This window comes from Panthera tigris, chromosome B3 (genome assembly GCF_018350195.1).
Source record: "Panthera tigris isolate Pti1 chromosome B3, P.tigris_Pti1_mat1.1, whole genome shotgun sequence".
NCBI classification, from domain to species: Eukaryota; Metazoa; Chordata; class Mammalia; order Carnivora; family Felidae; genus Panthera; species Panthera tigris.
In genome coordinates, this window is record NC_056665.1 from 99390357 (window position 1) to 99534535 (window position 144179).

At 40.7% G+C, this 144179-nt stretch overlaps 2 protein-coding genes across 3 annotated transcripts; both read left to right on the forward strand.

Annotated features, from left to right (window-relative positions):
- The first annotated feature begins 35724 nt into the window (after positions 1–35724).
- PTGDR (prostaglandin D2 receptor) lies at positions 35725–95034 on the forward strand. Of its 2 annotated transcripts, XM_042989700.1 has the most exons (3): positions 35725–36655; positions 48991–49254; positions 94955–95034. In XM_042989700.1, the coding sequence occupies exons 1-2, from the start codon at positions 35819–35821 to the stop codon at positions 49228–49230; spliced, it is 1077 nt and encodes a 358-aa protein (XP_042845634.1). In that variant the 5' UTR covers positions 35725–35818; the 3' UTR covers positions 49231–49254; positions 94955–95034. The 2 variants fall into 2 exon arrangements, with proteins under 2 accessions (XP_042845634.1, XP_042845633.1); XM_042989699.1 differs by lacking the exon at positions 94955–95034 and having other exon boundaries at positions 48991–50815.
- PTGER2 (prostaglandin E receptor 2) lies at positions 82763–96369 on the forward strand. Its single transcript, XM_007099338.3, has 2 exons — positions 82763–83920; positions 94955–96369. The coding sequence occupies exons 1-2, from the start codon at positions 83078–83080 to the stop codon at positions 95174–95176; spliced, it is 1065 nt and encodes a 354-aa protein (XP_007099400.2). The 5' UTR covers positions 82763–83077; the 3' UTR covers positions 95177–96369.
- The last annotated feature ends 47810 nt before the right edge of the window (positions 96370–144179 follow it).

The window sequence follows — 144179 nt, forward strand, 5'->3', positions numbered from 1 at the left end:
TTCTTAATGAGTCTAGCTAAAGGTTTGTCAATTTTTGTTTATCGTTTCAAAGAACAGCCCTTAGTTTCACTAATTTTTTCTACCATCTTTTTAGTCTCTATTTCATTTCTTTCTAATCTTTACTATTTTCTTCTTCCTAACTTTGGGCTTCATTTATTTATTCCTAATTCCTTTAGGTGCAAAGTTACATTACTTACTTGAGATTTTTCTTGTTTCTTGAGGTAGCTCCGTATCACTATAAACTTCCGTCTTAGAACTGCTTTTCCTGCATCCCATAGATTTTGGTATATTGTATTATCATTTTCATTTGCCTCAAGACATCTTTAAATTTCTCCTTTGATTTCTTCATATACCCATTGGGTATTCAGATGTATGTTATTTAATCTTCACATATTTGTGATTTTTCCAGTTTTCTTCTTGTGATTGACTTTTAGAGTCATACCATTGTGGTTGGGAAAGACGCTCGATATAATTTTAATTTCCTCAGATTTATTAAGACTTGTTTTCATCTGTGATCAAAACATATGATCTATCCTGGAGAATGTTCCATGTGCACTTGAGAAGAATGTGTATTCAGTTGTTTTTGGATGGAATGTTACTTATATAACTATTAAAATCCATTTGGTCTAATGTGTCATTCAAGGCCAATGTTTCCTTATTGACTGGATGATCTATCCATTGATGTAAGTGGGGTATTAAAGTTCCTTACTATTATTATATTGCTATCAATTTTTCCTTTAGGTCTGTTAATATTTGCTCTATGCCCCTATGTTAGGTGCATAAATATTTACAAATGGTATATCTTCTTTCTTTTAAATTTTTAATGTTTATTTATTTTTGAGAGAGAGAGAGAGAGACAGAGAGACAGAGTGTGAGTGGGGGAGGGGCAGAGAGAGAGAGGAAGACACAGAGTCTGGAGCATGCTCCAAGCTCTGAACTGTCAGCACAGAGCCTGATACGGGGCTTGAACCCACAAACTGTGAGATCGTGACCTGAGCTGAAGTCGAATGCTTAACTGAGTCACCCAGGTACCCCATAAATGGTATATCTTCTTGATGAATTGATCCCTTATCATTATGTAATGCCTATATTTGTCTTTTATTACAGTCTTTGTTTTAAAATCTACTTTGTCTGATATAAGTATAGCTACCCCAGCTTTCTTTTGGTTTTCATTTGCATAAAACATCTTTTTTCATCCCTTTAAGTATGTGTGTATCCTTATATCTGAAGTGAGTCTCCTATAGGCAGCATATAAATGGGTTTCGTTTTTTGTTTTTTTGTTTTTATTTTTTTTAACGTTTATTTATTTTTGAGACAGAGAGAGACAGAGCATGAACGGGGGAGGGGCAGAGAGAGAGGGAGACACAGAACCGGAAGCAGGCTCCAGGCTCTGAGCCATCAGCCCAGAGCCCGACGCGGGTCTCGAACTCACGGACCGCGAGATCATGACCTGAGCTGAAGTCGGATGCTTAACCGACTGAGCCACCCAGGTGCCCCTGTTTTTTTTTTTTTTTAATCCCTTCAGTCACTTTATGCCTTCTGATCAGAGAATTTAGTCCACTTACAATTTAAAGTAATTAGTGGTAGGTGTGTACATACTGCCATTTTGTTAATTGTTTTCTGGCTGTTCTACAGTTCCTATCTGCTCCTTTCTTCTTTTGCTTTCTCCCTTTTTGTTTGATGACTTTCTATAAAGTTATGCTTAGATTCCTTTCTCATTATCTTTTGTATATCTACCATAAACTTTTGTTTTATGGTTAACATGAGATCTACATGTAACAACATATATATATATATGTGTGTATATATATATACACACACACACACACACACACACACATATATATATATAAATTGTTTTAAGTTGATAGTAAATCAAGTTTGAACACATTCTAATACTCTACATCTTTATTTTCCCCTTGTTTAAAAAAAAAATTTTTTAACATTTATTATTGAGAGACAGAGAAGACAGAGCATGAGCATGGGAGGAGCAGAGACAGGGAGAGACACAGAATCCAAAGCAGGCTCCAGGCTCTGAGCTGTCAGCATAGAGCCTGACATGGGGCTCGAACTTACAAACGCGAGATCATGACCTAAGGCGAAGTCGGACACTCGACTGACTGAGCCACCCAGGTGCCCCTTTGTTTTTGTTTTTGTTTTTTGATGTCACATTTTACATCCTTTTATTTTTTGTATCCTGTGACTAATTATTGTAGTCATAGTTATTTTTACTACTTTGCCTTATAACCTTCATATTAGCTTTATAGGAGATTAATCCACTACTATTACCATATATTTATCTTTACCAGTGAGATTTTTCACATTTTTTTCTTGTTACTAAATTAGTGCCATTTCCTTTTAGCTTAAATAAGCCCCTTTAATATTTCTTGTAAGGCTAGTTTAGTGTGGATGAACTCTTTTAGCTTGTGTCTGGAAAGCTCTTTATTTCTCCTTCAATTCTGAATGATAATCTTGTCTATTCTTAGATGGGAGTTTTTTTCCTTTAGCACTTTAAATATATCATGGCACTCCTTTCTGGCCTGCAAAGTTTCTGCTGAGAAATCTGCTGGTAGTCTCATAGGGGTTCCTTTGTAGGTAACAAGTTGTTTTTCTCTTGCTTCTTATAAGTTTCTCTCTTTTTCTTTAACTCTTGACATTTAATTATAATGTGCTTTGGTGTGGTCTCTTTGGGTTCATCTTATTTGGAACTCTCTAGATTTTCTAGATCTGGATATCTGTGTTAGGAAAGGTTTCAACCAGTATTTATTAAAATAATTTTTCTGCCCCTTTCTCTATTCCCTTCTGGGGCCCCTTAAATGAGCATATTATTCCCACAGGTCCCTTAAGCTATCTTCTCTCTCTCTTTTAAATTCTTTTTTCTTTTCTGCTGCTCTGTTTCAGATCCACTGCCCTGTATTCCAGATAATTGATTGTTTCTTCGACTCCATTTAGTCTGTTTTGAACCCCTCTAATGTATTTTTCAGTTCATTAATTGTATTCTTCAACTCGGTGACTTCTCTTTAGTATTTCTTATGTTTTCTATCTCTTTGTCAATGTTCTCAGTGTGTTCATCAATTTTTCTCTTGAGTTTGGTGAGCATCTTTATGACCATTACTTTGGACTTTTTATCAGGTATATTACTCATCTTTATTTCATTGTTTGTTTTTTTCTGGGTTTTATCTTGTTGTTTTGTTTGTAACATATTCTTCTGTCTCCTCATTTTGCTGTTGTTTCTATGCATTAAGTAAAACAGCTGTATCTCCTGCTCTTTAAGAAGTGGCCTGTGTAGTAAATGAACCTTATTCTTTAACCTTGTCCTAGCTCTTGGTTGTCTCTTGAACCTCTGCAGTTTGTCTAAGCATCATGATTTATTCTTGGTAGGTCCCAGTTGTTGAGAGAATGTCAAGACCTATGTGTTCCAGAGGGAGGGATCTTAGCCCCTAGTTTTAGCCCCTAGTTTTAGCTGATTGGAAGCTGATTGGAAGCTAGGCGCTCAGGCAACTTTTAAGGTAGGCAATATATACAGTCCTGTGGGACTGTAATGGTAAACCCTGCTGGCCTCCAGACCAGACAATCTGAAGGTGTCCCCTTGGCAACAATTGCAAACATTGGGGCTCTGGATGAGTATATGAGCCTTCCTGGGAGGTACCAGTGAGCTGTTGGGAGGTCAGAGGAGAGAATAAAGATGATATCTCCCAGTCTACACTCCCTAAGAGCACCTCCATAGCCTCTAGATGTATGGTAATACTGGAGCATGCAACTCAGGCTGAAACTCCAGGACAAGTAAATAGGCTTTTTTTCATAGGAAGACTTGGGTGTGTTTTGATCTGCTGTCTGCTGATTGGGGGTGGTAGCCTGCCAAGAACTGTTCCTGATTGTTTCAGACCCATGGGGTCCAGAATCACAATCCCTCTTGGCCACTAGAGCCAGGTGCTCAATGGGAGTCCCCCGTATGGGTGACACATGCCTGATGGCTTTGATAGGGCTACAGGGGCAGTAGAGGGACAGGGCACTTGACTGCCTGACTCTGATGGGATTGCTGGGGTGGTGCTAGCAAGTTACAGGGAGAATGTAAAATGGCACCTACCAGTGCTATTAAGGTGGAGGGAGAACAAGAAATGGCACTCACCAGTGCCTCCATTCCTGGAGTCCTAACAGACCCCTACTCCTCCAGCAGACACTTTAAGATTAACAAATGAATCTCATTCATGTATGGCCGAGTGCTTTTCAAACTGCTGCTTTTTTGCTGGATGCTGAGTTGAGTCAGTCTGCATGTGAGCCCTTTAAAGGTGGAAATTCCATTCCCTACAGCCCTATGATTCTCCTTGACATAAGTCCCATTGGTTTTCAAAGCCAGATGTTTTGGGGCTTGTCTATCTGGTACAAGTCCCAAGGTTTGAGGTGCCTGATTTGGGACACAGACCCCTCAATTTCAGGGAGAAATTCTATATTTGTAAGCTCCTTCATCATTGTGAGTCATTGTACCAGGGGTGGGTTTTTTTTTTTGGTGGGACCACATCTCTGCCTCTTCTACCCATCCTTTTATGTGGTCCTTTTATTCTTTATAGTGGAGGAGCTACAGCTAGTTTACAGATCTTTTTTAGAGAGAATTATTTCATATGTACCTGTAGATTTGCTGTGTCATTGGAGAAGGTGAGTTCAGGACCTTCCTTTGCCACCATCTTCTCCCATTGTCTCTTAAACACATTCCAATCAGGTGTCATCCACTGAACTCCCCCTCAGCAAAACTTCTCTTGTCGAAGTCACAGTGAGCTTCACCTTGTTAAACTCCATGATCCTTAGGTTACATGATCAGGCAGCATTTCATATAGTTTCTTCTCTTGGTTTTGAGGATATCACATTCTCTTGGTTTTTCTTCTACTTCATCGGCCACCCATTGTGAGTCTCTGTTAATTCTCTCTTCTCTTTCAGTCTGAATTCTGGAGAGCACAGGAGTTCTGTTCCCTTCTAGTTTCTTTCTTTCTTTCTTTCTTTCTTTCTTTCTTTCTTTCTTTCTTTCTTTCAGAGGCATGGGAGGGGCAGAGGAAGAGGGAGAGAGAGAATCTTAAGAAGGCACCATGTGCAGCATAGAGCCTGATGCAGGCTTGACCTCAAGACCATGAGATCATGAATGACCTGAGCCAAAATCAAGAGTCAGATGCTTAACCAACTGAGCCATCCAGGTGTCTCCCCTTCTAATTTCTCTTTGCATTCATAACCTTGACAATCTCATCCAGTATTATGGTTTTAAATACCAACTGTTAGTTATGGCCCTCCAAGAAGCAGATGCCAATATGGGATTAGATGTGCAAGAGATTCATATGTTGTGATGTATAAAGGAAGAAGGAATAACTGAGAGAGCTTTCAGATCATGATGACACCTATGGAAAGAGAGGAAGAAGGAGGGAGGTTTGGGCAGAAAGAGTCTCAAACTGCAGTACAGTTCTAAGAAACTCTGGTCAAGCCTATGGGGAGTCTTGGAGCCAAAATTTCCCATTAGAGTTATTCCATGACCTACAGGAATGGGTTTGCACTAGTACCCCAGCTGTGCCAGTCATTACTGGAACAGCCTAGGGGAATCAAGGCTTCTGCGTAAACATGGTGGTGGATATGGAGGGCTTGTTAGTCAACTACATTCCCCAGAGCAGATCTGAGTGGCTCATTTCCATGGCAGCCATAGTCCACCCTTAAGCTGCACAGATCTACTTTTCCATATAAATTTGGGGAAGAGTTTTTCCATGGTTTCCATGACCTCTAGTCTTAAGTAAAAACTTAGAGGAGGGGGTATTGTTGGAATTGCTACCAAGGCATGATTGGCACTCATCATCTCCTCCCTCCATTACCCATTCTAAATTTTTCTCACCCTCAACTATCACCTCAGCAGCTCTTGGTGGCTTCCCTGGTGGGATGACCCCTTTCATTTCAGGTTGGGGTTACTTCATGTGTCCATTCACGGTTACAAAGAGCTAGGGAGCACCAAGAGGCTTCCCAAGTGAATTGCCTAACAGCAGCTCTACCTCTCACCAAGACAGTGATACTTCTTGCCTGCTTGGCCCTGGATACAAGGAATCCAGGGTGCTTTGATAGTGGCTGTAGTTTGTGGTTCAAGAGTTCCCTAGCAATGGTGAACCTCTTTGGAGGACCACAGTCTCTGACGCTGCAAATCCCAGTGTTGTAGGGACAGGAAGCACAAGCTCCCCAGCTGATCACTGAGAATGATGGTGGGGAAGGCATTCATGCTGCCAACTATTGGCTCCCCAACCTGTATATTATTTCTAATGGGGACATAGTGCTATACAGAGATCTCTGATTTAGCACACAGCACTACATCTTAAATGATAATACCCATCCTCTCAGCAAATGGTCTCTGAGGTGGTGCTTCACCTATGCCTTTGGTATCCTGTTTCAGAATTCTGTGAGGTCTGCTTCTTCTGGGAAATATGGTATTTGGATCCCAAGGGCATGGGTTCAGTCCCCTTTTTTTTTCTTAATGTTTATTTATTTTTGACAGAGAGAGAGGGAGAGACAGAGCATGAGCGGGGGAGGGGCAGAGAGAGAGGAAGACACAGAATCTGAAGCAGGCTCCAGGCTCTGAGCTGAGAGCACAGCACCCAATGCAGGGTTCGAACTCACAGACTGCAAGATCATGACCTGAGCCGAAGTCGGACGCTCAACTGACTGAGCCACCCAGGTGCCCCATTCCCACACATTCTTTTTTTTTTTTTTAACGTTTTATTTATTTTTGAGAGAGGAAGAGACAGAGCATGAACAGGGGAGGGTCAGAGAGAGGGAGACACAGAATCTGAAACAGGGTCCAGGCTCTGAGCTGTCAGCACAGAGCCCGACGCGGGGCTCAAACTCACGGACTGAGAGATCATGACCTGAGCTGAAGTCGGTCACTTAACTGACTGAGACACCCAGGTGCCCCTTTTTAAATTTTTTAAATTTTTAATTTTTTTTTATTTTTTTATTTTTTATTTTATTTTCCCCACACATTCTTAATGTGGAACGAATTCCCTATGTTATGTGGGATCCCATGTCTGTGGGTCAAGCATTCTATAAGCCACCAGATAAGGATGCTGGCTGAGGCTCACTTTATGGGCAGGAAAGGCAAAGAATGCCCAGAAAAAGCATCCGTCCCCCTTATGAAAACCAGTTGCTTATCCTTTCAGGATGAAAGAAGCCTAATGACTTGCCACCAGTTGGCTGATTGGTCTCAAGGAATAGTATCACATTCAGTTGCTCAGTATTGGTCTCTATTGCTGACAGGTCAGACATTCAGATGCAAGAGTAGCTAAATCAGGTCATTAGCCTCCATCTCAATCACCATGGCCACTCCATTCATGTGTCCATCGTGCCATTTCTGGGGTGGCTGATGATGAAGCCTGGCTAATGTCAATTGGTTGAGTCAATTTGTCTGCTTGGTTGTTCAGAGCCCCTTCTATGGCAGATGTTTTCTGGTGAGCATTATATATGACACAAAGATCATTACACTTCATGACTTCTTCCATAGGTCCATTAGATAGCTCTACAACAGGCTTCATTATCTCTGATTTTCCAGTACATTTCTTTTTCAGACAGGAAGGCCATTGGCCATGGCACAGGAATCTATATGCATTCTCAGCTCAGGCCACTTCAACATAAAGTGGATGACCAGGTACACCTCTCACAGTTCCACCCACTGGAAGGATTTTCATTCTTCACTGTATTTCAAGGCCACTCCTGAATGTGACTATAATGCAGCCACTGTTCATCTTCAGCTTATACAACATACCAACCCAACTCATCTGTAAACCAAGCTTGGGATTATGCCTCCTCTTTCAGATAGTCATATGGGTTTCTCCATATGCCAGAAGTATGGGGGGAGGTGCACTGGTGCAACTGTGGGGGTGACCTGAGGGTCTGGGTAAATGGCTAATACAGCTTATTCATGCCCTTTGGTTCTACTTGGGTTGATCCCAGATATATCATTTCCCTTTTACAATGCAGTGCTCCTGGGCTCATCTGACTTAAGACTTGGTGGGTTTAATAACAGGAATCTTGGTCAGTTTTGTTCACTGACTTATTCCAAGTGCCTATAACAGTTTTTGGAATATAATAAGAGCACATCAAATATCTAATGAGGAAATAAATTAATGCAATAGAAAGGAAAGAAAAATTTTAATCATTTTTTAAAAAATTAGTTCCTTAAAAAGGCTAATGAAATCAATCAAAAGTTAGTAAAATTTATCAATTTAAAAAGGGAGATGGTGCAAATAAATAATATTATAAATCAAAAAATGAGACAGAGGAACAGCTATGATAGTTTTAAAAATGAGTAAACCACTTCTTATCTTTACTGCTACCATCTGTACTCTTCCAAACCCCCTTTCCTGAATGTCTACTTGTTTTCCTTGTGTCCAGTCTGCCACCACCCCAAGTCTATTTTCTATACAGCTACCAGAATGATCTCTTTTTTTAAACTTTTTACTTTAAACTAATTTTAGATTAACAGAAAAGTTTCAAAAATAGACTATTTCCCATATACCCTTTACCCAGTTTCTCTTCATGTTACATAACAATAGTACAAAGATCAAAACCAAGAAATTAACATTGGTACAGTATTATTCACTAAATTTCAGACCTTATTCAACTCTGACTTGCTTTTCCACTAATATTCTTTTCCTATTCCAGGATCCTATCCAGGCCCAACGTTGTATTTAATTGTTATTTTTCCTTAGTCTCTTCCAATATGTGACATTACCTTAGACTTCACTTCTTTTTTATAATATTGACATTTTGAAGAGTACTGAGCAATTAAAGAAGGTAAATTATATCACATTTTGAGAGAGAGAGAAAAAAACTACTAAGAAAAACTTTATGTCTATAAATTTGAAAACTTGGATTCAGGAACCATTCCTAGAAAAACAAACTAGTCAAAGGAGACTCAAAAAGAAACCCTAATGAAGCCTAGAGCTATTAAAGAACAATATGATGGTCAATTTCTCCATCTTATGTTATGAGGCAAGTATATGCTTGATACTAAACCTAAGGAAGAGCAATATGAGAAAAGAAAAATGTAGAACAGTCTCCAAAATAAATAGAGAAGCATGATTCTTGCCAATCTATGTGGGTCAAAAAATGTGATCATCTCAAGATATTTAGAAAAGGCATTTGATAAAGATGACACACATATATGACTTAGAAAAAAAATCTATTAGCAGGCTAGAAAAAAATGGGAACTTCCTTAACCTGATAAACAGTATCTACCAAAAACCTAAAGCTAATTTTATACTCAATGATGAATCATTAGAAACATTTCTTTTCAAGAAGAAACATGATATATGCCATCACTATTTCCATTTAACATTTTACTGGATGTCCAAGGAAAATATGAAAAGTCATAATGACTGGAAGGAAAAACAACCATAATGGTCATTACGCATACAGATGATATCATTCTCTGCACTATAGTTCAAAACAAGAAAAATCTATGGATGGGGCACGTGGGTGGCTCAGCTAGTTAAGCATCTGACTTCAGCTCAGGTCATGATCTCGTGGTTCACGAGTTCAAGCCCCACATCAGGCTCTGTGCTGACAGCTCGGAGCCTGGAGCCTGCTTCTGATTCTGTGTCTCCCATTCTCTCTGCCCCTCCTTGACTCATGCTCTGTCTCTCTCTCTCTCTGTCTCTCTCCTTCTCTTGAAAATAAATAAACATTAAAAAAGAGGCAGGAGGGGCCAACATGGTGGAGAAGTAAGGGGATCCATACTTCCCACATCTTTCAAACAAAGAAGTGCTGAAGCCAAAGGTCTTTGAACCCCAGAGTTGGGGAGGAAAGGAGACTGAATCTACCAGAAAGAAAAGTGGACAACTTGAGAAAACACAGAGCTACTCCAAGGAACAAATCAAAGCACACCTGGTGGAGGGTCCCAAATATCACTATGAGTAGGGTAATAAAATAACCAAAGTCACAACAACAGAAAGCTAGTAACAATCTCCAAAAAACACATCTCCTAAAGGGCCAGGCCCTGGACAGTGTATGACCCCCACTTTAATATAGCATTGCTCGCAGGTGCAGAGCACAAAACAAGCTTTCAAAACTCATAAGGGACAGAAAACTAGCCAAAATGATGAAACAGAAGAATTCTCCTCAAATGAAATTCCAGGAAGTAGCAACAGCTAATGAATTGATCAAAACTTATTTAAGCAATATAACTAAACAAAAATTTAGAATACTAGTCATAACATTAATTGCTGGGCGTAAAAAAGCATAGAGGACAACAGAGCATCTATTGCTACAGATCAAGGGACTAAAAAATAGTCATGATGAATTTTAAAATGCTATAAATGAGGTGCAAAATAAAATGGAGGTGGCAACAGTGCGAACTGAAGAGGCAGAGGGGAGAATAGGTGAATTAGAAGATAAAATTATGGAAAAAGAGAAAGCTGTGAAAAGAGATTTAAAAAATCCAGGATTACGAGGGGAGAATTAGAGAACGAAGCGATGCAATCAAATGGAACAATATCCGTATCATAGGAATTCCAGAAGAAGAAGAGAGAGAGAAAGGGGCTGAAGGTGTACTTGAACAAATCATAGCTGAGAACTTCCCCGATGTGGGGAAGGAACTAGGCATTGAAATTCAAGAGGCACAGAGAACGCCCTTTAGACATACCCCAAATCAATCTTCTGCATGGTATATCATAGTGAAACTGACAAAATACCAGGATAGAGAAAGAATTCTGATAGCAGCTGGGGATAAACAGGCCTTAACATACAAAGATAGACATATAAGGGAAGTAGCAGACCTATCTACTGAAACTTGGCAAGCCAGAATGGAATGGCAGGAAATCTTCAATGTGATGAACAGGAAAAATATGCAGCCAAGAATCCTTTATCCAGCAAGCCTGTCATTCAGAATAGAAGGAGAGATAACGGTTTTCTCAAACAAACAAAAACTGAAGGAATTCATCACCACTAAACCAGCCCTACAAGAGATCCTAACAGGGACTATGTGAGTGAAATGTTGCAAGGACATCAGAGACATCACTACAAGCATGAAACCTACAGACATCACAATGACTCTAAACCCATATCTTTCAGTAATAACACTGAATGTAAATGGACTAAATGCTCCAGTCAAAAGACATAGGGTATCAGAATGGATAAAAAAAAACAAGACCCATCTATCTGCTATCTACAAGAGACTCACTTTAGACCTGAGGACACCTTCAGATTGAAAGTGAGGGGATGGAGAACTATCCATCATGATTCTGGAAGTCAAAAGAAAGCTGGAATAGCCATACTTATATCAGACAAACTAGACTTTAAATTAAAGGTTGTAAAAAGAGATGAAGAAGGGCATTATATAATAATTACAGGGTCTATCCATCGGAAGAGCTAACAATTATAAATGTCTATGCACCGAATATGGAAGCCCCCAAATATATAAAACAATTAATCACAAACATAAACAATCTTATGATAAGAATGTGGTAACTTCAGGGGACTCTAATACCCCACTTACAACAATGGATAGATCATCTAGACACAGAATCAATAAAGAAACAAGGGCCCTGAATGATACATTGGACCAGATGGATGTGACAGATATATTCAGAACTCTGCATCCCAAAGCAACAGAATATACTTTCTTCTCAAGTGCACATGGAACATTCTCCAAGATAGATCACATACTGGGTCACAAAACAGCCCTTCATAAGTATAAAAGAATTGAGATCATACCATGCACACTTTCAGACCACAATGCTATGAAGCTTGAAATTAACCACAGGAAAAAAGTCTGGAAAACCTCCAAAAGCATGGAGGTTAAAGAACACCCTACTAAAGAATGAATGGGTCCACCAAGCAATTAGAGAAGAAATTAAACAATATATGGAAACAAATGAAAATGAAAATACAACAATCGAAACACTTTGGGATGCAGCAAAGGCAGTCCTGAGAGGAAAATACATTGCAATCCAGTCCTATCTCAAGAAACAAGAAAAATCCCAAATACAAAAACTAACAGCACACCTAAAGGAAATAGAAGCAGAACAGAAAAGACACCCCAAACCCAGCAGAAGAAGAGAAATAATAGAGATCAGAACAGAAATAAACAATATAGAATCCAAAAAAAACAGTAGAGCAGATCAATGAAACCAAGAGTTGGTTTTTTGAAAAAATAAACAAAATGGATAAACCTCTTGCCAGGCTTCTCAAAAAGAAAAGGGAGATGACCTAAATAGATAAAATCATGAATGAAAATGGAATTATTACAACCAATCCCTCAGAAATACAAACAATTATCAGGGAATACTATGAAAAGTTATATGCCAACAAACTGGACAACCTGGAAGAAATGGACAAATTCCTAAACAGCCACACACTTCCAAACCTCAAACAGGAAGAAACAGAAAATTTGAACAGACCCATAACCAGCAAAAAAATGGAATCAGTTATCAAAAATCTCCCAACAAATTAGAGTCCTGGACCAGATGGTTTCCCTGGGGAATTCTACCAGACATTTAAAGGAGAGTGAATACCTATCCTTCTCAAGCTATTCCAAAAAATAGAAAGGGAAGGAAAACTTCCAGACTCATTCTATGTAGCCAGCACTACTTTGATTCCCAAACCAGACAGAGACCCAGCAAAAAAAGAGAACTATAGGCCAATATCCCTGATGAATATGGATGCAAAAATTCTCAATAAGATACTAGCACCAAATTCAACAGCTTATAAAAAGAATTATTCACCATGATCAAGGGGGATTCATTCCTGGGCTGCAGGGCTGGTTCAGTATTTGCAAATCAATCAATGTGATACATCACATTAATAAAAGAAAAGATAAGAACCATATGATCCTGTCAATAGATGCAGAAAAAGCATTTGGCAAAATTCAGCATCCTTTCTTAATAAAAACCCTCAAGAAAGTTGGGATAGAAGGAACATATTTAAACATCATAAAAGCCATTTATGAAAAGCCAACAGCTAATATCATCCTCAATGGGGAGAAACAGATTTTCCCCTGAGATCAGGAACAGACAGGGATGTCCACTCTCACCACTGTTGTTTGACATAGTCCTGGAAGTCCTAGCATCAGCAATCAGACAACAAAATGAAATCAGAGGCATCAAAATTGGCAAAGAAGAAGTCAAACTTTCACTTTTCGCAGACGACATGATACTCTACATGGAAAACCCCACAGACTCCACCAAATGTCTGCAAAGTTGCAGGGTACAAATCAATGTACAGAAATCAGTTGCATTTTTATACACCAATAATGAAGCAACACAAAGAGAAATAAAGAAATTGATCCCATTCACAACTGCACCAAGAACCATAAAATACCTAGGAATAAACCTAACCAAAGATGTAAAAGATCTGTATGCTGAGAACTATAGAAAGCCTATGAAGTAAATTGAAGAAGACACAAAGAAATGGAAAAACATTCCAAGCTCAAGGATTAGAAGAATAAATATTGTTAAAATGTCAATACTACCCAAAGCAATCTACACATTCAATGCAATCCCAATCAAAATTACACCAGCATTCTTCTCAAAGCTAGAACAAGCAATCCTAAAATTTGTATGGAACCACAAAAGACCCTGAATAGCCAAAGTAATCTTGAAGAAGAAAACCAAAGTGGAAGGCATCACAATCCCAGACTTTAGCCTCTACTACAAAGCTGTAATCATTAAGACGGTATGGTATGGGCACAAAAACAGACACATAGACCAATGGAATAGAATAGAGAACCCAGAATTGGACACACAAATGTATGGCCAGCTAATCTTTGACAAAGCAGCAAAGAGTATCCAATGGAAAAGAGACAGTCTGTTTAACAAATGGGCATGGACAGCAACATGCAGAAGAATGAAACTAGACCACTTTCTTACACTATACACAAAGTAAACTCAAAATGAATAAAGGATCTGAATGTGAGATGGAAACCATCAAAACCCTAGAGAAGAAAGCAGGCAACAACCTCTTTGACCTAGGCCGCAGTAATTTCTTACTCGGCACATCTCCACGGGCAAGGGAATTAAAAGCAAAAATGAACTATTGGGACCTCATCAAGATAAAAAGCTTCTTCTGCACTGCAAAGGAAACAATCAACAAATCCCAAAGGCACCTGATGGAATGGGAAAAGATATTTGCAAATGACATATCGGATAAAGAGCTAGTATCCAAAACCTATAAAGAACTTACCAAACTCCACACCTGAAAAACTAATAATCTGGTGAAGAAATGGGTAGAAGACATAAATAGACACTTTTCCAAAGAAGACATCCAGATGGCCAACAGACACATGAAAAGATGCTCAACGTCACTCCTCATCAGGGAAATACAAATCAAAACCACATGGAGATACCACCTCACACCGGTCAGAGTGGCTAAAATGAAAAAATCAGACCATAGATGCTGGAGATGTGGAGAAACGGGAACCCTCTTGCACTGTTGGTGGGAATGCAAACTGGTGCAGCCGCTCTGGAAAACAGTGTGGAGGTTCCTCAAAAAATTAAAAATAGATCTACCCTATGACCCTGCAATAGCACTGCTAGGAATTTACCCAAGGGATACAGGAGTGCTGATGCACAGGGGCACTTGTACCCCAATGTTTATAGCAGCACTTTCTTTTTTTGGTTTTTTTTTTTTTAGCATGAGATAGGTATTTTTATTTTTTTTTCAATATATGAAATTTATTGTCAAATTGGTTTCCATACAACACCCAGTGCTCATCCCAAAAGGTGCCCTCCTCAATACCCATCACCCACCCTTCCCTCCCTCCCACCCCCTATCAACCCTCAGTTTGTTCTCAGTTTTTAAGAGTCTCTTATGCTTTGGCTCTTTTCCACTCTAACCTCTTTTTTTTTTTTTTTTCTTCCTCTCCCCCATGGGTTTCTGTTAAGTTTCTCAGGAGCCACCTAAGAGTGAAAACATATGGTATCTGTCTTTCTCTGTATGGCTTATTTCACTTAGGATAACACTCTCCAGTTCCATCCATGTTGCTACAAAGTATAGCAGCACTTACAACAACAGCCAAATTATGGAAAGAGCCTAAATGTCCATCAACTGATGAATGGATAAAGAAATTGTGGTTTATATACACAAAGGAATACTACTTGGCAATGAGAAAGAATGAAATATGGCCTTTTGTAGCAATGTGGATGGAACTGGACAGTGTTAATGCTAAGTGAAATAAGCCATACAGAGAAAGACAGATACCTTATGTTTTCACTCTTATGTGGTTCCTGAGAAACTTAAGACCATGGGGGAGGGGAAGGGAAAAAAAAAGTTAGAGAGGGAGGGAACCAAACCATAAGAGACTCTTGAATGCTGAGAACAAACTAAGGGTTGATGGGGGGTGGAGGAGAAGGGAAAGTGGGTGATGGGCATTGAGGAGGACACCTGTTGGGATGAACACTGGGTATTGTATGGCAGCCAATTTGACAATAAATTATATTTAATATAAAAAATAAACATTGAAAGAATTTTTTAAGTTTATTAATTTTGAAAGAGAATGTGCAAGCAGGGGAGGGGCAGAGAGAGAGAGACGGAGAGAGAGAGACTCCCAAGCAGCCTCCATGCTGTCAGTACAGAGCCTGAGGCAGGGCTTGAACTCATGAGCAGTGAGATTATGACCTGAGCTGAAATTAAGAGTCAGATGCTTAACTGACTGAGCCACCCAGGTGCCTGGAAAGCTCATTTATTTTAGAAATTAAGAAGCAGATCCAATCTGGAGACTGAGTACGAGAAGGAAGAAATAAGGATGATACCTAGTGTTCCAGCTTCAGAAAATATGGAATGTGTTAACATTTACTTAGATTGCTAATTCTGTAGGAAAGTGAGCCTTGAGTTAGGGCAGAGTCATAGTAGGTGAGTGACTTCCTGGAGTATTTAATATATGGGGCCCTAAACATCACTGGAAATATAAGGAGATGGAGAAAACTGTTTGCAGAACTCCTGGGAGAGAAATTACTACATGTAGTTGTAAGGAATATTCTGATAAGCCACTTCAGATGGAGGTAAGACTCCTCTCCTTCCAAGAAAACATTCTTGTAAAGGTGACAACTCACTTGACTGACTCCACAAAAGACAGGCTCTGATTAGCCATGTTGGTTTTGTTTTTCTGAATGGGATATCCAAGTTTGGGACCAAACTGATTTGGTCAGGAAAACAGAAAAGAGGCCAGGTTTTTGGAACAGTAACAATTCTTTCTCTAGCCTTCCTTGCAAAAGCCTCCATTCTAAACAAAGGTTGAAAGGATGAAGTGGAGTGCCAAGTTAGTAAGTTAACTAAGAGATGCCTGTATCTCAGGCTAGGTGGTGGAAACTGATAAATTGAGCTCAGTTGTGACAAGTAAGTTGCAAATATTTCAAGTGGGTGGCTGGATGTGTGTGTGTGGAGCCTAGAAATGCATTATTTGAGAGTTATCACATATGAAGGAGAGCTGAAACCATGGGCATGGATGAATGGATCAAGCCCAGAGGGCATAGAAAGCAATAGAGAGGAGAGGCGCTCCAAGAATGGAATGCTGAAAAGGAGAAACTGAGAATGGATGGCCAGAGAAGTGGAAAACTGTCTTGAAAGTATCTTGAAAGAACCCAGGAAGAACTTTGAGGAGAAAATGTGCATGGGTGACAAATATTAGCAGAGTGAAAAGTACTCACTGTCAAAGTCACATAGGCAACTTAACCAAGTTCAATCTACTCCATGAAATACATTGATGTTAAAACAATATTTTACCCTGCCAAATACATTCCTTAATTCACTTGTTCACTCGCACTTAGGGAAGACCCACTGTGTGCAACACCTGTTCCAATATCTCTTCCTTTCTCTCCTATTGAGCCAAATTCAAACTCTCTTGCTTGTTTCCTGAGTTTCTGAGAATAGGTATGAATGGACTCAATATACAGATTTTCCTTTTTTACTTATTAATTCCTAAACCCCTCTGACTCAGCATTTCATTCCTGTGTACATTAAAATCAAATAATTTTTCTAAGGTTACGACCTTCAGTTTCATATGTATTTCTCCCAGGGTTTTATATTCATTAAAAACATGAGGAATCCATCTACTCATTCTTTTATGTTCCCCTGTAATCTTATTTCAGACTCTTCTAGTTGAACTCCATTCAGTAGTCTTCTGAGATGACGTAAATATTTTGTAAAGATATTTCCACTGAATCTAATGTAACGCTTTCCTCACTAGATTAGGATACATGGTCCCTATTAATCCATTTGTGACCATCTACTATTCAACACTGATGAGATATTTTTTTTGCCATCAAAGAACTTAAAATCTTGTAAGGAAGATAAATCACGGAATTAAATATTTATAATACAAGACCAACTCTGCCAGAAGAATGAGAAAAAGACTGTGAGACTTCACTGGAAGAGAAAACAGCTTTGGCTTGAATGACCTGGGAGGGCTTCATGGAAAAGATGGCATTTAAGTGGGGTCTTAAGGAAGTCAAAGGATTGCAATAGGTGAAGGGAGAACCTTCTAGGGAGAGGCAATGTTGTGAGTAAAAGCAACAAGACAGGAAAGCACAGAGAAAGTCCAGGAAATGACATGTAGGTATGCTTAGTAGAAGAAAATATATCAGAGACAAGAGGAGACAGATTAAAATGCTGACAGCTAACTCAGAGCATTTATTACAAGCCAGGCAGCCTGCAAAGTGCTTTTATTCAACATGCCATGGAATGTTCACACAACTCAAAGGGACAGGTACCATTCCCATTCTGTTTACCAGATGAGGAAGCCAAGGTAGAGTAGGATACAATGACTTGCCCAACATTGCACAGATAGGAAGTGGCAGAGCCAGGATTTGAACCCAGGAAGTCTAATTGCAGAGCCACACCATGCCCAATGTGACCAGAGAAGGCAGGGCGACTGTGTGAGAGGTGGGGTGGGGATCCAGGAGAACACTGTGCCATGGATATGAAGGGAGGAGTTTCAAGAAGGCAAAGGTCATAGCCCCAGACTGAGAAAAAGCCTTTGAAGGGATGATTAGTTGGCCTCTGGAGACTTTAGGAGCATATGTTCAGCAGAGTACTGTCAGAGAAGTCAAAACTCGGGGGATTAAATATGGGGTAGGTGATGGGGCTGTGAGGCAGCCTTCCTAGAATTTTGGTGCTTAAGGTAAGGAGAGAGAGACAGAGAGAGACAGAGAGAGAGAGAGAGGACAGTAGCCAAAAAAGAGGGATCAATTGGTAGTTTTGCTTTTCAGGCTAACTATACTCATGCTTATTTGTGTTAGAGAAAGTTAACGCAAGTGTTAGAGGGGGGATAACTGAAGTGACAAAGCCCATTTTAAGGCAGGGGGGCAGAATAAAGAGATCAAGGACACATAGGAAGGCTCAAGTGCTGAGGAAAGCAGGAAAGATAATGTTTACTCTGAGAAGACAGGAAGTGAGGTAGTGAGGTAGAGGTTAAGCAAGTCCACCCCTGAGGACCTCAGTCACCCTGGTGAAGTAGGAGGCCAGGGCCAGGGTTGAAAGAGGTAGACTGGTCTGGAAGTAGAGACTTAAGAATTGTGGTAGTGATTTCAAAGAGTCAGCAAAAGGTTAACAAAAATTGTGTTGAGTCTGGCCTGGTATAATTAACCTAGCAGGCTCACACCACCCCTGCTACTCCAGGCCTGGTTAAGGGCTCACCTGTAACAATATCACCTCCGTGTTTTCCTTCCTGAGCCGGCTGCCTCTGCCAATCCAGCCCTCTACATCATGCTCACTCCTGCTCTCCTTACTCCAACTCCCTCATCCCTTCCTCTAAAAGCCTCACTCCCTGGATTTATGTTTGGTTTTACTTCTGCAGCCAGCTCTGACTGCTAGCTTCCATACTCACTACAATTCCAACTCATCCCTTTGAATTCCCTGCTTTGTAGCTAAGCACCTTGCTCAATCCAGCCAAAGCCCTGGAACCCTTCCTAGCATATGCTCAAGCGGCATGCTCCCTTAAAGAAAAGCATGTCGAAGGGCTGCAAAGCATCCATGATGGCTGATTCTGATAGTCTCTGGGCTAGATAGTCTCGGTTTGCCCTCCAGGTCCACTCTCCATGCTTTTCTACCTGTCCCATGCCCCAGAAGGCTGACCTCTATGGATAATATCAAACAAGTTCCCTCGCCCACTGATGTCCAGTTGGGACAGGCTACTGGGAAGGATTGATAGGAGTTTAAGGGCAGATGGGAAAGAGAAGGCAGGGAATTTATCCTCAAGTTCCATCCTGTGTGCCTGCACTCTGGCCATGGCTGTGTGCCTGCACCAAAGACCACAACTTCTCTCCAGCAGCCTCACCTATAGCGACAGCTACAACCACAGTTCCGGCTCTACCCTCATAAATTCCAGTAACCACTCCTTGCCTTTTCAAGACCAAGAAATGTTATTTCCGTCAACATCTTTGTAAGTAGTCCATTAACCCTTTTTCAATTTTCCCACTTAAATGTGCTCTTTCCTGCCACAACCCTAACTGACCCAGTCCCAACCTTGGATAGATCCAGTCAGCATCATTTCAAGACAGATGCAGCAGGACACGTGGGATAACTTAGGTGATGGAGAATTTCTGCCTGAATGCCCCACTGTATCCTCGAACTTAATGTATCTAAAATCAAATTCATTTTTGCCTCCCCCTTATATCTAAAATTGTTCCTCTTCCAGATTTTCCCACTTTTTTTCCCATTCGTTTACTTAAGTATTCACCATTTATAGGATGCACATGCTGGGCACCGTGCTAGGCACTAGAGATTCCAAGACCCCCAGAACAATGTTCCCTTCTCTAGAAGCAAACTACTAATGGAAGAGACCCAAAGTTGACCATAAAATGATATGATATATGCCTTTCTTTCTTTCTTTCTTTCTTTCTTTCTTTCTTTTTTTTTTTTTTTTTTGAAACAGTAGGGACTACATGCTAACAAAGCACAGAGGAAGAACCTAGGACAGGCATAGACCAGAAGATTTCTCCAAGGAAGTAATATATAAGCTGAACCTTAAGGACTGAGTAAGCTTTCAGCAGTGGAGTGATAAGAGAATAGAGGGGCATTCCAGGCAGAAACACCATGAGCAGAGAATAGAGGCATGTAAGTGCATAGTATGTTCGGCAAATGAAAACTGCTCCCTATAGCTGGGCCATAGGATAAATAGTGAGCAGGCAGGCAGGCTGGGGTGGGGGTAGGGGGAGAAAAAGAATAATTTAATAAGGCTAAAAGGGTGGAGGTGCTTGGGCAGATTATGAAGGGTGTTAATTGTACTGGTAAGATCCCTAATGTGGTGGACTTTTTACCTGCCCCCAGAACAGATAGGGCTTTCTACCTTTGTCTCCAAGAAAGTGACAGAACAAAAACAGTCAAGGAACAATGAAAGGAAGGCCTGGCTTTTGAGTGTCTAACTAGGATTTTGCCTCATGTTAGAGCTCATAGTTCTGAGAAAGAAAGGCCTTCTGAATTTCTAAAATCTTGGGCACTCAAGGATTTAGGGTGCAGCTTGTGCCATCAACTCTTCTTTTCGGTAGCAGAACAGTTGGATAGTCATGCTGGCTGGTCTTAGAGCTCTTCCTTCCCATTGCAGATGGCTGAGCTACAGGCCACAGGTGGGAATGGACAAGACAGGAGAACAGAGGTGGCCTAATGTGGAGGAACACATACTTTCTTGCTTACACTGATGTTAATCATCAGAGGAATACCCAGATGAAATGGAGCAGGGCAATGAGCAAGACGTCTGGATGGGATATAGCTACATACATTAAGAAAGAATAGAGATTTTTTACCCACAGATTTCTTTCTTGCCTATTTAGGTATGTCTAATTGGAAATTCATAAATTACTCTAAACTGGTGTAAACTTTAATCAACGTGGAAATGGGGCGCCTGAGTAGCTCTGTCAGTTAAGTGCCCAACTTTGGCTCAGGTCTTGATCTTGCAGTTCGTGGGTTCGAGCCCTGAGTAAAGCTCTGTGCTGACAGCTCAGAGCCTAGAGTCTGCTTCAGATTCTGTGTCTCCCTCTCTCTCTCTCTGCCCTTCCCCCACTCGTGTACTCTTTCTCTTTCTCTCTCTCTCTCTCTCTCAAAATTAAACATTAAAAACACTTTAAAAAAAACAAAGTCACTTAAAAATAATAATAAATGTGCAAAACTATACATGCTAGAAGCCACCTATAAATATCCCCTGGGGGCACCTGGGTGGCTTAGTTGGTTAAGCATCCCCACTCTTGATTTTGGCTGAGGTCATGATCTCACAGTTGGTGAGTTCAAGCCCTAGGTGCAGAGCCTGCCTGAGATTCTCTCTCTCTGTCCCTCTCTCTCTCTCTCTCTCTCTCTCTCTCAAAAATAAATAAATAAACTTTAAAAACATATATATATATATTTATTTATTTATTTATTTATCTCCTGAAAATAAACAGTTGCAAATGCAATATAAGTTCAGCACTTTTTTTTGTTTCATATCATTTACTCTAATTGATAAGTACATGGAAAATACTATAAAATTGCAAACTTTATCCAGTCAAATCAAGTTGTGCTTCCTTGAGCCAAAAATTACTGCAAGAGTTCCTTTTAAATGATATTTTTGTTGCTTGGGGCCCAGATGTCTATAAATAACGTGACTTAAATAAGCAAAGAACTTTTGCCTGTTTATATCTATTGTGGATCAGGCTTAAAGGACCACATTAGATGAGGCAGCCTAGTCTTTAGCTTTAGCCAAAATTCTAATTATTTGCCAGGACTTCTCCTCTCTTTTCTCCCGTCATCTTGAAACAAATAAGGCTTATAAATTTTCACTGAACATACCTGTGGGATTTTGGAGAAAATTAGCCCGAGTCACTCTTCAGATAGCATCTATTCTCTGTCCTGGCCCCCTTCTCTTAATACTTGCCATTCAGTCCTGCCCTGAATTAATTAGACATCAAAGCAGCTCAGGACAATGTTTTTGTTGTTTTCCTTTACACAATTATTATTAAATGTAGACTTCACGCATCATGATTCCACCTTCACAGGTTTTTTTTCAATGGGCTGCTGCCACTCTTTTCAGTTAATTTGCCTTACAAGCTTCTTGGAATTTCAAAGCTACAGGTTTCGGAAAGCCGGAGCCATTAACTGAGGTTGCCATAACAGACCTATTTCCATTCCCATTTTCCCAAAAGCAACCGTAATGGGAAGAGGTGAAAGTGGACAACTACTAGTCCATATGTATACTTTTGTGTCAGTTGAACAGAACACCCTTTTCTTTGGGCACATGCAGATCACACTAGGAATCACAGCTTAGGGGCAGAGTTACCAGCTGGATTTCAACCCCTACTCACTCCCCCAGCCAACACAGCTTCAAAGACTGCAATCCAACATCAAGTCAGCTCTGTCCCTGAATAAGGCCATTTGCCCTTACTCTAGCTACCCACTAAAAGTTAGGTCAGCCCGCTCTGGAGAAAGATAACTTCATCAAACCCCCTACAGTATTTTAAAGTTTTTAAAAATGTTCATTTATTTTTGAGACAGAGACAGAACACGAGCAGGGGAGGGGCAGAGAGAGAGAGAGGGAGACACAGAATCTGAAGTGGGCTCCAGGGTCTGAGCTGTCAGCACAGAGCCCGATGAGGGGTTTGAACTCACGAACCGCGAGATCATGACCTGAGCTAAAGTCGGACGCTTAGCCTACTGAGCCACCCAGGCACCCCGGCCCCTACAGTATTTTTACACAGTGTCTAATATCAATAAAAAAAAAAAAATTAGGCAGGACCAAGAGAAAAAGCAGACAACAGAAACGTACTTACACATGACTCAGGTGTTAGAATGATTCATCACAGACTTCAAAGTAACAGTAGTTAAAATGATCAGTAAAATCTATGATAGGATAGAGAATTTCACACAAAGACTGGAGTATATAAAAAACACAAACTAATTGTTGCAAGTTATGAAGGACTCATGAGAAGTGAAGAGAAAAAGAAGGTGAAGTGTATGATAGAGCCTGGGAGGAGGCCTTTGGAAGGCAGCCATGGGAAAGTAAAAGAATCTGAAGCAGTCTTCCTGGGTCTTGCACCTGCATTCCTGACAGCCCGGTGGGGAGATAGCTGAGCCGCCTCAATAACAGTGTGCCGATGTATGCTGGAGGGAAGTTATCAGGGGAGTGCCAAGTTTTTTAAATCCTAGGAGCAGGGAAAGAAATTTGAAAAATATACCCGCATACACCCAGAGAATTGTTAAATAAAGGGTTCTAAACCAAAGCCCTCAGGCCATGATGGGGTCCAGGAAGAAGCTCTGAACAGTCCCAACCATAACACCCAAAAGGTAATGAACTTTTGAATAAATGGCCAGACACAGGCAAAGAAAGCATCTCTCAGAAGCAATCAACTTCTCCAATTCATCTACCAAATTGTGTTTGAAACTCCTATTTTTCATTTCAGAAAATCTTTTTTGAGCTATACTTGAATCTCCTTAAATGCTTTTATTATTTTTGTTCAAATTATCACAATCCCCTTCCGTGCCCCTGGTGTGTGACAGCTTGTGTTGGTTGTTCTTCCTCTCCACTACCGCTTGGCTCTTCAGGTTTGTGATTATTTCTCTCGGAGCTACTCATAGGGCCTCAGTTTACCTGCATGCCCTAAGTGGTCTGCTGCTGTTTTATAGCAGGCAGTTTCCAGGAGGAAACTTTTTTGTTCTTTGATTTTCACTTGATCCCTTAAAGTTAATGAGGTTATACCCTTCTCCATCTCCTAGGGTTCCAAAAAGTCTGGGCATGCTGATGTTCATCTTCCTTAGAGCATCAGAGATTCCTTTGAGCCAAGATACCCGAAGTATGAATGTTTGTAGTTGCTTGCTTGGGACTCTCCCACAGTTGTCTCCAACTGAGGAGGGAACCCAGCTACAGATCACAACTTAGTTTTGAAGGTGATGAACCATGATCATCATTATATATTATTTTTCCTTTTTAAGATGAACTCATTTTAAACTACAGACCTATTATTCTCATGGCTCAGTTTTTAAATCTACCTACCACAAAGTATAAATTTAACTAAGAGGTCTTCGCTGGGGTTTTACTACTACATTTTCTAATGATGACCTTTGTAAAGTTGGTATGCCAGATCTACAAAAAAAAAAAAAAAAAAAAAAAAAACCACATCTAACTCAAAATATGATTATGGAATTGACTATTGCCTTGTATGTTCTATTAAGGTCGTGGCCTGTATCACTATGTGCTGCATGGTAAAGCAATTCTTTTACAGCTTTCCTTTGTTGTAACAAGGATGAAACATTTCTTCTTATACTGACCCATGACATCAGAAGGCCTTGGCGCCAATGTGACATGAACAGAAACACATGGAAACAATATTAGGTCATACTGACTATAGAAGACAGAATAAGTTTACATACATTTAAAAAATTATTTAAATGAAGCATAAAATCAAAACTTCTTGTGGAACTTATTAATCTTTAGGAATATGTATGGGAGTTCAAGTCAGAGAAACTTTCAGTAAAGATTGATCCCAAATGGTCTCTACCTAGCCATGAATCTTAAGAGTCCACACTCAAAAAGCCTTATTAATGTTCATTTAATGTTCACAGATTTGGTGTGCTGATTTCTGATTTCATTTCCTTTTTCAATACCTTGAAAATATTAATTACCTAGTTCCTATTCAAACATTTAAGGACCAGCCTTTCACAAAAGCTCTAGAAGTCAATTTTTTAAAGAGTTGTAAACCCTCCCCGCCTTTTGGCTTAGTTTCCTCTGATTCGTCCATGTCCTCGCTGCTGACTTCTGTTTCAAAACCTGGTAGACCTCATATGGAAATATAAGGGATGAAAGAGATGTCTCATTTATCTGTGGTTTGCAAAACAATATTCTACTTCTAACCTCATTGTAAATGATGCATAAATAGATTCCTAATTTTCTTAGTTTCACTGTACCTAGTCTGTGCTATGTGCTTCCATCCAGTGAGGATCTGCTTAATTTCTTTTTCAAATTAAAAATCTGTAATGACTTTAGCTCATTTACATTTAATATTATTGAAAACATATTTGGATTTCACTATTTATTCTTTATTGGTTCTATCTGTTTTATATTTTTTCTTCTTTTGAACCAGCTATATATTTTGTGTTACTGCATTTTCTTCTTTGCTAATTATATATTCCTTTACTATTAGCGGTTACTCTAGAGATTATGGCATATGTTCTTGCTACTGTAATACATATTAATACTTCTACGACTTCCTAGATAATGTGAAAATCTTAAAACATTTGAACTCCATGTACCCCCTCATGTCCTTTGTGCTATTGTTGCCATGAATTTAGTTCCATATATATTTAAACTACACAAGGCATTAATATAACTGTTTTGTATAGTGCATCTTTATTTAGATTTATCCACGTTTCCTCTTTCTTTCCTGCAGTTCTGTTTTTCTGTCTGGGATCAGTTTCCTTATGCCTGAAGAATTCTCTTTATTATCTCTTTTAGTGTGAATTTCCTAGTAATGAATTATCTTAGCTTTTCCTTGCTGAGAAATCTCTTTGTCTCTGATTTGAAGAATATTCTCACTGAGTATAGAATTCTAGGTTGGCATTTGGGTATTTCTCAAACCCCTTTCTCTGCTCCTGTGATTTAAAAAACTTGGGGGGCGCCTGGGTGGCTCAGTCGGTTAAGCGTCCGACTTCAACTCAGGTCACGATCTCACGGACCGTGAGTTTGAGCCCCGCTTCGGGCTCTGTGCTGATGGCTCAGAGCCTGGAGCCTGCTTCTGATTCTGTGTCTCCCTCTCTCTCTGCCCCTCCCCGGTTGATGCTGTCTCTCTCTGTCTCAAAAATAAATAAACGTTAAAAAAAATTAAAAAAATAAAATAAAATAAAAAACTTGGCACTCCCCTGATAACGTCCTTCCAGCATACATCGGCACACTGCTGTTTACGCGGTTCAACTGTCTCCCCTCGGTGGTGTCAGGAATGCAGATTCAAGACCCAGGAAGACTGCTTCAGATTCTTTTACTTTCCCATGGCTGCCTTCCAAAGGCCTTTCCCAGCCTCTGATATACACTTCACCTCCCTTTTCTTGTAGCAACTTTCCCATTAATCTTTAATGTCAGTGACTGGAAACCCACAAACACATTATCCAACTGTTCCACAATCATAGGAAATGTATTAAGTAAATTGGTATGTACTCAAAGTTTGTGTAATTTAAGGTGAGGAAGGGCTTGCTATGTTTCAGACTGGCTAAATACGTTATTATTAAGTAAGCCCCCTTCTCATGTGATTACTAATTTGATTAGTTAGGGAAAGAAATGCCAGCCAGTTGCTATAACAAACAAACCTCAGAATTTCAGAAGCCTAACGCAATAATTTACTCTGTACTCAGTAGAGTTCAACTGGATTCTCATGCGGAACTCAGTGAGCCTGGCTCCTTAAATCCCTGGGCTTCAGAGTCCTCCACTGGATGCCCCCCATTCAGTCAGCAGGTGAAAGAAGAGGTGAGCAGAGGATCATGAATGGCCAGTTTTCATAGGTTGAGCCTGCAAGTAGTGCACATCATTTCCACCTACATTCCATGGGCCAGAACTCAGTCAACAGCCACATCTGAATGTAAGAGAGGCTGGGAGATGTCATCTAGCTCAGTGCCCAGGAAAAAGAGGAAACTGAGTTAGTGAGCAGTCTCTACCACAGTAATTCAATTTAACATCATTAACTTTTTTCATACCATGCTTAAGAAATTAATAACTCTTTAATGTATGTTCAATCTGAGCTCAAAGTAACTTGCATATGATAAAAATTAATGCTTACTAAAGTGTAACTTATCCCTATTGGTATTTTTTTTTCCTTTCTATCTTATACAAAGATAATAAAACCAACAGATTTTAAATAATCTATTGTATAGAATTTTCACTTCCTTGGGCCACTGTTCCAAAATTTTACTACACTTAACATTAGAAACAGAACACTCCTGGGGCTCCTGGGTGGCTCAGTAGGTTGAGCGGCCGACTTCACCTCAGGTCATGATCTTGCGGTCTGTGAGTTCGAGCCCCGCGTCGGGCTCTGTGCTGACAGCTCAGAGCCTGGAGCCTGTTTCAGATTCTGTGTCTCCCTCTCTCTGATCCTCCCCCGTTCATGCTCTGTCTCTCTCTGTCTCAAAAATAAATAAACGTTAAAAAAAAAAATTAAAAAAAAAAAAAAAAGAAAGAAACAGAACACTCCTTGAACTGACCTAGGTGTTTTCTTTCCATTCCTGCCTTCGGGTCACAGACTATGAATGCTGAGAAAGTAGAGAAGTATGCTAAGGGACCCACTACAGGTTCATGCTAACTTCAGCTGTGCTTTCACTGCTATTTGTCAGCCACCACCACTGTCACCACCACCACTGTCACCACCACCACCATGTATTAATGATGCCTTAGGGCCTTCCCCACACCGGCTGCTCCATTTCTCTCATTTTTATACCCCTGACACTCCTTACTTTCAAGACAAACTCATCACTTCACACCTCTTGTTTAAATAATTTATTGCTCAATGATCATCTCTACTCTTTCCATGTAGGGAAGGACTGCATTTTTCACGTTTACAGCTCTGTCTAAACGTGGCATTTGGTGAATGAACAAATGAGGCTACTTAGGGTCAGCTCCATCATTTACCCCACTTTTCACCTCAAAGTACCTGTCTTTATACGCACTACCTTCACTTTCTCAACTCCCATCATGGGAGAAGATCATTATTTTCTTTCTATGGCTCGTCTCTCCCATCCTGCTATGTCCCATCCCAGTATCCTTGAGTCTTCTTCTCTCAATCATCTCTTTATCCCGAATTTTTACTCTCCTTTTCTACTGGTTTTCCTTTGTCAGGTCTAAAAGTATAAATAATTTTACACCAGTACGAAAGCCTTTATTTTTCCCTCTGCCACTCAAACTTTTAATTTCTTTCCTTCCTTTCACAGCCCAAACTCATTGCTGTTTCCAATGACTCATGGCCCATGTACTCCTCCATCTTCTGCGATCTGATAATGACTCTACTCTAGGCTCCTGAAGGTCATCAGTGACTTCCTAGTTGCCAAGCTGAATGATCTTTTCTCAGTCCTCATTTCCCTCAATCACTCTGCAATATCTAAACTATTACACATTGTGGCAGAGACTGCTGGTTGACCACCAAATGCCCCACTCTCCCCTTCTTATCAGCACAACTCCAACCATATTCCAAGTGGTGATGTGTCCAACTAAAGGACAATATTTCTCAGCCTCTCTTGCAGAAGAGTTGGCCTTATGAAATGTAAGCTGACAAGCCTGTATTTGTTAGATTAATGCCAGCTGCTCTAACAGATAAATTCTAAATTTTCATCAGCTTAGACAACAGCACGTTTTTTTCTCACACAACCCCCAAAATGTATGTTCCTGGCCAGCAGGAACCTGGCCAGCCTTTTCCATGGTCATTCAGGGAGCCAAGCTCTTTTCATATATTGGTTTACCTTTTCCTAGGACCTCAAAGTCCTTTACACTCAGCTAGCAGATGGGAAAAGTGTATGGAGGATGGCATGTAGGGCTAGAGCTCAGCTGTATGCCAACACATAATGACAAGGGAGGCAGAAAAATGTAGTTTATGTGAATGCCCAAGAAGAGGAAATGGATGTGGCAGGCAACTAGCAGTCTCTGCCTCAGAGCTGAGCTAATTCAATAACGGATTCTGGCTCAGCCAAATCAGCAGGCATGATTGGCAAAGGCCACAGTCCCTCTCCCTGACAGGGCACATTCCAGGCAGAAAATTTCACTTCATCAGCCCTTTAAGCCAAAGATGAACATTTCTTTTAGCCAAGTACAAGAAAAGTACAGATGAGGTTTATAGGACATATGGAGATCACAGTGTCTCACTGCCCCGATCAACAACTCTCCTGTTCATTTCATTCACTCCGTAGACTCTAAATCAAAGTCTTCTCCAACATTCCCTTACCATATTTCCTCACTTAGATGATGTTTACTGACTACTCTTGATCCACGGGTTATAAGTGGCATGTCTGTGGATTATCCTTTGTTCAATTCCTATTACTTTGTAACAGGAGCACCTTTATCACAAGGTGTTCACAGAAATGTGTAAAACACATAATTTCTCCTTCTGTCTCCCCAGTCACATTGAGAGCAATAATTCATTCTTAAAGTTGGAAGTTTCCAACTCTTTCAGTTGTTTGTTCTCAAGGTTTTCCTACAAGAATGAGTGTTATTTTAAATGATTCATCTTTCATATAAATTAGCATGGACACAGAGAAAGTCAGTCACAACTATTTCCTTTTGGTCTTCCTTCAGAGCCACAGACAGGTACATGAAGCAGTTTTGAGACCCAGACTTCTATTTGCATACAACTGATACTATATTTATTTAATCTGGGATTTCTGCCTGGTACTTGAATACAGAAGAATATCTTAGTTCTTAGAATAAGAGATCAAAATTATTTAAGACTCAAGAATAGAGTCTTTCAGGAAAAGGAAAAATAGAAGGTATCATGGTTATTCATTCATTCAGCAAACATTTACTGAGAGCCTATTGTGTGCCTACCGGTGTGTGCTGGGACGTGGGGGTGGAGGGACCAAGTTGAACAAGACCCAACCCCTGCCCTTGAAAGACTAACGCACAACATGCAAGCACACAACACAATGCAGTAAAATGCTATAGAGCATTTGAGGGAGCTCAAGACAGTGGGTCACTTAGTTTTGGGGATAAGGGTGAGGAACTTTTAGGAAGAATCTGAAGAAGACTGTGGAGTGATCAGAGATGAAATAAAAATCCAAGACTATGCTGAGGAAAACTAGATCAAAAATGGTATGAATTAAAAAAAAAAAAGCATTGAATGCTGTGTAGGCATGGGCCCATCTTGCGTGAGGTCAACAGAAAGGTGTTTAGGGAGGCTCCTTTAAACCTGAGGTAAGTATAGGTGGAGCTTAAGGGCCACTGTCTGTGGATCTCAGCTGAAATGCCCATCAGTACTGTCCTGGTAGCAGTCACTGTGATGTGCTGCGCAGATCCCCTCCTGGACAAAAGGACTTATTCCTCCAGCTGCCGGCATGCAGCCCTTAGCTGTCAGCCTCCTCCTGCTTTGCCTCAAGAGAGTGGCTGCACCCACGGCCATGTGCCCTTCCCTTGGGCCCCAGTGCCTGGCCCACCCAAGGGTATTAAGGCCCTCATCCCCAACTCAGGACAATCCAGGGACCCATTAAGCTTCTGAGTTTCTGGGTGGTTTGGGTAAAGCCTTTTTTTTTTTTTTTAATGTTTATTTATTTTTGAGAGACAGCATGGGGAGGAGCAGAGAGATGGGGAGACAGAGGATCCAAAGTGGGCTCTACAGCAGCAAGCCTGAGGGGGGTTTCAAACTCATGAATCACCAGATCATGACTTGAGCCGAAGTGTGACGCTTAACCAACTGAGGCACCCAGGCACCCCTGGGTAAGACCTCTTATTAAAACTGTACCACAGGTGTGCCTGGGTGGCTTGGTCAGTTAAGCGTCCGACTTCGGCTCAGGTCATGATCTCACGGTCCGTGAGTTCGAGCCCCGCGTCGGGCTCTGTGCTGACAGCTCAGAGCCTGGAGCCTGTTTCAGATTCTGTGTCTCCCTCTCTCTCTGCCCCTCCCCTGTTCATGCTCTGTCTCTCTCTGTCTCAAAAATAAAATAAATGTTTAAAAAAAAAAAAAAACTGTACCACAGCGTGACCTCTCTCTACCCAGTCCTACTTCTGTTCCTTCCCTTTCACAGGTGTTAGTCCAAAAGCCCTCCCTAATAAATACCCGACATGCTAATCTCCATCTCAGAGTCTGCTTCGCGGGGTACCTGCCAACAACTTCCTTCAGAACCACAAGCAAAATGCCAGAAAATCTCTATATTCAGCGAACCATCACAACCTACAGTTGAGTTAGTTCACAAATGTTATTATTCCACCATTTATTTACTCACAGTTCATCCCCCAAAGATATTTTCAAAAATTCATGCCGATCTTTAGGGTTTAAACTACAGCCAAGCTAAAACTGAAAATATGTTTTCTCCCAAGTCCTGAACATACAGATTCTGATCCTGATTTACACATGGACACAAAAGGTCAGCCACGTTTGGCCAAGACACTCCCACTCCCTAAACTCTCTGAAGGATTTAGTCTCTCACTTTGGCAGCCAAAGATATCAAAATGGACTTTCTTGCTAGATAAAAGTTTGGGGGACCCTAAAAAGCTGGAACCAGAATCAGACAAAATGAAGGCTTTACTACACCACCTGCAAATTTTAGCAAACAGATGCTGAAACGACATTTGTGCAGAGTTGGCCACAAGACATCATGTGGCCCACAGAAATGTCGGGAACTGGCATGCTGTCTGACCCTGGCAGTAGTCCTGCCCCCTGACCTCTGAGCACATACAGGCTCCCTTCTTGTTCTCTCACTATACTGCCTTCCCTGCTCTTCTTTTTCTCCAAAGCAGAGGCTTACGGAATCCAAAAGACCTGGATGCCATTCAATCCTCATGACATATTAGCTATGTGAACTTGAAGAAGGGATTAACCTGAGTTTCATTTTCCTTACCTGCAAAAACGGAGATAAAACAAAACAAAAAACTTCTCTGGTGCAGTTGACAGGAATGAAAACATTAAGCCCACTGTCAGAGTGACGCAGAGCCAGGCAGAGCCATACAGAGCACGTCATAGCACCGTGCTTCATGTTAACGGGAGCCAGCAGTGGTCCTCACCTTTGCTGCGCAGTGGAATTGACTGGGGAACTTCAAAAGTACTGAAGCCGGGACAACACCCCCAGAGAGTCTCATATAATTGGTTGGGGATACTGAAGCATCAAAAATATTTAAAGTTGGGGTGCCTGGCTGGCTTAGTCAGTAGAGTGTGTGACTCTTGATCTTGGGGTTGGGAGTTCAAGCCCCATATTGGGTGGAGAGATTACTTAAAAATAAATCTTTAAAAAAAATATTTAAAGCTCTCCAGAAGCAGCCAAGGTCGAGAACTACTGCTTCCTGCAGATTCTTTTACATAAGCCACGTAACTACCCTATGAGTTTAGTGCAATTATCCATCCTCCCCTCATTTTTACACACAAGGAAATTGAGGTTTAGAAAGGTTAGAAGATTACTCAAGTGTACTACAGTATTAAGGGGCAAAGCTGAGAGCTGAATTCACACACTATGATTTCTAAGACCTTACTGCCATCAGCACACTGCTGTGCTACCACCCCACCTACTGAATGTGGAGAACCTTCCAGCATGGCTTTGAGCGTACAGAAGATACTCCACAATTGGTAGCTAATCTGTTCTTTGCTTTTTAGCTTTCCTCCTCTCCATTCTCTGCTCTTCCCAATCGCCACCTGAAATATTGCTTGCAGTTGATGAAGTGTGAGGGATGGATACGACTTAGAAGCATAGTCCAGAAGGATCTAGGAAAAAACTATTTTTTCCTTCTCCTCCCCTTCCTAAAACTAGGCCATGAGCACACACTTACTTTCTGTTTAAAATGTTTTGAGATAATTATTACAGATACTATACTGGAAATATCAGAGCTCAAGCCCTGCATCAGGCTCTGTGCTGACAGCTTGGAGCCTGGAGCCTGCTTAGGATTCTGTGTCTCCTTCTCTCTCTGCCTCTCCCCCACTTGTGCTCTGTCTCTCTGTATCAAAAATAAATTAAAAAAAAAAAGTGTTCCTCCTACCAAAAAAAAAAAAAAAAAAAAATCGGAAACCCAAAAGAAAGTTTTTCCACCACCCCTTCTCAAGTCTAAGTCAATGTTTCATTTGCTTATGTTAATGTCTAGGCCTTGTCCATGAGGATATATGGTTTTTACAATTACAAAATCATAATTATATATTCAGATTTGTCTGTTCACATTATGCCATGTACATTTTTCCAAATTTGTTTTATAAGCCAATTAAATCTCCTAATACAGCTCTGCAGATAATGAAGATAATTTCCTACATAAGTAGGCCTAAGATATTTTCATTAAAAGTGTCCCTCCTACTTGGGGCGCCTGGGTGGCTCCTAAGCATCCGACTTCGGCTCAGGTCGTGATCTCGCAGTTTGTGAGTTCGAGCCCCACGTCGGGCTCTGTGCTGACAGCTCAGAGCCTGGAGCCTGCTTCAGATTCTGGGTCTCCTTCTCTCTCTGCCCCTCCCCCACTTGTGCTCTGTCTCTATCAAAAATAATTTTTAAAAAAAGTGTTCCTCCTACCAAAAAAAAAAAAAAATTAGCCTTAGTACTGTGAAAACTGATATAAAAGTTTGTAACCATGTAAAAGTCACAGGACATGACATTTGCCTTCCTTTATTTGCTATGCGTGGCTCAGTGCCCACATACCTTGCCCCCATCCCTGGAACCAAAGCAAGTGCTCAAAAAATACATGATGCATGAACAAATGATACTTTTCCTGGCTGAACAGTAAATGTGTAAAATCAGACTTCTTAGGAGACTCCAAAGTGAAGCCTGAAAACTGAGCAGAGTGAACAAGAGCAAAGCGAGCAGGAAAACAGCCGGAAACCCATGGTAAAGGCCAGCTACATTAGCCAGGAGGAAACATGTGGTTTCCTGAATTGCACCCGTGCAAGGCCATCAACCTTTGAGGCATGACATGTAAACACTGCCAAGGATCTTCAGCTCTCTCTTCAGTCACTCTTTGGAGTTCTTTGTAAAAGCTGCTTACACTTTTGGGCTCTTTTCTCCCTGTGCACTAATCTTGGAAGGAGCACAGAGGTGGAGGCAGCTGCAACGGAAGAATAAGGCTTCAAAGAACTGGAGTAGGTATGCTTCAGAGAACCCCCTGGTCAATGTCCTTAGAAGAGGGTTCTTAAGCTAGGCCTCCTCTGGGCACCACCGTGGGATTTCAGGAAAATGGTAACATGTGCAATTAGTATAAATTGTGAGTGTGTGTGTTTGTGTGTATGTGTGTCTGTCTGGCTTTCTGTCTGGAAAGGAGACTTCAGATGTCATCAGATTTTGCTCTTGGTTTTAGAGCATGCTCCTTCTTCTCCACCTCATCAACTCAAGTGAGACTCTTCTAAACCCATCATTCTTCATCAAGAGCTGGAGGTGGGGATGAATGGGAGAAGGTGGAAGCCAGGGAACTCACCCTGTGTAAGGCCTTCTATTAAATGAGTCAACAGATGAGAACAGATTCAAGAGTGCCTAACATGTATAAGGTCCCATAAACGTTGTTATTATTACTCTCTGCCAAACACTTTGGGCTTTTGCAACTTCACAACCACCCTAGAGGGCAGCATAAATCCCATATTCTATTTACAAGGAGATTTACTTAGGGTGATAGAGTAAACTAACCCAGTGCCACAGCTATCCAATTCCAAAACTATCCAATTCCAAAGCATGGACTCTTCATCTCCACCCCACAGCCCAAATTACCGGCCACACTTTCAGTCTCGGGGTGACCTCTCTAGCCACCCTTAAGGCTTTCACATTGAAAGCTCGAGAGTCTTGCTCTTTCCCGGAGTCCAGCATCAAAACAGGCACTGAGCCTAAGAATGAGCTTCTTTAAGCCAAGCCATAATCTCTACTTGCTTGCATAATATGGTCCCAGTAATCCTACTCAAATTCCACCCTCAAAGCCAGTTGTTCACCCAGTTTATCAAGGGCTAAATAAGAAAGAAATCACATGTATCACAATGAATTCCCTTGCCTCTACTGATACAGCCAAGTCAAAGGCCAGAAAGGAAATGTTTTCTGGTAGTCACAAACCAGAGTGAGAAAGCTCTAAACAAAGCCTACTGGTTTCTGGTTTCAAAACCCAGGCTAAAAACTGCAGTTAAATATCAGCTACTAAAACAGCCTTCCCCAAGCAGGTGAAAATCCTGACAACTGCATTGCACTGATCACTACCTAGGTGTCTGCACTTTACAGATGTTGTCCCTATGCCTCAAAAGAGCCAAGCATGCTGGCAAGGTGTTACTTCTAGAGAAGTTAAGCAAGGCTCTCAGGGTCACAAAGGCAGTGAGTAGCAGAATCAGGACTCAAACTCAGGTCTGTATGAGAACAGCATCATTGGTTTTAACCATACTCTTCCTACCGTCTACACAACCACTGTGAGTCATGGTACCCAGGGCCAGCATCTCTTCTTGTTTTTTTCTGGATCTACTTCCCTGATATCTAGCCGACCTCTCAAGGGGAGAAGTCAATGAAGCAAGACGGATGGACTCTATAAATAGAAGATCTGCGTTTCAGGTCCAGTTCTGCCATTTCCTGGCTCTGTAACCTTGGATAGAGAACCCTTAACCATCCAAGGTCTCAGTTTCCTCACCTGTGCAGTGAAGATCACTGTTCACATTGCACAGGCCTGGAAAACAATGCGAGCTAAGGCTTAAGTATTATGCAAATGTAAGTTACCCTTACTCCTACTTAACCCACTAATTCAACAACTAGTAGTAGCCCTTTCTCAGCCTCCCCTCCAAGCTCATCTCAGAGTTCGTCTTGGGCACCACCAGAGTCCCGCCACCATCTCCTCCTCACGCCCCTCGCCCCTCTCCTCCCTGTTGGCTGCTACTTAATCTCCCTCCACTTCAGCAGCTCTCTCGCCTCGTCGGAAAGACCGGCCTTGGATGCTAGGACTTCTTTCTTTCCACTCTGGGCTTGCCTCTCCTCAGGACGTCAGGGCAGCCACGTCTGCGCGGCTGCTGCGGGTTCCACAATGCCCGCGCGGGGTGCGCACACGGCCGCGCGTCCCGCCCCGAGGGGCGGGGTGTGACCAGAGAGTTTACATAGGAGGTGCCGGCAGTAGGGAACACCCCTCCGCCCGCGGAGCTTCCTCTGCAGCGCAGCCTGTTGGTCGGGCCGCGCGCGCGCGCGGAGCCGCCGGGGGTTTCCGCCCGCGGACACCTGGGCCCTGGCTCTGCCGCAGCCCCGCCTGACCGCCGCGCCACCAGCCATGCGGCAGCCGCTCTACCGCTGCTACAACATCACCTCCGTGGAGAAGGGCTACTCGGCGACCATGGGCGGGGTGCTTTTCAGCGCGGGCCTCCTGGGCAACCTGCTGGCGCTGGGGCTGCTGGCTCGCTCGGGGCTGTGGTCTTGCCCGCCGCGCACGCCGCCCTCGGTCTTCTACGTGCTGGTGTGCGGCCTGACGGTCACAGACTTGCTGGGCAAATGCCTCGTGAGCCCCTTCGTGCTGGCCGCCTACGCGCAGAACCGGAGCCTGTGGGGACTGGCGCCCGCGTCGGACAGCTCGCTGTGCCAAACCTTCGCCTTTTTCATGTCTTTCTTTGGGCTCGCCTCCACGCTGCAGCTCCTGGCCATGGCCCTGGAGTGCTGGCTCTCCCTGGGGCACCCCTTCTTCTACCGACGGCACATCACCCTGCGCCGCGGCGCGCTGGTGGCGCCCGTCGTGGGCGCCTTCTGCCTGGCTTTCTGCGCGCTGCCCTTCGCGGGCATCGGGAAGTTCGTGCAGTACTGCCCCGGCACCTGGTGCTTCATCCAGATGGTGCACGAGGAGCGTTCGCCGTCGGTGCTGCGCTACTCAGTGCTCTACGCCAGCCTTATGGCCCTGCTGGTCCTCGCCATCGTGCTGTGCAACCTGAGCGCCATGCGCAACCTCTACGAGATGCACCGGCGGCTGCGGCGGCGCCCGCGCTCCGGCACCAGGGACCGCGCGGAGCCGGGCGCGGGCGAGAAGGAGGCGGCTGTGAAGCCCCTGGAGGAACTGGACCACCTGCTGTTGCTGGCCCTCATGACGGTGCTCTTCACTCTGTGCTCCCTGCCTTTAATAGTGAGTCGCTGCGCGCCGAGGCTGCGGTTGCGGGACCGAAGGGTGGAGCGCGTTGGACGCCGCGCTGGAGGAGTTGCGCCCTGGGCCCCGAGGGTTTGTTGGTGCGCTCCCCAGATCGGGTCCCCTCCACAGCCCCGAGGACACAGAACCGAATTTGTTGAGCCAGAAGAGGCGGAAACAAAGAAAGAAAGGCAAAGACGGAGTCTGAAAGTGTCTCCCTAGCTCCGCAGAACCTCTCCAGTTAGCAGTACCCTCTCCTCTCTCCTTCCCTCTGGGAGGATCTCGGGGCTATTTTAGCACCTCAGAATTTGAGGAGCAGAATTTGGTTCCTCTTTCCAGAGGGCTAGGTAATGTTATATTTCGTAGACCCGCCCATAATTTTAGTGGCGTCAGAAATGGGCGAATGCACCTGGGAGTTTTTCCCCAGGTGTTGGCGTGGAAAGAATAAGGGAAGGTGTAATCCTGCCAAAACCTGCCAGAGTGATTTGCAGAGATGAGAGACTAAAGATAGATTTAGTTTTTAAAAATTCTCAAGTAATCTTTGAGGAGTGGCAGCTGCTGTTCCCGGTTGGGGGGGGGGGGGCGGGGTGCGGGTGGCGATAGAGGCAGAGGGGCTGTTTGGACAGGCAGGTGTGTACTCAAGGTTCAGCCTGTCGTTTTGACAACCTGCCTTGACAGGTTTTGTTTTTATCTTGGCAGGCGAGGTGATGGGAAAGCCATTATCTCCGGTTTCAGTTTACTAATGGGGGTGGTGGTGGAGATAGAAGTACCTGGTAGCTGTGAAGGTGTTTCCTCCTGGGATCCCGGCCAAGACATTTTAGGAGCAACCGAGGTTGAGAGAACTTTTTCAGGGTTGCTCCTCTCCCTTTCCCCATCCTCAGTGTCCTTGTTCAACATGATATACATTTAAGTAAATTCATTGCCAGTTCAATGCCTTTGAAGGCTGAGACATCTGTGAGTAGGTAGCAATGTAGTAATTTTGGATGTTATTTTTAAGATTGGAGGAAAGTGGAATATAATGTAATTTTCCTTAAATGAAGGCCTTAACGTGTGGGAAAAGAGTTGTCTGTGACATCATCATGCAGGGTTAAGCTCAGAATTCCCCCAAAGAAATAAATACATCTATATAGAAGGAGATCAGGTATAGGCATAGATATGTAACAGTGGTTCTGAAACGTTGGCTGGCTCAAAATCACCAACAGAGCTTTTAAAATCATAGATGGCAGGGCGCCTGGGTGGCTCAGTCAGTTGAGCCTTGGACTCTTGATTTTGGATGTCGTGATCTCAGTTTGTGGGTTCAAGCTCCATGTCAGGCCCTGTGCTAACAGCGTGGAACCTGCTTGGGATTCTGTCTCCCTCCCCCCCCCCACCCTCTCTCTCTCTACCCCTCCCCGACTTGCTCTCTCTCTCAAAAATAAACCTAAGGAAAAAAAAAAAAAACCCACAGATGCCTGGGCCCTATCCCCCATCGTTTCTAATTCAGATGTTTTTGAAGAATTCTTATTTATTTTTTTACTTATTTATTTTTGAGAGAGGGAATGAGAGAGTGCAGTGGAGGGAGAGAGAGAGAATCCCAAGCAGGCTTCACACTGTCAGTGCAGAGCCCAACGCAGGGCTGTATCCCACAAACCATGAGATCATGACCTGAGCTGAAACCGAGAGTCCCACTTTCAACCGACTGAGCCACCCAGGCGCCTGAAGAATTCTTATTCTTAACAAGTTCCCGGGTGAGGTGAAAGGGGCTGATCCAGGGATATCATCTGGAGAACCATACTCTAAAACAGGAGTTGGCAAATCACAGCCCACAGTCCAAATCCATCCTGCCCACTGTTTTTGCACAGCTGTGGAATTAAGAATAGTTTTTACAAAGTAACTGATTTTACAAATCAATTTGATGGTAGTATGCAGGAACTCTAAACCCCAATTAACTCAAATACTTTTCCAAGAAAAAAAAGACTTTCATTTTTCTCAATAGTAGACATCAATTACGCCAAAAATGTACTTAATTATTATACATTTTTAATTTCATCAGTGAAAATTGTGGAAATGTGTTTTCTTGTTATATAAGTACCTACCAAATACTCACTATTTGCCTCTTGACCTGTAAAATGTAAAATATTTACTGTTGGACCCTTTACAGAGAAAGTTCACAGACTCCTGCTCTAAAGTAATAGCCTTACTTACCTGCGCTGTGAAAAAGCAGACAATAGCCAAATGCATGGATGTTATGTCCTCATTTTGAATGTTTTAGTAACAATAATGTCGGAAAGAACATAATACAGCATAATAAACAAGAGCATTGCATTTGGACATGTCTCTCAGGGGAATTGAATAACTTATACAGGATTGTGAGGATGGACGGAAATAATGGATTTGAAAATGATTTCAGGGATGCCTGGGTGGCTCAGTTGGTGAAGCGTCCAACTCTTGATTTTGGCTCAGGTCATGATCTCAAGGTCGTGAGATCAAACCCTGTGTTGGGGCTCTGGACTGGGTGTGGAGCTTGCCTAAGATTGATTCTCTTCTCTCCCTGGGCTCCTGGGTGGCTTAGTTGGTTAAGCCCCTGGCTCTTGATTCCAGGTCAGGTCAGGATTTTGAGGTTTGTGAAATCAAGCCCTGCATTGGGCTCTGCACTGACAGCACAGAGCCTGCTTGGGATTCTTTCTCTCTCCCTCTCCCTCTGCCCATCCCCCTCCCTCGCCCCACTCATGTGCTTGCATTCTCTCACGCTCTCTCTCACTAAAAAGAAATGAGAAAAGAAAATAAAATTATTTTATTTAAAAACTTGTAAAGTTCCAAAGATATTCAATGCAGATACGTGTGGAGTTTGGTAAGTTCTTTATAGATTTTTGATACTAACCCTTTATCCAATATGTCATTTGCAGATATCTTCTCCCATTCTGATGGTTGCCTTTTAGTTTTGTTGATTGTTTCCTTTGCTGTGGAGAAGCTTTTTATCTTGATGAGGTCCCACTAGTTCATTTTTGCTTTTATTTCCCTTACCTTTGGAGACATGTCAAGTAAGAAGTTGCTCTAGCCGAGGTCAAAGAAGTTGCTGCCTGTGTTCTCCTCTAGAATTTTGTTGCTTCCTCACATTTAGGTCTTTCATCCATTTGAATTTATTTTTGTGCATGGTGTAAGAAAGTGGTCTAGTTTCATTCTTCTGCATGTTGCCATCCAGTTTTCCAGCACCATTTGTTGAAGAGACTGTCTTTTTTCCATTGGATATTCTTTCCTGCTCTGTTGAAGATGAGTTGACCATATAGTTGTGGGTCCATTTCTGGGTCTTCTATTCTGTTCCATTGTTCTATGTGTCTGTTTTTGTGTCAGTACCATACTGTCTTGATGACTACAGCTTTGTAATATATCTGGAATCGTGATGCCTCCAGTTTTGTTTTTCTTTTTCAAGACTGCTTTGGCTATTTGGGGTCTTTTGTGGTTCCATACAAATTTTAGGATTGTTTATTCTAGCTCTGTGAAAAATGCTGGTAGCATTTTGATAGGGATTTCATTGTATGTGTATATTGCATTGGGTCATATAGACATTTTAATAATGTTTGTTCTTCCAATCCATGAGCATGGAATGCTTCTCCATTTTTTTGTGTCCTCTTCAATTTCTTTCATAAGTGTTCTATAGTTTTCAGGGTATAGATCTTTTGCCTCTTTTATTAGGTTTATTCCTGGGTATTTTATTGTTTTGGTTGAGAATTTTTGCATCCATATTCATCGGGGAGATTGGCCTGTAATTCTCCTTTTTAGTGGGGCCTTTGTCTGGTTTTAGCATCAAGGTAATGCTGGCCCAATAGAATAAGTTTGGAAGTTTTACTTCTATTCCTGTTTTTTGGAACAGTTTAAGAAGAATAGATGTTAACCCTTCTTTAAATGTCAGGTAGAATTCCCCTGGGAAGCCATTTGGCCCCGGACTCTTGTTTGTAGGGAGATTTTTGAATACTGATTGAATTTCTTTGCCAGTTATGGGTCTGTTCAAGTTTTCTATTTCTTTCTGTTTCAGTTTTGGTAGTTTGTGAGTTTCTAGGAATTTGTCCATTTCTTCCAGATTTCCCAGTTTGTTGTCATAGAATTCTCTTACACTTGTTTGTATATCTTGGTTTTGGTTGTGATCTCTCCTCTTTCATTCGTGATTTTATCTATTTAGGTCCTTTCTCTTTTCTTTCTGATAAGTCTGGCTAGGGATTTATCAATTTTGTTAATTCTTTCAAAGAACCTTCTCTTAGTTTCACTGATCTGTTCTACTGGTTTTTGTTGTTGTTTGTTTCTATATCGTTTCTGCTCTAATCTTTGTTATTTCCCTTCTTCTGCTGGTTTTAGGCTTTATTTGCTCTTCCTTTTCTAGCTCCTTTAGGTGTAAGGTTAGGTTGTTTATTTGGGGCCTTTCTTGCTTCTTGAGATAGCCCTGAATTGCAATGTACTTTCCTCTTAGGATTGCCTTGCTGAATCCCAAAGGGTTTGGACTGTCGTGTTTTCATTTTCATTTACTTCCATGTATTTTTAATTTCTTCCTTAATTTCCTGGTTGACCCATTCATTCTTTAGTAGGGTGTTCTTTAACCTCCAGGTATTTGAGGACTTTCCAAATTTTTTCTTGTGGTTGACTTCAAGTTTCATAGCATTGTGATCTGAAAATATACAGGCATGATCTCAATCTCTTTTTACTTATTGAAGGCTTATTTGTGACCCAGTATGTGATCTATCTGGAGAATGTTCCATGTGCACTCAAGAAGAATGTGTATTCTGCTTTAGGATGAAATGTTCTGAGTATATCTGTTAAGTCCATTTGTGTCATTCAAAGCCATTGTTTCCTTGTTGATTTTCTGCTTAGATGATGTGTCTATTGTTGTAAGTGGGGTGTTAAGTTCCCCTACTATTATTGTATGATTATCAATTATTTTCTTTGTGTTTGTTATTAATTGGTTTATGTATTTGAGTACTCTCAACTTGGGGGCATACGTATTTACAATTGTTTGATTTTGATGGATAGATCCCTTAATTATTATATAATGTCCTTCTTCATCTCTTGTTATTGTCTTTGGTTTAAAACCTAATTTGTCTGATATAAGTATGGCTACTCTGGCTTTCTTTTGACATCCATTAGCATGATAGATGGTTCTCCATCCCCTCACTTTCAATCTGCAGGTGTCTTTAGGTCTAAAATGAATCTCTTGTAGGTAGCATATAGATGGATCTTGTTTTTTTTTGTTTTTTTTTTGTTTTTTTTTTTACGCATTCTGATACTCTGTGTCTTTTGTTTGGAGCATTTAGTCCAGTTACATTCAGAATGATTGTTGAAACATGTTGAGTTTAGTGTCATTGTGTTGTTACCAGTGATGCTCTCTGGTCCTTTATAGTCTTTGTTCATTTTGGTCCTTTTTTCCCCAAAGAGTCCCCTGTAAAATTTCTTGGAGGGCTGGTTTAGTGGTCATAAACTCCTTTAGTTTTTGTTTGTCTGAGAGATTCTTTATTTCTCCTATTTTGAATGACAGCCTTGCTGGATAGAGTGTTTTTGGCTGCATATTTTTCTGATTCAACACATTGACTGTATCTTGCCACTCCTTTCTGGCCTGTCAAGTTTTTTCGGACAGATCTGCTGCAAACCTGATCTTTCTTCCCTTGTAGGTTATGGACTTTTTTCCCCCTTGCTGCTTTCAGGATTCTTTCCTTGTCTGTGTATTTTGTGAATTTGGCTATGGTATATCTTGTCAATGGCCAGCTTTTATTGAATGTAATGGGAGCCTCTATGTTTCTTGGATTTTGATGTCTGTGTCATTTCCCAGATTAGGGAAAATTTCAGCTATAATTTGCTCACATAAACCTCCTGCCCTTTTTTCTCTCTCTTTGTCTTCTGGGATTCCTATGATATAAATATTATTACGTTTTAATAAAGCATTGAGTTTCCTAAGACTGCCTTTGGGATCCCTGATCTTTGATTTCCTCTTCTTTTCAGCTTCATTTTTTTCTATAATTTTATCTTCTGTATCATTAATTCACTCCTCTGCCTTGTCCATCCTCATTTTTATGACCTCCACTTGGGTTTACATCTCAGTTATAGCATTTTTAATTTCAGCCTGACTAGATTTTAGTTCTTTTATCTTTGAAGAAAGGGACTTTCTGGTGTCTTCTCTGGTTTTTTCAAGCCTAGTTAGCATCCTTATAATCATTTTAAATTCTAGTTCAGACATCTTACTTATATCTGCATTGATTAAATCCCTGGCTGTCATTTCTTCCTGTTTTTTCTTTTGAGGTGAATTCCTCTGTCTTGTCATTTTGGAGGAAAGAAAAACAATAATAGAGTGAAATAAAAATTTTAAAATTTAAAAACAAATAAAGAAAGCTAGATTCTAGATGTGTTTTGGTGTGCTTGTTAAGAGAAGCTTGATAGAAAAAAAAGAGAAAAGAGAAAAAAAATTTAAAAATAAAATAAAATAATTTTGCTCTTCCTGCATCCAAGAAACAAATAAAAGAAAATCAACAAAAACAGAAGCAACAACAACAAAAAGAACAAACAAACAAAACCCAGATGAAGCTAAATCCAGTTTCCCCTAAGGCTGAAACTTTGCAGCAGTCTATGATCAGCAGAGTAAGTGGGTGGAAGGGATTTGTGCGGTTCTTCTGGGGGAGGGTCTTGCCACGCTGCAGCCAGGGCAGACTTTGGAAACAAGGCAGTCCCAGGAAACAGGCCACCAGCAGCGGCAGCAGCTCAATGCCAGGGTTTGCTGCCCTCAGTCCTTATCTTTGTTCCTTTATAGTTGAACCTGGCAGCTTGATGGTGCCTGCCGGGTCTTTTGCCTTCAGAGAGGCTGTATCACCTCTACCAAATGCACTCCAAGCAAGGAAACCATTTCTTTCTTTCTTTCTTTTTATTTATTTATTTATTTATTTATTTATTTAATTTTTTTTTTGTAATATATGAAGTTTATTGTCAAATTGGTTTCCATACAACACCCAGTGCTCATCCCAAAAGGTGCCCTCCTCAATACCCATCACCCACCCTCCCCTCCCTCCCACCCCCCATCAACCTTCAGTTTGTTCTCAGTTTTGTTTTTTTTGTTTTTTTTTTGTTTTTAATTTATTTTTGGGACAGAGAGAGACAGAGCATGAACGGGGGAGGGGCAGAGAGAGAGGGAGACACAGAATCGGAAACAGGCTCCAGGCTCCGAGCCATCAGCCCAGAGCCCGACGCGGGGCTCGAACCCACGGACCGTGAGATCGCGACCCGGCCGAAGTCGGACGCTTAACCGACTGCGCCACCCAGGCGCCCCTGTTCTCAGTTTTTAAGAGTCTCTTATGCTTTGGCTCTCTCCCTCTCTAACCTCTTTTTTTTTTTTTTTTTCCTTCCCCTCCCCCATGGGTTTCTGTTAAGTTTCTCAGGATCCACATAAGAGTGAAACCATATGGTATCTGTCTTTCTCTGTATGGCTTATTTCACTTAGCATCACACTCTCCAGTTCCATCCACGTTGCTACAAAGGGCCATGTTTCATTCTTTCTCATTGCCACGTAGTACTCCATTGTGTATATAAACCACAATTTCTTTATCCATTCATCAGTTGATGGACATTCCGGCTCTTTCCATAATTTGGCTATTGTTGAGAGTGCTGCTATAAACATTGGGGTACAAGTGTCCCTATACATCAGTAGTCCTGTATCCCTTGGGTAAATTCCTAGCAGTGCTATTGCTGGGTCACAGGGTAGGTCTATTTTTAATTTTTTGAAGAATCTCCGCACTGTTTTCCAGAGCTGCTGCACCAGTTTGCATTCCCACCAACAGTGCAAGAGGGTTCGCAAGGGAACCATTTCTTACTGAGCAACCCAGGGGGTCCTCAGACCCCACTGCCCATGGCTCTACCCCCATTCCTTGCCAGAGCACCACCAGTGGCTGACCTCTAAACCTCAGACTCTGTGCTCTGCTGTTTATAAGAAACTGGTGGTATTGAAACCGTCTCCTCCCCCGCCCCCAATGCCGTCAGTAGTTCTGGGGGACAGTTTTCTTGTGCAGTTCCCTGTCCATATTTTTACTGTTTCTCTCTGCTGCTTTCAGGGGGAGTGCTTTCTTGCACAAACCCGATATGCTGTTCTGTCTCCCCCTCTTTCTCCTCTCTCTGAATACTTCTGCGGCACCCCTCTGCGCACCATGGCTCATCTCTCCCCTGATTCACCTCTCCACACCATGTACCCTGCTGTGTTCTCTCCCTCAAATTATGCAGATTGTTCTGTTAATCCTCAGATCTGTTTCCTAGGTGTTCAGAATGGTTTGATGTTGAGCTAGTTGTGTTTGCAGGAGGAGACAAGCCTACGGTCCCCTTACTACTCTGCCATCTTAACTCCTCCCCCTGAGCATTATTTTCTAATGCAGTGGTTTTCTAACATTTTTTTAGTCTAAAGACCCCTTTTCACTCTTAAACATTATTAAGGATACAAAGAACTTTAATTTTTGTAGATTATATCTATTAGTATTTATCATATTAGAAATTTTAAATAAGAAAAATTTTAAATATTGCAAAACAAGTTAACAAAATGTACTTACTTCTTGTGTTTCTGTATTGGTGTAAGGAAATCTTGGGGCTTTCACGAAGATATAATGAATGATAATAAAATTCTAGAGATTATAGAAGATAAAATGAAAGAAAAAGCATGTTAGGAGCACAGAAGTACTGAGAACATTCTCTGAAAATGTACGTATGTGTATATCCAAAATCAACTACCTAAGAAATGTCTAGCAAACACAAGAATACACAGTATATATTCCATTGGAGTGATGATGCCATTGGAGCCACTGGAGTGATGATGTCATTACACATCAGGTATCCTTGGTAACACTTACTGTACACCTAGGAGTGAAAAAGGCAAATAAATCTTTTTTATGATATTGTACCTTTTTAATGATATGATACCCTGAAGACACACTGAACAGGTATTGGAAACCCCCACACTTTGAAAATCACTCTCCTAAGGAATGGGCCTGGTGACAGGGAAAAATAAAGGCTATATGTGAAGGGAGAAAAAAAAACCCTTGCTCATAACATGAATATTATATTTCATTAAGCCAGTGAAAAATTTATTGAGATTTGATTTTTTAAGTTAATTTTGCTATAATGCTGCATTAGAGCAAGATACTTAACCAAACTGAATTTTCAGATTTCCATTTTGAAAACTTTTTTTGGAAGAAAATATAGAGACTATGGGATGGGCTTTAGAAGAAGTTTGTAGCACATTCTCTAATGCATGTAACATATTTTCATCAAAATTCATTTTACCTTAGAGACCCACAATGTATTGGAGGTTGGTAGGGGAGCAGGGATGGATGGAAGAGGGATCTAATGATAGATCAGCCATAATAGCTGAGAAGTTTATAGGCCAGATAAAGATAAGGACGAGCTTGTATAATTGCATATATCAGAATCCATGGAGTCAGAGAAGTGATAGAGGACATCCTGCCTGTATTGAGAGAACTCATGTGTATATTTCATTTTCGTGGGCAAACAGAATGGGTAGGATGCTCCTTTCAAAGGAGGCTGTTAGAGGTGGGCAAAACATGGGTCCAGGGGAAAGAGTTGAAAGTGGGTTTAAAGGGGCTAGTGCAGAGGACAAGGTCTGGGTGTTGTGATGGATAAACTGGATAGAAGGGGCATTAGAATCCAGAGAGCTCTCCTCAGCAGGGATGTCCAGCTACTTATGTCTCCAGCAAGTTGGCAACATAGCATTTTTTTCCTGGACTCTTAAGTCCAGTAGAGGGAGTTCTTCTCATACCAATTCACTGTGTAAATTGAACTACTTTAAACATGAGGGGTGTATACTCTGAGGTTATTCATTATTCTGGCCATCTTTTATAGGAGCAGTTTATAAAGTATGTTCTAGAGAATATTACTGAGCAACAGAGAGGTTTTGAAAGTCTAAATTGTGTTTAAATTGATATCTCTTAGAATTAATATAATATGTCGTAAATGAATACATTTGTCACATTTTTAGTAAACTCAAAAAATAAAAATAAAATAAAAAGCCAGGTATACATTTCTAATATAAATCAAGTGACTTGAAAATATGATTAACCTAATAATATGCGATAGAACAGACATGGACAAATACTGCATAGAAGTAAAATGGTTTGTTTTAGTTATGTAAATCTCATTTAGTTACTCAGCTCCCAACTAATAAAGTATTATGACATAGTTAAAATTATATTTTGCTGTACTCCACTTTGAGGAGAAAGGAACAAATGTAAAAACAGACTTACATAAAGTATTTGCTTTTCAAATCAACTTACTGTTGACCATTTATCAAATTCAGCATGTATCTGGTACAAACAACATTCAGTGCTGTAATTCACTGTGGGGATATAAAATGAGAAAAATATCACATCTGCCCGCATAAGCTATAATACAGGACGAGGGATGGAGTGATTGGGGCCATAAGGGAGTTTAGAGGAGAAAAGGTATTGCTACTAATGATAAGATAATAATACTGGCAAATTTTTGAGTTCTTACTGTGTGCTAAGACCTGTTGTAAAGGTTTTACTCGTATCATCTTATTCAAACTTCAAAACAGTCATGGAAGGTAGGTACACTTATCCCCATTGTATAGGTGAGAAAATGGAATAACTTGCCTGATTTCACACAGCCAAGTTGAGGGTTCCATCCAACCTCATGGTCAGACTCTAAAGCTAATGGACTTAGCCACTACCTCAAAGAGACTTCCCGAAGGGCTTAATGTTTGAGATGGACCTTGAAAGGAGCTAGGATTTGAGCATGTAAAATCCAAAAGGTTTTAAAGTAAAATGCTCAGTTTTCACAGTTTTGAAATGGAGATAATGATTGTAATGGATTTTTTTGAGGATGAAATGAAGTTTTAAAAGTGAAATGCTTCGAACAGTGCTGCTCTACATGGGCACTAACCATTATTATTACTATTAGTATTATTAGTCAGTGACGATGGGAGAGGGCATTCAGATATAAGTGTAACTTCTTTTTTATTTTTAAAAAATGTTAATTTATTTGAGAGAGAGGAAGAGTGCACACATGTGGACAGCGGAGGGGCAGAGAGAGATAAAGAGAGAGAGAATCCCAAGCAGGCTCCATGCTGTTAGAGTAGAGCCTGACTCAGCGTTCAAACCCACAAACCATGAGGTCATGGCCTGAGCCAAAATCAAAAGTCGATGCTCAGTCAGCTGAGCCACCCAGGCATCCCTAAGTGTATCTTCTTAAGTGCAGTAGATGGGAATGTCTGAGCCCACTGAAATGCTCTATAGAAAATAGAGTAAAAAGTAAGAAAGCAATTACAGGAAGACACATCTCATATTCCTTGATTGCACTGAATGGGTCTGGGCTGGACAATTATTCATAACTCCTCCCAGTAATGTTGAGTTTACATGCTTTCTGTCCCATTTGAGTCCATTTTGTCCCATTATGGATTTAGACTCTCAATAGGCATAGGAAATATAACGGCTGGCCTCCAGCAGAGTGGGAGACAACGGTAGTGCTGGCTGAAGTGTTGGCCATGGTGGCTCAACAGGAGGAAAAGCCATGGGATGGGACAATTTGCAGGGCTCCAAGGAGGTCAGAACCTCGGGGAAGATCAAGACAATATGAGTGGTCAGGCACAAGTAAGTAGCCTTATATTTCTGTGTGTGTGTGTGTGTGTGTGTGTGTGTGTGTGTGTGTGTGTGTATCCTAGTCTGAAAAGAGGATGTCAACCACAGAAAGGTAAGCATCTATCCTAAGAATAAGTAATTCACGTGAGTTGAACAGGTCCTTGTGTAAGTCTCCTCCTATCTTCCCACTGAAGTATTTCCTGTCTCCTCGTTGATTAAAAGTTTCTGTTTCATTGTTGTCTCCAAACATGCAACATTTCACAAATGAGGCTTGATTCTGGGCTAATAAAAGGACAGAAAGCAGGCAGAAGAAAAAAAAGGAAAACCAGAGAAAAGAGAATCTCTGTGTTTATGGAAACGTGGTGACCCTCTTTGTAAAAGATTTGGTGGCCTGGATTTGTCCCATGTCAGCTCTTCCTCTGTACAGCCTGGCAGGGACCTGGAAACCCCAGCCCTGCAGCATCACAGCAAGTAGAGCAGCCTTCAGGGACTTAGACCCCTCTCCCAGAAGCACTCGCTTCCACTGAGCCTTCAGGTCGACCTTGCACCTTCCAAACTCCTTACTTATTCCTATCAGCGGCAGTGGTCTTTGCTGCTTGTAATTGTACCAAAAATGAATATTCCAAGCCAAGTTGCCATGTTCCTAAAAAATTAATGTTTCTAAAGTGAGGTAAGTGAATTTATTTCTACCATCAGCCTTTCAGTGTCATAATGGGATGTTTTTCTTTAAAACAGTATCGTGCTTACTATGGAGCATTTAAAGCGGTCAATGAGGAAAACGGCACCTTTGAAGAAATGGAAGACCTCCGAGCCTTGCGTTTTCTATCTGTAATCTCCATTGTGGACCCTTGGATTTTCATAATTTTCAGAACACCGGTATTTCGGATGTCTTTTCACAAGATTTTCATAAGGCCTCTTATGTACAGAAATTGGTATAACAATTCCTGCCAAACTAACATGGAGTCCAGTCTGTGACAGTGTTTTACCATCCAGTCTCTGGTAAGCTGAGGAATATGTCACATCTTCTGTCAAAGAACCATGATTAAAAAAAAAAAAAAATTTACAATTTAAAAGCTATCTCCCATAACAAAACATCTAAATGTGTTTTCAGAAATATTTGATAACATCTTTAACAATCTGTGGTCACTCTAGTCACGAACCAGTTCAGTCGATTTTTTCATCTTGAGTTATGAACAGCAACTACAATTTCATGTAGTGTAACCAACGTTAACAGTCTTCAAGCGAGGATATTAATTGTTCCAACATTTGGGCGTGGCGTCCCTAATGTTTTAGAGAGAATAATGACACTCCTGGGTGTTTATTTGGATTCCGGTAGAAGCACCATTGTTTACAGTTATGTGATGTGTGTTCTTAAAATTTCTTATCCTATTCATTTCTGGTGAAACCTGATTTGTTTATTTTGTATCCTAATTGCCTGAATTAGAGATGCTCCGCAGAGAAGTGAGGTGGGAAGTGCAGCCAGGTCAGGGTTCGGACAGGCCTTTGCCAGCCACCCTCTGGAATGGTGCTCACTGCTTCATGTGGAGAGGTGGTCGGTAAATAAGTAGACATGAGGCAAGATGTGGCTGTGGTCCCCAGCCTAGAGAAGAAAAACTCGTTTTTATCTTTTGAAGTCTAGTATTCAGGTAGGGATGTCAGTAGGAATCGGAATTTGGGAGTGGGTTACAAAATGTTTCAATTTTTGGAAACTTCATTTTATATGTTTATCATATTGATTGATTCTTTGCAGGAGGGATTTATGTTTCTTTGAAAAACGGTGACATATGACTTCCCAGAGAGTCGTGTTCACTGCGTTTGGCTGTGTGAAGCAGCAGGGCATTTGGCACAGAGAAAAGCCCACCCAGGACTCCCCTAACCTCAGTTGAGGATCATGTCAACAACCTTAACATCCACCTATTAACAGCCATATTTTGCTCTTTGTGGGAACTGTAAGATCATATTGAGGTCCCTGAGAGCTATGCTTTCAAAACTGGAGCAGGATGTGGCTCAGATGGAGCACAAGTGAGCACTTTAATCGTATGTTTAAATGTTTACAAAGGTTAGCAACACTATGGCCAGAAGGGAAACGTGGGGGAAATATGGTTGCAGCTAATAAGCCAAACAAAAACCTCTAAATCCAGCTTGTAGGTAAGAACTTGCACTTTTGGTAAAAGAACACTTGGGGGCTGTCAGAGAGGTTTCATCACCTCTGGGGTCCTTTTGTACCCCAACACACTCAGAGACTCCGAGCTGGAAACCTGGCTACATTTGAATAGTCCCAAGATCCTCACTCAGCCATCCCTTCCAAAGACAAGAGTGTTTGTCTTATTTCCAGTTGAGCAGCAACCCCATTTTTCATCTCTGGTTTATCTCAGAGATGTATTAACCTGGATATATATATGTGTTTGTTTGTTTTTGGTACAGCAGAACTGTGAAATGACCAAATTAGGAATATACAAGTTGTAATTTGAGAGGATGACTTCATGAAAAATCCATTTGTTCTCAAGTTTAACTTTCATTTGTATATTTAACGGGTAAATACATATGTGTTTTATTTTCAGAGGAGATGCCTCTTTTTTTTAAATTTTTTTTTTATGTTTATTTATTTCTGAGACAGAGAGAGACAGAGCATGAGCAGGGGGAGGGGCAGAGAGAGAGGGAGACACAGAATCAGAAGCAGGCTCCAGACTCTGAGCTGTCAGCACAGAGCTCGACGCCGGGCTCGAACTCACAGACCTCGAAATCATGACCTGAGCTGAAGTCAGTCGCTCAACTGACTGAGCCACTCAGGCGCCCCAGGAGATGCCTCTTTTATTGTGCTCTCCTTTTGGAAGGTGTGCTATAATAACTGTCAAGATAATTTGATAAGGTCTTACATGAATCAATAAACATAATTTTATAATATTTTGCAGAGGAAGTTTCTTTAAATGAAAGGAAGAGGTTTAGTTTTTTTTTTTGAATAAACAGTTGCCAGTTGTATTTCTTCCTCCAGTGGTTTAATAGTGTGAATTTTTATATGCTCTTCTATTAGCATTTATATTAGTCTACACAAGTTTGCATAGCTTTATCCAAGGACTTAGTGATCCTTTCTGTTTAATACAAAGTGTAGATATACCATCATGATGAAATCCAAGTTAAGTTAGAAGTCCATTCTTCAATTATCTTTTATTTCTTTTCGTTTATTCATTATGTCATTAAATAAGTCTTAATTGGCACATACATTGTGCCAGGCAATTGGTTAGGTGCTGAGGAAAAGAATACCTAAGACTCAGTCCTGGCCCATGAGTTTTTCATTGTGTAATAGGGGAGACAGTCATGTAAACAGTTACAATAGCATTTAGAAGTCCCAGGAGTAAATGCACACACGGTCCAGTTAGAAAATGAGGTCTGAACTTGGGGTTGGGTGTGAGATCATCAGGAGAACTTCTCCAGGACAAGATACTTAAATCAAGTGTTGAAAATGAGTAGGAAGTTTGGCTCGGACTGAATGCCGGACGAAGACCCCAAGAGATAGTTCACAGAGGAGGAACTGCATGTGGTTCATAAATGTAGAAAAATTTCCAACCTCATCCAAGAAATGCAAAATTAAAATGAAATTGTCAAGGACTAAACCAAAAAAAAAAAAAAAAAAAACCTGAGTCTCAATAACAGAGAAGCTTTTATTAAATAAGAGGAACGTGGCTGTTGAGTTTGTAAATTTGACTACCTTTTCTGGATAGCAACCTGACAGCACATATCAAGAACCTAAAAGTGTTCTTTTCTACCATTCTAGTAATTCCACTCTAGAATTGCCTAGAATAAACAGAAGGGCTGTCATGGCAATGTGCTAAACTCTTCTTTGTAACATTATTTACAATCAGAAAAAAATGAAAAGGAAACCATCTAAAGACCAAAACAAGGGTTAAACAAACTTTTCAGATATACTAGAGAGTTCACCTTTGAACGACACAGGTTTGAACTACGCGGGTTCACTTATTTGTGGGTTTTTTTCCTCAACAAATATATTGGAAAAAATTTTTGAATGTTTGCAATAACTTGAAAAAAACCTCACAGTTAAACTGTGTAGACTAGAAATACAAAAAAAAAATTAAGAAAAAGTTATTATTGTAAGAATACAGTATGTAACACATATAACATACAAAGTATGTGTTAATTGACTGTTTACGTTATCTGTAAGGCTTCCAGTCAACAGTAGGCTATTGGTAGTTAAGTCCTGGGGGAGTCAAAAGTTACACACAAGTTTTTGACTATAGCTCCAGCTCCTTGTGTTCAAGGATCAATTGTATACACACACACAAACATGAGAATTATGCCATCATAAAAAAAAGATGTTTTCAAATAATTTATAGAAGTTCAGAAGGAATCTTACAATGTAATATTAGATGAAAAAAGCATGATACAGATTTTTAGGTATGACCCATAAATATACATGCATAGAAAATAGTTTGAAAAAATAAAGAATCAGAAGTGTGAACACAGTTAACCTTTTAATATGGACTTTTCCCCATAATTCTTCGCATTTTCCAAGTTTTAAAATAAGGCCATGTTTCTTTTACATAAAATTATTTTTTTACAAAAATAACTAGAAATTGACCAAGCAAACATGGGGGATAGGCATGAAGGAAAAGCTTCCTATTTTTTTTTAATATTTATTTTTGAGAGAGAGAGAGACACTCTCCTGAGTGCAAGTGGGGGGAGGGGCAGATGGAGGGGGAGACAGGAAATCCCAAGTGGGCTCTGTGCTAACATCACAGTTTCACAGTTTTGTGAACTCGTGAAACACCAGATCATGACTTAAGCTGAAATCAAGTCAGACATTTAACCAACTGAGCCACCCAGGTGCCTTGGAAGAGCTTTCTAGTCTAAAGGAATAGTATGTGCAAAGCCACACAGTAAAGGAGTGTGGCATGTCCAGGCTTAGTTTGTAGCTCCATTTGGCAGAAGCTTGGGAATTGTGAGCAAAGGTGGCAAAAAAGCTGAAAAGAGAGGCAGGTTTTAAATCATATAGAGTGTTGGGTGCAGTGGTGGAGGGTTGGAGACCTTGAAGCCAGTGTGCAAACAGAGTAGAATATGAGGAAGATCATGCTGGTGCCATGCACTGTGGACGGGACAGATGGGGCACCAGATGGTGTGAGAGAGGGAGTGCTGGGGCCCCAGGCGGTTGTACGGTCTGTGCACTCCACCAGAGCGCTGGCTAAGTGGATGGGTCTGAAATACAGCCCTGGGCCTGCTCACCTGGCTGTGGGCTGCATCAGCTCAGAGGAACGGGCTTTTTATGATCTTTCTACTAGGACGGGGACAAAGATGGTGTATGTGCAGGCCTGGGAGTGTCCTGTTGCCAAGGAGGGAAAGAGGTGAGGAGGAGCTGAACTCAAGCACTGAACTCAAGATGAATCACACAGCTCTTTCATAGGTAGAGCTGACAGGAAGGATTCCAACTTACTCAGTCATGCCTTTTGTTTTGCTTTCAGTGGTGTATCGGGCCATTTTCTGCTTCTTAGTTTCAGGATACTCAAGGGCAAGTTAGGAAAGGGGACAATTCTGAAAAAATTCCCCCCACCCTTTCTTATTACATTCCCAGTTTATCTGGACAGAGGATTGCAGCTACTGATTCCCACAAAGTTTCTGAGCTACCTGTGGATTTTAATTACATACTACCCAGCCAAGTTAATAAAAGGCCACCTGTTAGGACTGTTAATTTAGTTCCAATAATCAGTCAGAGGCTGACTGGGCCAGGTGTTCTTGAAACTTTAGGGGAGAGAGGAGGAATCCCACAAATAATAAGCACTTGGATGACTTCAGACACTCCCTAGCCACACAGCCAGCTTGCTCATTTAACTGAAGGTCTCCGTGCTCCAGGCCACTGCTTGTCAAAGCATGGCCCTGGAGCAGAGCATCAGTACCACCCCGTACTTGTCCAGTCCCACCTCACACTTACTGAATCAGAGTCTCTTGGGGTAGGCCCCAACAAACTATGCTTTAACATGCTCTTTGGGTGATTCTCATGGGTGGTCAAGTTTGAGAACCACTGCTCCAGGCAACAAGGTAAGGGGGGTGGGGGGGAAGACAAAATATGCCGAAGACTCCATGATGTTTCTCCTACCTCTGATTCTCAGATCTTTTCAGTTGTGGGTCATCCCTCACACTTGACTCCATTTTATCTGTAATGTTCTTAAGGCTGTTAGAACATTTACATGCAGGCAGCCATCACATACCCTTTCCAGTGCTCACTACTGATGGCGGTGATGAGCCTTTGGCCCCAAAGAGATAGAGGTACTCCCTCAGATATGCTGCTTCTTAGCCTCCTGCAGATGCACCTTGGGGCTAAGGCTGTGAGTTGTTCTGTTGTGAAAGAAAACCAACTAAAGGGCATTCATTCACAGAAATGTTACCAGATTATATGTAAAGGTGGGCTTTCATTTGGGATTTAAAGATATTTTTTAGCTCTCCATAGAATAGAAATCTCCAGTAAAATACGTATAACTATTTTTAAAGTTTTGTAATTTATACTTTTTGAATATTTTAAAAAATACATCATACTCTATCTTCTCTCCTAGGTTTTAAAAGATGTGAGGACTAGATATTTTCCTATTTTTCTCTTTTTTCCCCTAATAACTAACATGTACTATAGAAGGGCTATAAATATGTGTTGAATAAAAGGTGCTCTCTCCCATGATTTCCCCAAAACATAAGTAATATTCAATAAGAGGCTGCTGTAACTTGATCAAAGAGTCCTCTATATCTGAGAGGAATGTTCTCATTCCAGCATACAAGAATTTTTCTCTTAGGCCATGCAAAGATGAAAATAATAAATGCAGGAAAAAATATTTTTGCTCCATATTTTCCTAGTGTCTCAGATTGTGGAAATTAATGTGTTTCAGTTTTATCCAGGGAATAGCAAGCTGTAATTAATAAAATTAACAACATATGGGGCACCTGGGTGGCTCAGTTGGTTGGGCGTGTGACTTCAGCTCAGGTCATGATCTCACAGTTCATGAGTTCAAGCCCCACGTTGGGCTCTGTGCTGACAGCTCAGAGCCTGAACCTACTTCGGATCCTGTGTCTCCTTCTCTCTCCGTGCCCCTCCACAGCTTGTGCGCTCTCTCTCTCTCTCTCTCTCTCTCTCTCTCAAAAATCAATAAACGTTACAAAAATTTCTTTAATTTAAATTAAATTAAATTAACAATTAAAAAGTTTATTAGGCAATGTTAAAATTGTGAAAACAATTTTGCCTCACTGGAGTAGAGTGTTTCCTGCCCATCTCTTAATTCCTCTCATGAGTGAGGCTGGATTTGCCAATGTGGCTATTTCCAGTACTGCCTGCGGGTGGAGCAAAGCTGAGCTCACAGATAAAGTGTGGTAAAGTAATTAGGGTTTGCTGTCCCTGCCTTTGCACAACTCTCTAATTTGTTGAAACAAATCACAGGTCTCACCCGATATCAGCTAGGTGAAGATTGAATCTTTCAGACAACTTTTAAATCTGTATGTACTTGGAGTCAGTCCAGTCTTAAAAATTTTTGCAATGAATGGATTCAGAATCCATCATGTTCTGGTTACAGAGCATGGTCAAATATAGGGAGAGTGGGAAATAAAGTTGATTTTTTTTTTCTTTTTGCTACTGAATTGCTAAAACCAATGAGAATAAAGCATAGTCAAGTCCAATCTGATAAGAATGTGTATTTTAAGTCACCTTAGAGGGCCTTCTACTGATTCTTAATTCATAAGAAGTTCTTAGAATCCAATTGAAAACATAGGACAAATTAGAAGTTAAAAATAATACAACGTAGTGCAAATGTTACTAAGTGCTGCGGTTTATGGCATAGATTTGAACTCATCAAGTCCCAAATCAAAGACAATTGATGTTTAAGATTAGTCTAGTGGCACATTGTATTGACACTAGGTAAACAATGACATTGGTAGCTTGCCAACATCAATTTCTTATCAGTACAAAATAGGATATGAAAACGGTAAGTGCCATGCAACATTACATAATTCATGGTGAATTGGGAAGGACTTCTTTAATTTCTTCCAATTGAAAGCCCACCCAATTTATCCAATGGATATGAAAATTTGATTAGAAGGGGCACATGCACCCCAATGTTTATAGCAGCACTATCGACAATAGCCAAAGTATGGAAAAAACCCAAATGTCCACTGTCTGGTGAATGGATAAAGAATATGTGGAATATATACAATGGAATATTATTCAGCAATGAAAAAGAATGAAATCTTGCCATTTGCAACAACATGGGTGGAACTGGAGGGTATTATGCTAAGTGAAAAAGATATCATCAGATAAAGATTATCATAAGTCAGAGAAAAATATCGTAAGATTTCACTCGTGGAATTTAAGAAACAAAACAGATGAACATAGGGGAAGGGAAGCAAAAATAAGATGCAAACAGAGAGGGAAACAAACCATAAAAGATTCTTAAGTGCAGAGAATAAACTGAGGGTTGCTGGAGGTGTTGGGTGGGGGGGGAATGGGCTAAATGGGTGATGGGCATTAAGGAGAGCACTTACTGGGATGAGTACTGGGTGTTCTGTGTAAGTGATGAGTCACTAAATTCTATTCCTGAAATAATTATTATACTATATGTTAACTAACTTGGATTTAAATTTTTAAAAAAAACTGGAAAAAAAATAAAAATAAAGCCCATCCAGGGAATTCTAAATTAAAAAGACAAAGTGCAATCAATGATTTACTAATCCAAAATAAAATGACCCCAAAAAGCTAAAATGGGACCAAAAATATATCTTTAAAATGTGAATGAAAGTAATATCAGGCAAAATAGAATTTAAGTCAATAAAAGTTTTAAATGGTTAAGTGGATAAAAAGTCTACTTGGGGCTGTAAATTACAATCAGTAGTGAATACCTTACAGCCTGGACTTATTCTGATAAAATAATATGACAATGAAGATGCAAAGAAAAAAGCACTGGAAACATGAGAAATGAAAAAAAAAATCACTAATTTTTTGGAGTAATTTTTTGGCATGGATGATTTTCATGCCTCCCCCCCCCCCATCAAAGGTAGATCAAATAGACAAAAAGACATTTGTTTAAATATATCTATATTTCTGGTGCCACATAACTCAAAACTCGGATTTATATTCATTAGGAAGAGTGTATTTAGGTTGGTCTGTTTTTAAGCATCGGCTCTGATACAGACTTAAAATTCACTTTTGGGGTCTTAAGAAAGATAAAAATTGGTTCTCCAGAGCCGCTAAAACAGGTTCAACAAGAAGCTTGTGTGACTGTGGAAGAGACATGCCTTATGTAAAGCAGTGTTGTGGGCAGAGAAAACGAACAGTGTTTCAAACATGAGGGCTAAACTCAGTCCTAGGGAATAGAATCTCCAGGGGCGCCAGGGTGACTCAGTTAAGTGTCCGACTTCGGCTCAGGTCCGTGATCTCACAGTCTGTGAGTCGGAGCCCTGTGTTGGGCTCTGTGCTACAGCTCAGAGCCTGGAGCCTGCTTCAGACTCTGTGTCCAGCCCCTCCCCCACTAGTGCTCGCTCGCGCTCTCTCTCCCTCAAAAATAAAATAAACATTAAAAAAAGTTTTTTTTTAAAGAATCTCTGATGGTTGGATGTTAGTTTGTAATTTAGCTGCTTTGTGATCTGTATACTGGGCAAAATTCTGTATACTGTGATCCAGGATGAGTATCAGTCGGGATTTTTTTTTGTTGAATAATGGTTGGCAATTCTCCAAAGCAACAGGGGACAAGCCAACTGGTGATTTATATCATTGGAATGGCAGCTTCTGATAGAGCTGCCAGTGATCCCTGTCTTGGTGTATATGCTTTTGTGTAATCTCTTCCCCTCAAGTATGAGCTGGACCTAAAAACTTGCTTCTAATGAATAGAATACAGCGAAAAACATCTGGGATGTTACACTCTGGATTAGGTGACAAAAAAGACTGGCTTCTGCCTTGCTTGCTTGCTCTAATGGAAGCCAGCTGCCATGCTTTGAGAGGCTCACAAGGCAAAAAACTGAGGGAGGTCACCCAGCCAACAGCCAGCAAGTTGCTGACGCCCTCAGCCCTCAGCCCACAAGGAAGTGAATCCTGCAATCACGTGAGCATTGCTGGAAGTGGAGCCTTTGGAGTCCAGCCTTGAGGTAGTTACAGCCACAGAAACACCTTGACTACAGCCTTGTGAGAGACCCAGAGGACCTAGCCATGCCGTACCCAGATTCCTGACCCACGGAAACTGTGAGAAAAAGTGTTTTGTTTTGTTTTTTTTTAAGCTGCTAAATTTGGGAGTAATTTTTTTCAGCATAGATAACTCATACAATCGTTACTGTTCAATTAATGGATATCTAATTACATAAAAATCCATAGCATATTTTACAGATAAATGTGATACATGGAATAGCTACAAGCCTTGATATATGAGGTATAAGGAAAATCTCAACAAATGTAAGAAAGGAGAAATTAATGAGCTCTTCTCTGGTAGGTTTTAAGTTGCAACAAAAAAAAACCTCTTTACTTGGAAGTGTTTCTTCTTTTGCATATGATACATGCTAAATGGTGCATAAACATGCACATACAATTTAAATAATAATTATAAAATGAATATCCATGGAGACACCGTGCAGGTCAAGAAATAGAACATTGCTGGTACCAGAAGCCCCCTGTGTGCCTTTCCCTGATCACAGCTCCAAAAGTAAACACTATTCTGCCTTTGGAGATGACCATGTTTTGGCTTTTCTTTATTTTAGCACCTATGTGTGTATCATAATACATGTACCCTTTTGCATCTTTCTCTCTAGCTTAGCAATATGTCTCAGGTGCAGAGGTGAGGACGGGGATTCAGGTGTATGTGATTTGTGGAGCTCGTGCGCTCAGGAGAAAGGCAGTGAAGGAAGCAGGACAGGGAGAGGAGCTAAGCAAGGACGAGGTGTCAGCTTCAACCTGATCCCCAGGGGAGCTCTGGAAGATGGAAAAGGCCAGAGTGTTGGTCCCGCTGGGATACTTGGGACAGCATGTCATAAAATGTCTTCGTCCAGGGTGTACTGGGGATACCCTTTTGGCCAAGGACGATTGTCCAGAGCAGGGGCCAACTGCAAGCTATTAGCAACCAATACAGGAGCTGAGGGATACAGCTCTGGCCTGGGACAGGGGATCTGGACAGCACCCACTATATATTCTGTTTGAGATTCAGCTTTGCTGTATTTGTAGCTGCAATTCATACATTTTTGTGGCCAAATAGTATTCTATCGTATGACTGTATCATATGTTGTCAGTGAACTTTTGGGTTTCCGGATTTACCTATTACAAATAGTGCCTCTTTGACTATTCCTATCATGTATTGTGTTGGATACATTGCATTGGCACATACCTAGGAGTGGGACGGCAGGGTTACAGGGTATGTGCATCTTTGATTTTGCTATATTGTAAAATTGTTTTCCAACTCACGCCACCAGCAGCATTGTTTGGTAGCTTCCATTGCTATACTTGTACTTTTGGACTTGATAGGTTTTAGCCAGTCTGGTGAGTTTGTAAATGGTATCTCATTGAGGTTTCAACATGTTTTCCTTCTTGATAATAATGATGGACACATTTTCATACATTTATTGGTTCTTTGGAAGTTCTCTTCTTCTAAAGCTTTTAATCAAGTTTTTTGCCTAGATTTTTTTATAAAATGTCTGTCTTATTGATTTGAAGATGTCTGACCACTTTGTCAGTTCTGTGTGTTGCAAAAATCTTCCCTTCTATAATCCCTCTTTCAGTCTCTTTATGCTGACTTAAAAAAAATTTTTTTTAATGTTTATATTTTTAGAGAGACAGACAGACAATGAAAGCAGGGGGTGGGCAGAGAGAGACACACACGATCCAAAGCAGGCTCCAGGCTCTGAGCTGTCAGCACAGAGCCTGATGTGGGGCTTGAACCCACAAACCCTGAGATCGTGACCTGAGCTGAAGTCGGAAGCTTAACAGACTGAGCCACCCAGGCACCTCTTAGTGAATAGAAGTTTTCATTTTATTTGAATGTAGTATACTAAGCTTTTATTTCATGGTTAAGATTTTAATGTCTTATTTGAGAATTTTTTTTTCCTAACCTGGAATTGTTTTTCTATGTTATGTATCTTTCTATGGAAAGATTTTTCTATGTTATTTTACATAAGCTTTATAGTTTTGTCCTTTACTCTTGGATTTTAATCAATCTGTAATTTATTTTGTGCATGGTATGATGCAGATAACTAATTTTGTATTTTTACCATGTAAATAACCCAGTTGTCTCCAAATGAACTTTTTACTGAAAAGTGCTCTCTCCTCATTGATATTAAATGTCATCACTGTCACATAGCACATTTCCAGATTCGTATGCCCACTTGTAGTCTCTGTACTATTACATTGGCCTGTTGTCTTAGTTACCTAGTAGTTTTATCATACCTGGTACATTCAGTCCTCCCACCTAGTTTTTGGTGGGGTTTTTTGTTTGCTTTTTTTTTTTTTTTTTTTTTTTTTGAGAGCACAAGCAGGAGAAGGGCAGAGAGGGAGACACAGAATCGGAAGCAAGTTCCAGGCTTTGAGCTGTTAGCACAGAGCCCGATGGAGGGCTCAAACTCACCAACCGTGAGATCATGATCTGAACCGAAGTCAGAGCTCAACCAACTGAGCCACCCAGGTGCCCCCACCTGGTTCTTTTTGAAGTGGGCCCTGTTAACCTTACTGCTTTGTGTTTCCATAAATTTTTTTTTTTAAGTTTATTTATTTATTTTGAGAGAGACAGTGAGCAAGACAGGAGGGGCAGAGAGAGAGGGAGAGAGAGAATCTGTGCTATCAACATGGAGCCTGGAGGGGCTTGAACTCACAGACTGCAAGATCATGACCTGAGCTGAAAGCGAGTCAGATACTTAACCAGCTGAGCCACCCAGGTGCCCCTCCATATAAATTTTTAAATAAGCTTGCCAAGTTCCACCAAAAACAAATAAACAAAAAAACTGTTTGTTTTTTTTTAATCAGGATTGTACTGGCTGGATCTATTGACTAAATTGGTTTATCTCCCAATTTACTTAGGTTTCCTCCTTAATTCCTTATCAAGGTTTTAACTTTTATTAAAGTACAATACACATAAGAGAAGTGTGCAGACTATGAGTAGATGAGGGAATGAATTTTCACAAAGTAAACACACCTAAGTAACCAGCTCTCAGACCCAGAAACAGAATACCATCAGAATCTCAGATCCTTGCTGTATGGAAGTGTTGAATCACTAAATTGTACAGCTGAAACTTATATTACCCTGTATGTTAACTGACTGGAATTTAAAAAAAAAAAAGAAAAGAAAGAAATGCAAATTTGGGGGCCAGATCCCAGAACTACTGAATCAAACTTGTGGTGGTAGATTCTGACAACCTGTGTCTTAACAACCTCTCCAGGGATTTTTTTTTTTTTTTCAATTAGAGTATAGTTGAAGCACAATGTTATATTAGTTTCAGGTGTATAGCAGTGATTTATCTTCTTTATACCTTATGCTGTGTTCACCACCAGTGTGGCTACCCTCTGTCGCCATACAACACTCTGACAATACCATTCGTGGACCATATTTCCTGTTCTGTGTCTTTTATTCCTGTGACAGGAATGCACGCCAGAGTTTGAGAAACCTGGCTTTTACTCTTCCCTTGGGAAGGCAGATGTCCATGAAGGATAGTCCGTGCTGAATTTGGAGTGGCATTTGTAGGGAAGCAATGACGCTTTCAGAGAGTATGTGCTGTAATTTGGTTCTATTTACAAAGGAGGCCAGCGCCAAGCACGCTTTCATTAATGATTATGTATGGGGGAGAGTAGCATCAATCACGCAGTGCTGGCAAAGGGGGGGCTGGTGAGTCTTGATTTCCTACAGGACCCTGCATCTTCAGAACAGTTGCTGTAACATTTTATACCATGGGCAGAGAGTAATCCACTTCCTCTTATTCAAGTGACAAGCATTTTTGGATTCTTTGATTTCAGTAGATCCATAAAGATGGAAAGAAAACCTATTTAGGATACACAAGAGAGTATAGTCAAATGATAATGCTAATTCTTTGGATTCTGGGGTGTGTTAAAGGCTGAAATGATGGGCCCAAAATATAAGTGTTTCCAAAAATCTCTTCAAATACGGGATGGCCAAACTGTGTATATCATTGTATTATTTATGGCCCCAAGTTGCAGAAATAAGTAATAAAATTAACTTAGCATTTGCTGATCAAAAAAATAGAAAAGAAAAAGAATCTCAGGCCCTCAAAAATCCTTTTTTTAGCTACTAACTAGACCCATATTGAGTAACCACTTTCTTGACTTCTAATATCCTATATTGTATTAACTTTCTCTACTTTTGAACTTCATATAAATAGAATCAGTGCATACTTGGCATTTTTCACTCACCATTATGCTTATGAAATCCATCCACATTGTTCAGATAGTTTTGTTTGTCCTCATCGTTACAGTGTGTAGTGCTCCAAATATGAATTTACTACAATAGATTAATTCATTCTGTTGTAGATGGACATTTGAGTTGTTTCTAATTGGGCTATTACAGATGATGATAAACATTCTGGTACACACATCTTTGGGGAACGTATGCACGCATTTCTGTTAAGGATATAACTGTGAACATAATTGCCAGGTCATAAGGTTTTATCCTTAGTAAATACTGCCAAGCAGTCTTCCAAAATGGAGTGTATCTATTTATACTTCTACAACAGTATTTGAACATTCTGGTCAAGTCACACGTTCATCAGCACTTCATATTGTCTATTTCAATTTAGCCGTTCTGGGATTACATAACAGTATCATATTGTGGTTTTAATTTGCATATTCCTGATATGCACCTTTTCATATGTTTGTTGGCCTTTGGCTATCCCTTTGTAAAGGATCTGTTCAAATCTTTTCCCACCTTGTAAAAGGTTACCTGCCTTTTGCTTATTGATTTTTTTTAATTTTTTTTTTAACGTTTATTTATTTTTGAGACAGAGAGAGACAGAGCATGAATGGGGGAGGGTCAGAGAGAGAGGGAGACACAGAATCCGAAACAGGCTCCAGGCTCTGAGCGGTCAGTACAGAGCCCGACGCGGGGCTCGAACTCACAGACTGAGAGATCATGACCTGAGCTGAAGTCGGACGCCTAACCGACTGAGCCACCCAGGTGCCCCTGCTTATTGATTTTTGAGAATTTCATCATCTGAATCTTTTAAGTTCTTGAGTTTTGTGCTTTGGCTTGAGTGGGGCAAAATTTTGTATAGTGTGGAAATTCTAGTAAATCCAAATCTATCTGGTTCCTAGAATTCAAAATGAGAAGCTAGATGAGAAGGATACCTGAAGCCATTGTAGGTGTGTTTCTGGTTCCTCATTTCCCAGCGAGTTTGATGTTATGCTAAGTGCTCTTATTTCTGAGATTCTCTGACACCTAATATGGCAGTGCCTTCCTCCAGAGAGGAACTGCATTTGCGAGGCACCCGGGGTCAGTCCAGGATTACTTTAAACCAATTCAGGGCATAAGGCTTTTTTAGACCATTTGGATGAGGTGAATTGGGGTTACAAACACAATCACTACCAGCATGTGGTTATAAGTTCCCTAGGATAGGATTTTCTTTTCTTTACTCCCTCTGCACTGTTCAGCATCAAAGGATTTTATTTTTCTTACAGTCTCCTGGGGGTGGGGATTAGACAGGGAAAACCTAGGTTTACTTCTGGTTCATTCCTAACCTGAGGAAATAGCCCTTTGAGATCCTAGCGTTATGGGGGAAGGTTTCTTATTACACTCTCCATCTTTGCCAGAATCTAAATTTGAATTTCTGAACTTGTGGGCCCTGAAAGCCCATAAAAAATAAAAACCAACTTTCTTTAGTTGGCAGAGGTCCTCAGAGGCAAAAACAACATCAGTGTTCTGCTTTTCCCTCTAAATCTCCATTTTCATTTAGATTTTGGCCTGATAAAGCACGACTATCTTATCTTTTTCATGCTTTCCAGACTTTTGAAATCTTTGCACATTTTTTAGTTATTTTCAACTGGAGGGTTAGTCTGAAGAGTCTAGCCTAATACGTTATCCAAAATAAGACATCTTTTAAGTTTTCAGGCTATCAAACAATTATGGAAACAGTGAAAATCTCTTAAATGAGATAACTAAAAGAGGTTAGTAAATATTTAAAACAAAATCAATTAATGTAAAAAAAAATATATATATATATATGAGATGTAGTCGATTCTGTATTTTAGAGGTAAATCTGTAGCAAAAAATACTTTTTTAAAAAATGTTTATTTAGTTATTTTGAGAGGAGGGAGGGACAAAGAGCGAGAGAGAATCCCAAGCAGGCTCTGCACTGTCAGTGCAGACACCCAATGTGGGGCTCGAACCCATGAACCATGAGATCATGACCTGAGCTGAGATCAAGAAGCGCATGCTTAACCAATTGTGCCACCCAGGCACCCCAACAAATACTTTTAATATTTAAAAAAAAAAGAAAGGGATTACATTATTTGAAATTTTATAAAAAGAACATAGACCCTAAGCAAAATGAGGTTAAAAATGATAAAGATAAATAAAGGATGAAAAAATGTATGTAAGTAAACTAAAAAAACTGATTCTTTGGCAGTGGGGAGAGGGATAAGAAAGACCTAACTAATTAACTGGGGAAACAGCACAACACAAAATTAAAGATAAAGGAGATATGACCCTGACACAAATTTGCAATTGTAGGCAGCTACCTGCAGCCATCACTTTCCAAGTCTCACTGTCAGAGCCCCCGGCTGGGGCGGGGGCAGGGGGAGGTTGAGAGGGAGAAGGCACTTGAGAAGAGCAGCTGGAGATGAAATCAGGAGGGTCCAGACCTCTCTCCATCTGAGGCAGGCAGAGCAGGCCCGTTTATACTGATACCTAGACTTGACAGAAACACTACACAGAAGAGATAAGTATTACAGATTGCATCCGGAGTCTCTAAGACCACCCTTAGTTTTGAGGATTCTCTACAAGGACTCACAAGACTCAACATATAGTTGAGGTCTTGGCTATGATTTGTTACAGCGAAAGGACACAAAGCAACATCAGCAATGGGAGAAAGCATGTGGAGTGAAGTCCAGAGATAATCAGGTACCCCCTTCCTAGAGTCCTCTGCAATGGAGTCACATAAAAGTACTTAATTCCTCCAGCAAAGAATTGTGACAATACCTGTGAAATGTTGTCCTCCAGACACACTCATTAGGGACTCAGTGTCCAGGCATTTTATTGGGGGTTGGTCACGTAGGCAGCCTCTGCCTGGAACATACCAAAATGTCAGACCCCTAGAAGGAAAGCATTCTGTTTGTACGGCCTATGCACGGTAAGTGACTCTTATCACTTAGGGAATGGTGTGAACCCTCCCCAAGTCCAAGTTCCCAGATCCAACCACACACCAACTTTGCAAGCTGGCCTTTCCAAGAAAGCTGCCTCAGACCTGCTATATTAAGTCTTCTTTACACAAAACTTTATAAGAAAAACATCATTCTTACTTGATATTATTGTATTTCTAGAAAATATGAAAGAATCATCTGGTAAACCAATAAATGAATAAGGGTTTATAAATATAGCTTAATAAAAATAAGTAAAAATCAATAACATTTTAATAATACCAGCAGCAACCTATATAAAAACAGACAAACCCCCACAAAAGGTCCTGTTTGCAATGGCAACTAAAACACACATAATGCCTGGGAATAACTTTAACAAGGTATGTGGTGATGCCTGAAGAAGAAAATACAAATTATATTAAAAATATAAAGTAAGACTTGGAAAAGTAACCAGATGTTTATTCCTGGTCAGGAAAACTGGATATGAAAATAACTGTGTCTGAATTAATTTGTGGGTTTAATGTAACCCCAATCAAAATCTCTACTGCTTCGAGTTCCTTCTTTAAAAGAAAATATTTTTTGCCTATATTGATAAAACGATCCTAAAGTTTACTTGGAAAATAAAAAGGGAAGAAAATTCTGGGAAAAAAAAAGTTGTGGGAGGGTTAGTTGTGTTTTAATCATCTTACAAAGATATGGTAATCAAAACAATGTGATATTTGTACAAAGTATAAGCTAGATCAGCAAAACAGGTCCAAATATAGATCTTACTATATGAATGCCAAAGAATGCATCATAAGGCAATGAGGAAGAGAAAGATTAGTCAATATATGATACATAAATAACTGTTTAATAATTTGAAACTAGGCCCTAATTTATTTTTAAAGAAATCCAACATGTCCTGTCTTTAAATACTATCACTTTATCTTTTTTAAATTATTTATTTAAATTTTAGCTAATATACAGTGCAAGATCGGTTTCAGGAGAATTCTTTTTGTCACTTTAAATGGCCATTATGTACTACCTAATTAAAGCCAAGATAAGTGTGGCTTTGTAAAGGATTTACGGTTTACAGTATTCGATGCTACTTCTGTATATCCAAAAAGGAACTAAAATAAAAGTGCTGACAAGCCTGGGGAAAATACCGTGAAAGGATAATATCTTTGTTATAAAATGAAGATCTATCTTGACATGAGGCAGAAGCTGTAGTAGAAAGTAACCTGTCCAAGGTCAGGTGGGCTTGGGTAAGCTATTTAGCTTTTCTGAGACTCGATTTCCTTCTTCCTTGCAGGGTGTGACAAGGGTTAAAAATATATGTAAAATGGCTAGCACAGTATTTGCAGTATTACGGTTGCTCAACAAATGATAGCTGCAGTTAGTGGAGGCAGTGATAGTGGTCAGAACAGTAAGAGCTCATGGAGTGAGAACACATGAAGTCGTCAAAAGACAAATGCTTAAAGAATGTGAACAGAGAATTCTCAAAAGAGGAAATAAAACTCTTAAGCTTGGAAAAATGCTCAACCTCACCAAAAGTCAAAGCAATGCAAATCAAAACAATGAGATAACATTTTTTGGTCTACTAAATTATGAAAACATTTCAATAACAGGAGTACCCAGGGCTGAGAGTGTTTCCTGGAACTGGTATTTTCATATATTGCTGATAATATACAAATTGGCCCAGTCCTCTTAGGAAGCGATGTGGAAATATGTACCGTCATTTCAAAAAAAGATCATATTGTTTGATTCCATGATTTCACTTCTGAGAGTCAGTCCTAGAACAGAATCGCAAACATGGAAATGCTATGTGCATAAAGAAGTTATGTGTAGTTGTTATGGAATAATGGAAACAACCTAGCTGTCCAGCAATGGGAGGAATGATTGGGATTTACTCATAGGGGGTGGTGATTACACTGGTGCTACATAAAAAATAGAGTAAGAGAGAAAAACAGGATGCAACATTTTCTGTGTATGGTGTAGCAGACAAAATTGGAAGTACATATTTCAAGTTGGAAATCGGATTTACATTAAAGTGGCCTGTCTATTGGGGCACCTGGGTGGCTCCGTTGGCTGAGCATCTGACTCTTGATTTCGGCTTCAGTCATGATCCCAGGGTTTGTCGGATCAAACTCCGCATCCCACATCAGCCTCTGTGCTGACAGTGTGGAGCCTGCTTGGAATTCTCTCTTTCCCTCTCTCTCTCTCTCTCTCTCTCTCTGTCCCTCTGCCCCTCTCCTTGGCACTCGTGCTCTCTCTCTCTCTCTCTCTCTCTCTCTCAAATTTTTTTAAAAAGTGGTATGATTATGGAAAATTACGACTTTTATAATTTGAAAATTATAGTTAATTGAAACTAGGTTTTCCTGCCTATTTCCAAATGGGTTCTTTCTCTTTTAAATGACACCAGAATTTAATTTCAAAACCCTTGACAAACGCTGACTGACCTGTTTTTCTATATTGCTCCTCTAGAGGGGGCACAAGTACTTAAAATACATTATAACCATCCTTGCCTAGGTTACAATAGTCCAGAATTTTAGAGCTCAAAGGACTTCAAAGATAATCTAGGTGTTTTCTGTAATATTAGGGATATACAGAAGGCACTCTCTAGCTATGAAACATTTATTTTCTATTATTAGTGCTGCTTTTACATGACAAAGGCTTTCTTGCATAGTGTACAGAATCTTGTTGAGTGGCAGTTCCCAATGCAGAGGAAGATGGTAACGGGAGAAAAATCAAGGATGCAAACTATTCTCAAAGCCCTAATATTACTGACAGAGAATTATAATCTAAGAACTATCGCCTGGAATATTTTTTATTCCAAAAAAGTAATTCTGTCAGCTCATTTAATGGTTTTGCTTTTTGTTTTTATTTTTGGTATCCTGGTAAGACTGGGCTCCACAGAGCACCAAGAAAAGGAGAGAATTTGGGGCTTTGGTGGGTGGTTAATTTGACTAGTGGTCTATCTAGGCAGGTAAGGTCTGATCAAGGGTCCTGGGACCTGAAATGTCTCTCCTGCTATGCCAGTTGCAAGGAGCTGGATTTAGCTTTGGACACTCCTCAGGTTACATCTGGCTCTGTAGCTCTGAGTTCATTCTATACTTTCTCGTCTGTTTGTTGGATTTAAATTTCAGAAATCCTGGGGAATCTGGGTGGCTCAGTGAGTTAAGTGTCTGACTCTTGGTTTGGGCTCAGGTCATGACCTCACAGTTCATGCATTCAAGCCCCTTATCAGGCTCCTCACGGACACTACGGACCCTGCTTGGGATTCTCTCACTCTCCCCCTCTCTCTGCCCCTCCCCTGCTCATGAATTCTCTCTCTCTCTAAAAATAAATAAATAAACTTTTAAAAAGTAAATAAATAAATAAATTGCAAAAATCCTAATTAAGATGCATAATCTCTCGGGACACCTGGGTGGCTCAGTCTGACTCAGTCTGGCTCAGTCTGACGCTCAGTTGAGCGTCTGACTTCGGCTCAGGTCATGATCTCAAGGTTTGTGGGTTCGAGCCTCATGTCGGGCTCTGTGCTGACAGCTCAGATCCTGAAGCCTGCTTCATATTCTGTGTCTCCCTCTCTCTCTGCCCCTCCCCTGCTCACTCTCTGCCTCTCTCTCTCTCTCTCAAAAATAAGTAAACATTAAAAAAAATTTTTTAAAAAGATGCATAATCTCTTATAACCCAGTTTTGCCTCAAAACCATTTGGAACCAAGAACAAAATGAAGAGCCTTCCTATACCTAGACAACAACAAAGGCATCAGAAGATGGGGGTGGTAGGAGCTGGAGAACTTTTCTGAGGAGGTGAAAATCTCCTCAGGTAACATGACAAAACCTAGTAGCTCTCCAGGCCCCCAGACAGAGGAGTGGCAGATAGGACTCCTTCTCATGGAATCCAGAGGGAGAAATGGCCTGTAAAACTCTTCTATTTGGTGATAGCTTGCTCATGATTCTTATTCCCTTTGTTGAATTCGGTGTGATAGATGAAATAAAAGGCCACGATCCTAGACTTCTATCCCAGCTGTGGACCTGTTACCAAAAATGGAGGTGCTGTGCCTCGCCACCTGCCCACAGGCACCCCCTCACCCATCTTCTTTGCCCTTTCAGCCTCCTAATAATAATAATAATAATAATAATAATAATAAAAGGATATTTACATCATAGAAGGTTATCTCCCCAAAACAGAAGCAAAACTAAGATAACACCATATTCCTACCACCAAGAATTACCATTATTAATGCCTCAGTCTATGGTCTTCCAGATTTGTGTGTGTGTGTGTGTGTGTGTGTGTGTGTGTGTGTGTGTGTATGACCAAAATGAGACTGTTATCTTCTGACTGTTTTGCTATTTGCTTATTTTACTTAAGGTTTCCCAACTTTCCATATCAGCACATTTTCATCTTGTCTAACACCTACTCCAGATTCAAATTCCACAGTTTGCTCCCAAATGACCTTTATAGTTCATTTGTCCAAATGACAGCCCAACTGGGGATCATGCTTTGCATCTGGTCATTGTGTCCCTTAAGTCTCTGAATCTAGCACAGTCCCTATCTTTTCTTTCGATGACTCTTACTTGTTGAAGAGACCCAGTCAGTTGTCCCCTCTGTGAGTTTGTCTGCTTGCCACGCTGTCCCACCATTCAACTTGTTCTTCAAGCCCTGATCTGAAAGCTAGATGGATTCAAGTTTTTATTTTAGCTAGAATATATTAATTGATATTGTACTTCATGCCGCAGTTTTATCATGTCAGAGAAAATATATTATCAATATATGTTATTACATATTTTACACATGAACATTATTATAACATATGAACTGATTGCTACCCTATCCCCTGGGTTAGGGTAAGAGTTTGAGCCCTTTATTGAACATTTAATACCTTTGTATGCTTTGGAATAATAAAATGACATCTGTGGTATTACTTTTGTCCTTATATGAATGTCTGGTTCCCAGCAATCATACACCTAAGTGTTTTCTTAAATTTTTTTAAATGTTTTTATTTATTTTTGAAGGAGAGAGAGAAATAGCATGAGCGGGGGAGGAACAGAGAGAGAGGGAGACACAGAATTCGAAGCAGGCTCCAGGTTCTAAGCTGTCAACACAGAGCCTGATGCGGGGCTTGAACTCACAAACTGTGAGATCAAACCTGAGCTGAAGTCGGGAGCTTAACTGACTGAGCCACCCAGGTGCCCCCACCTAAGTGTTTTCATAGCAACTGAACATCTTTTTCAAAATCAATAATTTTAATAAAGGGGACAGTGATGATTTTCTGATCTTGTCATTCCTTCTACATTCTTGGCTAGCATTCTTCTGTGAAATAGAATTTTTCCTTCATCAGTTGGGGCTATTTGGTTACTCAAAAGATATATTTATTACAGGAAAAGTTGGATAACTACTTGAGTATCTTTAGTTACCAATTGTCAAAGTAAGAAGGCAATGTATAAGCCCTCTCAAATGATGACTTATGAGTTCTCTTTTAACTTTCTCCTTTTAAAATCTTTATATAAACACATGAATTTTATCAAATCCACTAAATAATTATGCTCTTTCATGTTCAATTGTTGCAACTTTGGGCAGTGGCTGGGCTCCCTATTTTGACATATTTTTTTAACTTCAGTTTTACAGATGGTATTACTTCCTCTAGGCTCTATCCTAGTCCTCACTTTATGCTTAGTATTTTTTGCCAATGTTCTTCTCTGTCATTAATTATTATTCTTATTTTTAATGTTTATTTACTTTTGAGAGAGAGAGAGAGACAGAGTGTGAGCAGGGGAGGAGCAGAGAGAGAGGGAGACAGAATCCAAAGAGGCTCCAGGCTCTGAGCTGTCAGCACAGAGCCCAATGCGGGGCTTGAGCTCATGAACCATGAGATCATGACCTGAGGTGAAGTCAGACTCTCAACCGAGTCACCCAGGCACCCCATCTGTCATTAATTTAGGCAACATTCTTTATTACATAGCTGTGTTTTGACTCATATAAACAATTTTTTACCTTTGTCCACTTAATTCATAATCATAACATATTTCTCTCTGGCCTGCCAAATCAGTAAGTTTTTGGCCATTATCTGTATCCTTTTATTTAAAAAAAATTTTTTTTAATCTTTATTCAGTTTTGAGACAGAGACAAAGTGCAAGCAGGGGAGGATCAGAGAGAGAGAGGGAGACACAGAATCCCAAGCAGGCTCCAGGCTCCCAGCCGTCAGCACAGAGCCCGATGTGGGGCTGGAACTCACGAACCGCGAGATCATGACCAGAGCTGAAGTCAGATGCCCAACCGACTGAGCCACCCAGGTGCCCCATCTGCATAATTTAAAAAATTGTGTTGCTGCTGTCTCTTCTCCTATTGTCTTTGTCTTCAGAGAGAGGGCAGGAGCCCGGGCAGGATGGGTTTTATATACCAAGCTGAAGAATTTAGACTTTGACCTGAGGCAGTGAGAAGACACAGAGTAGGGGAGTGTAATGATCACATCTCCTCTTCGGAATCAGGCTACAGTTTGGAGAACAGAACCGAGGTGAGCAGGGCTAGGGCATGGAAAACCAGTTAGGAAGCTTCCTAACCTTCAGTCTAACCAGATAAGCAGATAACCAGATGTAAGAAAGTACAAGTGGATATAGAAGGGGACAGATCGGAAAAGTGTCCAAACAGGCTTTGTGATTATTTACATATAGAGGTCAATGGAGAGGGAAGAGGCAAAGATGACCCCAGGTTTCTGGCTTAAGCAACTGCATGGGCAATGACGCCATTCATTGAGAGGGAGATCAATGGGCTGCAAAACCAGCTGGATGGGGAGGATGGAATGCCGCCCTTACAAACGCCAAGTTTCACCACAGCCTATTCTAATATAAGCAACCACTTTCCCAGTAAATGCACTTTCCCATTCTAGAAGGTAATTACATATTATTTCCACTTGAAAATGCCAACACTTCTTCATCCTTCTCTTTCGGACAACTTCCTTGTCCTTCTAGCTGATTCCACTGATGTAACTGCGTCTCTGTCCACACACCCTGACTTCCATCCAGCCTCAGTGGAAGAAATGTGCCTGCTCTCCTTTATGACATGCCTCTGCTTGTATCCTAAATCCTGCTCCTCTCAAGATTCTTAAGCTGTTTCACTGGCAATTGCCGATTTTCTCTTTTGTATCATCTTTTTCTCTCTCTCTACGTGTGATTTCCATCTATATAGTATCACCCATTTTAGATAGAAGACTTCTCTTGACCCCATCACCCCTCTGCTACCACTGAATTTCTCAGCACCCCTCGTAACTCTCCAGACTCATCCAAGATGTTGTCTTCACTGCTGTTCCCCTTCTCACCTATTGTTCTCTCCCCATCCTCCCCCCACACTCCTCTTAGACCAGGTTTTTCTCCCCACAACTCCACTAAAAGTGCTCTCAGCAGAGTCACCCCTCCTGCAAAAGTCAGTTCCTGCTTCTCTGCACTCATGATATTAGACTTCTCAGCAGCACTGGTCCAGCCTACCAGGTCCTCTTTATTCATTCAACACATAATCTTTGAGTGCTTACTATATGCCAGGCACAGTTCTAATCCTTGGGACACACCAGTGAAGTAAAGGGACAAAGATCCCTTCCCTCCCTAGGAACTGGTAGTCTATCAGAGGGAGGTGCTTAACAAGAAAAACCCAATAGATAACTAAATTATGTGGTATACTGAAATCAATAAATACTATGGAAAAGAGAAAACAAGTCAGCAGTGATCTTATGAATTTTCCTTTAAAACAATTATGACTATAACAGAACACACCCCCTGTGACAACAATATTTAATATCAAATCACAGGATATGTCAATATATCCCCACATAATGAAAATGAGTCACATTTTCTTTTCTTTTAAGGTTACTTATTTGAGAGACAGAGTGTGAGCAGGGAAGGGGCAAAGAAAGAACCCCAAGCAGTTGTCAGCACAGAACCCTACATGGGGCTCGAACTCACAAACGGTTAAGATCATGACCTGAGCCCAAACCAAGAGTTGGTGCTTAACCAACTGAGCCACCCAGGTGCCCCATGAATCACATTTTCCTCTTATATCCTTCTTGAGTCAGTTTCTCTCTCCTACTTCTGGATTTGATGTGAGAAGACAGCAGAAAAGAAAAAGTAGAAACAAGGGAGAAGGGAGAGTGGGGAGATGGTATTTCATAGTTTGTGATACTATGTGTTGGGTACTGGGTACAGGGATCAGAAATGGAAGTGTCCAGACCTCCAGGGCATAAGATGACTCATTTGTCACTTCTTTTTTTTTTTTTTTTTTTATTAAAAAAAAATTTTTTTTTAACGTTTATTTTTTTATTTTTGAGATGGAGAGAGACAGAGCATGAACAGGGGAGGGGCAGAGAGAGAGGGAGACACAGAATCTGAAACAGGCTCCAGGCTCTGAGCTGTCAGCACAGAGCCTGACGCGGGGCTCGAACTCACGGAGTGTGAGATCATGACCTGAGCTGAAGTCAGACGCCCAACCGACCAAGCCACCCAGGCGCCCCTGTCACTTCTTTTTAAAATTATGTCAAATTAACACTACTTTCTAGTAGTGGCAGAACTCAAAGTATGATAGCATGGTCAAGGAGTAGAATTTTCTATGGGTAATGCTTTTGGTTTCATTTTTTATTGTTTCTAATATTAGAAAGACTGGGGAGAGAGAGAGAGTGAGAGAGAGAGAGCACAAGTGAGGGAGGGGCGGGGGGGAGAGAGAGAGAGAGAGAGAGAGAGAGAATCCCAAGCAGGCTCCACACTCAGCGTGGAACCTGATGTGGGGCTCCATTGCATGACTGTGAGATCATGACATGAGCTGAAATCCCAAGTTGGACCCTCGGGGCACCTGAGTGGCTCAGCTGGTTAAGTGTCTGACTCTTGGTTTCAACCTAGGTCTTGATCTTACAGTTCATGCGTTCAGGCCCCGTGTTGGGCTTTGGGCTGACAGTGCAGAGCCTGCTTGGGATTCTCTGTCTCCCAGTCTCTTTGCCCCTCCCCCACCTGCTCATTTTTCTGTCTCTTTCAAAGTTAATAAATAAAAATTTTTAAAAAAGAAAGAGTTGGACCCTCAATCGATTGAGCCACCCAGGCACCCACTATTTGTTTTAATCTTAACATAAAATGATTATGTTAAAATAGTAGCTATGTAGTATAGAGTTCATACTAGAAGTGGCTGATGGTTTGCAAAATGGCTGCAGTCATTCCTCCTTCCTGTGTACACATTCCCCCATCAGGAGTCAGGAGATAGAGTCTACTTCCCAGCCCTTGAATCCAGGCTGGCCTTGGGACTTGGACTAATAGGACATGGTGAGATGATGCTGTGAACCTCCCAGTCTGGGCTTCACAGCTTCCACCTGCTCCCTGTTGGAACACCATGCCACCACAGGGGCCAGCTCAGGCTAGACTCTAGGAAAATGAGATAAGGCCTGCAAGCCGGGTCCTCCTACACCAGCCACTCCCCGGTCTAGCCACCAGATGGCATTAGCCACGAGAATGATGGCAGACCAGACCAGCAAAGAACCACCTAAATCCATCTAGCCCAACATTACTGACCCACTAAATCGTGACAAAATAAAATGACTGCTTTAAGCCATTAAGTTTTGGAGTGGTTTGTTACACAGAGATAAATAACTGATATAATAGGTTTTAAATATTATTTATTAAGGTGATAACATTATTCTTAAGTTGAGCATTGACCCTTTAATAGGACTGAATTTGAATAAGGAAGTTTAATCTTTGTGGAAAGAGATAACAGTGGAGGGGCATCCGGCTGGCTCGGTTGGTAGAGCACGCAGCCTGATCTCAGGGTCATGAGTTCAAGCCCTACATTGGGCATAGAGATTACTTTAAAATAAAATAAAAGAGATAACAGTGGGGAGAACATACTGGAACCTATTTTTCTATGAAAAGTTCACTATATCTTGGTTTAAGTGTTTATTTTTACAGAAATAACTGTATGAGTCTCCTCATTCATTAACCATTGTGGACACCTTCCATGTCAATGAATGCAGAGGTATATTTTTAAATAGTTGTGTAATACTTCATTGAATAGATACACCTAATGTGTTTATATAACTTCCTTTTTATTAATGTTTTATTTTTGAGAGAGAGAGAGAGTGCGAGCAGGGGAGGCACAGAAAGAGATGGAGACACAGAATCTGAAGCAGGTTCCAGGCTCTGAGCCGTCAGCACAGAGCCGGATGCAGGGCTCGAACCCACAAACCACGAGATCATGACCTGAGCCAAAATCAGACGCTTAACGCTTAACTGACAGAGCCACCCAGGAGCCCCTACATAACTTCCTTTTACTTGACATTTAAGTTAGTTCCTAAAGCCAACGTATAGAAGGTAATGAAAGGAACTTCTTATATTTACAACTTTGAGTATTTAGCCTCATCTGTTTGCTCCTCCCTAAAACAAGGCTCTCTGTGACCCTTCCTATAGAATTGTTATAAAAATTAATGAAATGTGTATGAAGCCTTCAACAGTTTGGGGGATATAGGAAGCCCTTAAAAATGGTAGTCTTTTCATTATTATTATCTGATTATAAGCTTCTTTAGGGCAGGGACTATATTAGCATCTCTCAGGACCTGGCTCTATTATAAAACAGCTGGCACCTGCTGAGTGCTTCGTATGGGCCAGGCCCTCGGTTCAACCACAGCCTTTAAAAGTGTAAGTCATATTATTATCCTCATACTACAGATGAGGAAATTGAGACGCATAGAAGTAAGATAACTTGCCTAACGACAGAACGAAAATTTGAATTCAAAGAACTCAGAAAACTCAACACCCCCCCAAAAAAATAATCCAATTAAAAATGGGCACAAGACATGAACATTTTGCCAAAGAAGACATCCAGATGGCGAACAGACACATGAAAAGATGCTCAACATCACTCATCATTGGGGAGATGCAAATCAAAATAATGAGATATCACCTCACACCAGTCAGAATGACTAAAATTAACAAGACAGGAAACAATAGTTGTTGGCGAGGATGCAGAGAAAGGGGAACCCTCTTCACTGTTGATGGGCATGCAAACTGGTGCAGCCACTCTGGAAAACAGTATGGAGGTTCCTCAAAAAGTTAAAAATAGAACTACCCTATGATCCAGCAATCACATTACTAAATATTTATCCATAGGATACAAAAATACTAATTCAAAGATATGTGCACCCAATGTTTATAGCAACATTATCTACAATAGCCAAGTTATGGAAACAGTCCAAATGTCCATCGATTGATGAATGGATAAAGAAGATGTGGTGGGTGTGTGACACCCACACCCACACAATGGAATATTATACAGCTATAAAAAAGAATGAAATCTTGCCATTTGCAATGACATGGATGGATCTACTAGAGGGTAATAATGCTAAGTGAAACAAGTCAGAGAAAGACAAACACCATATGATGTCACTCATATGTGGAATTTAAGAAATGAAACAAATGAGCAAAGCGGGTGGGGGGGGGAGAGAGACCAACCAGGAAACAGACTTTTAACTATAAAGAACAAACTTATGTTTACCAGAGGGGAGGGGTGGGGAATGGGTGAAATAGGTGATGGGGATTAAGGAATGCACTTGTGATGAGCACCAAGTGATGTATGGGAGTACGGAATCATTATATTGCACCTGAAACTAATATAACACTGTTAACTGACTGAAATTTAAATAAAAACTTAAAACCAAAGCAATCTCACTCTAGAACCCCTGCTCTGAAAACTATACTGTGCTGCCTCAGTAAATATATGCCTTAATAAATTGTTGCTGAATGAATAAATAATGGATTATAGATCTCTAGAGTGCAATTTCTGGATCTCAGAGCACACACATTTTTAAAGGCCTTTAATGCATATTGTAATATAAGCTATTCAATATACTTTATACTTTTTAAAAATTTTTTTAATGTTGATTTATTTATTTTGAGAGACAGAGCATGAGCAGGTAAGGGGCAGAGAGAGAGGGAGACACAGAATCCCAAGCAGGCTCCAGGCTCTGAGCTGTCAGCACAGAACCTGAAGCAGGGCTCAAACCCACAAACTGTGAGATCATGACCTGAGCTGAAGTCGGACGCTTAACTGACTGAGCCACCCAAGTGCCCCTACTTTTAAGTTTTTTAAAAATACAGTGCAGAAAAATTTAGATACAATATCACATCCATGAAAACAAAAAATGCATAGAATAAAAAATGAAAGAAACACATCAAAATGTTAAGAGTGGTCATTTTCAAAGGATACACATTCATAGATGACTTTTTGCTTCCTTCTAATTTTTCCAAAATTTCTGTAATGAGTTGCCACGTTATACAAACAAGCTGAATAACTATAGCCTTATTCTTGTGTTATGTGTGGTTTTCTGCCCTGTAGTTGGTTTTGTCCTTGGAAGGCAACATTTCTCAGAAAAGAGAATTTTCATTACTATATTGGATTCTTTGTTCTCTATCAATCTTAGACAAGAAATAAGAATCACAGGCAATCTACCTTCCTGACATTATTGGAGTGACTCATTTGATCGAACTCCTGGAGCTAATAAGCAGCTGTGATATTTCCCGTCTAAAGACAAGAGAACTGTTGTACTCCTACATCCGTTTGTAAAGCACTTTGTATTGACCCAGGTTTTGCAAAGACTTTATCAAATTGTTTCTCAAACAATCCTATGAGGTTGTAATAAGTCTCACCAAGCCTCGGATATACACACACCTAGGTGAATGTAAATGTTACAATTTGGCATATTAACCTGTGAATTTTTTTGCCGAGTACTTGGCTGATAAGTGAGCCCTTTGCCTAGTTTTAGCAGCAGCTAGGGTATGCTATGCTAACTGCCTCAAAGAAAGAACAATGTAACAGAACACAATGTTTGGCTTAGGACTTTTGAAAGACTGGAGTAGAGGAGACCTAGGTAGAGGAGACCTAGGTCAGAGATGAGGAAGAGTAAAGTTGTCCTACTTCTTCCCCACCTGGGTCCACAAGCTGTGAAAGAGAGAAGGGGAAGTTCAAAAGAAAAAGAGTTAGCTTAGATGTGAACACTGGAGTTTCCTAGATAATGTGGCCCTGCACCCCAGATCCCAGAGAGGTTTGAGGTATCCGAGAGCACAGAAAACCCATGCATCTCTTGATAGGTAAATGGGGCAAGCCTTGCAATGGTATGGAAAGTGTGTGAATATTTCCAGTGAGCACAAAAGTAATGATAACATGGAAAGCAGGGTGACCAGAGGTGATTAGTCTTTAAGCTCACTCTTTCTTCTGCCAAATACAAGCTGCTGTTTCAGTTCTAGAATTTCCACTCCGTTTTTTTTTTTTTATAGTTTCTATTTCTCCACTAAGATTCTACCTGCCCACTTATAGTTAGTTACCTTTAATTTTTTTTAACCTATCTCAAAGTTGGTTTTTATTAACTGTGTTTTGAGGTTTTTTGTTTTTTGTTGTTTTTTTTTTTTGGTTTTTTGGACCCTTTGGTTGACATTTTGTTTCCACCTTTGTAAGACAGGGACTTCCTGGTGATGACAGAATTGTGTTAAGGGATGACAAAAATCTAATGTCAAAGCAGTCACTTGAAGTAGGGCAGGGTACCATCTTATTAGAATGGTGTGAAATGCGTGATTATTTCCAATCTTCAAATAAGGACAGTTGCAAAAATCCTCGTGAAAAATATAAGGATACATCTCCACTCTTCCTGATCAGCCTCAAACAACTGGCAAGATCTTAACAGTAGAACTGGAAGATAATTTAAAACATTAGCGTCTAACTCCCTTCTTTCTGCCAAGTAGAAAGGACAGTCTCCTCCAGTGATTTTTTTCTCAAAATTTTTTTCTACTGCAGCTTCCTTGCATTTCCTAATATAAAGGTAATACATATTTATAGAAAAATCAGTCAAAACAAACAGGCATGAAGAAAAAAGTACTACCCAGAGAAATTACTACTAACATTTTGCTGAACATCCTTCTAGATGCTGCTCTATGCAAATGCTTATACATATCATTTTATATGAATGAAATAATATACATGCTTTTAACTCAATATGTGGTAAAGATCATTATCAAGAACTACAGATTCATATCATCCTTTTCAGCAACACTATAATCCATTGCATAGGTATATCAAAATTTATTAAACAAGTCCTCTATGGAAGTCCTCTAGATTCTTGCAATAACGAACATTCTTTCTGCTGTGCGTATATGATAACTTTGTGTATTTGTCAGATTATGTCTCCTGAGGCAGTACATTTCTTTAATATTATTTCTGGGCTGAAGCATATTCAAAATTTGTGATAATTAACAGACCATTCTCACCAAGAAGGCTGTAGCCACACTCACACTTCCACCAATAGTAAGCCCATTTCTCTCTCTCTCTCTCTCTCTCTCTCTCTCTCTCTCTCTGGTCATACTGGATATGTGTAATCTTTTCAAATTTCACCAATATGTCAGGCAAAAAGTAACATCTAAATTGTGTTGGGTGATTTGCCAGGGAGCTCTAATGCAGTATTGAGGATGGGTATCTTGCCATGTACTCCTTTCTGGCTTTAAATGGACAATGTGTGCAATATGCAGGGGTCTGTAATGTAATTCAGGTGGTCTGGCTTCCATACTCCTAGCTTTGCACTAACTTTGTATGTCCTTGGGTAAGATCATCAACTTTTCTGTGCCTCAGTTTCTTCAAATGCAATGGGTGCAACTTGGAATGGGTGTTCTTGCCCTTCCTTTCAGGCTCCACAGAGGGGATAGTAGGGAATGCACTGTGCACAACAGTGGACAAGTGTCTGACTAACCCAATGCCACTCTCAGCCCGTTCTCCCCTGCCTGTCTCTACTCTGCAAGAAGAAGCTGGAAATGCCCAATACCCTCATCTCAGCTTCCTATGGAGCTAAGGAGTGGCCAATTTACCATGTTCTGGCTAAAGAGACACAAAGGGAAGTCTACTGAGGTGCTTCTAGAAAACTAGCTTTCCTGATGAAAGAAACAGGCACGAGAGAGAGAGAGAGAGAGAGCTCACAGGAGCTGCCTCTTTCTCACCCTCCTCTTTCAATGCAGACTTCATGCCTGGACCCACGGGGAAGTGTGGTAGCTTTATACTGGGTCAACTCAGCTGAGCAGGATCTGTTCTTCAGAATTCTGCATGGTTTCAAGGTTAGCATTAGCCATAAGAGAAGTGCTGTATGTGATGCAGAGGGCAGTGGCAAAGCAGCAGCTATGGTTTTCATGCTCTGAAGGACAATGCAAGGGCTCCAGGCACAGTGGTGTCTCTAGTACATTGTCACTCATCTGCTGGCTCACCTTGCTGGTGGGTCTCCTCCTTCAGCTTCTCCGTGTCCTAAGCCAAATGCATGTGCAGCCCCATGAAGGATGCCAGCTTCTTCTGCAGTATGCCTGTTACCAAGGTCAGAGGTAGTGAGGGACACACACAAATCCAGTCTGTCTTAGAGGATTCTAGTTTTTCATGAATTCCAGTTAGCCCCTGCAGGTTCCAAGCCTATACTTGCTTTTATCCAGGTCTAGCTTTCTACCCTGACTGCCATTCTGTCTGACCTATGGTGACTTCACATTCAACACTAGAATCAAAGACTGCAAACAGCTTTGAACAGACTTCTCAATGAGCTCCCACAATCATGTAAGGTCTGATGCCTCATTCTCCAATAGAACTTCTGTGATGATGGAAATGTTTTGTATATGAGCTGCCCAACGATAGCCACTAGTCACATGCATGTGGCTATCAAGCACTTGAAGTGTACCTAGTGCAACCGAGAAACTACATTTTTACTCTCAGTTCATTTTAATTCATTTACATTGCCACATGTAGCTAGTGGCTACTATGTTGAACAGCACAGATCTGGTGCCTAACAATAAATCTGTCATTCTTCATCACTTATAGTGGTTCTTTTTCTCTGGTTGAATCCTGACTGGTGACTACATGGGGAAAGAACATGTAGACTGAAAGCCATAGGTATGCTAGGAACGAAGGGCTGGAGAACAGAAGGAGGTGGGTCCTGAGAGGCCCACCTACCTGTGACTGCTGAACTCCTTATTTGAGAAAAATAGACTCCCTGTGAACTTGTCCTTTGGGAGCGCCATCTCCATTCCAATTCCCAGACCAAGTATCAAGGTGAGCTAACATATTCATGGCGAGCAAGCAGGCTGTGGTAAGATGTATTCTTCAACAGGTAATTTTTTCTTTCTTCCACCGTGACGACTTTTTCCCCTTGCCTGTTCCCTATGCAGATCCTTCCACCTCCCAGTCTTCCTCCCGTCCCCAAGTGACTATGACCTTCCTCACAGGATAGAATTACCCCTTTTCGACCATCAAATTGGATTTTGTTGTTGTTGTTTTAAACACCAGCCCATTTTCAGGAGTCTGCAACTGTGACACGTTTGTCAGCCCTAGTTTCTATAACTGGCCACTTAGTAATACACTTTACCAGGAATGGGTCTTTCCAAATGTGCTCTGCACAGTTAACATGAAAAGATTAATCCTGAGCAACATTTTCTCTCAGGGCCGATCTTGAGTGCAGAGCCGCCGTGCGGTGCTTTCCAGCTGTGTTCACAAACACAATTCCACACATCAGGAACATTTCTCTTTTTTCTTTTCATTCTTGCTTGCTTGCTGAAACGAGTGGTTAGCCGTTCTGGTGTTGACACAGAAAAAGGCAAAATGCTGGCAACCGAATCAAAGCCGACAATGCAACAGGCAGCTCAGCGGCGCGCCTGGTTCGGTTCCTCACATCCACCAGGCGTACTTTCAACTTCCTCCCAATTTTGGTCCCGGCCCCTTGGCTTATCTTCCTGAGAATGTTAAAAGAAAAGAAAAAAGAAAAAGAACACTGATCTTACTGCAAGCTGTCTTTAGGGTCTGTTGTTCCCTTCTTATGCACACGGCCGGGACTGGTCCTCCTAACTTCTCCATTGTCTGGTGAGTCACTCTTGCTTTCCCGTTTTCGCCTTCCGTGAATTCTGCGCACACCCCACAAGTGCCCCGCTCTCGCTCCCAGCGCTCCGCCTGGGCTCAACGCTTCCTAGCCGTGCGGCTTCCAGCACCCACTCCCCAGGGTTTGGGTGGGAGCGGGGCCACAGCGCAGCTCCAGCCCAGCGCCCGCGGGGCCGGGCCGGGCCGGCGTTCGGGGTCGGGGCCGTCTCCTCCCCTCTCCCCGCTGAGGACCTCGCAGTGAACTCTCAGTGCCCCCACGGGGCGGGACGCGCGCGTCCCACCTCTGGGGCAGCTTGCGGGCGCTAGCCCTGGGGACGGTGACTCCGCTTCTGAGTCCGTCCCCAGGCGGGTGCGGAGTGGTGGCGGCCGCCCCCTGGGCGCGGGGCCGCGGCCGAGAGGAGCCCGGATCGGCAGAGGAGCCCTGAGCGCCGCCCGGATGCTGCAGCCTAGTGGCCTCTCCCGGAGCGACGCGAGCCCTGGGGCCGAGCCTGCCCTGGGCGCGCTGGGGGCCGGAAGGGGGCTCTGGACTTGGATCCCTCCCCCTTTCCCTCTGCGTGCGGGAGCGCTCTCAGACCCTCCTCCTCCCAGGTACGAGCCGGGAGAGGAGGGCGCCGCTCTCCTGCCGGCGCTCCACCATGGGCAATATCTCCAATGACTCCTGGCCCGAGGACTGCGGGTCCCGGCAGTGGCTCCCCTCCGGCGAAAGCCCGGCCATCAGCTCGGTGATGTTCTCGGCCGGGGTGCTGGGGAACCTCATCGCTCTGGCGCTGCTGGCGCGCCGCTGGCGGGGGGACGCGGGACGCAGCGCGGGACGCGGGAACTCGGTCTCCTTGTTCCACGTGCTGGTGACAGAGCTGGTGTTCACCGACCTGCTTGGGACCTGCCTCATCAGCCCGGTGGTGCTGGCTTCCTACGCTCGGAACCAGACCCTGGTGGCTCTGGCGCCTGAGAGCCGTGCGTGCACCTACTTCGCCTTCGCCATGACCTTCTTCAGCCTGGCCACGATGCTCATGCTCTTCGCCATGGCCCTGGAGCGCTACCTGTCCATCGGGCACCCCTACTTCTACCAGCGTCGTGTCACGCGCCGCAGCGGCCTGGCAGTGCTGCCCACCATCTACGCCGTCTCCCTACTCTTTTGCTCGCTGCCGTTGCTGAACTACGGGCAGTACGTCCAGTACTGCCCCGGGACGTGGTGCTTCATCGAGCACGGCCAGACTACGTACCTGCAGTTGTATGCCACCCTGCTGCTCCTCCTCATCGTCGCGGTGCTCGCCTGCAACTTCAGCGTCATCCTCAACCTCATCCGCATGCACCGTCGGAGCAGGAGAAGCCGCTGCGGGCCCTCCTTGGGCAGCTGCCGGGACGCCCCTGGGGCCCGCAGGAGAGGGGAAAGGCTGTCCATGGCGGAGGAGACAGACCACCTCATTCTCCTGGCTATTATGACCATCACCTTTGCTGTGTGCTCCTTGCCTTTCACAGTAAGTTAAGGCACTTGGTTTCCATAGCCCGGCTCTGGGCAGCCTTCTGACTCACTTTTGCGACTTGTAAGAATAGGTCCTAGGGAGGCCTAGAGCCTTCTCCTCTGGCTTCTCACCTTTACCCCACTTCCCTGATCCCCTAACCCGCTGACTCTATGCTATAGTGTTTCTTACACCTAGTACAGTCCCCTGAAAGGGAGCCTTGACCCTCCACTAAGCCAGCCCAGACCACTGTCAGAGGGTTAAAAGCCACCCCCACCCCCACCCCAGCCTTGCTAGCCTGGCTCAGTGCCTGTGGAGGAGGCAGCCCCCTCCACCTTTGGATGGGTATCAGTTACAACCTGACTTCCCTGAGCTTCAGGTCACCTTCCTGTACCTCCTACCCATGGGTCTGTGTTCTCTGTGCTTTGACTTCTGTTTCTCCCAACACACAATGTGGTGGCCAACCCACAGCATTCCAGCTGCCATTGAGAAGGGTCCCTGTTGATAAAGTCAGAGCATTCATTACTTGTCATAAAAGTTCAGCAAACAGTTCACAAGTTTCCCAGTTTACCTATTGGGGATGTAACTCTTTCTGGCCGTGAAAAAACGTGGACCTCATAATATGTCCATAATGCTAATTAAAGGCAAAGTTGGTTGCTTGGAGAAACCCCTCGCTAAGCTTTTGCAGTTCCTCTAAAGAAGGCATTTGTACCCTCTTACAAAGTATTCTTTTCATATCACTGTCAGAAATATCTACAGGGGTTCTTCAGTTTAGAGTCATACGCTTTATGAGCACAAAGCCACACACAGGAATGGCTGGTCCATCTCAGGGTTGGGAGAGTTAGGCATGTACAGCATGTGCCATGACCCAGCAGGCCAGAGGCTGCCTGGGGAACTGAAGATGGGTGCCTAGGTTCAGGGATGGGTGCTGGCCTGGTTTGGTGCAGGCTTAGCAGTCAGCTCTATAATGCTGTGAGTTTGAGTCTCCTCTGGTGGAACAGGTAGCAGAGCCCGGAATGTGTCTGAGCATGCACTGGCCTCATACTGGAAGCTGGGGACTGGGAGTTTCACAGCGCCACTTCCCAGTCTTCAAAAGAACAAGGCTGAGGGGCGCCTGGGTGGCTCAGTTGGTTAAGGCCCCGACTTCATCTCAGGTCATGATCTCATGGTTTGTGGGCTCGAGCCCCACATCAGTCTCTGTGCTGACATCTCAAAGCCTGCTTCAGATTCTGTGTCTCCCTCTCTCTCTGCCCCTTCTCCGCTTGTGCTCTATGTCTCTCTCCCTCTCTCTCAAATATATATATGTATTTGTTTTAAGTTTAAAAAAAAGAACAAGGTTGACCCTGAAGGATGTAAGCAGTTGGCCATAACTCCCTCCTGGCACCATCTTGGAGAAAAGAAGAGATGGATAGTGCCTACCAATAGCAGGTCTGACCTGTAGAAGCTAGAGAAGTGACTTTATCATACTTCCCGCCTCCATCACTGCTTTTGATTACTTGCATATACTCATCCTCCAGGGTGGAAAAGGACGCCTTGCCCCCTAAATTAACTTGGATTCATAGCTATGTTCTCTTCTCTCTGGTCCCCATTGTCCTCACACTTCTACCCCATTCTCTGTTGGGGCAGAAACTGGTCTGAATCAATAAGTTACACAAAGGTGCCCTCTTCTGAAATGAAGTAGGACCACGAGAGGCCACATCTTCCATTCCACCCTGAACCAGGGAGTTTGTGCAACAGAAAGGCTGTGATATAGACACTGACATGGCTTCTATGCGTTTCTTTTGTTTTACTAGTAGAAATGTTTGGTGGCATAATAGGAATTAAATCACCTTTTTTTTGGGGGGGGGGGTCAGGACTAATATGCAGAACATGTGTCTTTGAGAGAAAGAATGTCTAGTTCCACTAAGCAACTTTGAATACAACTCAGAGGGCATAAACCCTTTCTGATGTGGGCAGTGTTGGTCTTGGCCTGGTGCGAATTGGGAGGTCAGTTCTTGGAGTTTCCTCTGTGATCTTTGAGTGCATATATATATAAAAATACCCCTTCCCAGCCAATTAAATACCTTGGGAATGGGCTCAGAGGGGACCACAAGCTTGTGAAAAGGATTGTTATTCCCTAAGCCCTTTAGAGGAAGACAGCAGGAGGAAAAGGTCTCTCCTCTGATCATGACTAATCCACTGCATACAAACAGTATAAAAGATAAAAGCAGTGATTTTCAACAGGTTCCCGTTTTCAAATAAATTTGCCTTTTATCATGAGATCTCGGTTATTGCTGTATGTTGATTTTCAAGCCCTCTGTGTATACATACACATATTCATATGAAAATTTATTTTCCCCCTTTATTTACTATTAAGCCAGAGACTGCTCCAGAGTTGCTGGATGCAAGGGGCTTAGAGCCTAGAAGTCCGGTTAGAAGGAGTGGGGAGTAGGAGATTCACTTTGAAGCTGTGTTTTTATTTAGATCGCCTGTTTATGGGTTGGGGACACCAGATGAGGATTATGAGGGCACTTTATGATAGTGGCATTGATACTATCAGCAAATATTATCCAGGTTTGCTTCTGCATGTATGCATGGCAAAGATTCCCAAAGAACAGGGAAAAAGCCTAGAGTGAACATAATCAGAAAGTCAGACACTGATTCTCACCTTGGGGCTAACATGACAAGTTATGCAGATGAAGTGTAGGTAACTCACTAGGCCCCAAACAGGTATTTGAACTGTACCTTAAATGGGAAGTATCAAGTCGTCTTTTTTTTTCTTCTAATTTTATTTTATTTTTGAGAGAAAGAGAGAAACTGGGAGAGGAGCAGAGGGAGAGGAATGGGAGAGAATCTCAAGCAGGAGCCATGCTCAGCATGGAACCTGACTCAGAGCTCTATCCCACGACCTGAGATCATGACCTGAGTGAGCCAAGCCCAAGTCAAGAGTTGGTGCTCAACTGATTGAGCCACCCAGGTGCCCCTCAAGCCATCTTTGAATAAGGAAATTTACATTGACCACTCACTAATTTGCTTTGTCAATAGATTATTGGTGCTTGTTAGAACCTTTCATTTATTTACATAGCACTTGAAACCTTATGAAATGCTGCAGTATCCTGATTTAAGTTATTTCATGGAGAGCTTATCTGATGATTTAAAAATCACAGCTACTGTTTGGTGCATACATTCTGTTATTTCAGAATGCTTGCCATGGGCCCTGGGGGGCACCTTCTGCTCATGTCCTTTTTGTCTACTTGGCCCACACGAAAATTGTGGTCAGAAATGGCCTACACCAATCTCCCATACAAGGCAGGAATCATTTCCACGCATCCTAACCGGGACAAGGCAAAGACCTGTGATTGCGTTCAGAAGTTCTCCTGTTCCTCTAACAGAACACATGCAGTCCAATAGAAATACACTTGTGCCACATATGGAATTTGTAATGTTCTATTAGCCAAATAACAAAAAGTAAAGAGAAATGGTAAAAATTCATCAATTTTATTTAACCCCAAATATCCAAAATATTATCACTTCAAAATGTAACCAATGTAAAGCGATTATGAATGAGCTATCCCAACTAACTGTCTTCCTTGTGTCCCCAGAAAGTACTAGCAATCTACTCTATCTCTACTCCTTCCTCGGGATAACAGAGCTGCTTTCTGTGTCCCTCAAAAGCGTACCACACCACTCCACTGGCCCAGTAAAGAGGAGATTTGACAGCTGTGTATCCAGTGGGGCACCAGCCTCTTCCAGCATGCCAGGAGGGAGGGGAGTGGGGAATTTAGGAAACCTGGAACTATTTATGTCAGCCATTGTCCCAAGGTGTAGGCAGGTTAGAATTACTGCTTGCTCCGAGAACATGAGTCTAGGACTTCCAAAGGTTGGAAGTGGAACTAGCAAAATGTAAAATGCCCAGCACCCTGTAATGAAGTCAAGCTCAACCCTCAAATATCATTATTATCAACATCAAAATGGCTAACCTTTTGAGTGCTAATTTTTACATACCTAACTTATTATCTTCACAGCAACCTGTAAAATAGATAGTATTATTGTTCCCATTTTACAGATGAGGCAAATACCTTACCCTGGGTCCGACAGCTAGGGAGTGTTGGAACTGGGGTTCACAGCCGGGCAGTTGAAGCACAGAGCCTGTCCTCTTAGCCACAGTACTAGCAGAGAGAAAGTACTCATTTCAGGGGTTGCATATGAGAAGATTCATCCAACTTTTCACAAAAGAATGGTATGGACGTTATAAATATCTGGACCGCTTTGTCTCAATTCCAACTTGTTCACTTTAAAAATAAAAGGCAAAGACCTTTTTCTGCATGCCAGATCAAGGCGCTGGGGCCAAGTGTGCGGTTTCTTTTTTCTTCTCCACAGTCCTATGAATTAAAAGGCTGAGATGGAGATTTAAGGAGACTGGCTAATATAAATGTTGGTCTAAATTAAGAAATAATCAGATTACCCCTCACATAAAATCTTCTGTTGGTACACATAAAACATTTCTTACGTGATAAAAAAAAAAAAAACAAAACAAACATGGTATTTTCAGGAAATGACATTATTTTGGCTGTCCAATATGAAATCATGCATGGGACCAACAACATATTCCAAACTGTTTATGTACTAAAGGGATAGTGTATAAATTAATGAATTCCTCCTTATGTTGATCAGCTGTTGTCATCATTTCACAGAGATAAATAGAAACTTTCTTCCTGAAATGGAACAGAACACAGAAAATATATCAGACCTCCAATCTTGCCTCAGATAATGTTTGTATTTTAATTTCCAGCCCACATCAAGCCACTCAGTCCCTACATTCCCAATAGCTGTGGATAACTGCTGGTCATTTTAAACTGCTTTCCACTTGCCATTAGAATATATTATTCAGTTCTGAAGTTTCAAAAGTGAACCGTTGGCTCATTCTAAAATAATGTCTTCATCTTTTAGAAATTCTTTAGGGCTATAATTTCTAGGCAGTCTGATTAGTGGAAATATGGTCTTCAAAATACAGAGCAAACTCAAGTAAACAGTACTGGAGTTTTCTGTTCATTCCTGGAACTCTTTATGTAAAATGTAACATGAATGGGGGTTGTAAAACATACGAAATTTGTCAATTACGTATGTGCAAAATATCACAATGCTAGTAAGGATGAAAGAATCTCAGAACTCTTCATGCATAACCACAATGAATTTGTTTGGTAATATTTTAAGTTCTATCCATGAACAGCTGGAAATCCCTTTATCATTTATGCATCACCAACGATGTGTTTGGGGATTAGTGAAATCATTTTAAGACATGTGACCTTTTAAGAGAATGTTCCTTTAGGGGTGTCTGGGTGGCTCAGTTGGTGAAGCATCCGACTTCGGCTCAGGTCATGATCTCACGGTTTGTGAGTTTGAGCCCCGCATCCGGCTCTGTGCTGACAGCTCAGAGCCTGGAGCCTGCTTCGGATTCTGTCTCTCCCTCTCTCTTGGCCCCTACCCTGCTCACATTCTGTCTCTCTCTTTCTCTCTCTCTCAAAAATAATAAACATTAAAAAAATTATTTTAAAAGAGAATGTTCCTCTAAAGTAATGTTTTTTGACACCTCTTCCTTCACCATTATAAAATGGTGGTTGTGAATAAAGACACAATTACACTGAATTTTTAAAATTTAGACAGCAAGAGCCATAGTTCTTCTCCCAAAAGAAAAGCTGCACATTATGTCTACACCCTTTAAGTTAGTCATCACTGCTCTTTCAGATAATTGAGGCCAGGCCCTCACTTTATAGAAAAACAGCTTTAGGGATGGTGTATTTCTTTTTTGGCATGTCAAGAGTCCATCACAGTATTAAGTGAAAAAAAAAAAAAAAAAAAAAGAATGGAATGGCATAGCATAGAATAGAATAGAAATGGTGAGGGACTCATCTCCCCACAGTGTTCAGGAGGACAGCAAGTCTCTTTCCACCAAGGCTTAAGACCCAGTTAATCTGCAACTTGGTCGGCTCGGTTTCCGTGGCTTCTCCTGTCCTCTATTTTGTGGTTTCTGACCACCATTCCCCTCCCTTATCTTGAGCTCACATCCACTGTGCCTCAGTTTATATGGCCAAGATACACCAAGCTTCATTTTTCTCAGAATAATCTGCTGCCTAAAATTGCCCCCTCTAACGGAACACTAGGCTTAAGTCTTCTGCAGTTAGGACATATGGGTGATGGGAAGGGCCGGGGATAGGGAAAGTGCATGCGGGGAGGGCCAGAACTTCCCCTAGACCAGGGTTCTTCTTGCACAACACGGGCAGCACATGGATCACTTTCAAATCATTTGCAAAATCTTGTGTTTATAGGAGTTCGGGGTAGATGTTCCACAGTGTCTGTCCTTTTCTCAAAGAGTTAAGGGCCAGCACCCTGGAATGTGCAGGCCCAGAGCTCCAAACTTTAGCATGAACTCTCTTTTGGGTCCAGTCCCGGGATCACCTGAAGCACAAGGCAGGGAACACTCTTTAGTACTGGAGCCATATCCCTGCCCCAGTCTTCCTAGGGAAATAGGCTCCCGTCCCCTCTACCACAAAGCACCTATGGTTTGGGGGAAGGGATTTCTTTAAAACATCATATGCCTGGAAAATAACGTCCCCCAAAAAATTCTGTGTTTAAAAAAAGTTTTTGGAGTATAGTGGACACCAAAAGTTTTTTAAAGAATGGATTATACAAAACCATAGGCAGGATACCCTAATGTCTTTCACAAGGCAGGTAAACTTATGACAGTCTCTGCCTGCAGTTTAACTGTAAAAAGTGTGAAGGGGGAAAAAAAAAAGCCCCAAAGAAAGACAAGTAGCTACTTAGCTATAGCTGTGGTTTTTAACTATATAGACAGGAGCAGCGATACCCACAAACCTTTGTAACACTTTTGCAAACAAGCCTCTTACAAACCCCTAACCGGTTAGCTGTGAACTTCACGTGAGCCTTTGTATCACAGGCTGTTTACGGAGAAGGTGGCAGACTGTGTAGTGGCTAAAAGGAGGGTTTTGGTCCCACTGCTTGAGTGTGGCTCCTCCATGATTTCCCTACTTCCCTGGAGGGTGACTTGGGGCATGGTAACTAATCTACTAGGCCTTGATTTCCTCCTCACTAAAACAGGAATAATAATATTTTGCAAGTTTGTGTAAGGATTAAACAGAATGAGACTTACAAATTGCTTAGCCCCATGCCTGGCACACATAAGTCTTCAGTAAATATTAACTGCTATCCACATAGGGTTCAATTTCCAAAGGAAAATCAGATTGTATAGTAATGATCACAAACTGAATTCTGGAAGCTAACGTCATTTGTTTGACTGATGGGTCTTTTGTTGTTAAGTGTGATAAATGAATAATTTTCAGCTGTTTCAGGGGTTGGGTAAAGGTTCTAAAACAGTGATTCCCAGCCTTGGTTGCATGTTAGAATCATCTGGGGTTGGGGGGGGGCGGTTAAAAAACCTGAGGGATACCCATGTTACAGCCCAGATTAATTAAATCAGAGTCTCTGGGGGTGGGAGCAAGCCATCAGAGTAGTCTTAACACAGTCCTCAGGTGATTTCAGTGAACAACCAAATAAAGTTCGCATTTGCCCCCAAATTCTGAAACCACGATGGAGTTGCATTAACAGTAGAAAAGTAGCCCAGAATCACAGTACCCAGTCAGAGCCAAGAGGAAACTTTCCATGAGAGGCTGAAAGTGTTCTAAAGAAGATAAATCTAGGGGCACCTGGGTGGCTCAGTCGGTTAAGCGTCCGACTTCGGCTCAGGTCATGATCTAGTGGTCCGTGGGTTCGAGCCCCGCATCGGGCTCTGTGCTGACAGCTCAGAGCCTGGAGCCTGTTTCAGATTCTGTGTCTCCCTCTTTCTCTGACCCTCCCCTGTTCATGCTCTCTCTCTGTCTCAAAAATAAATAAATGTTAAAAAAAAAAAAAGATAAATCTAAAGAACACTAATTTTGATCCATACCACCTTGTAAGTACCAAATCAAACTCTATATTCTTAGCAAAGCCCTGTAGAGAGAGCCTCTATCCTAAGGAATCAAAACTCAACTTGACTCGTTTAGATTGTTCATAGCAAATTTGTTAGTCAGGTGTGCAAAAACACGTATAAATTCTATCAGCCTTGGAAGCTGATTTCAGAGTAGCACTGAAACGTTATTAATTGATATATCCAATGTGTCAGCCTTTCATTAAAATCTAGGATCGGCTGGAGGGAGAAGGAAATGTGGAGTTATTGTTTAACGGGTACAGGGTTTCAGTTTGGGGTGATGAAGAAAAGGTTCTGGAGATGGATGGTGGCGATGGTTGCTATTCTGTGTTCTTTTACGTGATGGCCAGTCCGGTGCAGCCACAAGAGGAGCACAGGAAAGGCTCAGGAAAATAAGTTGTATCATACAGCAAACACTGCACAACACCAGAGCCGCAAGGAAGGTACTAGAGTAGATCGGGAGGCAGAAGGAGCAGGAGCCGAGGACAGCCTGGGCCTCTCCAGAGGAATATTGCCCCTGGGATACAGGACCACGTGGAGGGGCTCAGGCTTGGTTACTTTGCATATCAAAGGACAGCTCCTGGGTGAGCCGTGGGCTGTCTCTGAAGAATGGCTAGCCCTGGGGCACCTGGGTGGCTTAGTCAGTTAAGGGTCCAACTCTGGATTTCAGCTCAAGTCCTGATTTCATAGTTAGTGAGATCGAGCCCTGCATCACTCTGTGCTGACAGTGTGGAGCCTGCTTGGGATTCTCTCTCTCCCTCTCCCTCTCCCCCTCCCTCACTTCCTCCCTCCCTCCCTCCCTCCCTCTGTCCCTGTCTCTCTCTCTCTCTCTCTCTTTTTCCCAAAATACATAAATAAACATTAAAAAAAAAAAAAAAAAAAAGAATGGCTAGCCCTGGGGAGAGGCAATCTCTTCCCAACCAGAAAGGTTTTAAAATGTCAAAACATCTTGATATACAGAAAATAAAAAAACATAAACAACATAGTTGCACAACAATATAAATGTACTTAATGCCACTGATTTTACACTTGAACATGGTTAAAATGGTAGATTTTTATGCTATGTATATTTTACAATTAAAGACAAACCTAGGATCCACAACATCAAAAATGGTGAGCTCTGGGCAAGAGACGAGGACCATGGGGGTGGGGGGTTGGGGGTGGGGGAAGGAAATGGTGAGGTAAAAAAAGATAAAACTTATATCATGAACTTCAGGATCCCTAAAGTATGTCACTTTTCCCAGTGTAAAAGAAGAAATTATCTCCTCCAAAATCTTGGTCACCTCATGAAATACAAATTTTAGCATTTCTAAAAATTGCCCAGTATGATGGATGAAAGGGAAAGGAAACAAATAGTACAGAATTGCTTCATTCTCTAAAACCATTTTTCATTTCTCATTGCTCTCTATTGCTCTCTAATGAGATCAGGAACTATGATACAGGTCATTCCCCACTGAAAACCTGACTCATCTTCATGTGTGACACTAGAGTGCTGAGCCCTGTCTACACTGCCCGCTATGGCTAGCCAGCTCAGGGTCATCGTATGCTTTGGCCAAACTAGATCATAAGTTCAGCTATATACTTTTTCTATGACAGAATGTCAGTTGTACGTGTGTGTGTTAACTAATATATTTTAATCTACTAGACTTTTGTACACCATTATCTTGAAATTCTAATCTTCAAAATTGCTCCTTGGATATACCATATAAGTACTGTTTATTTCTCATCCAAAATAGTTTGGCTGACAAGAAAAGTATTGCTCTGTTGCATATTCCCACCTAACTTTCCTTTTCTCTGTATAATCAGGGAAATCCACCATCAATTCTTCTTTTTCCTTGCTCATCTGCCAAGTCTTTCCTCCATTCCCTATTCCAAGATTCTCTGTCATAAACACCTCTGGCTGCCAAACCTTCCTGCTCTTGTCCTAACATAAGCAACCCAAAGATGACTACTCTTCTCCATCCCTGCAATTTGCTTTGTATATCCAATTGCCAGATGCCTGCAGAGTAAGTACCAGGAGGAAAGGAAAAAAAAACATTCCTTTTTCTGGCAAAGGAGCCTGGAGGAAAGAAGTCGCAGCTCTCTAACTCACAGGCTCCCCCTGGTAAGAAAGTCCCTATAACATTATAAAGAACTGGTTTTAAAGTCGGGTGTGATTTCCCTTTGTTTTCCTCTTTTCAGTAAGCCATGTGGGAGTGTTTGATCTTCATGGAGCATGTACTGTTCCATTCCTTTGAATCTGACCAGAACTTGCATTGATCCCCAAATATGTGAGGAATCAGATGGGAATTGGTATACCAGTTTGAAAACATTGGTCAATGGGCCAGCCAATGTGTCAGCTTTCCAGTATTTAGGAGGTTGTTCTAAGAGCATTTGTTCTAAGATAGGCTATAGCCATGAATGTAGCACATGGCTGAGCACTCTCCTCACTGTCAAGGAAGTTGGAATGTTTGTCCCAACTCTGCCAACTAACCAGCCCTTGGGGACTTGGGAAAGTCACCTGACTTCTCTGCACTTTGGTGTCCTCACCGAAGGAGATAATGACAACTAACATTGTGGGGTACTTACTGGGTGAGCACTGTTTTACATAGCTTGCACATATTACTTCTGGTCATCCTCCCAAAAAACCCAAGAAGTAAGTACTGTTTTCATTATCACCCATTTTACAGATGTAAAAACTGAGGCACAAAGATATGTTTTCTTACCAACGATCCCAAAGCTATCTATGGACCCAGGATTCAAGGCCAGGCAGTCCCATGTCCAGAACCCATGCTCTGGGTGACTTCTCTCCCTGAATTGTGATAATTAAGTCAGATTAAGTGTTTGGATATAAATGTAACATATTGTTACTAACTTTCCTGAAGTTCACGTCCTCATCTGTCAGAAAGAGACAATGCTTACATTTCAGAGTTTTTTGTCAAGAATAAACATGGAAGAATGAGATTCTGCTACCTATCTTTTACCACTACTGGCGCACACACACACACACACACACACACACATTCTTAAATCTTAAGAAATTGCACGTCGTCTAATCCCATCCACTGCTACAACATAAAACTAATATAATTTTTCCTTTTTGCTTCTTACAGATTTTTGCATACATGAATGAAACCTCTTCCCGAAAAGAAAAGTGGGACCTCCAAGCTCTTAGATTTTTATCCATCAATTCAATAATTGACCCTTGGGTCTTTGCCATCCTTCGGCCTCCTGTTCTGAGACTAATGCGTTCAGTCCTGTGTTGTCGGGTTTCATTAAGAACACAAGATGCAGCACAGACTTCCTGTTCTATACAGTCAAATGCCAGTAAATAGATTGACCTTTGTGGACAGTAGTTAAGAAGTGCTTAGTTAGCCAGCATCTGGAAGATCATTTTGAAATGGCTCCTTGGAGAAATGAAAAAAGTTAGTTTATAAACAAAGTGAAGCTACCCTAATAAAACAGAGTAAACAAACGTTTCAGCAGCAGTTTGTGCTACAGAGGTGCTGACAAGGCACTTCACAGAAGGTGTCAGGAGAATACATAAAAGCTGCCCTCGATGAGCATGTTACATGGCCTTTGAGAAAAAACCAACTGCATTTAGGATCCGGTTGCCTTTTGATTTAAGCTTTCCTGTTGAATGAGAGCATATGTGGTTTTGTAATTTGTTTAAAACCCTAAGTAGTTACTGTGTGTTCGATTTCAATCATCTATGCTACTGCCGCTGTAAACATACGGTGCACAGTCAGGCCAGAGAAAACTTCACATGTATTCTCTACGAAGTCCATACGAGGAAGCAACCACGCCTGGTGTCTTGTGATTGCTTAAGAAACCCTTTGTTTGGCCAGTGAATTTGGAAATCACAGGCACTTTGTAGTGTCGTATTTGTGCACGTGGGAGGACTCCCTCGTCACTACAGTATTATGCGTGGAAGAGTAAGTAAGCTCAGCTGGTTAACGTCACCTTCTCACTACTCCTCCGGAAGCTGGGTGTCAAAGTATCGGGTTATTTATTTTATAATGTCCGTTGTGCCGACAGTAATGAAGAACACTTTCGGAATTTTCCTCTCAACAAGAAATAATAGGCTATTGAGCGAGTTAATTCTGGTTAATATTCTTCATTCTATTTCCAGGGAGAGGCTATGGGGCTATGTCTGCAACCAAGTATTAGAATTAAGAATGGAAAAATCTGATCAATTCTCAGTAAACCCTGAAACTCTTCTAAGGCTCATGCTGAGGCTGTGACTAACATCTACTTTATAAGGTGACTGTTGTAGCAAAACTCATGCATCTAAGTTTTTATCCAGGAAACATGGTTTGACTCATACTATATAGGAAATAATGCAACAGTGAGTCATATCTTAATATGTTTCTAAATCTAAATGTTTGCCACGGTATAAAAATATACCGGCATTAAAATATTTCAGCAAATTTGCACTGCTTAATCATCTTAGTTCCTGCATAAACTCATCTGAAATGTCACAAAAATAAACTATGAAACAAAAATTTAGAAATGGAAGAGTGTTGAGTTCCCCAAATAACAGTTTATAGAGTAGATATATTTTTTAGTGAGATAAAAGTGGAAAAATTATATTTATTTTGGCAAGTTTTTAGAAGTATGGTTTCATTGTAATTTAAATGTTAAAATAGTCAGTATAGTACTTGGTATTCGAGTCTTTTTTTTCCTTACAGCATGATCTTCAGAATAGTAGAAACACCTTATTTATTTATTTATTTTGCAGTGTGTTATTACAGGATAGCTATTATAAAAAACCAAAAAGGGGATGTCAGTTTTTTCCAAGGTCTCGTTGAGTTGCTTACGCAAAACCATTTCCTATAAGTAGTTATCAAACTAGGTGATCACTTAAAGTGATTCCAAACCAATCTAGCATCAGTATATTTTGACACAATCTATGTCAAATCAGCTCTTATTTTTAAAAGAATAAATAAATGGTTTGCTTTCCTACTGATTTAAACAAACCAGGCAAAATTTAACTTAACTGAAATCTGGACATGTAAATAAATCTTCCCTGCAAACAAGTATTCTGCAGTTAAGAAATTGCTCTAAACAGGACTAATAATTATACTCATGGGTAATTCCTAAACATAAAATTCTAACATTACTTTGAATATGAAAGATTGATTTATAAGATGACTATTTTTTCCTCCAAATGAAACCAAATGAAAATGTTAACTACAGTCCTTCTCTTCACCTCACCATCACCCCAAAATTCTGAAATAATGCCTGAGAACCTTAAAAAACAAACAAAAAGCAAGAAAAGGCATAGTTGGACATAGTATCTCTAGTGGGAACAAAATGATTTACTCTGGGGGCCCAATATATAAAAGTTTAAGCCATTTATTTAAGAACTGGTAGATTTCTAGAGCTTTGTTTCCTGATGTACTCCTGTTCCTTGTACTGTATTAAATGGCTGAGTCCTGTTGTTCTGTTTGCACATACACAGAAGGAATTAAATGTAAAAATCCTGTGTAATAGACAATCACCTATTATTAATGGCAATTTAAAGGTAACAGAAAAAATTAGACGGGTAAATATTTCCTTTCTAAAAATCCCATCACATCAGACATATCTGTTCACGTTTACTGACTCATTTTCAACTTAAATGAAAAACACAGAGCTTAGCCTCGTATGTCAGAGAATTGAATTGTGATAAAAGAAGATGCAGGTTTTATTTGTTGTCCCCGACAGTCATTGGGATGAAAAGGGAAAAACTATGGCGGATTTTCACTTCAGAATCCCAGCTCTGACGTTAGGCGTCCAGAATTGGATGGGCCAGAGTAGTCGGCTCTGAGCCAAATTGTTCCCAGTTCCCTGTGGCCTCAGGTCATGTTTCCCAAGAGGGAACTGGAAAATTCTGGTACTAACTTACGGCCTTGAACATCCAAAGATCTGATAGAAGATACAGAAAGCCTCCAAAAGACCTGAATCTCAAAGTGGTTTGGACCCATGACAACGTAGAACCAGAACAAAGCTCTAGAAACCGCGCCAACCCAAAACCACCATGCTGGCAGAGGCTGTAAGCCCTGAGCGGCAAGCAGGGAAAATACGATCTGTATCACTGCAGTCTCAGTGTAATTCACTTACATTCTTGGCACCCCTGTCTGCTCATGTCGGTGCGCTTTGAAAGGGTTGTCCTAATGTTCGTGTAATGTCAGCTCTGATTTGGATCAAGAAAAAACCCAATATATTCAGGGGTAAACTTTGGTGTCATTGAAACGCAGGGGAAAACAATGAGCTTGCACTTATGTAAAGATTTATTTCGTTTAGCCAGATCTCATGGTTTTCTGAATTTAGGAAGAGCCCCCGCTTGAGCCATTTACAGATGGAGATGCAGTCTTCTCTGCAAATGAGAAGTTTGTATGTGTGGACATACAGTGCCTACGCATGCAGGTGGTATTACAACTTAAATATTGATGACTATCTTCTGCCTCATCAAACACTTAACTTCATTGGATTTCCTCTCTGAGTACACGTTTATAAATACCTCCAATCACCTAACAGCATTATAATTGATTTTTTAATTTACAAAGCATTGTGATCAACTTAAGTACACACTGTGGAAATAAATGTTATTCTAGCAGCTCACTAAAGTTATAGTCTATACAGGGGACCAAAGTCATGTATTGGGCATTAATTTTCTATTTCAGAAAGTTACTCTTTTTTTGGTGTTTTGTTGGTATCTTTCACAATTCCTTTCATTGTTAAGTACATTTTCTTGAATTACATTTTGTATTCCCTCTAAAATGAATGTACTATTAAAGTTCAGTTGGGGTGGTTTAATTCTGTGATCCAGGTGTTTCATTTTTTAAGAATCTGCCAAGAGTCAAATCAGTGAAGTTTCCACTAAAAAGAGATGGCGTACTCCAAAGGGTCATTGAGGACTGTTGAATGAAAGGCATGTTTACAGAGGGAATCGACAAGGGTTGGTGGACGTCCCTTACACACTCTTCCACCCCTAGGCCTGAAGGGACAAGGGAGAAGCAGCCACTGGAGGCGAACTATGAGAGATGTCACCCAACTGGAGCTGTAGCCCTAAGTAGGGAAGCATAGCTGTTGGCAAGTCGCAGGGAGGGAACAAAGGGACTCCCTTCCTGGAGACTTCTCCTCCTACTCTCTACTCTTCTGCTGGTTTGTCCCATTGCCCAAACCCAGCTGTAATCCACAGAGTCAGGGGAGCCTGGGTAAAGCAGTCCCTGAAGGCCATACTACGGGAGAGAGCAGATTTAGAAGAGCAAGTGGAGACCATCCTGCATAACTAAATTAAAAATATGTTCTCTCTCTCTCTTTTTTTTTCATTACACCAACACAAGAATTGAAAGCACAAAGTGAGCAGCCCCTCTTCCTGCTCTTCTACTCCAAGTATCCTCTCGCAAGCTTGGGGAATAGGAATCAGCCCTGTCTGTATGAAAGGGGGAAATAGATCCTTTCATCAAAATATTGGTCTCAAGCCCTGTTCTCCTGTGGCTCGGCATCGGCATTTATCTAACTTTGGAGTCATGTGATTTTATATAATTGGAGAAAGAGAGGGGGGGATCAGACCAAAGCGTGTTTGCACAGCAGTGTAGCATAATAGCTATGCCTAGGCACAGCAAAGACAGAACCACGTATGCTGGTCTAGAAACGAACTGGAGCCCCATTTTTAAGAAGGACCACTAGAGTGAGAAAACTCTAGAAAAAGCTTAACTTAAGAGTACAGGGCAGGCCATATCCCCAAATTTAAGATAGCAGGGATGAGTCTACACGGCTATGGTAAAGAAAGAGTATATGTAGCAATTCAGCAATTCTGCATAGTTTTAAATCCTGACAAATGTACAAGGAAAAAGCACATTTTAAGAAAATGGAAAAAGATCAAAGTTTGACTCCCAAGCCATCTGTCAATGTTGCCCTTTCTGCTACCTCGGGACTTGTCTTTACTCACCTCCTTTCATTCCCTTCCAGAGCACCCTTCTAGCACAGACTATCCCCTCTCTCCCCTCTACCACCAGGTCCCATGCTATCTTTGATGCACACACTCAACCTTTCTGTCAGCAAACTCTGCATTTCCTCAGAGTTATTAAAGATTTGTCAGACTGCTGAGGCTTTTTCAGACAAATTATTTAAGCTCTCTGACTCTTAGTTTCCTCATGTATAACACAAGGATAATAAAATTATCCACCTCTTCAATTATTTTGAGGCTCCACTGAGTATGTCCACGCAGGACATTCAGCACAGTGCCTGGACATGGTCAGTGTGAATGAGGTTAGGGATTAATATGATCTTAGAAGCCCAGTTCAGTGGGTCACTGAACCTCTGACCTCTTTGCACACAGCTGACTCAGAGTGCTCATTCCTGGTGGGGGTCATGGTGCTAGGGGGTTATGGTGTCTATTTGTTAACTCTGGGTAACTGTCAAGAATAATGATGATAATAAGCCTGTCGGACAAGTTTGTATTTCAGAGAATGCAGTGAAGATTGGCACACACAGGACAGGGTAGAAGAATGCATAAGCATAAAAGAGAGGAGACCAAGAGCCACAGAAGGACAATAGGACACCTAACATGGCCCCTTTCCCCTCAACAGAGCCACGTAGGGGAGCTAGAGGAGACAATATTCCAAATGTTATTTGAACGGCATATGTTGTGTGTTGGGAAAGACACTCTGTCGCCAAGCTGAAACTGAGCAGGTTTCCTTCACACAGCATCTTGTCCAGATCCCCAGAATAAGTCCAACCCGTGTGCCACAGATGACCTTCCGTATTCCTGAACACAGCACCCAAGGCTTCTCCAGGCAAGTATTTCCGATTATTTAACCGTCCCTTATGTGACACCTCACCATTTTGGCACCTCCTCCAGATCGTATCCAAGTTATCAGTGTCCACCTTAATATGTTGTGCCACAGCCAAACACAGATATGTAATTCTAAACCAGTCTTATCAGTACTGGGTGCTGGTATGTCACTTGCCAGCTTGGTTTGGTCACCTAAGTGTTACCAGCTTTATTCACAAAGAGGTCATAACCTAGTTAGGAACCTTCAACAAATGAGAGCAGCACAGTCTTCCACTTTACAGACAGGAAAACTGAGTACAGGGGTGAAGGGAGTTGCTTCCTAAGGACATCCTCACAAGAGCCCCCTTATGATTGTCATGCTGATGGTGCCACTTGAGATCACAGTCATTCGCCTATAAATTCTCGGATGGGTTCTGTAAACTAGCGATAGCGAGCTCTGAACTTATCAGCTGAACCTTGTCTTTTGTGTTAAGAACTCGCCCTTGAGATGATGTGGAATTAGATGCCAGTGCTGGGGCCCAGAGGATAATTTTTTTTCCCTTGAGAATGGAATTCACTACTTTTAGTCATCAAATGATATTTTCACTAGAATCAGCTGGCCAGTACTCATCTCAGTCCTAAGAGTAGACACGATATATCATAAATTACACCTTTAAAAATTCAACAGCTGCACAATAAAGCCTTTGAAGACACAGTTGAGACTATCTTTCAGCTTAACATATCCGCATCACGAAGAGCTGGAGGAATGAGCCAAAAAGCCCTGGGCTTTCGAGAATTCAATGTTCACTTTTTATTTTCATGTTTTAAAAAATACATGACCTCATGTTACTTGTAAAATCAAAGACACAATAACCAAAACACAGTGGGCTGCACCCTGTGGTGTACTACTCTTTGACCCATAAAAATAAATCTTTCTAGGGTGAGTCGGCATTCCAATAAGAGAGGAGCAAGCTTAACTCTGAACTAGAGATCTTAATTCTCCGTACTACCTATTACGGTGACCGGGGAGTCAGATGCCCACTTCTCAGAGGAGACACTAGTTCAGATGTTCACATCTGTCTGTGAAATGCCAGTTGGGAAGGTGGGCAGTCAGGGTCTGTCCTCCCTCTACACATTTCCTCTGTGTTCCCAATGAAGTGGTCCCATGAACCACCTGGTGGCCAAGAAATACTAAGTGAGGAAACACAATTATCCTGTATTATCAGTATTAATAGCTTTTTTAAATGCCTTGCCTTTATCTGCTTGACCATGTGAAAATGCTACTATTTGGAATCCTCTGTAATAGGAATTTGGGATTGGGAGACAAATGACATGAAAAAAATGTCACTTAAGTGAAGGGTTAAGTCAGAGTGGTAAAGGTACGAGTGGAATGCAGTGGACATGGTGTGTCCCCATTCCCCCATCCCCCCTCTCCCACCTCTCTCCCCGTCTCTGGCCATCTGGCCCAGTGTGCTAAGCCCGGTGCACTCCAGCAAGCTCCCCTCTCAGGTCACTACCCTGGGTGCTGTCCCTACTTGGGATAAATGCCCTTCCCCCAGAGAGCCATGGCTCACTTCTTCACTTCCTCCTCTTCAAAATTTTACTCTAGTGACAGCTTCTCGTGAGGCCTTGACTGACTACCCTTCCTAAAATTGCACCCCCCTCTCACCTCCTCATTCCCTTTATCATGTTCTGTCATTTTCTAGCATGAATGACCTTAAACATACCTCAAGGTGGACATATTTATAACATTCATGGTCTGTCCCCTTGCACTAGATTGTGAGTTCCAGGAGGGAGAGATTGTTGTGTCTTCTGGTGTCCAGTGTTACAGTTTCTTACAGTGCATTCAGAGTGACAAACTCCCGTGGGTTATCAGATCCCAAGGGGGAGGAGGCTATCCACACAGGAGGTGAACTGGTGTAGGGACTCAGAACCTGAGCGGGAGGGAAGGGCATCTCTGTAAGGGGACAGCCTAGCAACAGAGTTTAGGAGCCCAAGCAGGATGAGAAGAACACATACTTGTGGGGGACACCTGGCATGTACTGTCAGAGCTCAAGTAGAATGAGGGGTGGAGCTCAGACTGGGGAATGTTGAGCAAAAAGAAGGAGATGTGGGGAAGAGGGTTATGGGGAGGATGGGAGATCGGTCACAAATGGACTTACCAACCAGCAAATATATTGAGGATAATGGAAACCAGGCTTGTCACTGTTAAAAAAAAAAAAAAAAAAAAAAAAAAAAAAAAAAAAACATAAAAAGAGAGAAAAGTAGAATGAGTGCTATAGTATGGGATTGGAATTGGGGGGTACTGGTATTAATTCATATTTTTTCAGTATATACAGATAAATATGGAAATAAATGCGTGTGTGTATGTGTGTGTGGGTGGGTGTGGGTGTGGGTATGGGTGTGGGTGCATGTGTTCTAGTGTTGTTCACTAGTGTTGCCAGGGGCAGAGAAAATGTAAGACAAACCAGGAACATCTTGTGCATGAAAATAAGTTCCTAAGGAAAGAGGGAGCCGTAAACAGGATATTTATATGGTTTCAAAGTACTCCTAACAAGATAAGTATTCATTATACAAGGGAAAGAATTACTTTACAGTAAGAAATCCTGACAGAGTCTAATGTAAGCAGGGCTCCAAGTAAACATCATCAGTAATGGAACCAATTTACACCGTGAGCCGGAAGATTGGATGGGATAAGAAGAACACGGGGTCACTCCTGTGGTATTGGTCCCTGTCAAAACTTCATAACCTGAATCTAATCATGAGGAAACCCCAGACTCACCCAAATTGAAGAACATTCCATAAGATGCCTGGCCTGTTAATCTTCAAAAGAGTCAAGGTCATGAAAATCAAGGGGAAGAGTAAGGAACTGGTCCAGCCTGAAGGACGCTAAAGGGACAGGACAAGTCATGGCAGCATGTGCCTCTGAACTAGACCCCGCTGCTACCAAGGACCTTGGGACAACCAGCACACCTTACATGAGTGTGAGGACTAGACGGTAGTGATGCCATCCACTGGGTTATTACAGCATGTTACGTAGCAGAACGCCTTTGGAGACGCTCCGATGCATTCGGGGATGAGGACGAAACCTCTGCGAACTAATCACAAATAATTCCAGGAAAAAAGTTATAATGTTCCTGTGAGTTTATGATTGTTTCAACATGAAACAATTTTTTTTAATGAAATGGCAGGCACAGTCCCTGCAACAGAAAGAAGACAATAAATTTCATACTTTTTGTACATAGGGAGAAATGAACAATGTATACTAAAATCAGATTCTATTTTCGATCACTCTGATTCCATTTCTCTCACATATTTTTGTTTTTGAGCTGTGAATGGCTATCTCTGAAATGAAAACCAAAACCAAATATTAAGGATGGATTTCTTAATGGCAGGGAAGAGCTGTTATCTTAATCTTTCCAACTTGTTCACCAAAAAGTCAGGCTAAGCGTCAGTATGATGCTAATGGTTTGGCTTAAAGAATTTATACAATTATCATCACATTTCCATTAAGGAAAAGGAGACCAAACACATTTACAACTATGTGCTGTTATTTGAATTTACATGATTTTTCTGGGGTGTGTGTGTGGGGGGGAATGCAGCTATCTATGCATTAACTTAATTTTAGATATCACAGGAGAAATGATACTGCCCCCCAAAAAACATGGTTTATCATCCAGAGGTTTAGCCCTGTGCTATGATTGAATTTGTGGACTTCTACAGCTTCTAAACAATTACAGGTTCATTCTTATCTCTAAAATAGCCCTACCTCAGGAGCATCTGGGTGGCTCCGTCAAACATCTGACTCTTGATCTCAGCGCAGGTTATGATCTCACAGTTCATGAGTTTGAGCCCCATGTTGGGCTCCTCGCTGACAGCATGGAGCCTACTTGGGATTCTGTCTGTCTGTCTGTCTGTCTCTCTCTCTCTCTCTCTCTCTGAAAATAAATAAATAAACTTAAAAAAATAGCCCTACTTCAACCTTATTTCTCAGTTCAACCTGCACTATAAGGTTTGAACCTTACAAATGAAGACTATTCTTAAAGATGAATTCCCATAAGACCTTGTCCTCCTAAGAAATCTGTCTGCTCTGTTATAAGTATATGCTTAAAAGCAGAGAAGAATTGCATTTACTCTGGAGTCTAAGTTAACAGAATATCCAGGTGAGGGAGCAGGTTGTCAGGAAATTAGTCAGAAGTACTGCCTCATTCTATTTAGCACTCACATCCTCCATACTGCCCTCAGTGGCATTGCCATTGGAGACAGTCCAGCACTGTGGTTGGTATAAAGTTTGGACTCTGAACCTGGACAGACCTCATTTCAAACCTAGCCATCGGCATTGAGTTTATAATCTTGAGCAAGTTAGCTTAGACTTTCTAAGCCTCTTTTCTTACCTCTATCACGAGGGCAGTACTTGCCCACCTCAAGTGCTTTTTAAAAACGCTGGTTGCTATTATCATCATGGATTTTTTGTAATGAAAGTGTAATCATGTTATTAAGATCCCATGTTTACAGTGTATGGACTTTTAACCCTCTGTTGTTCAAAGCTGTCTTATCATAAAGCCACACACACATAGGCCACCACCACCACCAATACACGCGTCATCGTATTGGTATCTATCTAATGATGGACATGTTACCAACAAATCTGAGTTGACTGAGGACTCTGAGAAGTTCAGTGAAGTCAGAGATGATATAGGTGATCGAATCTCCATCTGTGTTCACAGCAAGGAATCACCAAAGAGGTAGTGACTTGAGCCGCTGTCCCACCTATCTCCATGCCGTCCAGACATTTGGAGGCATTCCTACTGGTCTTTTCCCTGGACAGCCTCGTTGCTTTCTCTCTCATTTCATTCATGGCTCTGCTCCAATGTCACTTCCACAGAGAAATCTTCCTTGACTTACAAAAACAACTCTATAGAAGATTCCCACCACTCTCTTCCCTTTTCCCCTCAGTCCGTTCATTTTTCTTTATAACCCTTATTACCTTTATCACTACCTGGCATTGTAGTTGGGGAGAGGGGTGATGTTGTGCGTGTGTGCCTGTGCAGGTGCTTTCTCTCTGAGTGGGAAAAAAAACCTCCGTGATGGCAGAACAATATCTCACATAATAGGTGTTCAATAAATATTTATTAAGTAAATGAATGGATGAATCTAATTGTCAGCTAGCAGTTTAGAGACAAGACACCCCAATTTTTAACTGGGGCCAAAGATCTTTGGGAAAAAAAATCCCCATGTTTGTTACAGGAAGATTTGCAAGGAAAGAAGACAACTTCAGTACAGTTTATGCAAAAACAAACAAACAAACAAAAAACCCAAAGTAGCCTTCACTGCATAGCTCTTGACACACATTTGTAAAAGCATATGTTTCTGTATTGTTTCTTTTCTGTTTGTTTTCATGATTGTGGTTTTTCTTTTTATGAAGTTTCCAGAAATAAAACCTCACTCTATAGCATTTCACCTCTAGGACCTAGGAGTTTAACCTGTAACTATTGTCCAGAACCAATTCATTTCTTTTTTTTTTTTAAGTTTTTATTTATTTTTTTTGAGAGAGAGAAATTGGTGTGGGGGAGAAAGTGGGAGCAGGGCAGAGAGGGTGGTGGGGAGAGAGAGAGAATCCCACCTAGGCTCCACACTGTCATTGCAGAGCCAACATGGGGCTTGAACTCACAAATGGTGGGATCATGACCTGAGCTGAAATCAAGAGTGGGTGGCATAACCAAATGAGCCACCTGGGCGCCCCCAGAACCAATTCATTTCTAAGTCATCACTGGCTCCCTGTCTTCCCCAGGGTAAAAGGCAAGCTCCTTAGCAGGCAAGCAAGGGTGGGCTGGGTCTGCTCACTCCCTGCACTCATCTGAGGTACCTGTCGTGTCTGGTCTCAGGGCAGCCATACTTCCAGCTTCATCCCTCCACGCCTGGGCTCATGTTGCCCCTTGGTCTGCAGCACCTCTGCTTCTCTGTCCTGGAATATACCCACCCATTTTTTAAATGTTATTTTATTTGAGAGAGAGAGAGAGAGCACGAGCAGGGGAGGGGCAGAGAGAGAGGGAAACACAGAATCCGTAGAAGGGCTCCAAGCTCTGAGCTGTCAGGACAGAGCCCAATGTGTGGCTCAAACTCGTGAACTGCGATATCATGACCTGAGCTGAAGTCAGACGCTTAACCAACTGAGCCACCCAGGCGCCTCTATACCCACCCATTTTTAAGTCTCTGAGGGAGGTATTCCCGACCTTTTATTCCTACCATGACATTAACGAAAATCAAACTAATTCAACATTATGGTCAATAGCATGTTTGTAACTCTTTGCTAAAACTGGTTAGAGCAACCAAAATTAATCCAGGCACTGCTTTTTCTCTATGTACTGTCTGTATATATATACTATATGTACCTCTGAATGCATATCTTTAAAATGTTTTCTTTTAATTTACAAAAAAAAAAATTCATCTTATTCCATACGGACCATAGCTTCTGAGATCCTAATTATGGTAATACAATAACCATCACAGCAATACCTGTGGAACTGTACCATCATCCAAACTTATAAAAGAAACTGAATACAGGTAGAAAAACATACCTGATGCTACTTGTTTATCCCCTTGCAAATAACCTTACAAATAGTGTTCAACTTTTAAGAAAAATACAACAAACACTTAACACTGCTTCAGTCAGATATATCTCTGTGAACCTTTTTACCATATTTTAACTCAACAAGAACTCTGAATAAGGGAAATCCAGTTTGTTCAGTCACAAAATTTCATATCCCAAGAAGACTTCCTATATTGCAGAAATAATGGTGTTATACTTAGATATATTATTTTACAAGAATTTTTCTCAAGGCAAAACATAAAATAAAACTGATAGAATCTTTGTTTCTTCTGCCAAAGAACAATACCCCAGGGGTTAAAATTGAAAGCTGTAGTTTGAGTTTCCTAAGAAATGAAAGATAAGATCTCAAAAGTGACGTAAATAATGAAGTAGGCCAGGTACTGTATACCAAAAACTTTTCAATAGGCTTCACTTTAAATCTTTATCTAAAAGCTTTGTTTTGTATTCAGACTATTTATTTTGAGTAAAGAATTTTTACCCAAGAATCAGGGGCAACAAGAGCATATAGCTTTGGCCGAAAAAGGAGCACACACACAAAATTAACAAATACACACGTAAGAAGAGAACTTGTACTTTCATTGTAAAGAGATCATTATGAGCATATATCTTGTTTCCAAATGTCAGTAAATAAAAAGTGATCACTGACAGGATTCTTCTTCAGAAATGCAAGTGTTAAGAGGATTCTTCTTTGAACTTTTCTTTGGAAAGTTCTGTGAAAATCAAACATTCTCAGGAAAATATTCTGTTTTTATTTTTGTATCCCATGTACTTCCAGAAAGGATTTGAGGAAAGTTACAATGGTAAATCACATATGCAACATACAATCATGTATAATTATATATATTTATTTTTTAAAAGTTTGGCCTGTCTTTTGCAACAATGATGTGGTAGACATTTATTTTCTAATACAAATAAATAAAGAGAAAAAGTCAACTGTCAACCATGACAGACTCTGGAAAACATAGTAGACAATGTCCAATGTTGGAACATAAGAAATATTTTTCAAGTGAAGCCTTCATAGACTTTTATTAAAAATTTTAAATTTTTTGGCCTTTACTTGGCCCAGTAGAGGTACTCTGTATGCGGTTAACATGATGTGATATACATAGGATACTTTCTGACAAGCAAGACAACAATTATGGTGGCTTTTTATTATCAACATGGTTAAGCTAAAAATTACGTTTCCCAGAGTTTCCCTCTCTGCATGGTCCTGGGTTCAGATTGGCCACAAGAGAAATGTTTTTCAGATTTGAAGACAGAGTGAAACAGCAGCCATGTTTATGCTTGGGATGTTGGTATAAGGTCAGGCACCATTAGAGGTCATACACATTGTTGTGGGTTTGCCGGCCCACTTGGCTGGCATGCGAAGGCTGGGCCCTCAGTTTCCCACCTCCTCCCAGAGCTCCACAAGACAGCAGCTGAGCCCAACTGTACCTTCAACAGGGGCTGGGTTCATCTCCTTCAGTTTGTTTGGATTTGGGATCAGATCCACGTGCTACTCCAAGAATACACCATATCTTCTGCAAGTTGCTCAGTCATGTCACTGAGGTGGTGGGAGCCTGATAAAAGCTATTCTAGATATCTATCCTGGATATCCTAGACCAATAAAAGAAATCCTAGAAAAAAAAAAGATAATATTGTTATTAAGCTTTACTTGGTTGATCGCTCCTTTGGGGGGATATTTTAAACTTCATACCATAAACAGGGTTTGTAAGAGTGACTTACCAACTTTCCCAAGAAGGCTGTCTTTTGGGCCAAAGGAAACAAATGGTACGAAGTAGAGGTCCATTCTAGAAAGATTTTTGTAGAGCTGACAGTATAAAAAGAGGTAGCTAGTCTCCATGATTTGGACAGGCTATCCCCAAACAGTACAAGTTGTTTCATTATTCAAAATAGGGAAAAATATATACATAACCACAAAGCTGGTCAACTACAACAAGAAGGAAATACTGCCACTATTCTATTCTACTCACCTGGAAGCCTAATCAATGCAGTTAGACAAGATACAGGAACAAGAAGGATGAGGACTAGAAGGAAAGATACATTGTTTGTAAATGATTGTCTATATGGAAAATCCAATAGGCATTTTAGGCAAATTATTATAATAATTTTTTTAAGTCCAGAAAGTTTATTGGGAAAAAAGATTAAGCTGAAAAAACACATAATTTTCTTACACACAATTACAAATGAGAAAATATAATTTTTTAAAATTCTGTTCCATGAACAGTGAAAACTACAAGGTACCTCAGCACAAATCTGTCAAAAGATATGCAAGACCTTTATGATAACTGTAATACTTAAAGACATAAAGGACTTACTAAATAAATGTACAGATATGTAAGTGGAAAGACTCAATAATGTACAGATATTAATTCCTATCAAATTCAAAGTATCTATAAATCCCATGCAATTCCAATTGATATTTTTTGTGGAATTTGTGGATGTGTGTGCAGCTTAATAAAATTATTCTAAAATTCATGTAGAGGAGAAAAGAGCAAGAATAATCAAGTGTATTAGTTTCCTATTGTTGCTATAATGAATTACCACAAACTTAGTGACTTAAAACAACACAAATTTATTATCCTACTGTTCTGAAGTTCCAAAGTTCAAAATGAGATTTACAGAGCTAAGAGCAAGGTGTCAATAGGGCTGTGTTCCTTCTGGAGGTTCTAGGAGAGAATCCATTCCTTGCCTTTGCCAGTTTTTAGAGGCTGCCTACATTCCTTGACTCATGGCCATATCACTCTGACTTATACTTCCATCATCTTATCTCCTTCACTGACTCTGACCCTCCTGATTTCCATTTTAAGGGCACTTGAGATTACACTGGGTTCACCTGGATAGTACAGGATTATCTCTCCACCTCAAGATCATTAGCTTCACCATCTCTGCAAAGTCCCTTTTGCCATGTTAGGTAAAAGGGTTCTAGGGATTAGGATGCAAACATTTAAGAGGGCCAGGGGGCATTATTTCTTCTACCTCACCAAGGCAATTTTGAAGAACCAGGAGAAGGGATTTGCCATACTAGATGCTAAGACTTATAATAAAGCTGTAGTGATAAAAATTGGCTGACACACAAAGAGGTATAAACAAACAAAACCCAGAACTTGGCATACAACAGAGGTAATATTACAAATTAGGAGGGAAGTCAATGAACTCTGTTAAAACAAATAGCTATCCATGTAGGCAAACAATAATTAGAATCCTACCTCATACATAAAAATAAATTCTAGATAAATTTTGTGGACCTAAAGGTAAAGAAAATATAAAAATGCAGGCAAATAATTTTATGACTTCAGAAAGAGAAAAATTTCTTGAACAGATCCAAAAAGCACAAATAATAAATTGTATACAATAAAATGTAATACTCCTACACAATAAAGGACACTATGAATAAAGTAGAAAGACAAATCACAAACTCTAAAAGACTTTTGTAATCCATTAACCAAAAAAAAAAGCATTAGTACTGAGAATATAAGAAAAACATCTATAAGTTGTAAGAAAGTTCAATTACATAAAAATTAACTCAAAATGGATTAAAGACCTAAATATAAAACCATAAAACCATAAAAAAAAAACCCAGGAAAATCTTAGGAAAACATAGGGGTAAATGTTCATGGCCTTGGATTTAACAATGATTTCTTAGATATGACATCAAAAGCATAAACAACAAAAGAAAAATAGATAAACTGGACTTCATCAAAATTAAAAACTTTGGCACATCAAAGGACACTACCAAGAAAGTGAGAAGAACCTACCGAATAGGAGAAATATTTGCAAATAATATAATCAGTAAGCATCTAGTATCCAGAATATATAAAGAACTATGAGAACTCAATAACAAAAAGACCACTCATTTAAAAAATGGGCAAAGGACTTGAATAGACATTTCTCCAAAGAAGATATAAAAATAGCCAACAAGCAAACATGAAGAGATGCTCAACATCATTAGCCATTAGGGAAATGCAAGTCAAAACCACAATGAGGTAAAGCTCATGCTTTTTAGAATAGCTATAATAATAGTAATTTTTAATGGAAAATTACAAGTGTTAATAAGGATGTGGAAAAATTGGAACACTCATACATTGCTGGTAGGAATGTAAAATGGTGTAGCTACTGTGGAGTACATTTTTGGGTGTTCCTCAGAAAGCTAAACTTGGAATTTCATTTATGACTCAGCAGTTCCTATAAATATACCACAAAAAATTGAAAACACGGTCTCAAACAGATACTTGTATGCCGATGTTCATAGCAGCAGTATTCACAATAGCCAAAAGGATTAAAACAACTCAGTGTCCATTAACTGATGAGCGGATAAACAAATGTGGATCATCCACATTATGTGTATGTGGTACATACAAATCAGTATTCAGCTGTAAAAAGGAATGAAATACTGATACCTTGCTACAACATGAATGAAGCTTGAAAGCATTATGCTAAGTGAAAGCAGCAATTACAAAAGGCCACATGTTATATAGGTCTATTCACATGAAGTATCCAGAGTGGGCAAATTCATAGGGACAGAAAACAGATTTAGTGGTTGCTGGCCTGGGGCAGGGGCAGAATAGGGAGTGACTGCTTAACAGGTATGGGTGCCTTTTGGAGTGATGAAAATGTTCTGAAAGTAGATGGTGATGATGGTTGCAGTGCACATCATTGTGAAGGTACTAAACGTCACCAATGGTCAATCTCCTGCTATGTGTATTTCACAATAGAAAAAGCACCAATGAGACATTATATACATTAGAATGCAATACTCCTATCCAGTAAAAGACACCATAAATAATGTATAAGGACAATCCACAAACTCTAAAAGACTTTTGCCACTCATGCAGTCAAAAAGCATACTATCAAGATGCTGGAGAGGATGTGGAGAAACGGGAACCTTCTTGCACTGTTGGTGGGAATGCAAACTGGTGCAGCTGCTCTAGAAAACAGTGTGGAGGTTCCTCAAAAAATTAAAAATAGATCTACCCTATGACTCAGCAATAGCACTGCTAGGAATTTACCCAAGGGATACAGGAGTGCTGATGCATAGGGGCACTTGTATCCCAATGTTTATAGCAGTACTTTCAACAATAGCCAAACTATGGAAAGAGCCTAAATGTCCATCAACTGATGAATGGATAAAGAAATTGTGGTTTATATATACGATGGAATACTACTTGTCAATGAGAAAAATGAAATCTGGTCATTTGCAGCAATGTGGATGGAACTGGAGAGTGTTACGCTAAGTGAAATAAGTCAGGCAGAGAAAGACAAATACCATATGTTTTCACTCATATGTGAATCCTGAGAAACTTAACAGAAGACGGGGGGGGGGGGAAGGGGAGGTGGGAAAAAAGTTACAGAGAGGGAAGGATGCAAACCATAAGAGACTCTTAAGTACTGGAAACAAACTGAAGGTTGATGGGGGGTGGGGGAGAGGGGAAAGTGGGTGATGGGCATTGAGGAGGGCACTTGTTGGGATGAGCACTGGGTGTTATATGGAAACCAGTTTGACAATAAATTATATATATTAAAAACAAGAGAAAAAAAGCATAGTATCAAGAATATAAAAAGGTATTTCCATAAACTTATGAGAAAATACAAATAAGACAATGGAAACATGAGCAAAGACACCATGAAGCAAACTTATACAAGAGAGAAACTAAATGGCAAAAAAAAAAAAAAAAAAAGGTATGACAAAATGTTCAGCCTCAGCAGTAATTGGGAAAGTGCAAATGAAAACATATTTTGCACCTGTCAGACAAGTAATACTTCAAAAGTTTGATAATACCTGGTATTAGTGAGGATATAAGGAAATAGAATTATAGAATAACTAGATATAATAGAAATAGAATTCTAATACATAGCCAGTAGTGGCGCACATTGGGACAACTTTGGAGACCAATTTGACAATAGCTGATAACATTGAAAAATCCGTATATTGTACTGATCAGGAATTCCACTTTTAGAAACATACTATAGAGAATATTATTTTCGTACAAGGAGATGTATGCATATATGCCCAAAATAGCATTGTCTGTTACTGCCAAAAGGGATGGGGAGAGGAAAGAGCCTTAAATAAATAGATAAATTGTAGAATAGTCCCACATCAGTTAGAATGAATGGATAAACTAGATCTAAATGCTTTCATGTGGATAGATCTCAAAAACAATATTGAGTGTTTTTTAAAAAGACAAGATTCAGACTGATTTATAGGATAAACTGATACTTGCCTAAGATTTTAAAATATAAACATGAACCAAATGTTTTCATCAATGCAGACATCTGTAGTAAAAGATATAAAATCTTGGAAGGAAAGAATACCCAGCAAATTCCCGGTGAGGCTGTGTCCCAGGATGGAAGGGGTAAAATGGAATGGCACAAAAAAGACATTGTCTCTAATTTCTATGTCTTAAAAAATCTGAAGCAAATAAAACACACTGTTAATATGTGTTAATTCTGAGTAGTAAGCACTCACGTTTTTGTTATATTACTTTCCAGGCTTTCTGTGAGTCTAAAATTTTTCAGAATAAAATAGCCAATAGTCTGTTAATGTAGGGAAATAAAGTACGAAGCAACTCTGCAAAGACGAAGTACAAAAATGTGTAAATTTTGCTATGGTGACAAAATCGACTACATAAGGTATCTATGTGTGCGTGTGTGTGCACATGTGTGTGCACGTGTATGTATGTGTTTGAGAGAAAGAGAGAAAGAGAGTTTCATGCAACAGAAGTAGCCAAGTTGTGTTTCTTTGAAGACAGATCTCACAACAACTTTGGTGACACACCCAGTCGAGATTTCCCTGGACAGTCCATTGCCCAGACCCTTGGTATGTCTGCCTAGGACACTGTGTGCTGCAGTCAGCTAAGGGCACTTCCTGTTGCTCTTCCAGAGAAGGCAGCCAAGTGACAAATCCAGAACAAAAATCATCACCCATTCCTGACTCACCCAATGTTTTGCATAGACCCTGGGTTCATTTATTTGCTTATTGACTTAAATCTGATATAAGCCATAACGCTACTGATCGAATCAACCAGTTTTTAGATTGCCTTTGCTATTATAATTGCAACTGGAAAAAAGTGATCTCCTACCCATTTACCTTGGAGGCTGTTTCCTGACACCAGCTCGTGTTTTCTGAAGGATAACAAATGAAAAATGTTCTCACCACTCATTTGACCCACTGTTCATTTTCTGGGCTGCACATTCTGAATTAGCATTCAAACAGCCATTCCGAAATGACAAGTCATTGACAGAGGGGCCAAGAGATTTCAGAGACCCCACAGTTCAGATTTCTTCTCGGTGCGATGCGTCCGGATCGCTTGCTTGCTTAGCGTGCAGGAATGCTTCATTTACACGCTACTTTTGCAAACTAATAAACACTCCTTCCTAGTGCAGAGCTAGCTGGCAGAAGCCGGGACTTAGTGTTTGGGGGGCTTTTTTTAAGCTTTCCACAGGCGATAAAGCAGAGAATTCTGTTCCTAAGAATCATCACAAATTTATAAATATTGCATGCCAGTAAATGCTATAGTAAGATGGGATTTCTGTTTGGTAAGATTGGTGACTATTATATGCACATCAGGCCTTCTGAAATAAGGAGAGAGTACTTACTCCTCAAGCAGAGTAAACAGTAAAATTCATAACATTTTCCTACACACTCATTACTCAGAATTTTCTGGAGCACAACCTTTCCTGATGGAATATAAATTTGGGGGCAGGAACACGGTCTTACTTACTTAGCACAGGGCCCAGCACCTAGTTGGTACCAGTTAAGAATGGTGATAGGTGGTCACATGGATCATGGATTGCATCATCCAGCCAAGACAGACGAACCATGCAGGTTCTATCCTCTAGTCTTAGAAGATTGAACAACAAAACAAAAAGAACTATGCTAGGATTCTAATCATCCTCAACCAAGAAAACCATCTTTTTACATAGGAAGAAATCATAAGCACAGTGAAACAAGACTATCTCACATTAAAATCCATAGTGATAAATAGCTCATGAACAATTTACCCATTTATCTCTAAAGAACAATTCTTTATAATGATGGGCAAGGACCAAGATACTAGTTTTTATGTGTGTGCATATGCACACTTACAAAACAGAAAACATTTACTTTCATTTATAGCCCTAAACCTTCCAAACTTTAGGTCAATGGGCCGTGGTACTTAAGGGGGACTTTCCTTGCTAAGCAGCTTCATGGGTCCATGAATGTAAATTAGGGTATAAGCAGGATGGTAGGGTGGAATAGTTCTGTTTAGTAATAGAGAGAGGACTTTGCAGTCTGAAGGCGGTCAGTGCACAGCAGAAATACATTTGAAAAAGAGAAGAGCTTAAAACACTGGTGTACTTCTTTTACAGAAGAAAGATCAGAGAGAAACTCCTGTGAATACATGGCCAAGGACCAGGAAAGGCCTTTGGGAAACAATTGTCTAATTAGTGTTTAAGCTGTTTGCTATGAGATTTATGACATAAAATGCCTCCCCCATGTCCTGAACAAAATCTTCAGTTTACATTGCTGTATGAGTGAGTGCTATTTAAAGATCTAAGAGACATGCTGAGTTCTGTTTCTTTTCTTTTTTTAAGTTTTATTTATTTATTTTGAGAGAAAGAGAGAACAGAAGAGGGGCAGAGAGAGGGAGTGAGAGAATCCCAAGCTCTGTGCTGTCAGAGCAGAACCCGACATGGGGCTTGATCTCATGAACCGTGAGATCATGACCTGAGCCAAAACCAAGAATCAGATGCTTGGCCAGCTGAGCCATCCCAGAGCCTCTGAGTTCTGTTTCTGGGTTTACATGAAGCAGAAAAGAGAAAGGACACACAGGTAAAGGAGGTAGAGGATGACGGTTCATCTGATTCCCTGATAGTCCCTCTTGGATGTTTTTTAAGAATCTCAAACTTAACATGGTCAAAACAGAACTCTATTCTGCTCCTTCCCAGGCTTCCTCATGTTATTAAATGGCACCACACCCAGCAGGCTGCTCAAGCCAAATACCTGCATATCTGCTTTCCTTCCTCACCTTCTCATACTCCTTACTTATAATCCATCAGTAAGTCCTGCCAACTCCACCCCACAGATGTATCCATCCACTTGGCCACCCATTGTGCAAAATCCTATGTCTGTCAGGAGCTACAGCAATAGCCTCCTGATTCCCTTACTTCTGCTTTTACCAACCACACCCACCCTGCACTGACTCAGTTTCTTCTTCATGTAACGACTATAGTGATCCTTAAAACTCAAGATCATATCATGTCCCTCCCATGCTTAAAGCCCTCCAATATTTGTCCATCCTACTGAGAATGCAATCTTCCTTCACCATGGCCTACAAATGACCTTGTGACCTGACCCACCCATTGGGCCACGTCTTACCCCTTTCTCCCGTTCCTCTTTTGTCTCAGCAGTGCTGCATTACTTCTGTTTCTCAAATGCCTTTGCCACCAGAGCGTCCCCTTTTCCTGGAATATTCTTCCTCCAGATTTTTGCATAGCGAGCTCCTTTTTAAACAAAATCTCAGCTCAAATGATACTTCCTTAAAAAATCGTTCCCTATTCTAGTGCAGCCATCCTTTCACCAGAAACTCTTTATCACATGACCCTGATTTATTATCTCCATAGCACTTATCACTATTGGATATTTTTTCCACCTCCATTTTCTACCTTCCCTCATCAGAATGTACGATTCATAGAGGTAGAAACTGTATTGTTCACTACTATGTCTCAAGACAATGCCTGGCACATAGTAAAAATTTAGTAGATTCTAGGTGAGAGGCAGCATAGCATAGTGGTTATACATCTGAACTCTGGCAGCACTGCCATTTACTAGCTGTGCAACCTTAGATTGCTAACTTAACTTCTCTCATTCCTCATCTATAAAATGAGATGATGATAATAGCATTTGCCTCATCGGGTTTTTGTGTGGATTATGTGAGTTAATCTATTTTAAATGTTTAGAGAAATTCCTGGCATATGGCTAGCTATTATTCACGTACCCTGATCTTCCCTTAATTTCTTCTGCATAGGCAGACAAAAATCCTCTATCTTCAGACTTTGGATTCATTAATAGCCAGCAACATACACCATACGATTTCTATACTTCCCTAAGGTGGCCTAGAAAAGAATAGCAAAGGGGCATGAATGTTCTCACTTTGTGGCTGGGAGAATATCCCAAGAGCACATGACCAGAGGCCTTTGAGGTTACAAACCTTACAAAAAGTTAAAGACTCAGGAGTGTGAGAGTAGGAGCCTCAGCATCCTTCCCTTGTAAATCATCAGAGAGCTCATGACCTTTTCTACAGGTGTAATAATCTGTTATTTTCAAATATATTATCACTAGGGTGGGATGAACTCTACCACACTTTTTACATATCCCTCCCCCACCAAGTAAGCTTCTTGTTGGTAGGGTTGCCAGTTAAATTACAAGACACCAATAAATTTGAACTTCAGATAAACAAGAAATTATTTTTTTTAATTTATGTTTATTTATATTTGAGAGAGAGAGAGAGAGAGAGACACAGAGTGCGGGCAGCAGAGGGGCAGAGAGAGAGGGAGACAGAATCCGAAGCAGGCTGCAGTCTCTGAGATCTCAGCACAGAGCCTGACGCGGGGCTCAAACTCACAGACCACGAGATCACGACCTGAGCTGAAGTCAGATGCCCATCCGACTGAGCCATCCAGGCACCCTGAAATCATTTTTTTTATCTGAAATTCAAATTTAACTAAATGTCCTATATTTTTATTTGCTACATCTGAATGATGGGCACTGAAGGATGCTGGGCCTGGTATCACGAAGTGGCTTTCCAACAGACAGATCTGGGATCAAATCTGAATTCTTGGATGTAATATGCAAGCGACTTGAGCAAGTTACTTAACTCTCACTGAGCTTCAGTTTCCTCATCTATAAACAAACCTACCATAAAGAGTGTCTATGAGGCTCTATGAGGTAGACTTTGGGAGAACACTTAGCATAGTGCCAGAGGGATGGATAAATAGGAGATTTGAAAAGACCATCAGTCTGCCTTCCATCCCTTCTGATGCTTCAGGTCTGATCTCTGGCTGAGATGCTGAAAGCCAATTTTTGTTAAGGATAATAAGAATCAGTCTTAAGGGCAATCGAGTTAAGGAAATAAAATGATATTTAAACATTACATTGCCCTGTATCCATTATCTATTGCCACAATAATGCTGTATAACAAACAACTATGAAACTTCAGTGGAATTCAATGGTAACATCTATTCTTGTTCATAAGTCTAGGGTTGGCTCAGCGATTGTGTTGATATGAACTGAACCAGTTGGGCTCACTTATATACCTGTGGTCAGCTCTCAGCTGGCAGGGGACTGGCTGGTCTAGGATGACCTCAGCTGGGATGACTTATTCTGTGCTACCTTGTCTCCCATCCTGCAATAGGCTTCCCCGGGCCTGCTCTTGAGAGAAAGATAAGGGTCTGAGCAAAGGAGCAGAAATATTCAAGTGGTTTTGTAAGACCATTTGTCCTGTTGGCTAAAGCGAGGCATGTGGCCAAGGTCAGATCAAGTTAGAAGGACACTACCAAAACATATAAATATATAGAAGAATGAAACAATGGGACCATTAGCAATCTACAACATCCCAATACATGGACTTCATAGAGGAAAAATTTTAATTTAAGAGGTTAACAAATGAGGGCATATACACCATAGTAGACACCTGTTGAGAGGCCTGCCCTGCCCACCATCTCTGGGAGATGCCCAGGCAAACCACAGGAGTTGGTTCCTGGCAGCCTTGCTTATGCTGTGTGATCCTACAACCTGGTTTTGAATGGCCTGCTACAGGGGGAACCCCTGACCCAAGCTGACCTGGTCACCTTCTCTTTTGGGGATTTAGGAATGGAACCAAGACAGTCAGAGTCTCAGGAGCCAAGAGAGTTGAGTCAGGTGTGTGTGATGGCACCTACAACATGTAGCCTTGGGCACTTTGGGGAGGCTGTGCTTTCCACATGAACTGAGGAGCAGAGAAAACAGCCAGTCTCTTGGCCAAAAGAGAAAGCCAGACGAAGCAAATGTTGTATTGGTTTCCCGCCGATGCAGTCATAAATCGCAACAAACTTGGTGGCTTAAACAAGTCAGTTATTATTTTACACCTCTGAAGGTCAGAGGTCTCAAATGGGTTGGCAGGGTTGCATTCCTTGCCTTTTCCGTCTTCTCAAGGCTGGCTGCATCCCTTGGTTTATGGTTGCAACACCACAACCTCTGCTTCCATTGTCACATCTCCTCTTCTGACTGACTCTCCTATCTCTCTCTTTTAAGGACCCTTGTGATTACACTGGGCTCCCTTGGGTAATCCAGGATGCTCTCCCCATCTCAAGACAGGGATCTCAAGATCTTTCACTTGATCATATCTGCAGAGTCCCTCTTGCTATTTAAAGTAGCATTTTCACAGGTTTCAGGAATTAGGACATCTGTGGGGGCCATTATCCTGCCCACCACATATGCTCATGAGGAACAGAGACGAACGGTAAAGAAAAGGCTTCAAGAGCCTTCTGCTTCTTGATCTAGTCATGGTATTTCTTCACTCCTGCCCTTGGGTGCCTTGACACACTCTTATATCCTTATAAGAAGTCTTTTGGGTGATGACTGCTTGGAGTGCCCTGTTGAGAAAAGTTCTGAAGGCTTATTGGAATGAATGATCATTAACAATGTCTTGACATATATTTGTCACAAATCCATCAGCCTTGCTCTAGATTAGAAAAAGTAGAATTAGCACGGCTCAGTGTGAAGAATAATTTTTTCTTATCAAAACAGGGCTTAAACCATGAAACTTTAAATCCTGGTCAATGATAGCTGAATCGGAATTAAGGGATATCCCTCAAGGGACTGTCCGTAACATGTAACTTGGGGGCTGTGAGTGGGCTGCATTTTACCATGGACCAGATCTTAGAAGACAAAAGAGAAAAAAAGAAAAATTCAACTTGCTGATTATTCTACCCAATACCTTTCCCTTTGATCAAAACAGCTAGGGCCCAGTCACAAACCCACATAGAATGTCTCCTCCTCAGTAGCATGGCCACAGCCAGGAGGCAATCTGTGTCACTACTCAAAACATTTTTCCTTGTCAGAGCATCTTCTCACACAGGAAGACCATTGGTTTCCGGAGCTCCAAGTTTTATTTCTGTCAGTTTTGTTTAGTGCTGTGTGCCAGGAGCTCACTTATGCCCAGTTCCTTGGTTTGGCTTTTATAGGGAATTCTGCCAAGTGACACTTAGTAACGTTACTGATCACTTGCTCCAGGGTTCTCAGTGACTTGATGGTGTTGAAATTATACTGTCTCGCCGGAAAGAAAGAAAGAAAGAAAGAAAGAAAGAAAGAAAGAAAGAAAGAAAGAAGGAAGGAAAGAAAGAAAGAAAGAAAGAAAGAAAGAAAGAAAGAAAGAAAGAAAGAAAGAAAGAAGAGCTCGTAGTGCCTAGGAACCGAGGAGCAAACATAGGGTGGGCTAGAGGGTATTGTTCTGTTTTTTAAGTGATATCGAGAATTCAAACTCTCTCAGAACCAGTAAGAACACTTAATAGGAGACGAGACAGACCAAATACCCTTAACAAAAGAGACTCCTTCCTATTAACTGTCTGGATGTCCCTTTTCATGAGGAATTCTTTCCTCTCTGAAGATTTAAGGAGGGATATGTGATTTAATCCCCCACCGTAGCTTTTAAACTCTGTAGAATGAGTGTTTACAAAGTAGGATCTTTTCCTAGATATTGTAAAAGAGATGTCTGTGAGTATGTTTTGCCAAGAAATTAAAATTCAGTGTTTGCCAAGGAGCATAAATATACTTGGCAGAATCCAGAGGCTCAGTAGCAGAGATAAAAGTAATTGTTCCCTTCAGCCAATTGCTCACACTTATTACAAAACATTTGTCTTCCCCTGGGGTGGATTTTTTCCCTTCTTACCGTCTGGCTCTGGGAGATATTGTCCTCTGGCTCTGGAAGGCCCATGAGACAAACTTTGAAGTGAGACACGCTGAGCCCCATAATTACTTCTTTATGTAGCTCCAGATGCATAGAGACCGGAGGAGACTCAATTATTGACCTGAGACATTTCATCTCAGTAACCTGCTATTTTCTCCTTCAATAACGATCAATTGTTAAGAAAGACATTTATGTTTGAACAGCGTCATTCTTTCCAGTGCTTTAAAATCTGATTTGATTCTCTGCAGCTCTCTGGGCTTTATATAAACGTCAGTGAACTGAATGGGTTGTCAACACTTGGCCCTGTGATCAGTTAACAGGAGATTTCTTAGCTTTATATTCAATGAAGCAGCTCAGGCACTGCTGATATTAACATTCTGATGCTTTTAAGATTTTTCCCTCAACCGCTGCATATGTCCCCAAAGACTATCACCCTGGGAGAAAAACAACCACAATGGCCTGATTCTGAGCAAAACCTCTTTGTTCTTCCTTTTACTGTGACATGTGCCCAAAACAACCAATTATCAGGAAACTAACTTTTTCATACACCCCAATTTAAGATTGCTTCTCTTGAAACTGGAGAGAACGTGTTAACATGACTTAAAGGTGAAAAAAGCCTAACATTTCGGCAAGAACTTGAGTCATCATCAGTAACTCAAATTTGATACTACTCGACAGTTCATTCAATTCACTCTTTGTACTTGACGATCCTACAGCTGTATTTCTTTTAAAAATAGTCTAAAATCTGAGGCGCCTGGGTGGCTTAGTCCATGGGGTGTCTGACTTCAGCTCAGGTCATGATCTCGCAGTTTGTGAGTTCAAGCCCCACGTCGGGCTGTGTGCTGACAGCTCAGAGCCTGGAGCCTGCTTCGGATTCTGTGTCTCCCTCTCTCTCTCTGCCCCTCCCCTGCTCATGGTCTGTATCTCTCTGTCTCTCAATAATAAATGAACGTTAAAAAAAAAAATAGTCTAAAATCTTGCTAAATTCCTCGTGTGTTTAGTACTATAGTTTCTGTGTACTCATCTCTCTTTTCCTCTAAACTACAAGTTCTTAGAGGGACAGTACCTCATAGCATTGCCACATTTGTTCCCTGTCCTTTAGGAGCTTAGGCAATAGGAGGAGGAAACCCTACACAAGGAGCTATCCTTATCTTCTAATGCCACCCTCTTCTGTTTCCTCTTCTATTTCTTCTCTCAGTCACTGCTACCCTTGCAAAAAACATAAACACTTCTTATTATTCATTATTTAGCTTTTGACAAAAGCTTCTCCAAAATAAAAAGTCACCCCAAACTGTTTATAAAAAAAAAAAAGTAATGTATAACAACACATCATTCCTATAAATCATAATAAAATACAGGAAAGTTACTACTTGGAATTCCTGGGACTAGGCAGTGGGGTAGAAAAGAGGAAAGAAGGAATTTTCTTTTAAGGGAACGACAGAATCAGGCCATTTGGCACCATTTTGACACCATAGATCATACTTTAAATAGAAGTTGCCCATTGCAGATTTTAGATTATAAATTAGTTTTAAAAGTCAAACATCCTGGGGAAACATTTTTAGTCTGTTAATAATATTATTACTGAGATCTTTTCCCGCAAAACTACAAGTATGAAATATCACGGTTCTACCCATTTTATGGTCTTGACAAGAAGTTATACTTACACAAAGTAAAGTCAAGTTTATTCCAGGAAAAAGAAAAAATAAAATAGGAACAAGTTGAAATTTACCATTAAGATTTTCAGATGATAAGCCACTTAAGAATAACTACTTTTCACCTTTCTTTAGCAAACATAATATATCAACACTTGGATCTGTACAAATAGTAACCTAGGATATACTTCTTCTTTGACGACATGAAGTAAAATTTAAGTATCCAATTTTTCTATTAAGCAGTTTATAAACATAATTTAGTATTTTGTGTGTGACATTAAACAAAGTATATAATGGGAAATAGCCTCCCTTATGAGTAAAACACAAATCTTCCAAGATTTTAGCAGAAAACCCAAATCCCAGAAAGTCACTCCAGGATGGGAATCCCCTTAGGTTTTCCACATGTTAATCCCCAACCAAAACTCTGACTCAAGAATAGACACACCCTCCATTCTTTAGTTCCCCTTGACCCAGTTGAAACTAATTTGATTTTTTTTGTGCCTGTAAACGCGTACTGTGTTGCTCTCAATTTTGTTGCGGTTTATCATTGATATTTTAAAAAATACTTGACTAAATAAGGGAGAACATGAGAAATAATTATGGAAAATCCAAACTAAAAAAATAGGCACGTTTCCAAAGCACATATTTCTGATCCTAAAATAACCTCCCTTTAGCCCTGAAGGACCAGTAGAACTTTGCAGACACCTTGCCCAGTTCCCACCTTCCATTTCATGCATTTCCCTTGTTTGCCAAGAAGTCTTGGAACCTATAAGAACCAATCTAGAATGACTTACTTTAGACAACATTTTGACCTTTCCTTTTCTTTCCTTTCTTTAAATTTCCTTTCCCCACAGATTTTCCACTAATACCTAGTTTCGCATCTGAGGGACACAAATAATTTATAGGGACATGATAATTTGAATAATGAATTGTCCATCTCTTTCTAGCCCAATTTACTGGCTCTGCCAACTTTTGTATGAGGCAATGATTCTGACATTTCACCAAATGTAGAAACAACTGTGTGTTATCTCTGAACTGGACAACAGCCATTGCATGCACACAATACCATGGCTTCCTCCACACCCCTGGCCTTGGAAGGCATGGAACTCAGGGGAACCCAGGTTGCCCATGTCTTATCCATAAAACCATTCACATCAGCTGAGTATGTGAAGGACAAAGCCCCCCCAAACTGCAAGAACAAATGACATGACACACTTGAAAAAAAAGGAGCCAGAGCACTGACCATTTCTGCAGCAAAGGCGGTGGGGGTGGGGGTGAGGGAGGGGGCGGGGGCGTCAGGAAATGAATCTTCAGGCGAACAGCTCAGGGAGAACTGGGATTTGACTACATGTTGTTTATGTCTCACTGTGGAATGTTACTAAATTCCATTCGTTGGACTTTTACTCGTATCTGAAACATAAACTAGGGAAAAGAATCCAAACAAAAAAAAAAAATAGCAACAAACTCTCTGTAATTAGAACAGGTTCTATATTTCTGCTTTGGTAGAAAAACTATAGCTAAAGAGTGGTAGTTTCTTATCAACTAATTAACTCTTGATATCCCAGAGAACATAGCAGAAACCAAAGATTGATGAGTTTTCATTTTTTCAGATGGGTTCTTTTCTGTTTTGTCTTTGCTGTCATACTCACCCTTGTCCCAAAGAAAGACAGGTGTGGAGAGTAAAGCCTTAAGGAGGATGGTCTTTTTACAAAATTACAAAGCCCTGACCTTCAGAATTGCTACAAATAAAATCCCTTTGAAAAGGGTCAAGCCATGCTTTCCCCATGCTGACAGTCACTCCTTAAGCCTCTATCCCCTACCCTTAAATTCCAATGGGCAACTCTGACCCAGGTATTCACATTATCTGACCTTCAGAATTACCTTCCATGAAGTGTGTATGGAGAAAAAGTAAGATTTTCAGTGTTTAAACATAGTATCTGTTGTTTTTTTTTTTTTTTATTTAAATAATCTCTAAATCCAACGTGGGGCTCAAATTTACAACACTGAAATCAAGAGTTGCACATTGCCAACTGAGCCAGCCAGGCACACCAAACATGGTATTTCTGAGTGAGATTTTTTTTTTTTCTTCACTGGCTTGTGACATTAACATTTTATTTTTTTAATTTTTTTAAATGTTTATTTATTTTTGAGAGAGAGAGAGACAGAGTGTGAGCGGCGGAGGGGCAGAGAGAGGGAGACACAGAATCTGAAGCAGGCTCCAGGCTCCGAGCTGTCTGTCAGCACAGAGCCCGATGTGGGGCTCGAACTCATGAACTGTGAGATCATGACCTGAGCTGAAGTCAGACACTCAACCGACTGCACCACCCAGGTGCCCCGTGACCTTAACATTTTTAACTATTTTCCATGAGAAAATTTTCTATCCTCTTAGTTATTCAAGTGTCTCTTACCAGGAGTTAAATAGAGAAGAGCCTGAAACTGGTTAAGATTTTTATAATCTCAGCGTGAGCATTGAATATATTTTCACTAAATTATGATGCCATAAATTATGATTCCATAACTTTTCTTGGCCCTAAGAATCACTTTACTCTGTGATGAAATGAAAGAGAGAAGATTGCATTGAGCCAAAGATGGCACAAGAGGAAATGGATCCACCTCCTGAAGCTTTTTAATCAAAGCCCCTACGCTGGGCTCTACAACTGGCTTTTACCTCCAAGGAGACTACGTTCTCATTTGGCCTGTTTCTTAGGATGATATATTCGGGAAAACAGATCTCATTCCTCCTGATCTGTATATTAAGCCAGACCCTAGTTAATGCCAAAGAAGTATGTTCTCACAATAATCATACTGGGAATTCTTTGGGCGGTTGTTTATTTATTTTTGTTCTCTTTTCTTTTTCAAAGGTGTTAAATATGCCAGGTAGTTCTGTACTCTGTTGCTCATGACACAATGTTTTTCTTCTCATCACCGGCATTTTGGCGCGCATGGACCAGACCCTCACAGCCCTCGAGACAAAGTAGCCCTACCTGTTTATCACTGGAGTCAAGTACCTCTTCTGCCAGTTCCCACAATGTGACCTTCCTCTGAGCCTCTCCAGGTGCACTTTTCTCTGGACAGGCTTCTACTCTCTATTATACCAATAAAGACTCACAGCTCTGGGGTCTTTCCACTCAGAAGGCATGATTTTGAGTTTGCCCATAGGCCTAGAAGAACAATGTGAAATGCCGATGCCGATGCCCTGACCCCACAGTCTATGCCCGCTTTCAGTGTGGGCACGCTCAGACGGAAGTAAGGCGTGACGAAGCAGCCTTCCGTAAGGACAGCTGCTTCCCCAGTTATTCAGAGCACCTGAACCTTGACATCTAGACTTGTGGCTTCCCAGAACTGTTATTCTTACAAAATAGCTAACTTTTATGGAGTACTCATAATATGCCAGGCATTTATGTAGACAGCTCATTAAATCTTCACCACATTCCTACAGGGTAGGTTTCTCATCTCACAGATGAGAAACAGAAGCTCAGAGTTCAGAAAGTTGCTCAAGGTCATATAATATAAGAATTAGTAGCGATGGGGTGCAAATACAAGAAGTTTGACTCCAGATCCCTTAGCCATCTTTTGGGCAGTAGTTTACCCTTTGAATGAAAGAATAATAATTAAGCAGAGTATCTGGAATGAAAGAATATAATTAATTAATTAAACATATATAAAAATAATAACAGCAGTGCCTACAAGAGTTCTTTAACTGAGGACTTTCTGTGAAAACTATAGAAGGATTAGTTGAGAATGACTGGGGTTAACTTAAAATATCCCATAAACTATATGAAAATGTATAGTGAGGTTCTTATATCATCTTCCAATTTCTCCTCTCTAGGGAGTTGATAAAAACCTTCACCAGGTGGGGTTAAGAGAATCATCTTTCTTCTTGTCCACTCTAAATGTCCCCCTCCCTGTTCACTCTCCCAGATTCTCTTATCTCATGGCGTCATTGCCCCAGAATGATTTGGAATCACCCCAATCATTATCAATGGGTTACTAAGGAGGTTTGCAAAATGCCTGCCATAGATACTCTTAAACTTAGTATGTGGTTTCTCTCTCTTGGTCCCCGTCATCCCATTCCCTACTGCATTTGCCAATCCTGTAACACTTCATTTATACCTCTGTTTCAAGAGCTCCATATCTTACATCTGTTTCTGTGCTATGTTCTGCCCTCTGTGGCAATGGAACAATTATTGTATTTTGCTTCTTTGGGCATGAAGTGTGGCTTCCTGACAGAGATCTTATAGCTGATATGGTTGGTGCCCCATCCATATCTTTTCAGTGTTCACCTCACTGAAGACTAAGAACACTTGTCATTCTCCACCGTAAGCCTTTCTTGCTGGGCAGGAAGTAAGCTTGCAGGCTGAGCCACAAGCGTCAGAGCCAATGACCCTGAGCGCAGGGCTCAATCCATTGGTAGATGGGGAAGAGGTAGAAAAATACTCTAACTTCCTCACTTCTGGTTGGTATAACTCTGAGGCATGTTCTACACCATCTCTCAGAGTTCCTCAGGTGCCATGGCAAATCCAAGTAATACCATCAAACATACCCCTAGGCAGAGCAATTGCAGTGTGTTTCTGTTCAGTCATTTCACAGGAAGGCTCAGTGGGGAAGAGACAAGCCAGCCAAGGTAGGATGGTGCCAATGTCGTTAAAGTATCATATTATGAAGACTATAAACATTGATTCTATATAGTATCGGGAAGCATGTGAGAAAACATTCTCATTCATGCTTTGCTGCAGTGGGAAATGATATAACTCTGTAAAGGCAATTTGGCAGGATCTACCAAAGCTTTGACTGTGTGTACACACTTTGGCCCAGAAATTCTTTTAGGAATTAATTCTGTAGAAATGTTTGCACATGTATGTCCAGGAATTTTCTTTTTCTTTTTTAAAATTTATTTGAGAGAGAGACAGTGTGTGTGTGTGTGTGTGTGTGTGTGTGAGAGAGAGAGAGAGAGAGAGAGAGCCAGGGAGGGGCAGAGGGGGAGAGAGAGAGAGAGAGAGAGACAGAGGGAGAATCTTAAGCAGGCTCCACACTGAGGGGGCTCCATCCCACAACCCTGGGATCATGACCTGAGCTAAAAATCAAGAGTCAGACGTTCAACCAACTGAGCCACCCAGGCACCCTAGGAATTTTCAACACAGCATATTTATAACAGCAAAAACAATGGCCATCAAAAGGACACAAAAAAAAATAAAGAGAAAGCCCTCAAAAAAAAAAAAAATCTATGTCCATTGCAAATAGCTTGTGCATAAACTCTCTATTTCCATAATGACAATTAAAGGGGGAAGATAAACATTTATTGTGCCTTTCCTGTACAAGAATATTTTATATTTGCAAGTATCCAAATAGTACTAATTGATGTCAAAAAGTACTGTTTTATAGAGCACTTCCAGCTGATAAGTGTAGAAGGAATGATAGAATCCAAAAACATCTATTTTATAATCCCTAATGAAATAATTGATTCAGACTATGGTCACCAACAGATGATGAAACTCTAGAAGGAAGTCCAGTGGGAACTAGCTATTGGTAGGGTTCCAAGCACTTATTACTTGTTGGTTATAAAGAGAAAAGAAAAACTTTCTCTTGGAGAGAACAAGCTGTCACCTTGACCATACTAGTGAATCTTGTCTGTCCTAACAGTGAGACTAGCTATGACCCTCCTCAGGTGATACAGTCTGGAGGACTTGGTGCCACTTACAAAGTATTCTCATCAAAATGTTGATCCTGAAACTAATCAACTGCAGAAATACATTTTTCACAATCGTAAAGAGGCAATCAGGGACCCTGAAAATAGACTAGATGTTAGCTGGAGGAATTATTGACAATTTTGTTAGATGACATTAGGAAAATGAGCTTTTTGGGGGGTTGGGGGAGGAACTGTATAGTGTTTAGGAGTGAAATGTCCTGACATTTCAAATTTGGTTTAAATACTTTAGCAAAGAAAAAGCAGATTAAAAAAGATGAAATATGGCAAATTGTGAATCACTGTTAATACTCTTACGGAGGTATTCACATTAAGTTCATCATAATCTTCTATCTTCTGAATGTATGTTTGAAATTTTTTGAAAAAATTAAACAGAAACAACTTTTGTAAAACTAAAATTGTAATACATTCCATTTTTGTTTTATATATATATATATATATATATATAATATATATATATATATATACACATGATTTTCAGTTTATGAAGAAAGTTTAACTTCACTCACATGTTTATTAATCAATATGTGTATCCTATGACTGGTGTTGCTCGTCTCGATGGGAACATAATCCAGCTTTCATGGAGCCTACAGTACAGCAAAGGAAGCAAACATTAAACTAATTGTGAAATTAATTATTTAACTGAAGCTAGAATGACCTCCTGATATTAGACGCTCTGCTCATAGCCTCAGGAGGTCTGGCCTCATCTGGGGAAGTGATGGTCAAGCCAAATACAAGATAAATTTATTGTTTCCCAAATGTGGTAGAATCTTAGGAGTTCCTGAAGAGCACTGGCTAAATTATTGACAGCAAGAAAGGACTTAAACATTAGGGACCGGAGTCAGCTTCCAGATGAGCCCAGGGTTCAGTCAGGTGTGCACAATGTCCAAAGGCTCAAAATCTCTAAGATCCCACACAGAGACCTTGTCCTGTGTTAATCTAGCAGGAAAACTGACTCCTACCAAAGCCTGTCCAGATAGAGAGGGGGAGGCAGAGAGAGAAGCTGGTTAGAGACTTCCTGCTTAGAATCACTGGAGCTGCATTTGCAGATGGAGGGAACTGGAGGGCCAGCTGGGAAAAGCTGGGGAAGAGGAGGACTAGAGAAATTGGGCAGGACTCACCCAAATATACATAAACTTGGATGAAAAGTCAGACTCCAGTTTATTTACAAACAACAGCGCATTACTTGAATTCCCCAAAGTAATTCTCCTGGAGTATTAACTACTAAGTGGAAGTCCCTCCAGACTGCAAACTTATCTCAGAGCACTAATTAGGAATCCTGTTCCGGGGTGCTTAGGTGGCTCAGTCAATTAGGCATCCGACTTCAACTCAGGCCATGATCTTGCGGTTTGTGGGTTCAAGCCCCGCGTCGGGCTCTGTGCTGACAGCTCAGAGCCTGGAGCCTGCTTCGGATTCTGTGTCTCCCCTCTCTCTGCCCCTCCCATGCTCATACTCTGTGTCTCAATAATAAATAAACGTTAAAAAAAAATTTTTTTTTTTTTTAAAGAATCCTGTTCCCTCCATCCAAAGGAAGAGATTGGATTGTCTCTTGGGTTTAGCTAGGTAAATGTATCCTCCTTGAAACAGCCAAGGTGGAACCTGCTTTTCTGTTTCCTTGCCCTTTAAGATGGAGCAAGTATAGCGAGTCTAAAAGAGACTGTACCTATTAATTAATCCTTTTTTTTAAATTATGAAATATTGTACATGAGAAGTACAGAGAGTAATATACAATACCTTACTTCCCACTGGGAATTGTTTAAATTCAATATATGATTAATATTATTTGTTATTTAAGAATAAAACTTCACATACAGTTGAAGTTCCTTATATATTCTTCCCTAAACCTATTCCTTTCCTCCTGGAAACAAATACTTTCCTGAATTGATCGGTGTCCTATGCCTTATATCTATATCATACATATGTGAAAAATATATGAGTATATGTATATGCATATATGAAAAGTATGCATCCACAAATAACATATAGTATGGTTTTGTGCACTTCTAAACAAGTTGTACAATAAATTACCCAAGTCTTATCATAATATAAAGTGTCAGCCTGCAACTTGCAACTTCTTTTTGTCACTTAATATTGTTTTCTAAGATTCACAAATATAAATCTAGTTTATTCAGTTTAACTACTGGCTGTATTCCATATGAGACCAAACTACCATTTATTCATCCATTTCTCCTACTTCTGGGTGTTTTAAAATTACAAACTTTTTGGGCGCCTGGGTGGCTCAGTTGGTTAAAGCATCCAGCTCTTGATTCTGGCTCTGGTCATGATCTAATGGTCGTGAGATTGAGCCCAGCAGCCCTGCTTTGGGATCTGAGCTTAGTGTGAAGCCTGCTTAAGATTCTGTCTCTCCCTCTCCTTCTGCCCCTCCCCGACTTGTGCTCACTCTCTCTCTCTCTCTCTCTAAAAAAAACAAAATTGCAAACTTCCAAGTATTATGACAGATCATGCTGCAGTGAAAATCCTTGTGCATTACTTTAGGTATACATATGCATATTTTATGATCTAAGATTTATACCAAGAAGTGCAATTTCTATGGTTCTATTTTTTAATCTAAATATGACTCTAGCATCCTTAGCTGCGCAATCCATCTTCAAACTGCTTTGACCTTGAGGGTAACGGAGAGATTCACAAGACCAATGATTGTTGATTGGAGCTTCATCTTCTGGAATAATTAATATACATTTATTTGTAGGACATCTATATACTGCTTTATTTATTTATTACAGTTTTGTTAATTGTTGATGACTATGCATATGGGTTTGTGTATTGTAGTTTACCTACCATAAATAACTTAAGTTTCTATTTTGTTGGTATATACTCCCTTCACCCTAGGTTATCTAGAAAAACAAAACAAACCTTAGTTCCCCTGGAGAAATCTCAGAATCACATCTTCTTTCATAACCCATGGATAGTTTTCCTATTAAACTACATATAATTTAATCTGTTTTCTTACATTAATAAGAACTGCTCAATCCAAGTTTTGGATCTTTAGAAGATAACTATGTTATCATACTGTGTTTATCACATTTCATCTGTAACTCAAGAATTTTTAATACCTTAGCCACCCTGTGATTGCTTCAAGGAAACCTGCTTCAGTGACACCACTGGTCTAGAACCCAGTTGAGCACACCTATAAAACCCAAATTGTTGAGTTAATAAACAATTGTAACTGTTAACATATTAAAATATTCCACTTTAAATATTTATATGTGCAAATCATATATTATCTAGAAATATATGAGAGAAAAGAAAATAATCAAATGTTAGGAGCAAAGTAAATTAATCATTAGTGCAAATTATGCATTGAGGAAGAGCTTTCCGATGAGTTTATAGCTAGATTTTTTTCCTTCTTGTCATTGTCTTATTTTCCATCTACAAAGGAGATAATGCAATGACTCTTCCATTGACATTTTCTTAGAAAGATGTGAGAGCTGACATGTAACTTTAGTCAGACTTATTACATTGTCAGATTTATTTAACTCACTTAATTCAGTTAGTTAAAAGAAATCAAATTATTTCAACTTAGACCACCATTAGATGGTATTATCTGGCAAGTGTGTATATATATATATATATATATATATATATATATATATATATGTTTTCTATCCCTGACTACATAGATATCCTCTAAACTTTGGATGACCTGATATCGTTCCAAAATGGGCCAGAAACCCTGGAATCTCCTGCATTTGAGATTGTACTGTTGAAGCTGGACCAACAGGAAGCAACCCACAATGTGTATATGAACACCAATAACTATTGCATTGAACAAGCAAGTTCTGAGGGCCATAGTTGAATGAGATAAGGAACACTTACTCAGCCTTATGGTTACTCTTAGTTTCCGTGCAGACAATATATGCACTTTGCACATTTCAAAAATGCAGAGGTACAGCTCCATAAGCAATCATAGACACCAGGTATTCATATTTCTGAGAAGAAAGTGTATGTTTTCAGACATTCCCTAATGATGCTATTTGTGTGTGGTCAGTTTTGAGGAGTAAGATTGCATGCAGGAGAAAATTTTGTTGCTAATTTGCACTTAGACTGAATCCACCAGTTGAGAGCCACTGACTTACTTGAGCACATACTGAGGCAAAAGTCTTCTCTGCCCATCATCACTATATATATGGCAGCCTCTGAGATTCAAGTGCAGACCCAATGATAGCTAATGATTTTTAGCACTTCCTGTGTGTCCAGCACTGTTTTATGTACTTTCACCTGTATTCACTAAATCCTCACATTACCACATGGGATAGATGCCATTATTATCCTCATTTCACAGATGAGGAAACTGAGACATAGATTAAGTAACTTACACAAGTTACACAGCTCCAGAGCTTGTGCTCTTAAGCATTAGACCTCACTGGGTATTTTACATAGTTCCAATGGGGTCAGTCAGATACACACTGGATGTGGTCTCAAGTGCTCAGGGAAATGGATCTCTTCTGGAGCTATTCCAGGCTTTGGGATCCCACTGCTAGACTCAAAATGCAGGGGAAAAGACAAAGAAAATCAAGAATTGGACCTGTCATTCACTCTGAAGTGGCATCAAAATGTCCTGGAGATTCCCAAAATCAAAGCCAGTTTGGAACCAGATCAGGCTTCCTTAGTTTATATCCAGGCTGGAATTTCATAAACCCAGTAATGATTCTTCAAATTCTGATACTTGAACTACTAAAAGGTAAGGGGAGATGTTCTGGTCAAATAAATTTGAAAAAAAAGCAACAGTCTACTGAAATTCACAAGAAATCATAATAGATATGAATATATTAGAGATTTGTAGAAATTCCGCAACAAAGAAACACATTCAACTTTGCCTAAGCAAGCATTTCCCAAACTTGTACCCCTTAACATTTCCATGGAACATCATCTGAGACCAGTGCTCCAGAATGAGTTGACCAGTGGCACCTTGAGATAGAAGCTACCTGGTCCACCATGTCTTAAAAACATTCTACAAGAGCTATTATAACCCCTGCATAATTTCTCCTCCCAGCCTGGCCTCAGGAAGGCCTTCTCCTCTGAGAACTTTGTCAGGGCTTGGGTTTTGAGGTTGGCACTCCATACTCCCAGGCCTAGGCTTAGCTTCCTAAGTCCCTTCAGACTTTTCTATCAACAGCTTGATGTGTGGCCCTGAAGCAACTTGAAAATGAGCCATTCGGTTTTGATCCTAAAACCAGGGAGTAAGACATTTTGTTTGGATTTTTGGAAGATCTTTGGCAACTTTCCATATAAGTGGTTCCTCAATAAGCAATGAATCATAAACATCCATTATGGACAGGAGCGACTGGGTAATAATAGAACAGACACATGCTGTCCTTATGACCTTTCTTCCAAAGGGAAGCTCAATTGAATTAAGTCTGTTCCCACAGTATATTACTCAATGTTTCTTAGGGGTATGAGAAACCTGGAAATTACAAGGCAAACCACAAATGAATTGCTGTTCAGTCAACTCACACAACTAAGAGAAAGTTAAATTCCTCCATGGCCAAACACAGCATCTAGTTCCCAATCTGTCAAAGAACAACAAGCCAGGAAGTGATCACTTCACTTTACAGGTATCTACCCTTCCATCCAACCAAGGGTCTCAGAACATTTTAAAAGTGGAAGCTGATTAGGATATTCCTCTGAATGGAGCAGAACAGTATATAGGCTAGGGAAGTTTTATGACATCCCCCTCATTCTCTTCTTTTTCCGTTGCTAGGGAAGGTGGGAATTAGGACTGACTTTTTTTTTAAACCACTTGATTGCAGTATGATTGACATACAAACAGAGGTATATATTTAATGTACACAAAAGTTTTCTCCTTCCCTCTTTGTTGTTTATTTATTATTACTATTATTATTATTATTATTATTATTATTTGTATGTGGTAAAGACATTTCACATAAGATCTACCCTCTTGGCAAATTTTTAAGTATCCAACACAGTATTGTTAACTTTAGGCACTATGCTGTCCAAGGACATATTTATAGATCTAAAGGACATATTTATCTTTCATAACTGAAATTTACTACCCTTTGACTAATATTTCCCCATTCCCCACTTCCCACAGCCTCTGGCCAAAGCCATTTCACTCTCTGCTCCTGAGTTTGACTATTTTAGATTGCTCATATAAGTTGTATCATGTAATATTTGTCCTTCTGTGCCTGCTTTAATTCACTTAGCACAATGTCCTTCAAGTTCATTCCTATTGTCACAAATGGCAGGGCTTCCTTCTTTTAAAAAGCTAAATAATATTCCACTGTATGTATATACCACATTTTCTTTCTCCATGCATCTATTGATAGATAGATAGCAAGAAATGTTCTAGGCTCTTATCTAGAAAATGAAGTAATAATAGAAATTGACCTAGGAATTCCCCAACATGGACTGGCCAAATGCGATAGCAGAGTCAGCAGGGGGGCTACACTGGAGCAAAGTCTGCAAATCAGGAAACTCTGAATGATAACAGATACCCTCGTGCTTAGCTCCACAAAGCAAAAGTAGCATGGATGCTAAGAAGGATGGTGGCAAGGCTGCTTGCAGGGCCTGCTATGTTGGCCTAGTCCATCTGTAAGGTCCATCAAGCTCCTTGGGCTCAAGCACTGAGGTTTAGTGAGGTTTATTGCTCAAGCTAGCTGAAATCTGGATCCAGTCCCCCATGCCCCTAAGCACTCTCTGACAGTGCATGCCAACATTCAGTAAATGTTGTTTACTGAACATTTATCATTGTATAATGATAAATACGTTTATCATTGGGCATTGTATCAGACCTATGGAGGTTAGAAACATGAATTAGACATAGTTCCTGTGCTCAAAGAGTCTATGAGTTAATAGGATAAATAGAATCCAGTCAAGGAGGTATAATACAAAGCAGAATTAAGTGCCGTAAGAAATACATACAACTACAGCAACTGGAGACAACATAAATAGTATCAGTCCTTGTGTCAGAGAAGAAAAGCACAAGATGGACACCAGGAATGTTGATTAATTCAGGGCTGCTGGGAGGAGAAAGCTTGAAAGGAGGTAGGAGGAGATATAGTCATAATGAGTCAGAATGGTAGTTTGGGGCGGATAATGACAAACTCTAAATTTTTAGCCAAAATTTGATTGTATTCATTCCAGAGAACAATGGATGTTTTCAAGCAGGAAGAGTGCTTTTGAAAAAGAAGGCAGGAAGCGGTCTGCAGTAAGGATTGAAAGTAGATCAACTTGAATGAGAAAGGACGTTAAGGAGGCCAGAAACTATGGAGGCCGAGAACTCCAGCCAGGAGGTATTTAGAGAACATTTTCTTTAGAAGAAGGGAAAGAAACAAACAGACTACTACATCTCAAATGTCAAGAGGAGAAATTTCAAGAAAGAAAAAGTGGAAATTTTGCAGAGAGAATTAATTTGTTATAATTAATATATTATGTAATTAATTATTAATATAACAATATATTATATTAATATAATTACATAAACATTTATCAAATGTTTACCTGCTAAACATGGAACAGAAGACCAGCAAGAAAGTCTATGCTGAGGGAGCTTACATTTCAGTAAAAGGAAGCAAAGTAAACAAGTTCAACAAAATAGTTATGCATTGTGATAAGTACCATAAAGAAATAAACAGGATGAAGCAAGGAGAAAGTAGAGAGAGGAAGAAATCTTTATGGGGCTTCCAGGTTAAGACCTCTTAAAGAAGTGACACTTGAACTGAGGATGTTCAGCTATTGTAGAGCAGAAAGGAGAGTGTTCTAGGCAGAAAGAACAAGTGCAAAAGTGTGGGTCATTAGAAAGGGCCATTCGAGGAACAGATAGGAGGTGTGGCCAGAGCATACTGAACAGGAAGAATCATGGCATGTAATGAAGTCAGTGGTCCAGCAGAGAGAAGATATGACTTGGCCTTGGGTTGGTTACAGAGAAGACAAAGAAAGGGCCATATCTGGAATTAGAATCAATAGAGTTTTTTGAGAGATTAGCTATGGAAGATGAAAGGAAGGGGTAATCAAAGATGACTCTTAGCTTCTCTGCCTGAGTAACCAGGAGGATACTGATAGCATTTATTTTGATGTGCAAGAGTGGGAGACGGATACATTAGAGGGAGAAAGAGCTCAATTTTAGATATGTCAAGTTTAAGATACCTAGGTGAATAGTATTTGGATTGTCATAGAATGGGTTTGGGCAATAAGGAGGCCATTGGTTTCTAGTCAGAGATGTGGTCCATGGTAGTTCTGGGGTAACATCCTTATAGCCACTTCCATTCCAGCTCCAACAGAAAGTCTCTGTGAAGGATCTGATTGGTGTAACTGGGCCCAGTGCCCAAGTGAAAATAGACTCCTAAGATTGGATCCTACCTATTATATTCCCATTCTTGTGACTGGTGGGCAGTGGGGGCCAGAGAAGATATATAGGAACCATTGCCAGAAAGAAAGTGGAAGGGTATGCCATACAGACAACGAAAATAACAAGCAAAGGCAGAAGAGTTGGCCCTGCTCCTACCCATATGGCACCTTTTTTTTTCTGATATCTTCTCCACTAAAACATTACAACTATTTGTCATTATGCTGCATTAGAGACAAAAGCCACACTGCAAAATGGTAGCTGTATATAGGCATCTTTGCCAAAACAGGCTGACTTTGATGATACAACCACCTGGCCTACCCTAAAGTGATTCCTACTCAGAGGCAGGAAGGCTAAATAGTAATTTGCCTACTTGATCTAAGTGTTCGTTCATTTTTTTCATTAAATAAGTCTATCTCAGGGACTTAATATGTGCCAGGAGATGTGGGGTATACATAGATGTATAAGAGAAGGCTTTAATCCTGTGGGGAAGACTAGACATGAACACAAACAGTAGTACAGAAAAGAAGGGGTAAGTGCCATTTGAAACAAAGTAATCTCTGGAAACCTAGCTGTGGGAATTTAAGGGGGAGGTAGTGGTACTTATGTAAAGGAAAAGAAAGGTGAGAGAAGAGGCTTTGCTGAAGTATGGAGACAGGAAGGACAAGGTAGGATTGGAGAATGGTCAAAATATCTGTTGAACTGGATTCCAAATTTCTATTACAAAGCAATAGGATTGGGGGCTGAAAGGTAGGTTGGGGCCAGATGATAGAAGGCTCTGAATGCCCGACTTGGAGCACTAGGTTTTCTCCGACTCCTCTCAGTGTTTGAGCGGAAGAATGATAGGATCCAAGCAGTGCCTTCGGAAGGTCGAGTTGGCGAGGAGTTGGGGAAGCACGAGAGGTGGGGTGACAGGGCGGTGTCAGGAGGTCACTGCACCCTCCATACATGAGTGATAGAACCCAGCTAGGGAGACAGTAGCACTAGAAAAGAAAAGAGGAGTAGAAAAGAGGGTATGAAGAAATGTTTGACTGGACTGGAGAATGGTAGGTAGGGAAGGATTTTAGGGTGGAAGGAAAAAAGAAAGTTGGGCAAAGTGACTGAGGTTTTGGGCTCAGTGAAAAGGAAGAAGGCAGTTTTGCTACAGAGATAGGAGGGTCTGGAGGTTTGGGGAAGATATGGCTAGTTGAACTTAGACATAGTTTATTCAGCCTGAGTCAACCAGGAGGACAGACTGGAGTAGATTTTCAGTAGTGTGTTTGGCATGTAGAACTGGAACCAGAAAAGCCATTGGCCGAGAGACAAACTATTGGATGTCATTAGCTGACAGATGTGATAGCAGAAGAGGTTCCTGGAAAGTGTTAGAACCTTGAGAATTACATTTAGGAATCAGGTAGAGACAGGAGGCAAAGTGAAGTCTGAAGAGAGGCCAGGAGTAAAAGAGAAAATGTGGTTGTGATGGAAACCAGAGAATGTCCAGCCATGTTGTACTGATCAACCTGATGTCAGAGGTACAGTTACCTTGTGGCAAGTTGAAAACACATCTTCTGTCCTTCCTCAACTCCCCAGGCCCATCCTTAGTCTGAGTAGAGATTTGCACACAAAATGTGCTACCAGTTAAGCAAGATTTGGCACTCTGGCTTGGAAGTGCCTTTGTCACATGAGTTAGAGCAACAGAAAGGGCAGGCCTTGACCCCACAGGTCGGGGCTGGACTGCTGTGGGGCTTCCTTCCCGACTTGATTCAGGAATGGAGTGGGAGCTGGAGGAAATGGAACCAGGGAACTTGAGATTCAAAGAAGGGAAGTTCATGCAGGGGCAGATTGGAAGGGTGGATTATTTAGGGAAAATGACGATTTTCGTGGCAGGGGAATTAGAAAATTGCATCAAGCAGCCATTTCTCTCTCTCTCTCTCTCTCTCTCTCTCTCTCTCTCTCACTAGAAGGGAAAGAATTGGAAATAAAAATTAAAAGGGGAATTAAGATATGAAAATGATGATGTTGTCAGATATTTAGTAAATTCCATTTTCTCATTCAGAAACTTGCACGTTAAATTATACGTGAATTGCCTGCTTTAAAAAGTAACTGAAAGTCACTTATTTCTGAGAAAATAATGTGCCCTGAACCTAGAAAGTGTGGAAATACAAAAACAAAAAACAAAAAACAGTAAGTTTCCTCTAACCCCTAATCCAGAGAAACTACTTTTAAATGTTGGTGTATGCCATTTCATCTGGAATTGAACAACTAGGCAATTTCCAACCATTTTACTACCATAAACAGTATTATGATGAATATCCTTATACATTCGCTTTTGAATACTTGTTCTAATATTTTCTTACCATAAATCCCTTTAAGCAGGGTTGTTGGGTAAAAGGAGAGGCACACTTTTCAAAGCTTTTGATAAATACCACCAAATTACTATTCAGATAATGATACACATTTGAACTTCCACCAGCGATGTAGCAGATAGATGTAGCAAACATCTATTTCCCTACATGTTCTCATCAAATTTTTTGTATTAATTTGTATTCTGCTACATGCATAGCTAGGTTGAAGTTTTTCCCAAATATTATTGACCATAGGTATTTCTTCCTTTGTGAGTTGTTTATCTATGTCTTTTGGGTATGTTCATCCTTTTTTTTTTTTTTTTTTTTTTTACTTTTTAAGAGTTTTCTATTTAGTAAGAATATTCATTCTTTATCACATACATAGCAAATGTTTTATTCACAATTTTCTATCTTCTGGTGTTTGAATTAATTTTATGGTTTTTTAGATTTATAGAAATATTTAAAAATTTTAAATGTATATAGTAAAATATGTTGCTATTTATAGTTTCTGTTGTGCATTTTATGGGGAAGTCTTCCCCACCTATATTTTCTTATAGTTTTTTAGTTGTGTATGTATGTATATAGGTATAAGTGTGTGTTTCATATATAACATTTTGATCCATGCAGGTGTTACTTTTGTATTTTGTATTTTTGTATGTGAATAGTTAATCAGTTATCCTGGAATAGCATTTCAAAAACCTTGTTCTGAGGACTTCTGTTCAGGGAGATGCAAATTGGTGCTGTGAAAAATGGGTCTTTAAGTACAATGCTTCTTTTAGGAATTGATAATAATTGTTAGCAATCTAATAAGGAATCCTGATTAACTTCAATTCAGTGCTTTATAAATGTGTTTGAACACTCTCTTTGCACTCAACTATTAAATTCAAGCAAGTGTTCATTGCATGTCTGCTATTAGAATTATAGAGATTTAAAGGTGAGTGGGAGAATATCCTTATCCTCAACAAGGTTAAACCACAAGGGAATTGTAGTCTAATAGAGACTGTTTTAAAGGACAGAATATGATACTTCCTGCTAGAAGTGGATAAAGTCTTTAGGGCTCATCAACTAAACATGTATGGGTTGGGGACGTATAGGCAAGAGTCCCAGGGGCTGGCAGATGATGCCATGTTCAGTCTGGACTAGCTCAGCTTGGACTAACAGTGGCACACCCAACTGGGGGCAATGAAACATATAGAATAAGAGTTTAAGTGAAGAGAACAGATTCGAAATTAGGGTAGATTAATACTATAAGGTAGGAGAGCAGAGAGCCACAGCATGAGTCCTGGCGTCTGGCAACATTTAAGGAGTAGGGAACAGCAGGAAGAGCTAGGAAAGCAAAAGATGATCACGTCAGAGAGGAAGAAGGGAATCTTGAATAAATTTAGAAGTCCTTGCAGTAGGTTTGTTTCACAGGATCGTTCTGAGATATTTTATTAAAAATGAATTGGTAATTTCCTGGATGAGAAGCTTGGGACTGAGGGTCAAGTGATGTGCTCAGGGGACCATCATGAATCAGCAGCTACATGTCAGTTCACCACAAATGAAATGTCAATGGAAATGCAAAGGCTGAGAAGGGAAAGAAGACTGAAATTCTACAAATTAGATATCAGAACTACATCCTTTAAACATGCAAAGTGTTTTTTAAAATTCAGAGTTTAAAATACATGGCTGTAATTTCAAAATCATTGTGACTACATATAAAATTGCTCTTTCTGCTGTGAGAATGGAGAAGAAAGACTTGTGGCAAAAGGAATGGGTGGTGGTGAGAACTGGGTGAACTGGGGCTATCAGAGGTTAGTGGCCAAGTCTCTAGTTTTGAAGGGTGGTGAGTGGTGAGAGGAGATTACCAATAATGAGTAAAACCACAAGAAACTCCAGAAAGAGTTGACAGAATCTCAGAATATGAGGGTTTGTAAGAAATGTTTGGTAAACCATAGGCAGAGGTGCCCCAGATTCTGATGTAGGAATTGAATATTCCAAATTGGGTCACAAATAAAAATCCCTTTAAACTGTTCTCGTGGCTTCCATAAGGGCATCTTCTCTGGCATGCCTTCTTTCTCTCTGATTGCTTGTTCTTTGGCTCCTCTTTCTCACCCATTCCTTAAATTTCATGTTCAGAAACATGGCTCAATGATTCCAAATCTCAACTCTATCTTCTTTGCTTAAACTATTCTCAGAAGATATTTTCATCTTATCTCCATTCATTGTTTCTTCTTTGCCCATAAACAAAACCAACCTCCTCAGCCCTCTACTGCCAGCTATTACTGTCTGTGGAAGTGTTCCCTGAGGGTGTGGGAGCTCAGGTGGGGCCAGTATTTGGGAATGATGCTGGTACTGGCAAAAGTTATGGGGGTGACACCTCAGTTAAGCCACCATGTCCAAGGTCTCATCCTCATTCAGCCTCCCTTGTCCAAGCGCTGGATGACTTTTAGCGACTCCAAAGATGATCCCCCATAGGTCACCACTTTAATTTTTGAAATGAGCTCCTCAGCTTTATCAAGGAATAGTTAATATTATAATTAACATTATAATGATTGCTTACTATGATCACTGATTGCTCACTATGTGCTAGTTACTGCTGTAAAAACTTCATATATATATCAATGGATTTAATCATTATTAACTCCTCTTTAAAGAGGGGAAAATGGGGCACCTGGCTGGCTCAGTCAGTGGAGTGTGCAACTCTTGATCTCAAGGTTCGAGCCTCATGTTGGGTGTAGAGATTACTTAAAAATAAAATCCTTAAAAAAATAAAAATAAAAAAATATGTAAATAAAGATGGGGAGACTAAGGTGAAAGGAGGTGAATGATTTGCCCAACTGGTAGGTGGAGGATCCAGGATTCAACCTAAGCCATGTAACTCCTGACATAGCATAAAGAAAACCTGGGCAGAAAGAGAGGAATACAATATTCAGAACAGACAAATGGTTCTAGCAAGTACTAGGAGATGGCGTTGGGTATAAGGCAAAAGAGGTGGATACAGTGCGACAGGTATGGGCAAGAAAACAGACTTCCATCTGCTGGAAAATGACACCATCGCTTTGACTCAATCATTCTGCCAGACTAGTTCCCTCCTCCCTCCCTTACATGCTGTCCTTGCTTCCTGTTAGTCTCCTCCCAGAATGCCCTTTCTGTCCAGTTTCCCTGTCCACACCCTGTCCAGCCCAGGAAAATCCCCTCTGTCTTCATTACACTCACTTTCCGTGACCACCCATCATCCTTACATGTGTTTCATGACTCACTTAAATACATAACCTCACACTGCCTTATGCTGTTACTTAGCAGTTTCAGGTGTTTCCAGCTTATTCCTCCAAATCAGTGAAGGCTCCTCTAAGTCAGGGACCATGTCTCAGTATGGTCTTTCATCAGTGTCCCTTCCCATTCTCCACCATCCCCTCCCCAAGCTGTCCACATACAAGGCATTCAATGAATACTTGTTTACTCAAATCCCATTATTGTGGGAAACCTTCTAAGTGACCTTTGTATGAGTAAGTTCTCAATCTTTAACTTTCTATTTGTATGTGGCACGCAATAGAGATCCATTGTTTGAAATTACATCCAGAAGTTCTGTTTACTAAGTATGATTTGAGTTATTTTGTTCAGATAAAAAAGAGAGAGAGAGAGAGAGAGAGAGAGAGAGACTGCTTCTGGAAAACATTTTTTATAACATTATTATTGGCGACTCATGCTGTCATGGAACTGCTTCTTTATTTTGGCTGAACTTTGAACACAGATTTACATTCTCCAAGTTTCCTTTGGAGTCAACTTTACTCTCATGCAAACTTCCAAAGGTTGCCAGCTACATCTCTCAATGTGAAGCAGAAAGAGCCATGTGTACAGAAAAATGATCTAGCTAAAAGTCCAAAGTCTGTGTTTATTTTACTGCTTTTAGTTAAAATGTGCAAGTCTAGAATTTCCAAATGTTCACCATATGTGTAAGCCCAAGCAAATCAAACAATTTTCAATTATAATTGGGTAATAATATGGTCTACCTTCTGTCTTACTATTTGAGCTTGCAATGTGAGCAGTAGAAGACAAATATTAGTTCTTGGTTCTCATTTCTCAGGCCACAGGGTACCCAGAGTTCTGCACATGCCAATAATTTCCCCATATTCCCAATGTCTTTGAAACCCATCATGGAGTTTTCTTTTTAGTGATGATAAATTCTCATATTCCAATCCTGTAAAGTTAGCTTTCTTGCATTTAAATTCACTCTTCTAATTCGATTTCAAATTGTTAAGTAAATAAACTATTTTTAACATTCCTTTGTATCTTCTACAATGCCTAATTCCAATGCTTTGAAAACAACATAAAAAATTTAATTGACTCGTGAACAAGTCAACAAAAGCTTACATGGCTTTTTCCATCAGAGATTGTAGGTATTTTTTGGTATTCTGTACTCAGAGAATGTGACCATCCTTCATAAATTTTACTTTTAAATATTTATCCTATATTTAGTTAGAAGGTTACTTAGACTTAAAAAAATAGTTAATAGGGGCTCCTGGGTGGCTCAATTCGTTGAGTGCCCGACTCTTGATTTTGGCTCAGGTCATGATCTTAGAGGTGTAGGATCGAGCCCCGCATCGTGCTCTGTGCTGAGCAAGGAGCCTACTTGAGATTCTCTCTCTCCCTCTCTCTCTCTGCCCCTCTCCCCCACTCATGCTCTCTCTCTCTCTAAAAAAGATAAATAAAATAAAATAAAATAAAATAAAATAAAATAAAATAAAATAAAATAAATAAAATAAAATATAAAATAAGTTAATCGAAAGTAGAAGGTACTAAGTTACTTCTGTATATGTTTGATTTTTTAAATATATTTGTTAAATTACTGAACTACTCATTAACTTTTGTCCCAGGCCTAGTCCCATCTAAGACAACTGGTCTCTTTAAACCAATGCAAAGCCAGCTGGACATTTTATAAAAAGCACCCTTACTGACAACTTGTTTACAAATATGCTATTACTTCCACCCATGTCTGATAGCTAAGTCCCTAGTGGTTAGCAACACAGACAGTGATCTCAAAGACTGTTCAC

What these genes read in the sequence shown, in the direction of transcription:
- PTGDR (XM_042989700.1), top strand. Translation starts at nt 35,819, where the DNA reads ATGCGGCAGCCGCTCTACCGCTGCTACAACATCACCTCCGTGGAGAAG. An exon ending in TGTGCTCCCTGCCTTTAATA is followed by an intron (nt 36,656 to 48,990) that starts GTGAGTCGCTGC and finishes TCTTTAAAACAG; the next exon opens with TATCGTGCTTACTATGGAGC.
- PTGER2 (XM_007099338.3), top strand. Translation starts at nt 83,078, where the DNA reads ATGGGCAATATCTCCAATGACTCCTGGCCCGAGGACTGCGGGTCCCGG. An exon ending in TGTGCTCCTTGCCTTTCACA is followed by an intron (nt 83,921 to 94,954) that starts GTAAGTTAAGGC and finishes TGCTTCTTACAG; the next exon opens with ATTTTTGCATACATGAATGA.